At 38.8% G+C, this 117,089-nt stretch overlaps 1 protein-coding gene across 1 annotated transcript; it reads left to right on the forward strand.

Annotated features, from left to right (window-relative positions):
• The first annotated feature begins 4,307 nt into the window (after positions 1 to 4,307).
• Positions 4,308 to 113,067, forward strand: OSBPL10 (oxysterol binding protein like 10). The gene is given in 13 exon segments (XM_039713609.1): positions 4,308 to 4,521; positions 4,523 to 4,603; positions 35,370 to 35,551; positions 37,289 to 37,368; positions 47,743 to 47,934; positions 67,109 to 67,319; positions 75,832 to 75,992; positions 93,703 to 93,849; positions 93,927 to 94,050; positions 108,545 to 108,731; positions 110,135 to 110,317; positions 112,093 to 112,246; positions 112,959 to 113,067. Coding segments are annotated over 13 exon segments (1,875 nt in total). The 5' UTR covers positions 4,308 to 4,393; the 3' UTR covers positions 113,004 to 113,067.
• Positions 113,068 to 117,089: the final 4,022 nt, after the last annotated feature.

The raw sequence follows: 117,089 nt of genomic DNA on the forward strand, positions 1-117,089 counted from the left end.
AATTCTAACAATTACATAAGCGAGAATATTACAATTGTTGTACTGTGTTATTTAAAAGGACTGATTAGAGAGTCACTGCTTCTTTTAAACCTTCAAACCCAGGAGCCTATGACACTGAATCTAAGGAGAGACTGAAGGACATGCTGGTGCATACTGTTCCACCTGCTACATTCACTCCTTCCAGTTGTGTGGACAATTGGGAAGCCTTAGTGACAGTAGGCTTGATGCAGGTGTTACCACGGCATGAGATGAACTTCAGGGGTAATGTTCCAGTCCTTCTGGTGCTGACACCTCTAGACAGTAGGGAAAGAAGTGCACAGTGGTATGTTTTTGCCATAAGCATTGCCTACAGTTTAGTGACAGATGGACTTAGTCTCCAAAGCTCAAGTGAAATGAAGCAGTGTCTCAGAAGGACTCTGTAGGGCAAGAAAGAAGAGATGGTACAGCTGAGCAGCCTTTGGGCATTTCAATGTTCAATATTTGAATGTAGGCTGGGCAGAAATAGTTTCTGTGGACCATATAGCTAAATTCCTCCATAAAATTGTGATGGTGGGAAGTTGTGTGGAAACCTAGTGGTGGAAGGAGATAAAAATAAATTGGAAAGTAATTTGAGAAAACTGTTTACTAGGAGAGTGTTAAAATGGTAGAGAAACTCAAACCAATGTGTCCAGGAAACATAAGTTAGCAAATGGATTATGAGCTGACCTTGTTCTAGAAGCTAAAACTGTGTAGTTTAGCAAAGGACAGAGAAAGGTCTCTGTTTCCTGATAAGAGCAGAGTACTGAATTTGTTATCTTGCTGGATGTTTTGCTTTCTAAAAGGTGGGATAAATAATGAGTTATTTTGATTTTTTTTGATTCTTAATAAAAGAAGCAAAATTTTGATTTGGTCAGAGAGTGAAAGTAACATTCTAAAGGAGGACTGTAACATAGCAGCTGAGTTACCTTGGAAACGGTATGAACCTTCATCATGCAGGTTGCATTAATAAATAGGTAATTAAGAATACTTGTAACAAGGCATACATCATGTGGTATTGCATCAGACTAAGTCAGTGTGTATTACCTTGAACTCTAGCTCTACAGGGACAAACCATTAGCTAGTAAAATAAACACAGGTCCAGTCATTTTAAAAACCATTAATAACTTAAAGCAAATAAGTTAGGAGCTCACTCATATCAAGATTGCCATGAAAGGTTGTCCAGCTCTGCTAGGCTGCAATATGTACAAATTAGGAAGGGAGAGGTGATGAGAAGAATGACACATTCTTTTGCTTCAATACAATATAAAAGTTGCAGACTGTGTCAAAGTTTGACTCAAACACACTGGTTGACCAAGAAGAAGGAATCCTTAATATATGAAAAGCTATACAATAGGTTAAGCCAGAGGTCTTTCTAGACCAGCACTTAATTCCTTCCACAAGCAGGTGTTTAGAGAAAGACTAAGAACAGGAGAGGGATTAATTAATCAATAAAGTAAAAACAGTTTTTGAGGAGTCAGAAGTTTAGAGCCTCTCTGAACTTCAAATACACCCAAAATACTTTGCTCAACCTTGTTTAAAGGTTCTTCAAGAATAAATGCTTTTTTAATCCTTCTAGATATTTAGCATTCGAACCCATCTCCATAAGAATGAGTTTTATGAGTGTAAATCATATGAGAAAGTGGTTCCTTGTGCTGGTTTTAAACCAGTTGCCCCATAGTTCTTGTTTCATAAGAAACAGTAAAGAATAACTGTTATTAACCTCAATATCATTTTATACATTGGTAGCTTCTTTTTCAACTGAAAACACTGCTCAGTGAGCTCTCTTCATATAAAAGCTGGGATTTACACTTTTTTCTTTCTACTCTGTCCTTTTTGAAGGAATATTATAAATGAAGGGTTGTACAGATACTGGCTGTACTATGGATTTATATAGCAGCAAGCTGTTATTTCTGTTTTTCCTAATGAGCTTATCACAGCTGTTTGTTTGATTACCCTTGAACACTGACTGGGATGGAGTTTTCAGAGGACAATTTAAAATGTCTCCAATATCTCTTGCCTGAGAGGCTATAGCTAATTTATAGATCATCATGCCTGCATAGTAAAAGCTATTTCCTCCCCATGTGCTTTACTTTGGCTTTTTGCAAGATTAAATTTCAGGTGCCATTTTATCAGTGATGTAGTCACTACTGTGATATCCTTCTGCTATTTTTCACATTTGATTCTAGTTTTAACTATAAGCAAATGAAGAGATTCTGATTTAAGAAGATACTGAACAACAGAGAACTCAACTCATAGTGGTTTCCCTCTATTTGAGAATTGCCCATTTATTCCTGTGCTTCATTTCCCATGTACTAACCAGTTTATAACCTACAAGAGGAATTCTTTTGTTACCACATCACAGCAATCCTTCTAGCAGCAGTGAAGCATGTTTTATGATTTAGCAGAACTATCTGGGGGCATAATACACTTACAGCCTGTTATCCCTTTTATTTCAGAAACTTCCTGATAAGTGCTACTTGAGTTTTATTGTACAGAAATGTACGAAGAGGCTTATCTGTTCTTGTGTAAGGTCACTTTCTTTTCCTGATGAATTTCTGAGTAATTATGTTCCAATGAATTCTGTGGAAGGCAGAAAATATTACATTGATTACCTGTAATGTAGAACATACACATGAAATGTGTTGATGTGGCTGATGTGGTGACAAAATTGTTCCACAATTTTGGCCTGTCATTGTAACATTATGAATACAAGTGAAGGGATCTCATCTTTATTTCCACCAAGCAGGATCTGAGCTTCCCAAAGGAGCATTCCTTGTTCATTTAAATGTTTCCTGAAAACTGTGGTCATCAAAAGTAGAGTTGAGCCTAAGAATGAGGATTTTCTTGTTGTGGAAATGGAGTTTCTTTCCCATAGTGGGAATTTTACATGACCATCTCAAGTAACAGACGTGGAAAAATAGTTACTCTAAAATATTTTAAAAATAGTTAAGTTCTTAATCTTTGTCTGTTCTGCAAGAGTTGAGTGTTATATGTCCAACCCATGGAATATTAAAATTCAAGTTTCCAGACTGCAGTGCCTTAGTATTTGACTACAACATGAGAAGTTTAACCACCCAAAATTCAGGATCACGTTGCCCAACATTTCAGCTACCCAACCACAACACATATGGTAGGATTTTTCAGAGAGAAAACTGGGAGAATCTAAGTTAGGATCTGTCCTCTCTGTGCTGATTTATATGAGGAATGTACATATCTAACTGTGTGTGGATTTGGATAGTTTGAGTATCTTTAGAGGGGCAGAACAGAAGGCACATGTGATACTCTACAGTCAAAATATCTCTAGGAGAAAGGATTGTTAAAACTTTCCACAGGGTTAAAGCAGAAAAGCTAAGGCTGAGTTTATACTTTTCAAGGACTCTCGAGTCTCCTCTACTTTTCAGATCTACAATTATAAAATGACAAGAAGAACAGTTACATCTCTGGTACGCTGGGAAGATACACATTGTAACATAACTGAGGCACTTGTCTAAGACAGCATGGATGGCCACAGAAGTGATTCGTGGGTCTGGGCTGACTGTACAGGATCTGCTTAGCTTGTTATGGTGATCTTGAGGTTACATCCTCTCCTTTCAGGAGGTGTGGACTAGTAGTATTTTTTGGTAAAGTCTGGATGAATGGCATGACTCATGTGGTATGTTGATACACACTACCTGCTGTGGGTTGAGCAAGAATACTGTGTTCCTGAGTGCTGGGCACAGCACCCAGCTCACGAGTGCGGGCACGACTGCGCTGCCGCTGTAGTGTACCCCGGACAGTCACCTCCTCGGTGGCGACGGGGCACAGCTTGTGCAGGCGTCAGCCACACGCTTTGTGGCTCGAGCAGCCCGCTGTCCGCCGCCGTCCCGGCGCGCATCCCGCCGCTGCTCGGGTGAGCGCCTGTCATGTGGCGGGCGCGTCACGGGGGGCGCGGTGCGGCCGCCGGGGCCGGAGGCGGTCTCGGTGTGCGCTCTGCCCCCGCCACACGCGTGGGTCTGCACGCCCGCCCCGCACCCGGCCACCGTGTCCTTCGGGGTCACTCCCCGTGTCGCACGGCGTGTGCCGGCCGCGGGCACCATGCAGTCGGTGTGCGTGCTGTGCCTGTCCCCGTTCGCCCTGTGCCTCCGCGTGTGTGTGTGCGGCCCCCGCCCCTGCGCGGCCCCCGCCGCAGCAGCGAGCCTCGGGGCACCGACCGCCGCCCAGCTCCCCGCAACGCCCGGCGAGGAGGAGGCGGCGCGGCGGTTCACTCGCCCGCCGCGGCCCAGCCCCTTCTCCCCCGGGCGCCGCCCCTCTCCGCGCCGCCTGTGAGTCAGGGCTTTGCCGGGCACGGGCGGCAGCCGGGGCCGGAGCGGACGGGCAGCCTCCGCCGCGGGGCTCCATGGAGAAAGCGGCGGGCGAAGGCGGCGGCAGCAACAGCAGCAGCCGCAGCAGCAGCCGCCCCACGTCGGCGGGCTCGTCCCCCTCGTCCTCCTCCGCCAGCCGCGGGACCGGGGGGCGCGCAGGCGCCCGGCGGCGGCAGGCGGCGGGAGTCGGTGCTGGAAGGGACGCTCAGCAAATACACCAACCTCCTGCAGGGCTGGCAGAGCAGGTAAAGCGCCGGGCCGGCCCCCGGCGGCGCTGCGGGGCCGCGTCCTCGCCCCCCGCAGCCCCCAAGATGGTGCCCGGGCAACGGGCGCTGCCCGGCCCGACCCCAGCCCTCCGGCCGCCGCGTCCCGAGGCCGGGCTCCGATCCCCTCTGCGCCCGCTCTCCTTCCTTTTGTTTGACTTGTTTATTTTCCCAGCTGAGTTTGGCGTAAGGGCGGCGGGGAGGTGGCCCGGCGCAGGGTCGGAGCGGGGTCCCCGGCGCGGCCGCCGCAGGTGCGGGCGGGGGCAGGGAGGGCTGAGGCTGCACATACTGCTGGCCCTGCATGACAGGGCTCCGCTTTTAAGCTCCTTTCTCTATCACGTTAGTATCCGTCTCCTGTGAAGTTAGCTTGGATAACTAAAGAATGAAAAACTGAGAGCCTCCCAAAATAAATGGGGAGAAATGACGTGTTTGTGATTATTACTATTATTTTTTTCGCTATGAGGTGGGACAGCGGAAACAGTTACCTTTGTTTCAATAAAATAACTTCTGTTGCTATGTCCTACCTGTTTGACAAGCCCTAATTTATGCTGGTATGGTGACAGGCCCAGGTCCTGCCATTTGTTGGGTGTGGACAGGCTGACTTGCATCTGTGGAAGTCCCGAGGAAGGTCTGGTTTTGGTCTAGCTGTAGTGTAAAATTTTTACAGAGTTGGAGGTAGACTGTGGAGTTAATAGTGCTGTGTTGGGATCTGTTGAAAGCAAAAGGGATTTGCTGTGATGTTTTACTTTTTGTTGCTCAACTTTGTCGTCTTAGTGGATTGACAAAGATGTGTGTGTCCAAAATGCAATTTCTCAGTATAAAGCAACGCTGTGGTGATTTTAAAGAGAAGAAGATACTACAGAGAGAACAAGTACGGGACTAGTTATAAAGCTCTCTACAGACCTTTAAGAAAACAAACAAAAAGACTAAAACCTGCTGTTACTTATATTAGGTGATCACAAGCAATAGGAACACAGGAATGGCTGGGATCTTGAAGTTCTGACAGTAAATTTAAAGCATTTATGAGTGACAGAGTTGCATAAATGCCGGTGATGCTCTGGTGCTGAATCGTGTGTGGCTAAATCAGTGCTAGGACTACTGTAGCAGTACTTCCTGGAGAATTCCGGGAGCTGGTCTAATTCCATACACTGGAGGCCTGCGTAGCTGTACCAGCTATAAATTAAAAAAGTTTGGTGTGAGCTGGAGACACACATCTCCATTAAGATTAACTGCTTCAGCAGAGACATAGAGAAGGCCTTTTGCTGTCATTTGGTTACTGTAGTTCTGTTCTAGATGCACATTAGACTTTTACCTATTTGTTGGTTTATATAGTCCTCCTGTAGCTTTTTTTAAGAAACAAACACATTTTGATACCTAAAATGTAGGACTGAAATCCATGACTAAAAAGTATAAGCCCTCTTCCTCTCTTTTTTCCCCCTGACACCTCCTTCTCTTTTTATAGAGACAGTAGCTTCTTTTATTGTGTGTGATTATAAGGAATTTTAAAAGAGAGCTAATTGCTTATAAATCTTTGGGTCTAAAGCTGCCTGGTTTTTGTATTTGGAAACATTGTATCTTTGATAAGGCTAACAGCTGGAAATAGTGTGTATAATCTGTGCATGTCCAAGAAATTTTACCTGAAAACATGATGGAAAGAAGACAAATGTCGCCTAAACAGTTTGACCACAGCACTTAGAAATTAATGTTGGTTTACTTTCAGCAGTCTTTTTTAATAGTGCTTTATTGTGCTTTGTCAATTGCCAGTTTTATTTTCTGTAAGTCTGGCTTTTTGAGCAAGTGGTTTATCATGAGACAGCTTTTAGGATAAATAACTTTTTTAGTTTGCTCACTTACTCTGTTCTTTTCATGTGTGTAGCTGTGGTTTGGGGTGTGGAATCTGATACAAGTTCTAACCATATCAGTTGAAACTTGAGGCTCACAGAAGTTCATCTGGTTGTCCGTTTGGCCTTCTGTTATTCCATTTGTCATGGAATGTGTTTACTGTGAATTGGAGCTCATTCTGTAACAGTCTGTAAGCGACTTCGTAGCTGGCACTTGCAGCATATTTGTTAGCAGACAAATTAGTTTTGCATTTACTTCATTTGAAAAAACACAAGATTGTTCAACTGCATGATCAATACAACCAGATGGCATGAATATAAATAAAATGGAAAAATAAAGTGAAAACTGACAGAGTTCACTTATCGTGGATTTGGAATGTTCTTCTTTAAAGCTCCTTATCCATTAGCCTGAATAATTTAAATGTAGTTAATGTTAGCTCTTGCCATGTGGTATTGAAGTTGAAAGGCTTTCTTAGGTTATCCAACACTTAGTGTGTAGAGTAGCCTTTACAAGTCTGAAGTAATTTGAATTATAATAAAATAGTGTTACTTCTGAATAAATGTTCCTTTAGCAGGCATATGCAAGATAGTCTGATAGTGGATGAGGGAACTGAATATGATTACTGAAGCATAACACTTTTATAAGTGTTTATAAGCATTAACTGAAGTAATTGAAGGCCTCAAAATCAGCCAATCTGGATAGCTGCATTACTTCTTATTTTGAGATTTCCAAGTGTTTGTTGTTTGTTACTAAAGAAATCCATTTGTTCTGCTCTAGCAGATCAGGAACAACCCGATCTGGAAATGAGTGAGGTGATTCCCCACCTTTATGACAAGCAGAAGGAGAAGGTGGTTTTTTGTTTTGTTGTTTTGAGGCAGTTTGTTGTGTGAGAAACATGTCAAGGGGTCTGGGCATTTGCAGTATCTCCACTTGAATCTGTAAATTTCTGTGGATTTATTCAGGTATGGATACAGAGAGTGGAGCTTAATCTGAAACAGACTCTTTGACATAAGAACACTTATGTCTGGTCTGAGGCATTAGGGCATCTGGCTGTCTTTACTATGAAATTACAAGTAATTGTGTTCTCAATTGAAGTACTGTTACAAATAATTTCTATTGGGATTTACTTGTTACTTTTGTATGGGAGGGTAGAGCTTGTATTTTAAGCAGGAATTATGTGATTTGATGGACAAATATGTCTCTGTAGTGTCATCTCATTTCATGCAAGACCTATTTTTCATTAATTAATTTGAAATTATTGAAATACTTATTGCCTGTTACATTACTATCCTGTCTTTTGAGTAGACTGGCAAAACGTTGTAAAAAAATCTTAAAAACCCCCATTTGCTCAAGGTAATGGGAAATTCACAGTGTTTGCATCCTCCTCTATGATTTTTCCCTGAAAATACTTAGTACTTGCACTTGTAGGGTTTTATCCTGCAAGTGTGTATAAAGTCCTGAATCATCTGCATTTGAGCTGGGACTTAAATCGGGGTTTGTAACAACAATAAATGGAGCCCTGGCTGATGGATGTTGTTGCTTTTCTGAGCTGAACTGCTTTGTCTAAGTTGTTCTGTAGCCCAGGTGGTTTTTTTTAAACATTATTTTGGCCTACTCTTGTTTCCTGTCTCAGTTGGGAAATGTATTGTGTTACCAGCCTGCATGAATCATGCCTGACTTCTTGTGCTTGGGCACCACCAGACTTCTTTTGGGGATTAACTGCATTCCCTGTAGGTCAACAAAAAGTGTACTTTGGGGCAGTCTGGGGATTTTTTTCACTCAGAATCTTTATCAGGCTCTCCAATGCTGTGGTGTAATCTCTTTTCTTGTGTAAAGTTTTCTTCTGACTCCTGCCACAAGAGAAAGACCCTTTCTTATTACCAGTGCCCCAAGCAGCAGGTAGCCTTCAGATTTTAGTGCCACTTTAGGAGCTGATTTCACTGGCTCCCAGAGCTTGTGCTGCTCTCACTGCAGCTGTTACAGGAGGGTTTTCTATATATGCTGACAAAATGTGTCTACAGTGTATTGTGCTGTAGCACAAAAATCTGCGTGTAACATTTTTATTTTTTTTTTATAAATTTCAGAGAAACAGATTGTGGCCTCCTAGAAGAATTGACAAAATTACCTTCAAACACAGTAATAACCTCCTTCTCTCTCTTTCTGAACCAGCTAACTAGTCTTTCACAGTTTTGTGATTGACACATCTGCTTGTGGAGTTTTGGGGTAGTGAGCACCTCTAGTGCTTGCTGGTATTCTTCAGTATAGTATATACTATATATAATACTATATATAGTATTCTTCAGTGGTACCAGTCAAGTTGTTCAAGCAATGAATTGGGGCATTTTTCCAGTATAAAAAAAATACTGAACAAACTATATGACTATGGTATACCTGTGTAGCTGCTGAGGGAGAAATCTGTCCTAGAGAAATCAACTGGGGTTTTTTAGTATAAAAATAAGCCACATTCCTAATAAGCCATATTAGCCATATTAAATAGCCTAACAATAATCAGTGTCTGAGAAGGAGAAAACAGCCACACAATTAATTTAATGTTTGCAAAGTTCGCTGGAATTTTTTGTGTTCTTAGTGGAATTAGATTAACACAGCTCCACCACTGTGTATTTTTTCATCTTAGTGTGATTCTGTAGCATGTCTGTCCAGGGCTTTGTGTAGTGTTGTAACACCCTCCAGGATTTATTTGCAGAGTCTGTGCACAGGGAGACTCCCTTTTAAGGAGCTGGAGATACAATATATTCTGTTTCTTCTGTTGTTCTCCATCTCCTGCATGAATTTTGGAGCCTTGCTTATAATTTGTTAGGAATTGTGTAAACCTTAAAGTATCAAGGTGTTTTTATACTATAGTGCTTACAATCTATTAAAGATTTTACTTGCAAAATAGATTTTAATGGAGACTGTGTTATCCCTTCACTTACAGGCTTTCTTTGTAGTAGGAGGCAATGTGAAGAGGAAGAAATCTACTTAAACCCAACTTATTTTAGTTCTCTGGAGTAAATGATGTTTCCTGTGCTAAACACTCAGTAACTGCATATTTTACATTATTTAAATCATGATCTATGTCATTATTCTTAAATAAACTTGGAATTTGAAATACCAAAAAGTCAGTTATTAGTAAGTTCTGTTTTGGATTAAGGCACTAATCTGTTTTCTTAATCCTAAAACCTATGTAGCAAAAATAATCACATTGAAATGTAAGCTTTCTTTTTTCTTCTTCTCCTTATTTCATTTTTTGCTGTTGAAATTTTTCCCCCTTCAGTATCATTAATGCTCACTTAAAAACAAATTAAATTAAAAATAAATAAATAAATCTTTTAAAATGTATATCCCTGGTTTCTTTGTAGGAAAATTTGAGGTGTACCTTCTCTTTGTTTAGTTAGTGGCTGATTAAACCTAACTGATTTAATGACAAGCTGGTTAATTAGTTTGAATAGCTTTTGCTGTTGCCTCTAAACCATCTTTGTTGGGAGAATGGAGAAGGCATTTCCAACGGAAAAGTCAGAGAAAGAATTTTAACAAGGTAAGAGAGGGGCTGAGAAATCCATCATTCTCTGCCCTTCAGTAGTGCTTGCAGGGAACATTTGGAAGAAGACAACTTTGAACCTCAGGCTACAATTGAAAAGGAAGGTCTTTTGGTTAAGGAATTGGTTTGCATTGTGGGGGTGTGGATTCTGGTTGGAGAACTGCCATGGACATTTCTCTTGTCCCCAGGCAGGTAACCCAAGCTCTTTGTTCCTCATCTACTTGTATCACATGGTGTTGGGGCTGCTTATGCCTATGCAGAGGATAAATTCATATAATGGATAATAACCTAATGCAGAAGATGCTTGATGATAGTGTAGGAAAAATCTGTTGAAACAGATGAGACTCGGGCATTTCCACTCAGGCAGTATATTTGGGATTTGCGAGTGCTCTTCAGAGCTGAGCAGCAGTCTTGTACCAGAGGGAATGAAGTGACAGTCAAAATAGAGTGTGGTCTTCCTTTCACCCAGATGTCACACTTAGCTCTCAGGCAGTGCAGAGAAGTGGCAGTTGGCACTAGCACTGAAACAGGCACTTGCCCTTCTCTGGGTTTTGTTATTACTGGCTCATTTTGCTGCTAGCTTTTTCAATGGTGATTTCTGTGCTTAGCAAGGCAGGGATAAGTGTGGTTAGAGGGAGCACACATGCACTTGCTGGCTCATTTAAAAAGCCCCACCAATTTATGAATATGGATTTTGTTAATGTAGGAGAAGTGACAGTAGGTTGTTAAACTAAGTAATGTGCCTGGAATAATTTTATGAGTATATAAGTATTCAAAAGTTTTCTCCAGTCATTTTATATTTAAAACCAGTTGTTCAGTAAGAATCTATTTGGTCTTTAGCTTCACCTAATACTCTTTGTTCTTTATGATATATTTAAAAGACTGAACTTTCTAAGTGAAAAGGTTGCTAAAAATTGCCATAACAATGCCTATTTAATGTTCAGCTATATTTGTTAAATATGTATTATAATGAATGATGAAAAAAAGTAATGAACTTGGTTCATTGAAAAATGCAGTTTGTTTCCATATAATAAGCTAATGCAACTGTTTTTATAAGTATCTCAACACTGTGCTTTAGATCTTGGAGGCTTTTGTGGATATCTTCCTGAGATGTTTGATTACTTTTTGGAATGTAATCCAGAGAGACAAAGTTTGCTTAGTACTTAACTGTTGCATATAAAAATGTTGCTGTAAATGCTGTCTAAATGCTGCTGCACTTCACTTTCCAAGATAGCATTTAATTTGTAGGTAATTTCAAGTTGAGGAGTGGAGATTCTTTACTACTCAATTGTATAGCACAAGCCGTAGTATTTGCCATGGTTTCTGTTGCGTCTGGATTTGTATTTCTCTTTGGATATTGATCTGAGGATTTGTCTTCTGGTGGTAGAGGATTCTTCATCATAGCCATGGGAACAATTTGTCCAGAGTTAATCACTACTTAAAAAACTGCCTGTTGTGTTTAGTGTGTATCAGCCTTGAACTCTTCAGTGACTCCCATGATGCTGGACTGAAGATACCTTGTATTACATTTGGGCTCTCTGTTCATTATTTTTGGGCAGGCTAAGTGGTTTTCTTTTGTCTGTGTTTGGAGTATCTAGACCAATGGAGTTTTCTTGCGCATGTCAGCTCTCCCAATAACTTTAGTAATTTATGATAGTCCTGATGGTTTCAAAGTATTTCAGAGTTTTTGTTTACATGGGACACCAGAACTGTGTACGCATTCAGTTGTAGTTGCACTTGGGATCAAATACAAGGATAACGCATTCTGTTTGCTCCAACTCAGTATTTTTTTCCTGCTTAAAAAGTTCAAAGACCATTAGCTTTTTAGGTCTTTGTTGGTAATTAAAAAAAAAATAAAATTAGGTTGTTAGTTTTGTCTCCTAAGTTTGATTGTTAGTCTGATTACAGGCAACACTGAGATTTCATGTTCCCTGGTGCTGCTTGGGTTCTCCAGACAGGCATCTCCATACCCACACTGTTGTTATTTTCTATTTACTTAAGCTGCAGCATCCTGGTGCTTGTTATGCCATTTTCTCCTGGTACCCAGTATACTACTTGATCCAGGAACATATGGTATAGTACTACCCAAGTGAGTGCCAGAAGTGTCAAAATGAAGGGTAGCACTTCACTACCCTTTTTTTGTTTGTTTGGGAAGGTGTTGGGAAGGATTGCTGTGGGAGCTGTCAACCTGCAGACTGCTCTCTCCACAGTTAGTGTGTTTTTTCGTATCTCCAGTGATCTTTCTTGGGCTTTCTCATGGTGCATGCAGGCCCTGTTTTTTGAGAGGGGAAGAATAGCAGTTAATTATTTTTTTAGGAGGACAATAATTTTAAAATATAGTTGGGGAAGGTTATTATTAGTTGGAAGAATTATTTGACCAAAATAATCAGTAGGTTTTCCTTTCCTCAAATTTTTAGGAGTCATTTCTTTTCCAGGTGAATCCTGCATCGTGTAATTATGACTTTTTTGTCACTAGATATATAATTTTATTTTGACAGTATTGGAAAGCATGATGTTGGCTGATGATAGCCTATTTTCATATCATCAGCAATCTTTATGGAAATTTTTCCTCCCATGTAGGTCATTGCTAAGCACTCCAAAGCCAAGTACTGATTGCCAGAAAACCCTGTTAGAAATACATTCATTCAAATAACCTCATTTAGTTATATTTTGAGGGTATGTCCATCTTTTAACTGTTTTTCAGTGCATTTAATGCATTTAATTTGTGTAATTTTCTGTGGTTTAGGAGCTTGCCCATTGTTTTTGAGGAAGAGGAGCTGAATGCACCAAGTATTGATGAACTGTAACCCTTTTTTGTCATTCAGTATATGTGTTGTGTAACCTAACAATTTTGTTGGTGGTATTTTTTTTTTGTTAAAATTGCAGTGAAATTTGGAGTATGAGCCTTCAAAATAAAAGAAAGGGATACAGTGATGTGTAGTACTAATTGCTAAATGCTTGGTGCTTGTTTAGGACCTTCCTGCAGGCTAAATGTGGTTGCTATTAGGTGTCAGCATTTGTAGGTGCCTGAAGAGGTACTTGACTGAAAAGATCTTAGTCTGTCAGTTGGATGGTTCTAAGTTGAAATCTCTAAATTACTATTTTTATTATGCTTTTGAGTAAGTTACTACTACAAGTTCATGTATCAAGTGCATATTTCTCAGTGATGCAGTGATATGTAGTACTAATTGCTAAATGCTTGGTGCTTGTTTAGGACCTTCCTGCAGGCTAAATGTGGTTGCTGTTAGGTGTCAGCATTTGTAGGTGCCTGAAGAGGTACTTGACTGAAAAGATCTTAGTCTGTCAGTTGGATGGTTCTAAGTTGAAATCTCTAAATTACTATTTTTATTATGCTTTTGAGTAAGTTACTACTACAAGTTCATGTATCAAGTGCATATTTCTCAGTGACTGAGGAGATGGCTTTTTTCAACTGTGCAGCCATTCAGGGATTATCTGTTCCAGGGTTAGGGCCTGTGCCTTATGTAGTAGCCTCTAGTCAGGTTTACAAGATTTTTTATAAAATAAGTTGATGTTTATTTGATTTGCTTGAGAATGGACTTGGAGCACAGCCAAGAATAGTGGTGAGACAGGAAGTACATAAATGGAAGGTGGGGCTGTGTGTTGATAAAGCTTCAGTGTTTACCTTATATACAGAATCGTGAACCACACTTCACTTAGAGCTGTGTTGGTTTCTACATCTTTCATTGAGGTAGGGCACACACACTGTGAGAAAATCTGCACACTGCAGTCAGAGTAGTGTGTTTAACCTCAGCTGGAGAAAGGTGTGTGTGTTTTTCCAGCTTTGGAATATGGAGAAAATCTTCCTAGTAAAAGGAGACTTGTTTAAGCAAATACAGACAAGACCAGGCATTCTGCTATTTGTGCACTTGAATTTATGAAATGTAAAGAAAGAGGAGGGAAGAAGAGAGGAAAAGGCCAATTTCTTGTCTGTGACCATTATTTGGAGTTGTGCCAAGTTTCTGTGTAGTGCTTTTATCATGGTGATAGGAGGAAAAGAATGAACTTAATAATGAAGAAGGTACCAAGGTGTAGACAAATTAACTTTATACCAGCCCAAACCAGCACAGTGGAGGAGCAAAACAGGTTATTCACTGCTGCAAGCATCAAGCATTTGGCATTTTTGGTTGGGTGGTCGTTTGATTTTTGTGGTTTTATTTTGGATGTTTTTTAGCTGAAAGGTTTGCCTTCCACATCATGAAGTGTAGTGTGGGTTTTGTCTCTTCTTTCTTCGCTTCTCTGCTTTTCTCCTGTTTTATGTTACCTGCTTAGTGAGCTTTGAATTTTGATACACTCACACAGTGTAAAACATCCTATTTTTATTATGCAAGTAGAAGGAAGGGATAGCTTGACAATAGGACGAGGGAGGAAATAAAAGAGTAGAGTGTCTGGAGAGTTTTAGAAAAGGGGTTAAAGCATCTGGAGGATGGACTGATGAAGGCAAAGCACACTGTAGTGACAGGACGAGAGGGAATAGTTTAACAATGAAAGAGTTTAGATTAGATGTTGGGAAGAAATTCTTTACTGTGAGAGTGGTGAGGTACTGACACAGATTGCCCAGGGAAGTTGTGGATGCCTCATCCCTGGAAAAGTTCAAGGCCAGGCTGGATGGGGCTTTGAACAACCTGCTCTAGTGAAAGGTATCCCCCTGCAGGGGGGTGGAACTGGATGATCTTTAAGGTCCCTTCCAACCCAAACCGTTCAGTGATTCTGGGTAAGGGAAGAAATGGGTAAGACAGAAGTTGATGTTCAACTGAGGACAGCACAAGGCTAGACCTTTACTTCTTTAAAAAGAAAGTCTGGAAGTTGTATAACAAACCCAAGCGAGAGAATTTGCTCTTATTTATACATTTTAATACTGTCGTTAAGAATGGCACACAAGAAGTAGTGAGGAAAGTAGTGTTTTTTAAATTGCAGAATGTGTAGTGAGGATTTTTCTGGTTTTACTTTCTTCCCTTTGCCACCTTCTGCAGCAGAGCTAATTTCAGGTAAGTAGAGGACTGATGTGAATAGCAGTCAGAGGAAGCTACTGACAGCATCCACCTGGATATATATTAACGTGCCAGACTTACCTTTGCCCTTTCAAACACGGTATTGTTTATATGGTAATTCAGGCATCTGTGATGATTAAACTGTTTTCTTGCTAAAGGTTATAGGTATTGTTTTTTCATTTTTGATTTGAACACTGGTGATCTTTATTTTTGTAGAACAGTATTTCTAGAAATATATATATATATATATGTACGAAGCAGCAGTGAAATGTATAAAAGGTCATCAGAAGTTATGTTTGCTCTCCAATCTAAGTACTCTTTCTTCAGAAGGATCAAGGCTAATGCTCTCCGTATCTTGCAACATGTTGATAAAACCACCTTCTTACAGGTTCTGTGAACTCTATGTATAATGTTTCTAAGAGACAGTGTTGACAAGATACTTGTTAAAGATTGCTGCATATCAGCTGACAGGATAAAGTCCAAAAATGGGAACTTTAACTTCTCATTTCAGTCAATGAATTAATAGTCCTAAGAGTAAAGGCAAGGGAAACACTATTGGGTTGTGAAGTATTGGCAGAGAAAGTTTAAAAGTTACAACTGTTCTGAGATGATGTAAGAAAGGTCTGGTTGCCGCAAAGCTTTGTCTGAACAGGCTGGGTGCAGAATAGCTGGAAGGAAACTAGCATGCTGATCTTGTTATCAAGATTCTTACTTTGTATATCGTATTTTCTCCCATATGATGTGTAAAGAAAATACTGCATCAAATATGTTCGTTCTTCCCATCTGAGAACTTTTTAGATTGTGGATAAAAAAGAAAAATTTCAAATGCTAGGAAGAATGAACAGAAGGGGAGACATAAAATTGAGGGCTTCAGAAATTGCCAAAGTAAGACCTTAACTTGCCTTTGCTTCTTTTTTCGTCTGTGTGTTTCTCTCCCTATATATAAGAAGTATATGCAGTTCACAAAAATGGCATTAATATAACATAGGTGAGTTCTCAGCCCCTTGTATAAAGCAGTGAAATTAATATTTCTTGTTCAACAGGTTTTGCAAGTGAAATAATATTTTAAATGAAACTTACAGGTGGGAGAAATGCCAACATTCATGTGGTTCAAGTTTGAGAATCTAGATGATAAATTATCTGCATTTTGAAAGTGAAAATAACTCCTATAACCATTGCAGTAAAAAAACACAGAACATGTTTAAAACCAGATGCTTTATTCCATCAACTTGCACAAAAATTATTGTTGAAATAGATGTGTTCAGAAGGTGTTTGCCTGCTAGCAAATATCTGGCATTTCATGTATTCACTTAGAATGTATCCTAATACTTTGTATCTAGAACAGCTATAGAGAATATTCCCTCAATTAATGGTATAAGAAGTACAGAGTGGAATGGAGGAGTGAAGAATTGGCTGGAGGACTGGTGTCTCCTGGCATAATGTATGTATCTTTTTCTCCTGGAAATGACCTCTAAAATTTTTGTTTCCCTTTTGCTGGTGGTAATCAGATTTTATTACTATGAGTGTCTTCCACAAAAATTGCATGAGTAATGTAGATATGTCCACAAGCCAAAATACCTAAATGAATGTGAGGCAGGTATCAGAAAGCCAGATTCTTGAATACAGAAGCTTTGTGTAGGCATTATAATTCTGGTGACCTAGATTGATGAAGATAAGAACTCTTCTGATAAAAGGTATTTCAAACTATTTCATGTTCTGTTTTGTTAGAAATGGTAAAGGGAAAAAAAAACTTGCACCCATGAGCTTACGTTTCTGTCATTGTTGCAGTGCATTACCCAATAAAAATGAAATACTTACTAAAACTGGTTTATAGCACAACTGTTCTATTGTTTAAACTTTTAACACTGTATTTTGGGGTGATAGTGTTTTCTTAAAAAACTCAAAGGGTTTTTTTAAAAGTTTTTATCTTTCCTCTGAAAACACCACAGGTACTTCACAAAATTTGAAACATCAGATGTGATGCTTAACATTCCTGAGGTCAGAGTAAGAGAGGCTGGATCTCTAACTGGCCACATCTTTCCTCATTAAATGATTGCTAGATTATAAATATATATTGTTTTTCTTTTCTTGGTGTAATGGTGAGGTCTAAAAATTACTCTCATTGATTGATTACAAGATGGTTTTAAAATCTCAACATTAATTTTTCAGCTTACAGAAAGGTTATTATTTCTTGAGGTCTTTTATTCTTTGATGTTTTTAGCTGCAGACTAGAAAGCAACAGTGAAGAGTTTCTCTCTCCTGGCAATGATTCTTGCTGAGGACAGGGCATTGCAAAACAAGCATGAACTCTGAAGGTCTGGCAAAGAAGTTGGTGAACTGTGATACGACCTCAGTAGAACTCTGCTGACTCAAGGCAGCTAATTGAAAATTTATGCAATAATATCCATGGATAGGATGTGGTTATGCTTTGAACCTCATTGCATTGCATTATTGTAATGCAGTACGGTCAGTATCTTTCTTTGACAGGTTCTTGTTCTTAAAGAGTTGACTTCAACAAAGTAGCTTCTGAATATTGAAAAGATGTCAACTTGAAATCTAATGGATCTAAAAACAAACTAGGAGTATTCTTGAATATATTTGAAACCTTTTCTGTCATTTTAAAAACATAAATGAAATGCTAACCAGTCCTTAACATAACATGTACTGAGAAAAAAAAAGAAAAATTATCTTACATAGTATGGCAATCTTTATTAATATAGTTACTTCCTTTTGTAGATCACTATGTCAAATTAAATTTTTAAAAAATTAACTATGTAATCATGCTGTACTTCCCTGTCTACCCTTCTGTTGCCAATACCTCTGTTCTCTTTTGTTTTTCAAGCTAATTTGAACATCCTAAGGCACTTCTGTGATTCCATATTCTGTTTGTAAAAACTGCATTTATAATTGATGCTGATGCAAGTCCTGTCCAGTTAAGTCTGTGTATACATTTAATACTTACCAGGCATCATGCAGTATATCTGCAATTGTTCCACACCCAATATGGAATGCAGTTTACTATGCCAAGTGAAGTCATCATCAGGGAGATAGTGCAAGGGATCTGGAGGCTGCTGATAAAATGTGTAGTTCATATTTTTCTTTTCTATTCCTTCTTTTCTCTCTGGGAGGCCACTTTAATCCAAACATGCTATTGAGGCTTATTTCAGAATTATCTCTTCTCCTCCCAAGTCCCAAATTGCACTGGTTAGGGGAAAATTGATAATTTTCCCTACAAGTGAAAGCTGGGCCAGCTGATCTGGGAGTAGTTCTGTCTAGCTGGGTCTCTTTGCTCCTGGATGAGAAAAACACAGCCAGAGACTGGAACACCAGAAACTTCTAATTCCTTGTTTTAATTCTGTCATTAAATATCTTGCTAACAGGACTGCTAGTTTCCCCCCCAGTTGTTACACATTGATGGTAAAAACCCTAGTGAAAATGTAATTACGCGGGGAAAAGCACTGGTACCCTTATCCTTCTTTTCTAATTAAGATACTAATTTAGACTTGATAGTCATAAGAAGCTGTGAGAACAGCCAGTATCTTAAAGCAGAGCTCACAAATGTGAGAATGGGTTGCAGTGAGCTGTTGATAACCTGTGGGTTGTGACAGCCATGTTCAGCTGCTCTGTCCTTGCCAGGGGATCAGGGCTTCAAACTCCTGGTTTGCGTCTGCAGCTTTCTGGTGATGCAGTGCTTTCCCAGCCTTTATGTCCTGCATGCCCCGTGCTGTTTAGGGGGTGTGGGCAGATGATGCCCACATTCCCCACACTCAGGAGTGTTTTGCCCTGGTGGTTTGTGCTGGCTGCTGTCAGCACTGCATGGCCTGGGGTTCATCTGTGCCTCTGAGCTCACTGGTGAGAGCTTTCAGCTCTACTGAGCTGATTCACAGCCCTGGGCCCAAAGGATAGATGGCAGGCATGGCATGGCTTGCTTCATTCAGTGCTTTAAATGCTGTTGGCCAAAGGAAATCCTGTGACAGATACTGTAATTTTGCTGTGCTCTGAACCAGAAGGCTGGCACATTATTCAAATCTATCTGCGGGTTTCCTGTAGCTCCTGTCTGTGAGGGAGGAGTATTGGAAGTGTCTCCCTGTGCTTTGACCTTTTGTGGAGGGGTCAGATGCTTGTGGAAACTGGTGGGAGGCTTAGGTGGCTGCTCCTTGGGCAGGGGGTTTCTAGTGGGAATCCCTGAGTTGAGGGACAAGGTGCAGAAAATAGCTGGACTGTCTAAGCAGACTGGAGCAGCTTACAACTGCTCATCAATTAGGTTCTTATCTTTTCTCTATGCTAGTTTTTAAATGGAGGAATTAAAGCCTTGAGGAGAAGAGCTGAACAGCTGCCAGCTGTAGTCTTGCTCCTTGAGCTGAACAAACAGGCTGGCAGTGCAATATTAAGCTTTTCTGCAGGATCAGATAAATGATATGAGTCTGTCTGTCCTCCTTTCCACATTCTAAGGATCTCTCTCTTTCCCATTTATTTGATCTTGCTTTTTGATACTGTGACAGCAAGGGGAGTAGTGCTATAGGAGATGGACTGAGGAGAAGAAAACATTTGAAAGTAGGGAGACCAGATATAAAAATATTACAGGTGCTAAAAATTAGAGGTAGATGAGCTGTGACCTTAGGTTCCAGAGAGGAGGCTAATGACATGATGCTTTTTGTAGGTTTTATTCCCCTTGAGCTTAAAAATTGATTTTTCAAAAGTGGCACTTGAACAGATTGAGCACAAGAGGCAGAAATAGGTGTCTCCACTGAGGGAACTGGAAAGCTTAGTGGAACTGTCTCTAGTAACAGAGAAAGCAGCTGGTATAGGCAAAAATGTAGTGCAGTTTCTCACAGATAGCTTTTGCTTGTGTCAGGACATCATGAACAGATGTCTGAGAGACTGAAAATACCTACTCTGAGCTCTCACGTTGAGTTTTAACTTTCATTGAATAATTCCCTCAACTGGATTGAATTATTAGAATGCTGAATTGCATGCTTTTTAACAGAAAATGAATAGAATTATGAAATTAACTTGGTTCTGGAAATGTGAAAATGATTTCTGCTCTGGCTAGTTATTTATTTATTTCCTCCATTTGTTTTGTGCTTACATTTTTGGTTTGTTGGTAGGTACTTGGATTCTTGGATGGATCTCTTCTGTTTAAAGAAGTATTTTACACTTGTGGGTTGGTTTAGTGCACTCCCCTCATACCTCCTTTCTGTACACATGTGCCAACAGTGGGTTCATAGGTTCACTTAAATTGTGTTATGTTTATACTGCTGAAGGAAAAAATGAAACTACCTTTTGTCTTTCCCTTCACAGGAGAAAAGTTCAGCTTCTTGAAATCCCTGCAATTGAAGCTTTTTCCTCAAGTACTTTTTGTGCATTGTTACCTGCTTTTTCATTCTTTCAGAGACTGCATAGTAGGCAAGGTGGCTACTGCAGTTCCAACAGCAAGCTTGAGGTTTACTCTTAGAGGAGTCTAAGAATATGCCTAAAATGATTGCTTGTGTTTTAGTCCGTTATTAAGAAGTTTTTTCTCCAACTAATTGGTGGGTTTTTTGGTTTTTATTTGTTTGTTTGTGGGGTTTGTAAAATTTTTTTTTCACTGTTCTTTTATCATGCTGTCTGCTTCTCAGTGCTTGAAATGAAATGAAAAGCAGAGAAAGGTACCTTGTCAAGTGCTGCAGTGCAGGACCAGTGTGAGTACTGAGGACTGTGGTGAAGGCAGGGAATAGGGTACCAAAGAGCACTGCAGAGCAGGGGTGACCTTCAAATGTCAAATCTCTGTTAGAAAGAGACTTAAGAGGTGTGCTCCATAAAGTGAATGAATAATACTGCTTTACAATGTTTTATATTGAGAAATAGTAAGTTTTTTGAAATGGCTGTTAAAAAAATGCATCTCTCTGTAGTTCAGTTTTTCAGTTGGGATGTTTTTTTTTGGACTTTTCCCTAACCTCTTTTTTTTTTTTTTTACCCTGCCCTCTTTACCCTACCCTTTTTTTGCTTGAGCATTTCTGATTGTAATCTAGATGTCTCAGATACAGTGAGCAAGAGGAATTATTTTTTGGGGGAAAGAAGAAGTGGAAATTAATCATATGTTGTCTATTTGTGGTGTCAGATAAGAGAAACTATCAGCTAAGGAGCAACATCTATTAAGACTGTTTGCAAACAGTTGATAACATTTGATAAACTAAAAAAAAGGCTACAGACAAGTGGAGAAGTAGAGAAGTACTTAACACACCATTGATTTTTTAATCATAATTAGGGACAAGGTAAAAAGCTGGATGGAAGTCTTTAAACTACACTAGCAGGAAAGACATTGAAATAAATTCTAGGTCATTACTGAAGAGAACTTAGTGTGGTTGAGTAATTTTACTTGCTTCTGTTTTTTAAAGCTATGGACTTCTGGCAACTGAAGGAAAACATACTGCTTATGTCTGCTAGTTGAGGAAATGATTATGCTATAATAACTTTCCTTCTTCCAAATCTCCCTGTAGCATTTAATTATTATAATTGTGGAGTTTCATGAAAAAGTTTGAAATGTAGCCTAAATGTTCAGGCACTAAAAGTAAGATTTGGGGTTTCAGCTGTTACTGGAACCATTAAACTTCAAGTCTAATAGACATTTCACAACTTGATGTTACAACCTGTCATGTGGAAAAAAGCCTGCTGTTGCTATATTTAAGCAAGGTTTTTACCTTTACCTAAAGGGGAGAGCACAAGCCTGACCTGAGAGACTATAAACACCTGAAGTTGAACTAGAAGCAGACTCTAAGAGATGTTTTATTTGTCTCATTAAGTTAGTTCATTGTTCCATAGCTTTATCTTTTTCAGGCAGTTCCTTCTGCTTTATGCCATTGATAAGCAGAGACATTGTCAGCATATTTAAAATAATTTGATTTTGCTATAATATTGTCATTATTGGCCTAATTTCTTCAATATCCATGTACTATTTTATTTCAAAAGGGAAGAATTTAAACTTTCCTTTTGAAGCTGTTGGTTCATAGCTGTTCCTAGCTGTATAGTTTCAGTTATGACAAAGGAGTTATTTTTGTGTGGGAGGATGGATTAGATAAGAAATTCCCAAATTGTTTTTAATAGTAGCGTGATTGTAACTATAGGAATGACAGCAGAAATTGTTAAGCTTTAAAAAAGTTACTAGTGAGTTTGACCTTTGCAGAACAGACTGATTGCTTTTGTATTAAGAATGGCATCAAATTTTATTTGAAAGTACCTGCCAGCTGATCAGCCACTATGCCTCTTCTCAGTCATTCAGTAAGATGCAAAAAGAGATTTGACAGAAACATATGTAGTAATACATATGTAATGTAGGAGGCTTCTGAAAAAAGAAGTTTTGTAATTTTAAAATGTGAGCACAGCAGGAATTATTTTGGCAGGACTGCCAGAGCTGAGTGGTGCAAATTGTTCTTACTATCAAGTTTTTTTGACTATTGAAGATTCTTACAAGTAAAGTAGTTGTTATTGTGGGGCAGGCTGTGCTTTCAGCCCGGGAGAAAGTAGTTGCACGTAATTGAGTTAAAGCTTTCTTTCCAGGAGTTTTGGGTAGTTGAAAGTTCGTAATGGGGCAACAAGTGAGCTTCTCTGTGCTGTCAAGTCAGGACTGCTATGTACAATCACAAATGCATGTGACCTTGTTGTGGATGAGTAGAATATGCACCTCATTCAAAAGAGAGAAGCAGCAATACCTTTAACTGAGGCAAAATAATGAATTGACAGAGTTAAATGAATTTGATGGAATTAAAAAAGGTTTAGCAATCGTTTGATGAGGTTCAATAAGCTTGATGGCAAGGTTCACCTTATTAATTACTGAATGGAAGAAATATACACAGGAAAGTTGAAATAGAATCAGGTTAGAATGATTCATACGTAGACCACAGATGTGAAGAGAAAGGAGGACCCTCATGTGATGTCACAACATTCAGAGGGAACCCCGTTGCTTTCTTAACTCCTTACGGAGAATATGTGGATCTGGATCCAATCTTAGTGTCAGACTTGGACAAAAATTGATCTGTAATGGAATTATCTGTACAATATCCAAAATAATATTAAGCAGCTATGTGGGTTGGCAATGTTTCATTAGAGTTAACTCAGCATGCTATCATTCTGTCTGCAAGAATCTGTCACACCTAAGGGATCTCTCTGCTTTGTGTAAGGAAGGATCTCTTGGTCAAGTGAGGAATCTTAAACCTTGAGAGGCATCCCTGCTCAAGGGGAGAGTCACCTGGCAGTTCAGCTGCAGTTCAGAGAGAGCTCCAGTTGGATCCATCCTGATAGGAATATTTATGCAGAGAAGTCGTTGGCTGCTTGGCAATAGCGTAAACCAGATGGGTGTCTTCATTTTAGCTGTTATCTTGTTATGTGCTTTGATTCCTTGCATTTTTTGGTTTTGAACCACCTTTAGAAATATTTTTCCTGAGGCACCTTCACTCACTTATACCTGAGCCAGGAGCTTTCAAGCTCACAGGTTCACCACAGGGTATGAGTTATTACTCAAGTTACTTCTTAGTCAGCCTGCACCAAAGTACAGCCTGGGGTCAAGTATCCACACAGACCTACAGCTGAAAATACTGACAATCCAGTGGTTTCCATGTGATGTTTGTAGTTGCAGAGGAATTGGTTTTGTGATGGGTTTTTGGTTTTTTTTCCCTGCTGTATGCATGATTCTGCAAAGTTTCCCTTCTACCCAAAGACTGACCTGGCTGTGTTATTCTGAATCCAGCTCTCATTCCTGGATTGGTGCTGTACTGGGATATGTTGCTGTGTGGGCAGTGATGGGAACGGAGCAGGGAAGGTGACAAAGCAGGAGCTCTGCATGACATCAGATAGGGGAGGCTGGTTCAGCTGAACTCGGTTTTTAAGGACCAAGCCAGTAATTTTTCCTTGAGGAGGAAGAGAGAGAATTTTCAACTGATTTCACTTGTGCTTTTTAAGGGCTGCCTTTTTCATTTTGGCCAATTATGTGATGTAACACTTCATTGGGATTTTGGGGGAATGGTTGCTGTTTATTTTGCACCATTGCTGTGGACCGTGGTGTAAACATGTTTCAGTGATTGGAGTTTGGAGATGTAAGTTGGGCTCATCTTAAATTTAATCTTCTTTTCCCCCCTTCATTTTAGTTAGTTGGTCATATATTGAGAAATACCAAATCTACTTCCTGTATTTTCTTCAATATAGTAGTTTTGGAATGGAATTGTTCACACAGAATGGAAGCAATAATAAGAGGATGTCTGTGCTGATTTCCTAAGTCCTCATCCAAGGAGATTATAGAAAATGTAAATAAGATTAAATATAGTTTTTGAAAGGGTTTTAGTTTCCAGGGGAGTGTCATGTTCTTTAGAATTTCATATCAGTAACTTGAACAGAATTAAATACCTCTGAAATTGGTGGGAAGTAGCAAAACCCTTCAATTTTCACTAACCTAATAATTAGCCTGATGTACATATAATCTGGTGCAGAAGAGTGTTTTGCTCTGAATAGTGGCTGGAAGTCTAGCTGTTAAAGTGCTTTTTTAGACTGCAGTGTCAAATGATTCTTCAGACTTCTGTTTATTTAGTTTTAGGTAGATTTAATGAAAACCTTCTGGCACATGCCATTGCCAAAGTGTTCTGCTTGTCTGCTCCTTCATCCCTCCACTTCATTTCCTCTCTGGATTGTTTCTGGCTTGTTGGCAGCAGAGTAGTTGTAGTAAAACTGATGTTCTGTCTCAATAAATCATGACATGTGACTGTTCTAATTAATTTTCAACAACATGTTTCTATTGAAAACTTGTAGGTTGGTGACATCTTTTTATTAAGACGGTTTATGAATACTTTCTAAACCTTATATTTCATGTTCAAAAATAAAAAAATGAGGGAAGAGAGAACTAGTAGTGTAGTTCAGTGATTTAGCCATTTAGTTCAATAATTACTATATATGAAATAGTGCAGTTGTTAGAATAGAATTTTTCGTAGAGTTGCATGTCTTTCCTCTGAGGCTTTTGCATTGTGTCTTAAAGAAACCTTGGTTTCCAGTAAGCAGTAAAAATAAATTTGAAAGAACTCCAATGGCCATTTTGCTTGCATTGACATTTACTCCTTTTTATTTATGTGCAGGTCAACTCCCTGAAGACTCCTGACTTAGCACTACAGGCTGTTCCTGACTTAGCACTACAGGCTGTTCCTGACTTAGCACTACAGGCTGTTGGGACTATATTCACCTGTGAGGAGCACTAGAGTTTACCTACATAGATCATTTCCCTGGCTTTTAACGTGGACACACTGAGGCCAAATAGTTTGGGCTGAGATAACAGACTCCTTTTGTCTCTGTAATTGCTTTAAGATACAATTTCAATGATAATCCTAATTTCTGTACTCTCATTGTTAAATTCAGCAAAAAGCAATACTTGAAAGTAGCTGAACTACTCTATAGCTACTCTGATTTAAGCTAGAGTAGTCTTGTAATTTAAGCTACTTCTGTTTGCAGTCTTTGCTGTCTGTTTTGTAGTCTGATTGCCTGAATAGTTTACCTGCTATTCATGCCTGGAAGTGTTAGGCCATCTCCTGGTTTGTCATCCAGTCCTTGTCTCCTCCTCAGTGTCAGCATTTGTGATGTTGTCCAGGGTCACTCCCTGTGCCTTTGTTGTTTATTTCATAAATATTTCAGTCCCTGAAAGTATTTTATCTCCAGGTGAATCCCTCACTTAGATTAGGACTGGCATAAAAACTCGGGGTCATACTGGTTTTCTCATAGCTGAGTGCTTTTCTGTATATGGCCTGTAATTCTTGGCAGCAAAAGAGAGCTCCAAAAATCTACAGATGTATGAAGGTGCTTCTCCTAGATGGGACATAATATTCAGTAACTGTAGTTGTTGGAGAAGAGAGGGGAAGAGTTGGGAGGTACAAATCAGGGGAACATAAACCAACTTTACCTCTGCAAATAAGGGTTCAATTCATCACTGGTGCGCCATAAGAGGGAAGTGATAATAAATCGTAGGATATAGCCAGTGGAAGATTGTGTGTATTAGACACAGGGTGTGTGACTCTGTGAGGGTTTACTGCTTCCTTCATACATTTTATGACCTGCTAGTAAAGTAGTTCAGAGGGCAAGCTCTAGCTGCTGAGGTGAAGGAGAGGGTTATGGGCATATTTCAACTGAATATAAGTTTTTTGTTCAACAGCCTTTTTCAGGGGTGTTTGTGTTTGGGATTGCTAAAATTCAGTAGCTGCAAATCGTAGAGAATTTGGATTACAGATGATAGTATTTTGAGATAGAACTGTGATTTAGACCTGGCTGACTCACACCAATTCAGTGGGATGTGGTTTTCTTTAAACTCTGTTGCATGGTAATGCTGATACAAAACCAGAAATCCCAGGCTCTGAGACTGTGTGTCATGGGGACATTATGTTAGGTGACTGAATTTGCTGCAAGTCTGTCATTATATTTCATGAGAACCAGACCGTCAAATGAATATACTTGATTCATTTGTGGATGTTGTAATAGCAAGTAGCAGAAAGACCAAGCAAAGGTCACATCTTCTCTAGTCAATCCGTGAAGTCTCCTCCAGGATGTGACAGGTAGCAGACAGAAATCTCCATAAAATGCTGCCCTTGGTCAAATATCACTTCATTATGATTTGGCTTCATATATTACCATCTTGGAAGTGTGTTCTCTGTGTGTGTGCATATCCCTAAAGGAGAAAATGTTAGAATTTTAATGTTAGAATGAAAGAATAATACATAGTAGTGTTAGTCATTAGTGCTCTAATCAGCTGCCTTCCCAGTGGCTGCCTTCAGTGCTGTCTTCTTTTTGATTACTTTCCTTCAGATTTGGTATTTAGTTTGTTGGAGAATTGTATTTTTTGGTATGTCAGGCCAACTTCTAAGCTGTTTATTTAATTCTGTATTTTTTTATAAGTATTTAATGAAAGATGAATGGGTGCTAGTCATCAGGCGATTTTTGACGTGAAGTGTGCTTGCCAAACCTGTCAGATCTTTTGAAACGTTATTACAGAAAGTGTCAAGCAAAAAAGTGACATGATTTTTCAGAAGGTCAAATATTTCTGTATTGCTTGCAAATTTTGGTGGGGTATTGTGTTACAGAAAAGAATAGGCAATAAGATTTCTTCCATAGCTGGTGTAATTTTGGGAGGGGTTTAAAGCTGTGAGGTAATCCAGCAGTTTTGATAACTGCTAATGTGACTAGAGGGATTTACAAATATTAGTATGTAAAAGCTTATTTCACAAGCTAGGTATAATTGATTGTCTCATTGTATATACATATTTTTTGTTTATTTTGGGGAAGAAACTCAAATTGGTTTTTTCCCTGATTTCTTAGTGTGTGTGTCCCCCTTCCCCCCCAATATTTAGGTTTGGGGGCTTTTTGTGTGTTTTTGCTTTTGGATTTTCTTAGTGATTTGTTACAAAAATGAAAGCAAATGATCTTTTATCATTTACTTACTGACTCTCACCAAGTTTGGTAATAAGGTCTTCTAACAGTTGTTTCTGTAGGTATTCTTAAGGTACTTTGCAACTAGAATATTCCTTGACTATCTACATGCATTCTACTTTGCATCCTCTTGAGAATGACTAGGTGAAAGCTAAACATCTGAATGTAAAGCCCAATTTAGCTAGATTTAGGGATAACAGAAGAAAGTGAAGCACTTGATTTCTGATAGCTGCCTTGTTTATTGGCAGGATTTTTATTGGTAGTTGGGACAGAACAATAGTGGAGCAGAGAAGCAGTTGTCCATACAGGCTGCAAAGTAGATGTCTGTAATTTTACTTTCTCAAAGCCTTGCTCCTGGATAAAGTGGAAAGGTGGGACTGGGAGAAGATGAACCAGACAGCTTCCTTCCTTTTTGTGTTCAGATGATTGCAAACAACTCCTGTGGGCTTGGTTCAGTGAGAACCAATTTAGCTACTGAGCTTTGTGTCATGCAGAGCACTGCCTTCCCCTTAGATGGGGAATGAAGTTGGTGTGTGTACAACTAATTTTCTCATGTGCGTTTCCTTGATCTTGTTTTAGAATCTCATAGAATTGTGTCTTTCTAAAGGTTACTATCCTTCCATTACATGCAGATCATTAGAAGTGACATGTAAATACTCAGTTCTTGTTTTGTTTTAGGTCTTCATTGTCTTTCTTATGAAGGAAAGCATATTTTCCTGCCTGGAAGTTCTGTTTTTAATCTGTGACTGAATCAAGCTGAAAATAACATTTCCAGAATTAAAATTACAGCAGCCCATTTATTTTCTCAGTTATGTCCCTTTTCTCTTGACCTGCAAGATGAAAATTTCAGTCTACTTAATTGTTAAGTAGTAGTAAATTTGGAACAAGGAAAAGGAAGGTGGCAAGGATTACTGGTTGCCAGCCAGTGTGATGGGCTGTGGGCAGTAGGTGCTGTTAATGGTATCAAACTCAACGGTGTACCTTTTGTTTATGTTTGCCCCTAAATTGCAATTGCAACCCCTCAGCAGGTCCATGTTGTACTGAAGCATAGATTAGTATGATGAATGATGAACAGAGAATTGTGGAGAAGTACAAAGCCTGATGGGTACAAATGGATGCATTATTTTTAGGCCTATTCTTCCTCCCTGTTTCCTAAAAAGCAACCCCTAAGCAATTTTTAATGTTTATCCTTACTGTAGTCTCTTTTTCTGTAAAATCTGGGCAACATATCCATTCGTCAGTACAGAGAAGTTCAGACAGTTGAAAATAATTGACAGTGTAAGCAGAGGTTGATGACCTGATGAGCTGGTCAGTAGCAATTGTTTCTTCACCGAGAGAGAAATGACATTTTGGTTCATAAAGAGGGCTTGCTGGGACTTGACAAGACAGGAAAGGATATGTCTCTTAATATTTTATTTGTGTGAGAATTCTGCAGATGTTAAAATCATGAAGGGGCTGATCAGCAAAAACAAGCTGTTCATCTGTTAGCTGTGGATGATACTTCCCGTTTCTTAACTGCATTTTAGATGTGGAAAGTATCCAGCAAATTGTAGTTCATCTTGACTGAATTCCAATAATGCCGAAAAATTACTTTTCTAAAAATTCAGTTTTCATACAGAAATGCTCAAAGTCAGAAAAGGTTTTTATGAATACCATGATTCTTACAGTTTCTTATGTTAAAATATGATAAATTGAGGAACCTCAGTGTAGACAGGATGGTAGAACTACTGGAATGTAAGCACATTCTCCTGATCATCAGTCTTTAAATGACAACTTTGGAGATAATTTTTAATAATGAAGTCCTTGGCTGTGGAATGTGTGCATGCTATGCTTTATCTTTATTGGCTTGAATAATTCCATTAATTTTATGGATCAAGGTAAAAAGGGAAAAAAAGAAGCAGTTGTATAAATGTGGTGTTCAGGATATCCTAATAAGATACAGTTTCCTAAAATTGAAACATTTCTGTGTGACATCTTGTTCAGTTACTGGAGCCATAAAGTTTGCTTTTGTTTGACACAGTAATTTACTTCCTGTCCTACAGTTCTTATATATTTTTAAACTACTTCTAAAAAAGGAAGAAAATTACGGAATAGTTTGATACCTTATTCTTGAAAATCTTCCTTTAGAGGGTTATGGAATCAGTGAAGAATATGTACTGGCAGTGACTGGGGGGAAGATTGGAATGGAGTGAAAGGAAAACATGTTTGGAAACTCAGAAATGTTGAGAACAGTGGTTGAAGAAGAAGGTAGTGAAATTCTTCTGTTGTGAACTGCTTCTGTTCTTGAGTTAATTTTGTATTGAAGTATGGAGTAGAGGATAGTATTTGTCACATTGTCTGGAATGATGAGTTCAGCAGTCTGAGAAGGGAAAATGCATGAATTGTTACTATTCCAGTGTGGCTGGGAGGTGATGCTGCCTGTCCAGGTCTTTTAAGTCTGAGTGAATACTGTCCTGTTTCAAATAAATATATTTTTTTAAACAATTTGCATTTTTATGGCTTAAGCAAAATAAAAAGCAGATCATAAAGCATGTATTTTGAGATTGGTTTAGGAGAAAAGATGTCTGCAGAAGACCTAAAGTGATGTTTTAGAAAGAAAAGTTCCTCTATGCATCAGTGAGTTAAGTAACTAGGGAAAAAAAGTCTCCAGAAAGGTGAAACAAAGCTAGTCTGCTCTAGAAACAACCCAGCATCCCTCTCCATCCAGAAGTACTTGCTGTGTTAGGTCATAATATAATGAAAATAATTTTGTTTTGGAAATTATGGAAAATTGGAAGAATTTTGTCTTCAGTCAGCAGAATTTGTCTGTGCTAGTGTGCAGTATTTGGACATCCATACCAATTTTAGACATAAAGCCTGGGATTAGACACAGTCCAGATATTAAGCATGGCCTCCATCATAGGTTACCTTTATGAATCCAAGGACATGATTAATACAAAGCTGTTTGCCAAAAGAGTTGAGTCCAAAAGAGTTGAGATTGTCAGAAATTGAAGATTTGACTGGGACTGTAGTTGTCCAGCTGTAAATGTCTATAAAAAACCTCTGTCACATCATGGATTCAAACTGGAATTTGTACAAAATCTGCTCCAGAAAACTGACTTAAGTGGGAAAGAAGGGTGTAAGGAATATTCAAATTACTAGGAATGCATTACACAATGGAAAGATTTAGCAATACTACACTGAAAATTTATTGGGATTACAAAGTAGTGAAAACATGGGTTCAGATAGTTGGTTTGTGAGATGCGTTCAGAAAAAGGGAAGAAAAGGAGAAACTTGTTTTTAGGTGTTTTTTCTGTTGGGAGCATAATTTTGGGTGCGTTGCAGGTTTGTATCCAAGTGACAGCTTCAAGGAGCAGTGCATCATGTTATGATGTGTAATTGAATGATGAAAAACATAGAAATGTGATTTATCTTTTATTATTTTCTTATTAAAATATTCATTTCCACTGAAGAATAGGGAAATTATTAGTTTGCCTTGAAATGGGAAAATTAAAATTCTTTAATCCAGTGAGGTGAGTAAATTACGTGGGAAATGTTTGTATCATGTGCTTCTGATAATTATGTGTGGCTTTTAAAATTAAAAAAACAATCTTTATTGCCTCAAATCTTTTATACTGATGAAATGTCAGTTTTTCTCATGGAAGACCTGTTAAGCTGCTGTTCTCTGTTGCCAAGCTCTAGTGGTAGAGCACTTTCATGTGCTGCTATGCTACCAGCATTTTATCACTCTTTAAAGCATAGTCAGTGCTTTTTCTTAAAGCCTTCTTGAATAGGGAGCTAATAATAAATTATTGTAATACTATATAATTATATGAACATGTTATATTTATTACCCTAATAAATGCTCTTATTAGTGGAAGCAAACCCAGTTTAAGTACTTTATTAGTACAGTGTTTCACCCTTCCCTTCTAAGAATTCAGAAGGCAACATGTTCCATTTCCTAGCATATCGTACTTGTTCTGCTTGACATTTTAAAATTTTTTAAAATGGCTATAAATGAATGAGTGATGAATGATGAAGGGCATGGTGAAACACAAATGTTTCATTAAGACACTTGTAGAATTTATAAGACTTAGGATTTATGCAGAGAGGGCATTTCTTTTGAAATATGGGAAGTAAAAGAGAAAGCCAGTGTCATCAGGCCGTATTGACAAACTGCTGGGTGACTTAAAACAATTCTGGTAGTGTCAGACTTCAGCTTTGCAGAGTTTGGTGAATGTTTCCTCTTGTAATTCATGTCAGTTGGTAATGGCTCTGCATTTGGTTGGAATGGCATAAGGGGAGTACCTGATGGATCTCAGCAGCTTAAGGGAAGCTGGGCCAGAGGATCAGAGAGTTTTTAGTTTCTGAATGGATTTGAATCTGAAGTGAGAAATCCATTGTGTCTTCATTTGTGAAGTAGCCTGCATTTTCTTGCCTGTAATTTTGCACGTGTATTTTAAACTGTGCTTTAGCAGTTAAAACTGCTTAAAGTATGCTTAAGTGGTGATTTTCTACCTTACCTCTAGATGGACTTCTTTAAAGACTATTAATTGAAAAAGAATGTCATTCTGGTTTTGGAATAACAGAAAAAATCAGCTGTCTTTTGGAAATGTCTTTCAATAACAGTTTCACGATTTCTCTATAGCACTGATTTTTTTGTGTGAGAAGTATGACATAACTGGGCTCTGCTACCTTCTGCCTGACTATTCTCTAAAAAGTACATTTGTTTTCATCACTAATATCTGAGATTTAATTACAGAAATGTGATGTCATGTGAGCAAGGCCAGTAGAGAAATAAGGGTGAGGTGGTGACAAGATGAATCAGCTGTAGAGAGGTTAGTGCTGTTATTTCCCTGGTAGGCAGAACAAATGACTTTTAGAAGTTAAAAGAGATCTCTGTCCTTTTGATTCAGCTGCACAGTGCTTCTAAAATGGGACACATACCCATCTTCTGCTTTATATGTGTAATGCTTTTCCATCCTCAGTTAATGAAAGACTCTGGTCTTCATTTCTTCTGTATTTTTGTGTTGGTCTGAATTGGGTCATCATTTGGTCTGTGATGCGAGAAAATGTTTTTGAAAGCTGCTCCTGTTTTTTCTATCTCTTTGTGTTCCTCCCTCCTCCACCTCCTTTGTATGAAGCCTTGCACTGCTTGATTTGACATTTAATTCCTTAGTCCTTCTCCTGGCTCATTCTATCCTTTTAGCAGTTTTCAAAGTGTGTTATCTCCCTGCTTCCTTTGTGAGGCTATAGTTGTCTGTGCAGTTTATTCTTGTCTTTTTTTCTGTGATACCACTGTGTGAAAGGTTAAGAGGGGAGTTGCACATCAAACCATAATCTTTGGAAAGGAAATGCTTGATTCTGTGTGATGTGAACGGTGTCATGGCCAAAATGCTTGTGAAAAGTTCCTGATTCTTTTGGGACAAGAAAGAAGGCAGGATACTTGAGGGTGATGTGAAGGCTTGTGAAAACTGGTTACCTTTTTCTTTCTTAAAATTACTGCTTGATTTCTAAATTGCTTGCTTTTACAGGCTTCTATGACAACATCACCAAAAAAATCTAAGGTACAAGGCCAGTGATGATGTTCTGTTTTTCTGAGACTGTACCTAAAATAGGTTGTGCTTGGCTAGAAATCCGGTTAACACTACTGCTGTAGCAGTGATAACAAGGATGTGGAAGGATGCCGTCTCTGCATTTGGGAATTTGCAGAAGTTGCTGCTGTCTGATGTCATTATGCTGGTAAAGGTATATTCTGTGCTCGAATGGCTGGTTTCCTTCCCTGGGGGAGCTTTAAGCCAATGCAAAGCCCATTTTTGTGGAGCTTACAGTCATTCTGGGAGTGCTTTGCTGGTCTAGCATGCAGAAGTTTCTGAGCTGAAGTGCTCGTAGTGTTTATGTAACTTAATAGATTCTGTTCTAATAGACTCAGAGGAACTTTTTTCTCCAAATCCTTTGGTCTTAATAGGAGAAGGAGAGACTTTTTCTTGCCTCTCTTTTCCTTTCCTTTCCTTTTTTTTTCCCCTCTTGCTGTTGTTCCTCCTTTTGTTAATTGTAGAGCTGTACTTTAGTAACCACAATGGTGATTGCCAAGGTAGTAATCGATTAAAAAATGGCCAAATAACAAAGGCTGAAATAAATTATTTGTACCTGAACAATAAAAGGACAATGAAATTATAATGAGGATGGCACAGGCTTGGAATGAACATCTCTGCATATAAAGTCTAGACTTGTTTGCTGAGCTCAGAGATGATGGGGAGAAGCATTAGCTCTAGGGTCAAACTACTGTGCAATTTTCTCAGGGGCGTGGCGTCACTTCTGTCTAGTGCTCTGCTTTTTCTCTTGAGTATGTAACAGATGTTCCCAAAATGTCTGGAAAAATGAGAATGAGCAAAATTAAAATTTACTATGAAATATGCAAGTCTGACTTTAAAAAAAAAAAAGTGTTACATATCTGCTGTTTTCCCCTGCAGTTAAGTGCATTGTTTTCTCCTACTAAGCAACCTGAAGAGAAAAAATGCTTTATAAGTGGAAGAGTAGTATTGTAAAATCATTTAGAAGTCAAACACAACAGGAGGCTTATGAACTGGTACAGTACAAGTCAGTAAGGTAATGGGAAATTTTGGCAGTTTCCTTTTAGGGCATCCTTATTTCGAACACTATTATTGCAAATGTGGTTGTCATTCAGCTTCCATTCCTCTAGTCCTTCTTTGTGTCGAAGATAACCTGCAGAGGAAAGATGAAGCGATGTGCTGCTACATGATTACAAAAGGGAGGCTTTCCATTTGTTTCTTGAGGAAAAGGATGCAGAAGTGCTTGCAAGAGATTGAGTTATGGCACAAGTGAAGGGTGTGGTGGTGCACTAGCTTCAAATTCTTTGGGACAGGATTGTTAATCTGTAACAATTGGAAGAGAATTTGATCTTTGCTCGCATGTGAAGGCAGTGGTGGTAGAGAGTTAAGCAGAACTGCAGCAAAGGAAGGGGTCCCAAGCAATATGTCTGAAACTCTGTAAATCTTAGGCGATAACAGCTGGCATCATGTCCAGGCTTATTTAGCATGAATAAAGAGAAGAGCAGACCACCACCAATAATTTCAGGCTGTGAAGATAATCCTGGAAATGGTCTGTGGTGGGAAAGGTTAGTTAGAGATATTCTGTATATGGGGATATTGTGAAAAAGCCAAGGCAAAATGCGGTAACTTGAGCAAATTTGGGATATACAAAGCTACAGAAGTCTGAATAACCACAGTTTCTGGAATGTTTTACACAAATCTACACACGTGACCTATGGTAATCTTATTTTAGAGGAACAGTAACAAATACTGTGCATTACAAATGTCCATGTTAGTGGGATTAGCAAGATTGTTAGAGATGGTTTTTTAGAAGCAGCTAAGGTGGGGGTAACCTGCATTTATGTCGTCTTTGCTCTAGTCTGTTGAGGGTTGCAGCAGACTGACCTTCATTTGAGCCAGGAAGTTGCTGTATATTCTCTATTGGTCAAGGGTTAGTGTTAAATAATTGTTCTGTGTGATAGCATAGAAGATTTCCAGAGGGAAATTAAATTTAGTATCTGTGCTGTTGTGAAGGATGGGTTTATTTGTGGAAAAAAATAAATGCTTTCAACTCCTGAGGCTGACACACCAACTTTGAAATACCTTCACTTTCATTTAGTGCACTTGGACACCCCAGTTAGTTTATTTTTTGTTTGTATGATCTTTAAGTCGTGGCTGTTGGTTTATTGTGAATGGCTTGTTTTACAAATAAAGGAATAGATCACTTACCCCTGAAAAACCAAGCCAAATAACAGTACTTTATAAAATTGTAATTACAAAAATTGCTTTAACCTCCTTTGTGTATTTATGATCTTGATTTAAGATCAATCTGTGCCCTTTGTTGGGTAATTGCATTAAAAGCTTCTATGGAAATAGTGCATGCTTGTAATTTCTTTCAACAGGTACTTTGTGCTGGACTTTGAGACGGGGATTCTGCAGTATTTTATGAATGAACAAACTAAAAACCAGAGCCCAAAGCCACGAGGAGCCTTGTCTTTAGCTGGAGCTATAATATCGCCCAGTGATGAAGTGCCACACATGTTGGTGGTCTACTCTGCAAATGGAGAGATGTACAAGTTAAGAGGTACAGTGCTGCTCACAATGCCTGGTGAATTGTTCTTCTCTTCCACTCCCACTTCTGCATTTCTTCTCTTATGTCTCATTTCTCTTTTACTTTCCTGTGCTGTCAGAAAGTAGTGGCTATACAGCTCTGTTATTACACAGTATATTTTAAAACATGGTGGAGGAGTAATCTGGAGTTAAGTACATGTGACTTTAAAATATATAGACTTTCAGGGCTGGAAGGTACTTTACAAGATGGCTTCTGTAATCTGTTACTGTGGCATTTTCATTGAATGCTGTATCTTATTTGCTTCCAAAGGAAGAAAAAGGTGCTTTCATTGCTGTCCACAGCATAACATTTGTTTTCTATGTTCTTCCCTGCCACCGTCCTGCAGATAATGTGCAGTAATGAATCTGATGATGGGTCAGAGAAGGGAAAAATGCCAGTGATAGGCTGCTGAGATACTATGTTCTTAGCAGTCTTGGAGTAATTGAATGGTCCTGTGACATAAAATTTTCCCTTCTCTTGTTCCCAACTATAAGACAAACAATACAGGGTATATAGGAGTTACTCTGGAATATTTACAAAAGAAAAAAAAAAAAAGGAAGAAAATGCAGTGTTCTGATTTTAAGGTATTTTCAGTATGGTTGATTGATCATGATGCTTCCAAATCAAACTAATTTATAAAAAATAAACTGTTATTTAAAAAAATCCAAGATACATAATGCACTGTAACAGAAGTGTTCTTAGTTTTATTCTGACCACAGTTTATCAGTTGTCCAGCAGGACTGAGCATGGAGGGGTCCCCTGTGGTACAGTGTGTTGCTTTTCATACACAGAACTGAATTCAGAAACAACCAGGGAGAATTTCTGTTTAAATGCTTTGAAAGTTGCACAGCTAAAAATCATGAGCACTTGTTGTGTCATTATGCTTTTCCAATCACTTGAAATTATCAAATGCTTACAATATGCTGCTTTTAATTTAATGATGTCTGTGAATTTGATTAAAATCAATAAACAATTTTTATGCTGAGTCAATAATCATTAAGATACTCAATAGCAGAGGAAGTAAGAGAAAATATTTACTGAAATTATCAACTCTGTGTTGCCATTCTTAATGAGGATTCCTGTAGTAGTACTTAGAGAAAAAAAGAAAAGCCTCTCTCCTAAACAGACTTACTGTATTACACAGGAGCCATCTGAGAGCAGTCAAACTCTTCAATAATTTTTAAAGCTGGTTTTTAAAGATGTTTGGGGGAAATTCCTGTGTCTTTCAGTTGCATGTGAATGACATGGGTTTAGAGAGAAATTTAGTTGAACTCCATTAAAAGAGAAGCACTTAAGTATTTGGGGAACTGGTAGCTTGTCTGGTAGCTGATTGACAACCTGAGTGCAGAACTTTTATGGATTTAAATGCTGTGGTGTGTCCTTCACAAAGACAGACAAGTAAAACAAAAGTGGATGAACAATTCTGAACAAAAATGTCTTCTTGAGGTAGGTAGTTTTGCCTTTGCTAACATGTGGAAGAGATAACTATGAAGAAGATTCATAAGCTTATTTCTTCCAACTGGCCTCTTAAGTACAGGTTTAGATGTGTAGCACTGAAAAACTGTAGTGTATTTATGTAGCATAAATTAGGATTTATACTGCATCCTAATAAATAATTAATCTTTCTACCTCTGCCCTGCTCTGTCACCTCTTGTGCAAAAGAGTATTGATTTATGTGTGATTGCTTGCATTTTCTTGTTTCTGTTCTAGCTGCTGATGCAAAGGAGAAGCAGTACTGGATAACTCAGCTTCGATCCTGTGCCAAATATCACAAGGAAAATGATTCTAAGGTAAATAATTAAGAGTGAGAAGTAACTATTATGTTTTAAGTGGAGTGGGTGAAGAACAGCATAGCCTGGATGATTGGCTGCTGTAATTAGTGGGTTCATGTTCAGAAGGTTTTGAGTAAAAGCAGCAAGTTGTCATTTGTCACTAACTGGAGCAGGATTAGTCAATAGGGCGATCCTAATAAATAAACATTTTCCTGTTTATGACAAATTAGTGAAGTGCATAGTTAATTGAGTGGCTGAATCAACCATTTATTAATAAATACTGTATGATGTCCTGATTAGTATTTAAAAGTTAACTAATACAGTTTTATTTAATTTTATGCAACTTAGTGACTTTTATTATAGGAAGCTTCAGATAGATGTTAGCAGTAGTCAGTCTTCATCTTATTTACTAAATTGGAAAGAGCTCATCATATGAAGAGTTATGTTATTTACTTCTGTTTGGAACTAATTGTCCACAATTTTTGCCCTCAAACAGCTAAATATTTTGTGCAGGTAAAAAAACCAACTGTATAGACTTGAAAGATAGCAAAATAATAGGTTGAGGCTGTCTCCAACTTCCAAGTAAAATTGTATGGAGTATGGTACAAATAAAACCCTTTTTGAAGGAGAATTAAGTAGCTGGAATATTTCAGTACTTTTAAAATTCTTACACATTGGAATTCAATATAGTTTTTATATGGATGTGCCCCAGTACTACTCAGAAAGGTGTAACTCTGCTTGATCAGGGTACTCTTACAGTTGCTGTTGATTTGCAGCTCCTGTGCCAAATAACAATGCCAACTTTTTATACTCAATTTCCAGCAAGGAATTATTCCTCAGTATGTTTTCTGGTTACTTTTTAAATGCATTTAGATGTTTAGCATCTATAATTTTACTGTGTTGTGGTGGTAAAACTGCTGTTCAGTATATATGATATTGGAGATTTGTGCAATGGCATATTGCTTCTTAACTTCTACAGTCTTATTAATTTTCATTATATTTCTTAATACTGGTTTTATTTTTGTTCTTTTCCCACTTGTGATAAATTATTATATTTTAATAGCAAAATCTCATTTAGAATAGCAGTAATTTAGTTGAAGCTGATCTTTGTGGAGATGAAGGTGGGATCATATTTCCTCTTTAGGTAAAAACTGTTACACTTAGTAGTAATTTCTGTTCACACTATCTTTCCCTGTTGAGCTCCTTCAACATGAGTAATATCTGCATATTTAGTTCTGAATTAATTTGTGTGTCAAGAGAAAAATCTTGGTGTTACAACAGTGATAGTAAACAGCAATTAGTAGAGGTCCAATGAAAGCAAGCAAATTTTAGAAATTATCAGGAAAAAGAAGGTCTAGTACTTGGATTGCTCTAACTTGTCAAATACTTGTAATGAATACTTTTATCAGTCCCCTTCCATTTATGAAATGAAAAACTGGAGTGGGGATAATGAAGTACTTTTCATCATATTTGTTCTTCTTCTGTACAGGATGAACTCTGTGTGATGAAATTTGACTTCATTGTAGTTTTTTTTCTGATGATGAGAGTGGAAAGGGTAAATAAGTATAGTAAGTGCTCTGCAGTGGCTGAATAGGAAGTATTTGCTTAACTGTTAATAATAATATTGGTATGGGGAGCCTCAAAGAAAAGGAGTTGAAAACAGGCAAAACAAAAAGTGAAAAAAAAACCCACCAAAAGGACATGAAGAGAAAGTGGAGAATATTTTGGGATGCTTTGGATGCCAAAAGTGTTTAGAGGATTGAAAAGTATTTGAAAAGCAAAATTTTATTAGAAAGTCTTGACTAAATGAGTGGGAGGTAGTAAATACAAAGATAGTTTCTGACACAGAAGATCTAAGGCACAACTTTGGGAAAGCTTTAGAATGAGGAGCATCTCACTGAACTACTTGTATCCTTGCATAGTGATCAACAATGCTGTGGTTTGTTCCCTGTTCCTATGCCCATTGTGCAAGAAAATAAAAGTATTTCCTTAACTGAGGAGTGGTGGACATATGTAGCAGAGGAACTAAAGGAAAGAGTATTTCAGGTAGTAGGAAGAGGGTTCTTGCATTTTTCTTTAAGACTGGTGAGTTACAGAAATTTGGCATAGGAAGTTGGAGTATAGATGTATTTTGGAATAGATATGTTTTAATTATCTTGAATCTGCTGAGTATAAAGCAGAAATGCTGAAGAAAAGTATGTTTCTTAGTTCTATGTTACATATCAGGCTAGGTCACTTTTCACTTGAAATCTTTGTTACTGAAGCACTTTAAGTTCTCTGCTTTTGTAAGCCACAGAGCAAATGGAGAATATCTATCTTCTGTATTTTTAAACTTAACAGTGCAGAAAATAAAATGTTCAGAATTTGTGCTTCAGATGACACCACTGATGACTCTGCCTCTTATTCAAGAAGTGAACTGTACTTGAAGCAATTTTGTGCTTACCTGTTCCTAGAAACTTTTCTTGTGACAAGATTTATCTCTTGTTTTTAATATGCTTTTTTTCCTTTTCCCCCTCCTGTCTTCTCAGTATTAGAGTATTAACTGAGAAGAATATTTTACCTGGCTTTAGCATTGCATATATTGTGAACTTGAATTTCATCTACAAGTAAGATTTTAAATTTCTTGCTGCTTTTCTTTATAAAAGGAAGGGATCAAAAGCTTGAGTGCTACAATAATTAGCCTTTGGAGATCATATATCATTTGCAAGGTAGCAATTCTTGACAGAAATTCCAGGAACTAAAAAAAAAAAAGGCTTTATTTTTTTTTTCCCTTCTTTTTCTGAGTTTCTTACTTTATATTCACTGCCTAGTAGGAGATAAGAGGAGCAAGAACTGCTTCATTTCATTGTGATGTTTTTTTCCTTTCTCTTGTAGATGATGGTACATGATACTAAATTATTATTAGCATGGGAGTGAAAACATGATCTTTAAAATGTTTTAAATTTACATAAAATAGCATTCTGCTACTTTTAGCCACCTTACTGTTTCAGCTTAGGGTTTTACATAGAAAGGTCTGTAATGACACAGAGATGGCTATATGTTTGACTTAATTTTGCATAATCAAGGACTTCACAAAAATCTGTATTTTTGGGTTTTGTTAAAATAGCTCTATCATTGATAGGACTGTCATGATGTGATTTGTTATTCTGCTGTCAGCAAGGTTGGATCTCTTTATTCCTCCCTCTTTGTATACTTCATATTCTGTAGTAAGTGGAAACTGCCAGTTATCTGTCTCTCATCATGCTGTTATGAACAGGCAGATACTCATGTGTTCTGAGCTTCTGAACAGAATCCAAGCTCTGTCTCTGCTGGGAGCAGCATCTGGAAAGTTGGAGTCTGAGTATTTGCTCCCAGCTCCTTCTGCCGCTTAAATTCACCTTTTTCTTAGGAATACTGAGATGCAGAAATTTCTAGCTGTTCTTAGGAGTCATACACTTGAATGAGGTATAATGGGAAGTGAAAAATATGCAGTGAGTGGTGTATTTTATGTTATGCAAGTGCGATACAGTTTAAATGTGAAAAAACCAATAATGGGATAACCAGGCAAGCAGTGGGAGGGTTCCCAAGAATACCAGCAAAGTAACTTAGCGACAGGTTATTCATACTGGAGAGAGAACACATTTTCAAAATCTTGAATAGGTATTATTGGAAGGGAATGTGTAGAAAAACATGGTAATTTGGAAGATGTTTTTCAAAGCTGAAGCTGTGTCACTGTTTCTGTGAAATACTCAGAGAAGAGCATTCCTTCTTGCTGCACTGGATCTAGATCAGCATTAGTTTCCTTTCTTTTTCTCAGCTATTGCCTGCTTCAAAATGCTACTGAATAACTTGCTGTCATGATTGTTTTTAAAGCTTCAGCTGGGGATTGGAGCCGTGGAGGAAATTAAATAGAGAAGTGATTGAAAAAAGAAAAAAAAGGTTGTATACTAAACACTAAATTTAGTTGCGTGCTGATGAACGGTCCAAAGGTGAGCGGTACAGGTAATGAGTGGATGTAACACAAGCTAAGTCTCTGACTTTGTTTTAATTAAATTTTACATGGTAATGATAAAAAAAAGCAGTAAAAGAAAAGCGTTCACTGGCAAATAATTCCCATGCTGTCACATAGTCTTAATGTTCTTGGTATTCCCATACAAGTCTCATTTCACTTAATTACAGATTGTTCAACCTCCATAAGTGCCAAATCAACTGTATTGGATGAAATCTTCTATGTCTGGATAGGATTGCTGATTCTTTTAGACTATTCCAAGTGCATATTTTGTACAAGCTTTAATTAAAACATTAATCAAATTTGCATTCACTGATATAAAGTGCTTTCAAGAGGAGTAGGCTTATGTGTAATTTTTCTGGTAACTTCCAAGAATAATTTTGTATCCAGAAATTGTCATAAGGTTTTTAGTTCTTCTGTTTCATCCTCCTTTTTTCTTGACTGTTTAATCATGGCGGCTGTAAAAGCACTACTGGAAACAAACACAGGTTTTTAAACCAGCTCTTAACACCAGTGTGTGGATTGGTTGCTGGATTTGCATATAGCCCTTGTATATCTCAGTGTGTCTGTATCAGGAATGTGACAGGGAACAAAACCTTTATCTTGTGAAGTCACTTCTGTGCTCAGATGGTAACTTTCTGCTTAGGTCTGTGTTAGATTAAGGAGACAGACTCTGTTGTTTTGGCTTTTGGGTTTTGAGCTGCACAGTGAGCTGGCTGCTTAAAATTGGATGGTGTGGATTGATCTTTAAGCTGAACTCATTTGCTGGTTCCTTGCAGCTGTAAATTGCAATCCAATTCCCTTCCTTCTGCTGCCACCTTTTGTGTGGGTTTTGTCATGTTTCCAGTTCTGTATTAACCTGGGCATCAAAAGTAGATAAAATGGCATCCTATTAAAAAGAGCTTAGCTCTCTGACCAACTCTCTGAGGAATGTGTGCCTCTGTCTCTGATTCTCTGTTGGCTTATCTCCCTGGAGTAATGGTGGGGGGAAAAAAGTCCAAACCTGCCTCTGTCAAGTGTCAACTGCAGTAGCAGTTTGGCTGTAATGTGAAACAGCACCTGCAGTAATGCCTCAAGTGTAACATTTCTATTAAATCATTATGAGGCAGAGGTGTAATATTCTCCACAGCTGGAAGAATGACTGTTATAGATCTTTGGTTTTATCAGGTTTGTTTTTGCTTTAGTAATGAATGGCCACAGAGATATCTTTACGTATTTTTAAGCGAATTAGGCTGGGTATTTTTAACATCTGCATGATAACTTTTCATAAAGCCAAATTGGTGAAAATTTCAAGTCTTTTTCAGTGTTGTTTTGGTTCTTCTGTGCATGTTAAATTGCTTTGCCTTTTGAGCTTCAAGTGTTTCCTCTTGTTGGTATGCTTGTGTGCTTCCTCTTCTCATCTCTGACCTATGGAAGTCAACTAAAGCATGGCACTTCTAATTACAATATGCACTGAAATCCTTACAGTAGTGAGGCTGATAGGGAAGCACTGCTTGGCTGTTAGTTGTGTGTTTGACATCTTTTTTCCTCCCTTTGGAAGCCTCATGAAAATAAGAGTTGTTCACTGCTTCTAAAATCTTTCTACAGAAATGGAAGAAAATCAATTTAGGATTGAACATGCTCCAGTGGTTCTTGATGAAGAAAAGATTTTATGATAGAGTGATTATCATAGTCTCTTGCTTAAAAAAAAGACACATATTACCTTACTGAAGATGATGAAGCACTATGATATTCTATCAGAAAAGTTAGTACTATAGAGTGGTTCTTGACAGAAATGTGCAAAACATCATAAGCTGGTCCCTGTACAGTGCTGAAGTTTGGATATTATGTAGATTCTGTCATTTGCATTTTAATATTTGTGAATGATTATAATGTAAATGAAGCAGAACTGTGTCTAGGTTTATCTTTTATCGGTGTTTGTTTACTTAGGATGCATTGGAAAAGAAGTAGATGGGAATTAAAACACTGAATGGTGGTGTTTCAAAATTGTAATTACTTTCTGATAGCGTGTGACTTCCCATAAGTCAAGCTGCATGCAGGGATAGGTTTTCTGTGCTGTATATGTGCAGAGGAGTAAAGGAGTGTCATTTTGGTAATTATTATTCAGAGAAAAACATCTGTGGCACAGTGCCTGTGAAAATGATGATTATCAACCATAAGCAGATATGACAATTCACTTCAGAAATTATTTTATTGATCTCTGGAAAATTGCATTTACTTTCCAAAATAAACAAAATTGTTTGCTTCTGGTAAATGGTGAAAAACACTTCAGCTTCTTTGTGAACAGGAAGGGCAATCTCCTGGGAGAATGAGTCATGAAAACATTAGTATAGTTTGAACTTACTGTTCTGCAATTCCATTATTTTAATTGTTAGGATTTTTGATATCCAAATGGAAGCATTCATTATACTGCTTTTTTATCTTGGGGATGGACAGGCTATTAAAATAAAAATCTTAAACCAAATCTGTTTTAGCTAAACATACTTTAGCTAGCTTTAGGTCATAAAACCCATATGAATGCAAGTTGCAAATTAATCTTTTATTAGCTTCTTTATTATTCTTTTATTGGTTTCATTTTGTTAGCAGGTGAAGTGTTGGTGCAATGGTAAGGTGTGTAGCCTCAGGAAAGAAAATATGCAGTCCTTTTGGGATGCTTCAGCTTGTGGATTTCTTGGCTCATTATTGGCACTGTGCATTACTAATGTTGAAGAGCTTACATTTTCCTTTCATCAGACTTTTCACTCTCTTTTTATTTATTTAGTTGTGAGCCAGAAAGCAGCAAGACCAAAGAAAATGAGATATGATAATAATTAGAGGGTCAGATCAGTCACAGGAGCAGTGCTGGGGGAAGAGCGGGGGATTAGGCATAAAGGCCCATCAGTTACTGTCATTGCTTTGATTTCCTGTGAGAGTGACTTTAATGGCTGTTGTAGTATCATTTTTAATTAGAGTGCTTTTGGCAGTGGAAAACTTCACATAGGTTTTCACGTTTTAACAGAAATGGAAAATTTGGATTTTTGCACAGCTGTGTGTCAGTGCAAAAAGAATGCTTGTCATTCCCAGTGTTGAATCTCAAGAAATTCTGCAAAAGAGGAGTCAAGTATTTGGCTGGGACATAGGTGTTGACAATGTGCTGTAAAATTCAAAAGTGCCTAAGGGGCTGAGTGTGCAGTTCCTGGAGAGTCCTCTTCTGGCAGTGACAGGAAGAAGCTGTCAGAAGGAATTGGATGCTTCCCCCATTTTCTTGGATGCAGCAGGCACAGTAGTCTGCTGCTGTTCTCTGTGACAGTGGAGGAGGGGTATCCAACTTGAAAAGGTTTTGAGTGGTTCCAAAAACTGCCATTCATATGCATACTGGCTGTGACTGATTTTGCAAGTTTTAAGTTGCATATTTTCAAGTTTGTCACAGGGCCTTGCCTAGAGACTGCTTCCTGGGTAGCTGGAGGTCCTGGTGCTGAGCTCATTTGAAGTTTGTGTGTTACAGATGCCCTCTAAAGAATAATACCAAATTTAGGTGCTGTAGTATTTGTGTTGTTGGCTGGTGGAATTTTCTGGCATGTTGTTTGGAAATGTTGGGTCACTACAGATGGATGAAGGATGTAAAGAGGCAAAAAAACAGAGGTGAGGAGACCTTGCTTACAGACCTGTAGGACCAATATATTTAGCTCTGATACTTTGCACAGACCATGTGTGTGCAAATTCCAGATTGCCCAGTCTCTCTGACTGGATGAGCTCTATAGGACTGGTGACTCTTCTTGCTGCAAGGGGAAGCAGAGGGCTCTGGGAGACTCACTGGCAGAAGTGGTCTCTCCCTGGAGAGCACAAAGCTCCATGCCTTGCCCTACAACAGAGCTCAGTGTCAGGCACACCAGGCAGTGGATCCATGGGCAGCCCTTGCCAGGCTGTGTGCTTGTGTGTGTAGAGACTGGGGTTTACCTCATGTCCCTGTAACAGAGCAGTCTTTTTGAGCACCAACCACTACTGAAACTAGAGATGGGCTGTTTTTTCTGATTTTCTCTCCTACTCCACTGTTCCCCAAACTCCATGCCCTGAACGACTGTTCACCAGAAATTGCTGTGAGCTGCTACGTACCTTGGCAAAACTGAGGAAAAGCCATCTTAAATGCACTGTGGTCCCACAGTCTGAACCAGTGCATGGATTTTTCCATATACGTTTTGTGTTAGCTTTTGTTACGTGCAGATCTATAGCTCTCCCTCAAGAAAATCAAAACATAGTAAAACTTTACCTCTCACAGAATATTGTTGTTTTTTTTTTAAGTGAACTAATAGGAAAACTCAGTTTTACACGGCTGCTGTTAGTCTGAACAGCAGACAAACTGTTTATTTGATCTGTTAGGATCTGTTTAGCTATATGAAAGTAGCAGCTATGTATTTTTGTTACTGTGATAGTATGATAATAAAATGTCAGTGAATCTCAAAAGATTTCACTCTAAAACAAAATAAACTTTTATTAACCTAAAAGAGAAGTTGATTTTTTCAATTAAAAACATAAAATTATCTTGTTCTACCTCTACACCCTAAATTTAGTTTAAATGGTATTCTGATACTAGTCAGTTTGAAGAACAAACAATAGTGAAGTATATTCCACTCACATACTCAGAACACCCTTTTTCTGTGGAATATATGTTTGAAAAATGAAATTCAGTTTTCCTCATCCCCTTCTTTCTCCCAAATACGTTTTTCTCTGGCTCTTATTTTAATTGTAGTTATGTCTAAGCTCTTCCAAATGGAAGATGAATTATAAATCTGGCAACCTTCTGTGCCCTTCTGACAAATTACACCTCGTGCTGCTTTTTTGCCTTAGAGTCAAATCCAGTTTTAATGCAATTGTGATTTATCAGCCAGGGTGGATAATTTTTTTAAAAGATGCTTATTATTGTAATCTTATTGGCCATGGTAGCAAAGAATATATTCATTTCAAGAACAGTCAGACCATCATTCTTGGAAGCATTTGTAAATGTTAAATCTAGACCAATGGAATAATAATTATTTCTATGAGATTAGTAGCTCTTTGCACACTGGCAATGTGATAACCCATTTTTTAAACCTTCAAAAAGTGTAAAGTCTAGTTTTGTGTGGCAGTGGCAAAGGGATTGTGTTACTGGTTTCACTCCTCCTCCTCGGCAGTGCCGGATAATCTGCCTTGTCCTTTACAGTCGGTCTGGTGGTAACATGAGGCCTGACTTCAATTGCAGTGCTAGTTGGAACCTGTTCACCTTGGTTTGAAGATTGCCACAGAATTGCAAAAAGTGACATGGAAGGTATAAGAAGAGAGATTATACCCAAGGAATATTTTTGTGTAGGAATACTTTCGTGTAGCATGCTCAAGAGAAGGACCTCGTGTTGATGGTGACTGTCTTAGCAGTGTTGTAGGTTGCCATTGTTATTTGTGCAGGTTTTGAAGGAGTTTTAGTCATGGGGCTGTGTATTTTCTTCACTGTCTTAAAGTGCTACTTAATGTTACTCTCTGAATTGGTTCATGTTTCATGAGGTAGAAGTTCCTCTGTTTCAGTTTTAACCTTACAGATGCAATCAACAGTTCAAATAGAAGGGAAAAACTTTTTTATATTACACTTTTATATATCATGTCCCATGGTGATCTGGTGCCCATCTGAGCTTGATTGAGAACTGGTGTCCTACAGACCTCCAGGATAACTTGTGTTTGAGGTCTGCAGAGAGCAAACTGAGATAGCAACACTGACAGATGGTTAGATAAAAACCAAATATCCTGACTGATTTTATAGGTTGTCTATTAAAAGTATTCATACTGCAGATACCATTGGAGATTTATTTCTGGCCTTTTTTGCATATTGGGTTTATCCCAAGCGTACTCCAAAACACATTGATTTGTTGAAGACAAGTTTTGTTTCAAATGTTGATATTTAATTGGTGTGTGGGTTGGTCTTGCCAAAATTCAGCCTCCTCTGATGTTGAGAACAATACTACACTGTTTCAGAAGTTCATCAAATGAAACCTTTAAGATTTTTTTCTTCCTTGCTGTTCGCACCAGTTTGGTGAATTGTAGGTCAGTGGTTTAATGAAAAATACTTGTATTGGCATTGTTGTTATTCTGTTTGCAAAATCTTTCCTAGACTTTCCTAAAAAGTAGGATTGTAAGAACTAAGCAGCATATTAATTTTTATGTAAGAATTTCTGAAGATATTTGCAAACACCAATTACAGGCATGCCAAGAAACAAAGGCAATAGCTCAAATGTTTCCAAGAACATCTCCTGAGCCATGCGTATCGTTTGGAAGGAATAAATCAGTTATACCTCCATATTTAGGTTTGTGAGAAAAGTAGAACAATACAAATGTACTGTCTGAATTGTAAATTTTTGCTTGTGTAAAGGTTGCTAATTTCACAATCCTATTGCTTGTTCTAGAGCATCTCATCCTCACGAAGTAGAAGCTCATCTTTGCTGCCGCCTGGCACAGCTAATTCTGCATCTCCCAGTGGCCAGAAATACACGAATCCAAGTGGGCCAACTGTTGTCACCATCACACATCACAAATCACCTGCAGCTGCTCGAAGAGCGAAGAGCCAGAGATCTGGTCAGCTCCATGAAGTCCGAGAGGTAAGAGAGAAACATCTGCTGTTTTGCTGCAACTTGGAAGTGCTTATTTTGCTTCACAATAAGCAATTGAGTCTGACAAGTTAACGATTCTCTTTGTTTCTGACTTTATGATGGCTTTGTTTCGATCCCCTTGCTGAGCAAGAGGTGGGATTTAGTTCTGGTTCAGCTTCAGGTCAGGTGTATACAGATTTTTTTATGCTGATGTTAAAATTGGTGCGTGAAAGTGAAGTAGATAGCCAACAGCTCCTGGAATTTGCAGTGGTGCTGCAGTACTGGAGGAAAATCTCTTTGAAGCTGCATGCAGCAATACCTTTCAGATTGGAAAATGGGCCCTGAAGCATTTAAATATAGCTAGAAAAAAACTACTTGAATAAGTCTGATGAATGTGTGAATGAAGGCGTAGCTCCCCACACTCAGCAGTTTATTGCTATCCTTCTGTAGTTTTAACTTTGTGTCAAGTTTATATTGCTGGCATTGCAGAAGAAAAATGGTTCATCTATATCAAATGCATGAAAACCAGAGAAAAAAGCTTGTTTCTTTTAAAGTCTCTTTGTACCAGTGTTTAAGAAATTTAACTCATACTGACTTAACTCTGTCTTTCAACAACAAAAATAGTACAGACTTTTAAGCTTAAATAGTATGGCAGATTTTCACAGAACACTGTTTAATCTTTCATCTCTTACTCCTTTTTGCTTTGTCTTTCATGTTAAGAATTTGAATAAATTCTTGGGATGTGCTCTGAATGAAGGCTTAAATTGTACATCCTGAGAAGGAATGCTTGTTTTTCTTCTAGTAAACATTAGAAATTAAGAACTGGCTGTCTGAATGTCACCCACATTTTCTTTACATTAGAGAAAACATACATCTGTCTATTTTTTATAAAAATATCCTGTCTTTGTCTACCAGTCATCTCCCCCAGGTTGCTCCTAGCATGCTAAATGTATTTGCTCTCATAGGTTGAATTCAGAGTGTGCCTCAAACCTATTAACAAAGTCAACAGTGGGAGTGGTTGCAATTTTGTCAAATGAAGCTGAGTAAAGTTGAAAGCTATTTGAAAAAGACTATTAATGTATGTGCTGATAATAATAAGTTGGGAAGAGAAAAAGCCATCAGTTGCAAAGAATACACCTGGAAGAAGTAAATACTAACCTATAGTAAAACAATGGGTAAGGGGTCAGGTGTTATCCCTGCAGAAAAGGCCAGTGAATTGCTGACTCACTTGTTTGCGGTGCATTGCAATGTGATGTCATTCCAAAAATGGAAACTGTTAGAGGACTTCAGTCTGTAATGATGGAAGGTAATTATTTTGTTTTGCTTGATGTGAATGGTACTTCAGCTTCAGCACCAGTTCTTTTTAGAGGGCTGCAATAACAACGATGAAAAAAAACCCTCAGACATTGAAGATAGAGTAATGACTGGAAGAAATGAGTGCTTTTCAGGGAGAGAAGATGGTACTAAGATGAATGATGCATAAGCAAATTTCATAAGACAATGTGTGAAATTTACATTTTTATGTGTTGGATATTTTGAGTGTGTGTGCTGCTTCCTAAAGAACAGCATCACAGTGGAGAAATCGGATCTTCTGCTTTCTTTTCCAGTCTTGTGTAAAAAGTTACATGCTTAACTGATGTTGTTTCCATATTGTAAAAGGGTATGTCTGTTTTTTCCAGATTAACAAAGGAGATTTTATTTTAACAGTATTCTCTGTGCGCTTCCTTATCCCCCATTTTCCAGAGTGAATGAAATAGACTTGGGTATATGATACCTGTGTTTTCAGGAAATGGCTGTTCCATGTATGAGTCCAGCAGTGATCCACCCTCCCTTGTGAAATTTATCAATGAAGAGATATGTCTGGAGCCCCTCACAAAACTGCGCTTAAATCTGTTCTAGTCCTGTTTTTTACTCTGAAACAATGAAAAATAGGAGCTAGAAGTACAGTGAGAGAGAGAGTTAATCCTTTCCTCAATACCCAAATCTTTGCTTTTTATTTGAAATTTGTTTGGTATGATCCGGATGCAGGGAAGAGACTGCAAAAGGATTATAGATCAATGTTACTGTTCCCCTGATTGAACAATGCCATTGAAGCTTTGATATGCAAATTAGTTTTTAAAAATTGTACTATAAATAGGATTACATTAGCTAATTTTGCACCTTGTAAATACAGTAGTTTAGTCAATGCAAAAAGTTGATCTGCTTCTGGAAAATGAGGGGAAGCATGTATGTTTTAAATTTCCCAACAATGTTATGATATGGTAGTGCTGCTGTGTTATATATGAGATCTTTGAAAAAAGATAATGCTGCAAAAAGGGGCATCCTTCACTTGGCACGTGTGGTGTTTGCTAGCTGGGACAATGTTCCTGAAAAGTGTTGAAGTTGAAATTGCTTCTCAATTCTGAACTTTTTGATCTGGCCATATTATTTGGAAAAAAGTGAGGTGTACCTCCACGTTGCAAATAGGGCAGAATATACTCTTGCATTATATTTTATATAATGCAAGATGTTCTGTAATACTTGATTGTTCTTTCCCTCCTCTTTTCACTTCATAATAAGAATAAGCAAAACAGTAAGAATAAACAACAACGTTTCTTTCTGTGGTTTGTTCTGGTTGATTTAGTTTGATTTTTAGTAGGCTAGAGAATTTTAGCATGAAACTAATTGTAGCAAAGAGGTCTGTTTAGCACCAAACCGATAAACAAAATCATATAAATGTAGTATATACAACTGTCTAGGTCTGCAAAATGACACATGTAATAAGTGTTTCCATTGTGAAATTGGAATTTCACCTATTTTCCAAAATTTGTTAAGTTAAAATTGAGTATAATATGAAGCTTTTGACTGCTAAAAAACCCCCTATGTTTTAATACTTGCCCTACTTTTATATTGTGTTGAATTGTAAAGGAGCTCAGGAGCATTACTTTTCATCATAATGTAATTTTTTATTCTGTTTAATATCTCTTAAATCAGATTTTTGCTTATATTAACTTGGTGTTAATAGTGCAGTCCACACTGATTTATAGAATGTTATATCAAAACTAAAATTAACCATACATTAACTTGTGAGAAATTATCTGCATTGTGTTGCACTTCATGCAGAATTATTAGAGATCCTACCTCTTTATTTGGACCATAACTTAGCATTAAAGCGCTACTTTGAGCTAATTTTTTAGTAAGTTATTTTATGGCAAACTAAGTCTCTGTGGTCTTGAAATTTAATTGTGTTTTTAAAACTGTGCATATTATTATCCTGTTAGAAATTTACGATTAAGAGTTATGCTTTCAGATTTCTTTACTGTAAGTAAAGAAGAGTAATCAACTGGAAGGTTAAGCCAAGTGGCCACATCACACTTCATATTAAATTTTACCTGTCACTGAACTAAATAATAGTGACCAAATGGTCAGAATGGTGTTTATTTTGGCTGAGAGTGTCTGACTCTTGTACAACCTCTGCCAGTGTTACAAATGTTGTTGAAGAGCCAAGTGTGTGAAGATTTTGTAGTAATTGATATTATTTACGGACATTTAGAGAAATAAAACTAAAAGAAGTCCAGATAAATATTTCTTCCCACAATTTAAAAAACAGTCAGTGAAGGATTTTCTGATCAGTTTGAAATGTATTTGTTACAACTTTTGATATCCTGACTAGTCATCAGCATGGGTTTCTGAACATTTGGTGCAGGGAGATCCAGATTTCACAGGCCTACCAGTGTAACATCTCTTTTGTGTGCCAGTTGGCAGTCCTAGAACTTGGAAAGGACTGCTTTTTGATAAGATGACAGTCCTAATGCTTCTTGCATATCCTTTTCCATATATAAACAGTTACTATTTGTTTCCTGCAGGAATGATGCAGCTAAGTGATAGTTTTTTGCTTCCTTCCTTACAATTATGGGGAAATCTAGGACTCGCACCTAGGGCTTCATGGAGTGAGGTTTAACATCAATTTTGTGAGGGAACAATTTTATGTGGTTACTGGAACAAAAAGATGATTCTTAAACACTTTTGAGGATTTTTCGAATGAGAAATTAATGTCTTCAGGTCACTGTAATATTTGGATAGCAAAGTTAGGAACTGTGACTCGCTGCTGTTAGCAAAAAAGGATGCTGTTGTGTGTTGTGTCACAGAATTATAGTGCTACACAGGCAGCATTGTAGGTGACAAAGGAGATGCAGCACTTCAACCACTTGGGGAAGCATTAAGACTTGCAGGATTTTTTCAGGTGTGAACTTTATGTGAAAATGTACACTAAGCTGTGTGTTGATGTTAAAGCTTTGTAGTAAATGCTTAAGCTGATAGTGGGGGAAATCTTGATGGTTTTTGATCTATGCCAGATTTTACTTTGCAGCTTTAAAAAAGTCAGGTTTTACTTTTTCTTTCAATTTTTTTTCTTCTTTTTTTTTTTCTCTGAAAGCATGTACTTGGGAGGGTCAATGGATAAGGAAGTGAGTCCTAGCAAAAAGAATGCTGTAACTCTAGATATTTGGCATAATGTTGGGGTTCTGTGGGGTTGTGCAATATGAGCGCATGGAAAACAAAAATGGATTCAGCTCCTTGAACAGGACATCATGCTTAGACAGTGTGAAGTATGCACAAAGAAGATTTTAAAAATCCTCTTAACAATTTAAGTGTTTTTGAACACGTGTGCCTAATTTTGTGTAAAATAACTTTGTATAAGTGGGGAGAAATGCTGTATATTTTAGATCATTGCTTTCACTGGCAGTTCTCACTGTAATTTTGGAGTGCAGGAAGATGAGAGTTAGCTTTGTAACAAAGATGACCTTTAGGTCTGCATGAGTAATAAATCAAATATTTGCTTTTAGGAGATGAAAACGATCTCATATTCACCTAAGGTATGGAGGTGGGATGGGCTGCTGAACTGTGTTAACTTCAGTCTTTCTGACCCTGTAATGTGGGTGCTTTATTGGGGGAGACCTGATAATTGTGCACTTCAGCTACAGCAGCACTGCTCACCTCTGTGTTGCTGTGCCTTTGCTAGTCAGACATAAAACTAGTTACCTAAAACCATGTCCATTTTTCTTTTGAAATGTGTTTTGGTATAAAAAGGTACTTTGTGGCAGTTTGTTGTTGATTCTTTTAACTATTATTCTTGCATTCAAAACCAGTACTCTAGACAAATTTCTCAGTTGCACTGACCGGGGCATTTCATCACTCATAGATACTGTAGAAAGTGTTTATACTGTTGTAGTTTTGAAACTCAAGTGTCCTGTATTCTGTTCATTTTAGGAAATAATACGGTGGTACAGTGAGTGGCAATTTTGGAAAAGGAAGGGAGAGAACACAGAGGAGTAGCCTTTGTTAGTTACAGCTCTCCAGTTTTTCCTGAACTTGTATTTAAAATATTCTCCTCCAACTCCTCACTATACATAAGAAAATCATAAAGGCTCATCCTATTGATCATCTCCTATCAAGTACATAATAATATTAACAAGATAAGTAGTCTTTAACTATAGATGGATGCTAATCAGAAAATGAGATGTTACTGAAGAGGTTACATCCTCATAACACTGCATCTATACTTTATATGGATTGTATGTATTACACTTCCATTTGTCTGCAAACTCACTCTCAGAAAATGTTCACTTTAATTATCTGGGTGGGAAAAACAGAAGAATGTCTCCACTCTGAACAGGTAATGTAAAAGTGCTTGAAAAAGAACTCAAAACCAGCTGTTTCTCAGAAAGCAATGGATACTTCTTGGCTTGAAGAAAATTGAAGCAGAAGAAAAGACAGCAGAAAACCTTTGTGTCAATTTTGTGTCCATTGAAGTCAGTACAAAGTGTATGAGACTTTAAGTCTTAGTTCAGTAAATTCATATTTATTTGGCACAGAACTTGGTAGTGTGTAAGTTATACTACAGCTACTGCTGTTTAACTGTGCTTAGACACACTTTTTGAATTGAGAAGTGTTGTAATACAAATTTGTGTTACAGGTACATTTAACAGCTCATTTGCAGCTGAGCTTATTGATACCAAAAGGGATGCTCCAGCTGGGTTTTAACAGGAGCCATTATGATTTGTTTAGAGGCATTATAACAGTATAAACCAGTTTCAAACCTAACATGAGGTCTAAAAGGGGCAGCTGCAGGTGTTACTCTGCACTTTCTTCTGAATTGGTGTTGGCCGCTGTTTTAGAAACCTGCTGTACTTGAACAGTGTGAAAATACCAGTGTGAGCATGCATAAATATTCTTCTGGCCCTACAGCAATGTTATTGTGATTGCCTGCCCTTTGGCTCCTCAGAGAGAAAAGCAGAATTGAGAGCACGTAGAACAGATGCAGTTATTTGGTGCCTTCTGTGGCAGTTTCTTTGGAAGCCGTTTGTCTTGTCTGGAGACATCTCTTCTATCTCAGGTTAGTCCTGCCAAGATCAATAGAAACATGTTTCCTAGGGGAGTAAATGGAATGCTTAAATCTCTGACAGTGTCAGTCTGGTACCTCCCAGAGTAGTAAATGTACATGTGCTTGTAAAAATTATTCAGTAAGTAGCATTAACTGTCTCACTTTGGAGATTAGGAGATGGAAATTACTCTAATACTATAAACTAACTCTTACCATTACATAAACATGACCGGAATACTTCTCTGATCTCTGAACCTTTGCTTTGTGTTTGCAATATGTTTGAGGTCACTAAGAGTGCATATAAGTAGCATCTTCCTAAACTATACTTTGTTCTGTGCATTTGATTTTGTATTCTTGTGAAGCTTGAGTCATTCTGGGTTCCAGATACCCAGGCAGGGAGAATTAAGGTTGCTATGGGAATCGTAGAGCAAATGTTCTACTAAAATTACACTGTTTGTCCATATGGGTTATGTCAAGAATGAACCTGGCTCATTATTTTTGATATTTTCTTCTACCAGCCCCCCCTTGAAACCTGAAAAATATGAGTTATAGAAACATGGCTTCTTTTAATAATTTTTTTCAGCCTGTAGTTTAGCAGTAATTGAGCATGTGCAAAGATGATAATTTTCCGTCATTTAATAAATGGCAATTTATAAATTAGGGATAATACAGTACATATGAGAACTACATTCGGAGATTGCTGCAGCATTCATTTTCTTAAGCAGTTGTAGAGAAACCAGGATTATTCTTTACAGTTATTAAAACATTTAATTACATTTCAAGTAAATGGTAGGTTCCCAAGGGATCCTGAGAGAAGTTACATTTGAAGGGAATTCAGTCTCCAGTTTCTGTGTGCCTTCAGAACTGCCACTTAGTTCTGCTTTATGTACAAAATTCAACCATTTTATGTGCACAAATAAAACAGCATAACATCTCGTACACATATGTGCATTTTTTGGAAACTACAGGGTTGTTTTCTTTCACAACTATAGCACAAATACTGCAGTAGTTTAAAATCAGAGTTCTCAGTTTGAAAATGAAGCTTTAAAGAAAGCATAATTCAGTAAATCTTTTCTTGGATGAGGGTATCACATCTCATGGTTTTGTTTTCAGTGCAGGTTTCTGGGTGGCTGGCTGATGCAGCGGTGATTTTCACAGCAAACCCTGAACAAAGGTGACAAGGGGCACCTTCTGCAACTCTGTAACGCAAATTACTGCTTCCAAGATACATGGGCCATTTTGTTAACCCACACTTACATGCTATTTTTATTGAATTAAGTAGAAAGTGTTTTTGAATGTTCTCAGTGGTAATATATGACAATGTAATATTAGGTGGCTAGCAAAGTTTCAAATACTAAGTACAGAAAGTACTGCTATAAATGCCCTCAAGAAGAAAGTAACCATAGAAATGGCTCATATATTTTAAGCATAGCATTAAATTTACATTATTATACACATTTATTGAGAGCTTACTGTAATCTTCAGTTCCTTGTGTAGCACTTAAAGTACTGAATGCTACTCTAAGAAATGCAGGAAACATTTAAGTTTACAGCACATGCGAATAGTAAGCACTGTAACTCTTAGTTATTTGACAGTGACCTGATCTCTGACAACTTTTGCTGCATGTTCTTACTGTAATGCTTGTCTTGCAGGTGTTGAATGCTTTGGAAACTGTGTTACAAAGGTGCTTTTCAGCAGCTGCTTACCTGCTTCTTGCCTGCAATTCTGATTTCTGACAGTATGCTTTTAAAAAATGGCCAGTAAGACAATGGCTAGCAACATCTCATCCAACAAGCAAACCTGAACTACGTCTGCCCAAATATGACATATGCTTTAAAGTAGCATTTAAGAATATAATAATAATTTGAAAAGATTTGCCAAATCTGACATACGCTTTAAAGTAGCATTTAAGAATATAATAATAATTTTAAAAGATTTGGAGTTATTTTTCCCAGAACCAGATATTCTGACAGAAAGCTGTGCCTCCTTGAAGCTACTCATGTTGAAATGTGTAATTTATATTCAACATGGCCTTTTCTCTTCTGAAGACTAATTTCACTCAAGTCCAAACCCCACCTTTTATCGATTGTGTCCTGTGTTGCAGTAAACTGATAGAATTTTCCTGTGATTGCTTATGTTGACCTAATGGCTAGCAGCAACATTTTCAGAGCTCTTTGGAATGCTTGAAATTCAAAAATGAGCCTAAATTCCTGATAACCAAAATATGCTTTCCAGATCAGGGCTGTAGCTGTTAAATTCAGCAAAATGATCCTTCTGAAGTGTAAGGAAAACTGCTACTCAGAAAAGCCCACAGAATAACATCTGCCTATGAGTAACGTTTAATGACAAAAAATAATGACTTTGCGAGGTAATTTTTGTAGTAAAATTGCATAAGAATAAATTCCCACAAAGTTCTTTTTATAAACTGCTCTCAGTGCTGTGTTGTGTGGTTTAAAATAGAACTGTGTGCTTCCTGCTTGGCTAGATGGCAGCCAGCTGCCATCCAAGATTTACTGGAATTTGTGCACTCCTTCCTTTTGCTTCTCTAATTTTTTGTTTCTGGATTACTGAAAGCAACTTGACGTGGGGGAAACAACCTTGGGAGCTGCTTTTTTTCTTACCTTTGATTTTTTCCTTGAGATCCCAACTCTGTGTTCCCATTGAGTTGTGTTTGACAGTAAAAGCCAAGTCTCAATAGATGGCTTTTATGTCACGTGTTACCCAGACACATGGAGTATTTACAGGGAGCTCTAACACAACAGGGAAAAGAAGAAGATTGTAATGTCTCCTGCAACAGGCCCTGATGCGCTGACACCTCCATCCAGTGGCAAAGTGACCAGTGCTAGGTTGATACTGGTCATTTTGCAGAAAAACAGCTTACTCTGATTTGTGGGAAAACACAGTGGCCATTGATACAATTTGTTTGAATCACATGCTTTCACTTATGTAGTTCTTATGGCAGCCAGCTCTTTCTAAAAAGATTTCACTTTTCACCTGAAGACTTGTGGAGTGATTCTGTGAAACACTCCAAGACAGCTGGCACTATCAGAGGAGTTTTATTTTTCTCTAGTGTTTTAGTACTTTGCTTTGTTTGTAAATCTTCCTCTTTGACAGGGAAAATTTTGTGAGGGAGAAGTGTTCTCCTTCAGATTTAGGCAGCAAGAAGGTATTCTCAGAATCATGAAAAGATTTTGGGAGAATGAAAGGAAAAGCTTCCCTCCCCTCCCATTTTTTCCCCTCCTATGTAATGAAGCCACTCACAGAAAGCTGAATATATATCAGAGATTAAGACTAAAAACATCCTCTAGTTTAGAAAATCCAAGATTGCCTGTCTACTTAAATATTCTCTGGCAAAATCTGAACTTTTTGTCCTAGTCTGTCTGCATGGACACAAGGTCTTTTCCTTACCCCTGCCCCAGTTGCCTTTCTATCATTCAGTAGCTCATTTCTCAGGTGAGGAGGACAGATTGAATACAGAAAACATGCATTTAACCTTATGTCTGGGGTTGTCATGTGTGGTAAGGAGGTAGCAAAGCGAGGCAGTCCATTTGTTTTGGCCTGACATAGGTGGGCTGTTTTGCTGAGATGTCTGGAAGCATTCTCAGGGAACTGTTTTGATCCTTTACTAACCATTTGTGTTGCGAGGGCTGTGAAGCTCTCTGTGGTGTCTTTCTGCTTCCCAGGTTTAAGAAGTGGGCTTCCTTAGAAACTCAGAACACTCAGATTGTCCTTGGGAGTGTCTTGCATCCAAATCAAATGTCTTCATGAATACCCAGAGAACACTGACAATTACAGATATCATATATTTTTGGTGTTTGGAGATGGATCTGTTAAATATATCATGTCTTTCATTCTTCTGAACAAAATGATGCTTTTGTAAAACAGGTAGTTAAGTTAGGTCAGCTCCCTTTCTTGCTGAGCTTCTGCCTATTTTAGAGGGAGGAAGGGAGGAGCTTTCTCTCATATACCTGAGTTGCAACCAGCTGAAAAATTTCTTGCGTGGGAAGATTAGTTTTCCTCCTCTGCCACTGCGTGGAATGTTGAATGCTTCTAGACCATTCAGCAAAAGAGACCTGTGTCCCCCTTTTCCTCTCTCCCTCAAATCTGGTAATTTCATGGACTAAAGCAATAGTATTCAGACCTACAAAATATGAAGTCTTACTATTGTAGCTGTGCAACTAGTAACAAGGAAGCTTACAGGTGTGATTAATAAGCTATTGGCTAGTAGGCCAATGAGAAGACATCTGTAGTTCATATAATGATTAATGAATGTTGTCTGTGCAAAATAGAATTGTTTTATATTGTAAGGATATGCAATAAATGTCCAAGTTGCAGAATTTGGAGATACAAAATAGGAATCGAATGTGCAAAAAAAAGGAGTATAGTTCCATGTTTAGTATATTAAGAAATTAGCTAGCCAATTCAAAATATTCCTGACAAATGTAGGTAAGAGCTGCTCTCTGGAGAGTAGGTCCTGTGCTGAGTTCTGTGGAGAGCTCCTAGCCCCCAGAGGTGCTGATGGCGACCAGTGGGATAGCAGCAGATTGGTAAGAGAAGCTGAGAACAGGAAACAATTGAGCCAGCCTGCTTCCTCCACTCCCTGTTTTTGTCTTAGACTTGGCTTTTAGACTCAGTCCTGATGACATTTGATGTTTGCTCTCTAAGGTTTTCCTCACAAGGAACCACCCTGTGGAGCGTGTGGTGAGAAGGCTGAGCACAAAAGCCAAAACAAAACCCCAAAGGAAATAATGTTTTGTTAGCTGAGACAATGAAGATATGTAGCAACTGACTTTTCAGTTTTTCCCCTAACAGAGATTGTGGGTTCCTGGTTAGGGAAAAGATAACAAAAATAACAGATTGGGGTGGAGAGAGCTTGTTTTCATTCTCTTTTGAGAGAAAAAATTGAATGGTGAAAGCAGAGGCAGGGGCTAAAAAGAGAAATGTGCTCTGATGATTAGCTTCCATCCTGATTGTCAGAGGTATAGTTCTGTTTGTTCCATCACTTTTTGTGTCTCTGTCTGCAAATTACATGCTAAATGAAAATTAACTTGCTCCTTTGAAGCTTTGTTGATAGGATGTATGTGTCTGAGCCTTAATAACTATTATATAACAAGTCCTTCCAATTTTAATGTTCATTGTTTGCTTTGTTAAAATAATTGAGGTCAAGCTGGCTGCTACCCTGAGGTGATGATAATGGAGACTTTAGTGCTTATTCCCGGTAATGAGAGGGAAGCAGTAATCAGGGAAGGACAGCTGATACGGATGTCATTATCTGGTTCCATCTTTCCAAGGCGCTTTCAGAGTATCTCACTTGGTGTTCTAGGATCCTTCCTTAAAACATTTTTTGCCATTAGCATAGTAATGTTCGCAGAGGCTACTGTGGGTCTTACTCCAGATTGAATACTTGTGGGTAGAATTCTTTCCTGTTTACAGTTTAAGGAGGTTCTTTTTGGTCCAAAGGTCAGGTTTTATTGCAAGCCAAGTGTACAGATGCAGTGGTCATCTGGTCTTGTACCTGTTTCTACACTAGACACTTTAAAAGCTGAAGTGCAAAATTATCTTGATAAGAGATTTCTGTTAGCTATTGGAGTACTTCCAGCAGCAACCTCTATTCTTAGTTATTTCATCTTAGTTATATATTAAGCTGTGATTTTTGCCTTCCTGGCTTGCATGCTATAGATGGAATCCCATTGCAAGATCTGTTATGTGACTCTACTGAAGAAAAGAGTGAAGTCTGTAAATCCTCATCAGAAAATTTCTTTTGTCAAGTAATAAGATGGAACTAGCAAGTAACCTTGAGTAGTCTGAGAACTCTTCTCAGTAATTTAAGTCAAGGCAAAAGTTCACTTCCTCTGCTGTGGTTATCCTTAACTCAAAGCAACAGAGCATTAAATTTGAAAAAAAACCCCACTTTTACTGAGTTTGTATGAGTTAACCTTCATTTGCCAGATATCTCGGTTGATGAGGTATACTTTCTGAGCTGATGATTAACAGTATTTACAGTAGTCTTGCATGTGTGTTGATGCTCTTTCCTTTTTCAGAATAAATAGTGGAAAGTGGGCAAGTTTAATGGAAATAGTGTTGGATTTGTGAATATGAGCTGAATTGGTAGCTAGTGTGTCCAGTTAGTGACTGGTGTGATTGCTTTAGTGACACAGGAGTTTCAGGCATCATTATCTTGCATTTTGATGTATTCTTGATAGATGTATGTGTGTATATATACACACATATATTCTACTTATACCGGTTGTTTTAACTTTTGATTTTTACCTATGACAGTTTTTTGGTGTTGATGAAATACAGGTCAAGACTGCAGGAGGAGTCCTTGCTCAAGGTCAGAATTGATGACTGTGTTAGGTTCATGTGACAACACAATATATCACATTTACAGTGACATAAAAGGTTTTTGTTTCTTGTGTGTGCACTCTTCTGTTCTTCATTTGCTTTTAAGAAAAAAAGTGTTTTCTAGAAAATAAAAGAAAAAAAGTCCAAACTCCTGTGAAACCTGCATGTTTAACAATGGTTAAATGTCCTCACTCATATATCACTTGTGACTTATTCTAGAGCAGTTTGAAAAGCTGGTCTCACCTCCTGTCCTTTCCCAGTGTTTTCTGAAGAGTTATTTTTCTGCTACTATTTTCTAAAAAGCAAAAAAACCTAGTATTTCCAGAAGGTGTGTGTGTGTGTGCGTGTGTCAGAGAGAAAGACTGTGTTTTCATATTAGAAAAACCCACCCCAAATGAAGCACCAACCAATCAAATCCTGCCAAAAAAGAGTGCAGCAGCAAGCTGGATGTTTCCCAGTCTTTAAAAGCAGTAAACTTCTCACAAGGACAGCTTGACTTAGAGTTTTAAGGAAGTGATGCATGTTGCATTTCTATTATTATTAAAGTGTCTAAAGGTTTTTCCACAGAACTGTTTGTTTTTACAGATGCTCTGTTTTTCATATAAGCGCTTTTTATTGTGTTGTTTATTTTCTTCTGTTTTTAATAACTGCTTTCAACTTGCATGCAGTCAATAATGGAAAGGATTTAAAAATAAAAATGACTGCATTAAATCTTTCAGAGGAATTGCCTACAGATAAGTCGTCAGACCATGTGCTGCTGGCAATGGTGCACAGAGATTACTACAGTAGAGAAAAAGTGTTATTAACTGATGGAGCAGAATGTCTCTTTCATGAATGATTTCTAGCATATCACAGCTGAGCTTGATGATACAGAATTTGTGTGGTTTTTCAGTGCTAAAACAACGTTTTGTTTTTTCTCTGGAGTGTTTTGGATTTTTCCTCATGCATGGGTAGGCACATCTTAATACTGACTGTAAAGGATTCAATTATGTTATCAACACTATTTAAACAACATTTAAACAAAATTTAAACTAAAATTGAAATTGCTCTTATGTGTATCAGATTGTGGCTGGCACAGTCTGAAGACAATCTCTCATGTTTTATATTTTAGGAGGGTAGAATGATCTGAAGCATTTAAATCATTATGTAGAAAGACAGGATTGGTGATGCTACTTGTTTTCATGGCTAGCTCCACATGGCCCCTGTGACAAAGGGAGAGTGTCTGCTTGCCCTCTGAGGTCATATGGCTGATGTCATTCTTCCTTTGAGGAACCTGAAGTCACTGTCTTGGGAGGTGCCCCTGCGGCAGCTGTGGATTGAGTTTTACAGATGCCATAAAGCTGGTGTTTGCTTTAGGTTGTTGCAATGCACTGTGTTGCTTGGGCAAAATCCTGTAGGATCAATAATTCTGGAAAGAAAGATGTCTGGTAATATACATCTGTCCTAGACAAACAGACTTATGTCTGGTAATCTTGGAGTCTGGATAACAAAAGCATTTAAAATAAAATCATGTCAAAAACAATCATATGCTCTTACATTTAGGTGTGGCTATTCAATTTTCTTTGTTTGAAGTTTCTGTTTATTTTTGTTGTCAGATGGAAGGAAAAATCTTGAATAGAGATTATTATTATACTTAATAATTTGGAATCTCTCCCTTTCTCTTTTTAGTTTCAGAAACAAATTGAAGCCTTAAATCAAAAATGGCATTCAGATTTTTAAAGATGATTTCTCTGCATGGGAAAGAATAATGTATCATCTAGTATTTTAACAAAATGTTCAATTCCTGTATTTTTTTTCTTTTATCATGGAAAATAGCACTTCAATTTTAAATTTTTACTTCCTAATTTAATTTTAATAACTAATTTTAGCTTATTTACCACATGAAAGGATGTTCTTTCATCTTATTATGTCTGAAATAAATTTCTATGCAAACCTAGGGTATCGCAAGGCTTTTTCTGCTTATCTTCCACGTACTGTGGAAATAACCCTGAGAATTAGTAATTTCTACTTACCGTTTGTTTGGATGCTCATCACATAAGTGTTTGGTCTCTTGCCTTATGGTGAGCTATGTGTTGAGACCAGGAGGTGCAGTTCCAGCTGTGAAGGGGTAGGTAGTAGTTGCTGGGGCTGGGTTCACACAGGATGTTAAGATCAGCCCAGGGCAGCAACAAAAGCTGTGGACTGTCTGTCTTGGAGCAAGTGGTAGGGAGGGCATGACCTAGAGAGGAAAGCATCGCAGATGTTTCCTGTTGTGTTTGGACATTCACGAGAGGGTCATTGGATGGCAGGTTTCTTGGAGTGTAGTGTTATTCAGGAGAATTTGTTGGCTTTGCATGGCAAGGCTTTGGCATGAGAAGGGCCACAGACAATGGCTTCTGTGAGAAGCTGCCAGAAGCTTCCCCATGTCTGACAGAGCCAAGGCCAGCTGGCTCCAGGATGGACCTGCAGTTGGCCAAGCCCATCAGCCATGGTGGTAGAGCCTTTGGGATAACAGATTTAAGAAGGGAGGAAAAACTTCTGCTGCCGGAGAAGAGAGGAGTGAGAGAAGCAACTGCAGACACCAAGGCCAGTAACAAAGGAGGGGAAGGTGGTGCTCCAGGTACTGGAGCAGGGATTTCCCTGGAGATTGTGGTGCAGCCCATGGTGGAGCAGGATGTCCTACAGCCCATGGAGGCCCGTGGTGAGCAGAGATCCACCTGCGGCCTGTGTAGGACCCTGCCAGAACAAATGGATGCCTCAAAGAGGCTGTGACCCCAGGGGAAGCTGAAACATTTGCTGACAGGACTTGTGACCCTGCAAAAGACCTGTGCTGGAGCAGTTCATGCAGGCCTGTTTGCCATGCTGGATGAGGTGAAGAGAGCAAGGAGCACGGAGTGGCAGAAACAATGTGTCATGAGCAGGCTGTAACTCCCCATAACTGTCCCCCTGTGCTGCTCTGGGGAAGGAGGTAGTGAAACTGGGAATGAAGTTAAGCCTGGGAATAAGGGATGCTGGAGGAAAAGTAAGATTTGGTTTTGTTTTCTCATTGCCTTGCTCTGCTAGGTACTAATTACACTGATTTCCCTGAATCCAATCTGTTTTACCTGTGAGTCCCCACTGTGCTGCTCTGGGGAAGGAGGTAGTGAAACTGGGAATGAAGTTAAGCCTGGGAATAAGGGATGCTGGAGGAAAAGTAAGATTTGGTTTTGTTTTCTCATTGCCTTGCTCTGCTAGGTACTAATTACACTGATTTCCCTGAATCCAATCTGTTTTACCTGTGATGGTAATTGGGTGACCTCCCTGTCCTTATCTTGACTCCCCAAACCTTTTGTTGTTCAGCCAAGGAGGGGAAGCAGTGGGCACTGGGTAACCAGCCAAAGTCAATCCATTACAAGGCAATACCTGAGAGTTTCTGACAGGCTAAAAGGTCTGAATTGCCTTCGTGCTTCAGGAGCAGCTGTTGATTGGGAACACTTGTCATCTCCTTGTTCTCCTGAAGCAGAAGATGGAGAAAGAAGCAAACTCTGCATTTGAGCTGGTGTCTTCCTAGGATGAGGTTTCCTCTTACTGAACATTTTGCAGTTAAGTAAATGAAGACCTAATAATGCTAGATATTTGCACACATGTAATTCAGGTCTTTTAGTGTACATCTATCATAAAGTTGTATGTTTGACGTTTCAGTGCTTTTCTGAGAATGTGCAGTTGTTTAGTGATATTATGAGAAGAATATCTAGGTGAAGAGGAGTTGTCAAATCCAAAACAAGAGTGGAAAGAGAAATAAGTTCATATTTGGTGAGGAAATAGGGGCAAATGCCCTTTGTTGTTGTTACAAGTAGAGATCTACTACTTTGAACTGTCTGTATTTGCAAATGGGAAGGATGGAGAATCATAAAGTGCTCAAATAACTCCATGTAAGAGCGAAGTAATTCAAAATTAGGCAAATTATTTCACCTTGTAAAAGGAAAGTTAGAAACTTCCCTTTCTCAAAGTCAAAGCTTTTCATTATCAATTTGAAACAAGCGTAGAGTGCTAGTAAGTCAAGCATTTTACCTCTCCTGTCCTGGGAAAATGCAAAAACCAGACCCACCAGTAAGACAGAGAATGATGCTATAACTGCATGAGTTAGTGGCTGTCCTGTTAAGGGTTAATGTGTTTAATAAGTTTCATCTTGTATGGTTTGGTGTTTTTGTGTCAGCTCCTCCTTGATTTACTCTCTGTAGAAAAGCTGCATTTCAGCTCTTCTGAAATCTTTTGTCAAGGTCTTAAAAAAAATTGGCAAACATATAAAAAAAAGTTCAGTTATTTCAATAATATATGTAATTTCCTTATGCTTTTTGCCATTGAGTTGATCTGTCACTTTACAATAGGGGAGATTCTTCATCTTTGTTTGGGGCATTCAGCACCTTAAACAGTGTGGTTATGATCAGAGTATGAGCAGTAAAAGTTTAGCAAGTTCTAGTACTTTGAATCCTACACAGAAGTTGCAGTTCCAGATGTCTTCTGCTGTGTCAGGTCCATAGAGCTGCTGGTATCACAACTATAACATGAAACTAGCTAGCAAGGAAAAGCTGAATCAAAAGGCTGCTGTAAAACTGTCTTAGGTCAAGTAGAAAACAGTAAGACTTGGACCAACACCTTGTTTTGGATAAAGGTAGAATTAGTCTTTGATTTTATTGAAATTTCTCCTAATCTGGGAAGAATACAGCTGACAAAGCCTGTAAACTTTTGGGCTGAGTGATAGCTGCAAACATTCAGTTAATTTTCCAAATGTTTTCTGAACTCCCTGATGAGTTTGTCTTATGCTCCTGTCTAATCTGCAAAATAATAGAGTCCTTCATTAAGGGGAAGGGGAAAATTAAAATGTTTGCAGATTTCAAAATTTTGCTTTTGGTTTTATTTTTTATGGAAGCAGGTCTGGGATTTGTAAGCTGTCGTCCCCCCCCAAAAAAAAAAGTAGGAAAACTAGTCACTTGGAAATGAAAATAGAACATTTCTGTCACTGTGAAGTATGAGAAAGTCAGGTTTTCAATTTCACACTCTTATGCAGGATGGGAAAAGGAGAGAAGCGGTTTTCCATGCAATTATATTGTTTAGTCTTCCGGGGAAATGGTCATCTTTTTTCTCCTGGCTGTTCCTTCTGTTTGCCTCCTTGTGCTCTTTCCATGGAGGAGGAATACTTGCATTGCCTGGGATTGATTCTGTGATTTCCTAAAGCTGCATATTGGAGATGTCTGTGTCACGTTCTGACAGGTCTTGTTTTCTGCCAAAGGAAATTAAAATTGTCTGTGCCTTTTACTGAAGTTTTGGCCTCTGTTTTAAATGTTGATTATTAAAATGTCATGTTAACCTTCAGCAAGGCATTTGGCTAAATTTACAAACTGCAACATCATCATCTTGTGTAATTCTAGTCTTTTTTTGCAAGAGTGGTTATTTAATCTCTGAGTTCAGTTTCCTTTCTAGCTTTTTTAGTGCACTCAACATATATTTTTTTAATCAGTCAATTTACAGTAATGTAGGAAGGCTGCAGGAAGCACACAATATTGAAAATATAATAATGATAATAAAAAAATAATGAAGTTTATAATACATTTTTACAGTACAGTAGTGTGGACAAATGGAGCTTGAATCTTTGTTTATTATGATGTCTTCAGATACATTTTTTCTGAAAACTTTGGGTATCTCAAATGTAGACCTGTAAGTTTTTGCAGCAAGTTTTTTGCAAGGTAAGTGTAAGAGGCTTGTAATTTGCATATATGATTTCCTGCAGGCTGCAAAAATGGAGAGAGAAATTTTGAACATATTCTTTTTCTTTTGGCTTTAGGATTTTGAAAGCTTGCCAATTTGCTTAAAGAGCAGCCTGCTCAAATACTGTTTTCACCTGCTATACAAGGAACCCTTTAATCATCATCTAGATGGTCCAAACTTAGAAAGAGGTTAACTTTCTGCCTGACAGCTTGTATTGGTATTGGATATTAAATAAGTACTCTAAGTTTGCTTCCTATGCTAACGTCTGTAAACTTAAAAATTACTGCATTTTCTAAAAACAGGTCCTTAGTTTGAGGAATGGGTAATGCCTGTTCTTAAACTGTGATGAGATACTTTATGTAGGAAGGGAGGAGGGACAGTGTAACTTCCTTGGGTGTCTCAGATCACATACAAAGGCAAGAAAATCTAAGCCTAAATTAATAATGGAGAAGGAAGTAGAATTTTCTTACTTTTCCTTACAAAGACTTTCAGAAAGTATGAGTCACTATTAAACCTACTGTGAACCTACTATTTTAAGAGACTATTTTCTCTAACATAGTCTTGACATTTTTACAGGCCTTTGGTAGTCTCAAGCCCTTCGTTTTTGTAGGTGAGTATGTGGTATGTTTGGATCAGAACATTAACATCCATTTGTGGTAGTTCTTCACATTTAGTCACTATTTCAATCCATAAGAATTTAACAGCTACATAGTGATATATCCTATGACAGCAGATGTTTTTGGACCTTTACAGATCATGAGTCAAGCTGAAGGACAGCAGAAGAATCTTGTACAAGCCATTGAATCTCTCCCAAATTCTGGGCCTCTTACTGCCTTGGATCAGGACTTGCTACTTTTAAAAGCTACCTCTGCTGCCACCCTGAGCTGCCTTGGAGAATGCCTGAGTCTACTACAGCAAAGCATGCATCAAGTGGGCCAACAGCATAACAGGACACTGTCATCAGGTGAGCACAAGCTCCCTTGGGTATTGTTTCATGTGCCTTGGGATGTTTAAATAAGATATGAAGCAGGCAAAATTAACCATTCTCAGAGAAGCAAGTTGGGATGAGCTGCTGTGACCTTCTGCAGCCTCAAGCACTCTAATTCGTTGCCTAAAAAAAAAGATGCAAAATGTATTACAGTCAGAATAGAGAAGAAAAATAGGTGGTCCTGAGTTTTCTCAGGGAAATTGGCCCTGAAGACAGCTACAAAAAAAAAAAGGGGCATGGGGAAAAGGTATATATAAACTATATAAACCTACATTGTTAACAACAGTGTGGAACCACTGGTTGTTTTGGTTTGCTCCCCCTCTTTTTTTTTCTTTTTTTTTTAAAATATATAAACCTACATTATTAACGACAGTGTGGAACCAGTTTGGTTGTTTTGGTTTGCTCCCCCTCTTTTTTTTTCCTTTTTTTTAAAATAGATTTCAATCTCAGTACAGATCGTTTGATAAAAATAATGCTATGCAGTGCTACAGTGAAAATAATATTTCTAGTTTTCTGCGTGGAAGGATGCTGCTAAGGTGGATTTATTTTTGTCTGTGGTTTTCTTTGAGTCTGGAAAGAGTTCTCCATGCTTTAAAAAAAAAAAAAAAAGTGAGAAGTTTTATGAGCTTAAAATGTGAGTGTGATACTACAGTGAGCTCTGCAGGCATGAGCCTCTCAGTCCCTATTTATGTTAGTTTTTCCAATTCACCCAGTTCTGGATCTGTCCATAATATTGGAAGTTGGACCTTGAACTTTCTGGGAGGGTGGTTAGGATTTTCCCATGCAGAAGCTGCACTGCCAAGTCTTAAGAACAATAGCAAGTGTTGATGTAAGAGAAGCAGCAGCGGCAGAACTCTGGATACAGGGTGGCTTTTTGTGTTTTCTTCGGGTGCTTCCGAAACAATCCCCATCAACCTGCCCTTACTTGCGGTAGGTTCACTGCAGGGCAGAACAGGCCCTCAAGGCTGCTGAGATGGTGGGACAGCCTCTGAAGCATTCCCATTGTGAGGAGAGCAGAAATGTGAAACGGTTAGTTGGGAGGCAGGAAAATGATACAAAAGTGGTTCTTGGAAAAAAACCAATATTAAAACCTTTTGACACCTGTCCTATGGTACGTGCTGACTTTCCCATATCCAGATGCTGATCGGTTTCATAAAGGAACATGATTTTTAAAAAATTACCATTTTCTTGTAGAAAATGCAAACCTCCTTTGTACTTACCTAAGTAGTAATGCTAAAGTGCATTGAATTAAAATATTTGATATAACTTTATTTCAGAAAAGAATAGTTTGAAACAGATGAAAAGCAACTTTCAAAGAAAAGTTACTTTCTAGTTTCAAGGTCTCAGAAGGTTGTTTTTCATCTTGATGTCATCTCAGTGAACTGTCAAGAGATAGATGACTTGAGGTGCACAGGTCCTTGACTCTGTGTCCACATAATCTTCTCTTAAATCTGTCCTTGTTTTGACTTGATAATGGTTTTTGAGGATCTATGGACAGGAAGAGAGAAAAGCAAGCAAAGCAATAGTAATTGCTTAAAGGGAATCACCTTTTTTTTTAAAGGAAAGTCATGACTATGAAATACTGAATAATTATAAAATCTAATAAGTATTTTGATTTGTTCTTCCTAAGACTGTAAACTTGCACGAGAATCCTTTCAGGAATCAAAATTATGTAGCACTGGTTCACACTAGCATCTTTGGTGTAACTGTGAGAGCTTGAATGCAAGCAGTTAATTCTTCAGTGTGTGTGTGGCCTTATTCTTTGCTATGAAAGTTAAAAAAAACAACACTAAGAAGAGCTCTAAAAGCTGCTGAAATATTTAGTCTCTTCTCCCTGACTGAAATGATTTTTTTTCGCTAGGCCTTATTATGCAACACAGTTGCCTGAAAGAACCTGGCCTACAAGTCTTGATTACTGATTTTCCTGCACACTTAATCTTTTCCAGGGGTACTTTGATAGACTTAATGTTTGTGCTGAGTTGGTAGAGTTTCAGAGTCATCAAAGCTGCATAAGCTCATACCTATTCAGAATAAAGCCTTTAAGTAATCCCCCAGCAAACTAATTCTGAGAGATGATCTAGTTCATTTTGATTGTGTCCTCCAGGTGAATTATTTTAATTTTATACCCAGCAAATACAACAGAAGATGACCTTTTCTGTCACTGTCAGGTGAAAATGACTTTTTTTAGTTTAAAACCACGTGCTCTGGTGGTAGGAATTCTCAAACACCTTGCTTGTGAGATGTCATGGTCCTGTGCAATTTATTGCTGAATGTTTCCACTCCAGTGCTGGCTCATTACCTGCTGTGTGGTGTAAAGATGCTAGTGGGGATTTTGGGGTAGAATGCATAGATAGAGACAAGATAGGAATTTGATAATTTATTTTCTTGCTTCTAGCCTACAGTTCATGAAAGCAATCCAGTCCAGGCAGGCAACAGTCTTCCTTGTGTGGAGTGTGAGAAATACTCAACTGCTTAGCTGGGGTAACTTGAACCTACTACCCCTGAGTTTCTTTCCTTCAGCATCCAAAGCTTTCACTATTATGCCATAAAGAGAGAGAACTGCCTTAAAAGTAGATCTATATCTACTTAATCTGTACCTTTCCTTGTGTCCTTGGGGTCTTTATACACAATTGTGCAAGTTTTACTGACTTCCCTGGAGGCCTTGCAGTCTTACTGCCTCTAAAGCAAAGACTTAAAAGTGGCTGAGAGTTTCTGACCTAGTACTTATGGAATGCTCTCATGAAGATTATAATAAAATAGTCACTATTTTAAACAGACACTGACATTTATTGCTATAGACAAGGAAAAAAAGTGTCTTCTTTCTTTTGATGTAAATATTTTTGTTGCTTTGTTTCCCAGTAATTAGAGTAGAAAAAAATCAGCATTTGCTGTAGTGGAATCTTGTCCAGAATCTACAATTATGTAGGTCATGACTTAAAATATTTTTATGGCATCCTTTCTAATGGAATAGTTTAAGGATGACATGATTTTTCCATTTCATGTTTCTCACGAATTGTCAGTCTTAGACCTCAAACCTACAAGCAGACATGAAGATTAAACTGGAGCCTTCAATCTTGTCTTGAAGGCTAGTCAATGATTTTTTTTATTTCTACTCTGAAGCTTTCTGGAAGGGTTTTTGTGATTGTCTGTTTGGGAAGTAAATCAACAAGAACAGTCAGTGAAGCAAAATCCTGTCTGTGTTTCTACTTTTAAGTAAAATTAATGTCAGAATAATTTCTAGCTGTTGTTATTAAAGGTATATGCATTGATCACTGACTAAATGTTTGTAATTTTTTTTTCTTTCGTTGAAAAATATTCCAGAAAAGGGTATTATTAGCTGAAAGTGTTGGTTACATGTAATGTGAGTTGAGGATAAGAGATTGCACCTTTACAAGCTTCTTTGTGTTTGAGAATTACATTTTTTTTGGTAGGATGGTGGAAAATGTCAAGGCCTTTCTTTTTGGCTAGGAATGCCACCACTTAGGTACATCAAAGGTACCTTCTGACAGGCTTGAGTTTATTTGGCATGCAGACAAAGAGTGGGTACCTTTGAAAATAAAAATGTGGAGAAGAAACTTTTGTCTTCATTTCTAACTTTAGAAGTTCTAGTGCTATTTTTTTCCAGCTCTGTGTACAGCCTTTGGCAGAAGAATATCTCCAGAGCCTGTTGACTGCAATTGTTAACATTCTTCTCTCCCAGACTGTGAACAGAGCAAACTTGAATGTTTGTTCTGATGTAGCTCTACCAACGTATGTTGTGTTTTAGATCTGGGTTGGTTTTTTTGTTTTTTTTTTTATTTTTTTTATTCTGGTGTTTTGGCAGACAGAATCTTCTCCTGTAGTAGCAGCCTGCACAGATCAATCCGTTCTTTTAATCTGCTTTTCATTTTGGCCATTCATTTACTGAATAAAGCATCTTCCTAATAGGAATTCCCTCCTATATTTTTCTATCTCTTCCTTGCCCTTTTTTCTACACTGTAGAACATTTCATTTTTCTTATGATTTTTTAAAAACAAAAACCGAACTCATCCTTACTGTGGATTTTCTGCAGTTCACTTTAATGTGCAAACGCTGCTGATTTTGGGTCCCATGGAAACAAATGGATCAGAGATGATTCTGGAGTTGGGGGCAGGATATACTTGAGCTTTTTATTCTCTATTGCCTCCTTTTTGGAGAAAATAAATGGATAGGAAAGACAAAAAGTAGATGCTTTCAATTTGTTGACAAATGACCACTAGAAATTCTCTTGCAGCTGATGACAAGAGAGAAAAATGAGTAGACAGGTAAGTCCTTTTTTGTGCTTAAATGCATGTGGAGAGGGAAGAGTGAGGAAAGAAAACAGCAGTACCAATTCTTTGTTACTGGTGTACTTTACCAAGTTGGCTTGGCCAGTCAGTTCTCCATTAACTGCACCCTCCCCAGCCTTGCTTCTGTCAAGAATAGCCAGAACAATTTCCTGTTCTGTCTAAAGGCTAATGCATTATTCCTTACATGTTCTTCTTTCGTTGGAAAATAACATTATTTTCTAGTCCCCACACAATATTAGCCAGTACAATCTCATGTGAAAAGCAGAGATGCAGCTGCCATTTGCTGTTGGTGGTTCAGTGTGCTGTATGGATTCAGCAGAAGGACCAAGCTGTTGCATCCATCCCTGGCAGGGGAAGGAATCCAGGTCTAATATTGGTTTCTCCTCAAGTCCTACCACTGCACTGTTAGGGGATATTTGCTAGAGTATATTTACTCATGACATATTTAAAATATGTCATGAAAGTGTGTTAAATAGATGTTTACAATTGTGCCCGGGAAAAAATGTAGGGTGTTTTTTGTAGTCTCCCAGGCAAGACCAGAAGACTTAAAATTTGAGAGGTTTTTGTTATGGAATTGAGATGGGTGTTAAGCATATTTCATGCATCAATTATCATGCGAAAGTGAGTTTGAAGATACATCAGGTAGCCAGAAAATCAAAACCAACAAAAGAAAATTATCATCTTTGCTTAACTGAAAAATCTCCTGTAAACCTTCTGTTCAGAGAGAACTCCCCCCACTCCTGCAGTGTGCACCTGTAGAAGGGAAAGATGTTTCTCCTGAGGGCATTTTTGTGGTACAGCCTACTGTGCCCTCTGAAATAGATGTTTGTGAACTGCAGCACTGCTATAAGGAAAGGATAAATAGGTTGTGTCTGGATGCTGTGCTTTGCTTAGGTACAAGTGTTCTCATATGCCTTGCTGCATGTTCATCACAGTGGCAGCTGCTGTTGAGGAGAAGTGGGAAGGAAGCTAATTTTTGGTTATGTTCTATAAGAACTCTTTTTTTGTATATATATATATGCTGTGAACTTTCAGAGGAATCAGACTTGGGTTTTCACTCCTGGAACTACAGAACCAACACAATGCAGGTAGAAGAGATCTGGCTGATTGTACTAGTTGTGTATTTGGGGGTAGGTCCTTTCTAATTTTTGCATCATTTGCTGCAGAAACAGATGTTTTGTTTTAATTAGTGTAGTGCTTTGCATAGTCTTAAAGCAAGTAGTAAAGTAGTTATGTAAAAGTATTGACAGCTGCATAATTTGTGACTGCCTTTCTGGCAAATTCCTTTAGAGCTCTGAAATGTATCAAAATAGATTAAAATTTACCTTTCTGTCAGCTGTCTTTGGCCATGACTGAGAACAGAGAAAAAATCTGTCTTAAGAAAACGCAAACCAGTGACAGCAGTTTTCTCCTATTTGCATCCGACTCAGAAGAGAAACTTTCTCATGTTATGCTTAATTTTCATAGATATATTTTTAAAGTCTTTATAAGAAGAGGGATTGAACTAGTGATAGAAATTTTTTGAGTCCCATAAAGGGCAAAGATGGCAACTCTATTAGAGTGGATTGAATGATTTATAGATGGCAGCTCAGTCTGTGGAGAGTAAATTCCAGTACAACAACTGGATTAGATATGGCACAGACAACAGCTGTGCCTGTACTGTTTTGTGATAAGAGTAATTTGTCCTAGTGCAGGTGAGAACATTTTGGGTATTTTGAAAAACTGAAGAAAACCCTGAAAAACTGTCCTGAAAAGTTTTGGAAAACTCATAACCTGAGTAAAGTAGGAGCCATATTGTTGTGGCCTTTCACTTTCTACATAGGGATTGTATTCTAGTCTGAGTTGATTTTAAGATAATTTCTGATGAATTCTCTTATCAGAGATTGCTTTTGCCTGAAATGTGAGCTGCTGTATTAGATATATGGCAGGTCCCTGGGGATGATAGGAGAATGCTGACATCTCAGAGTAAGATTTGTAGATTAAAGATCATCATGGGTTACCTGATGGCGCTTTGAAACTAGGTGGAAATTTTTTTTCAATTCGTTCAGAGAGATACTCTTTATTTGTTTAGATTTCTGTGATGTGTGACTTAATATCTTTTCCTGCATATTTCTCTTTGGCAAAGCACTCAAATTCCAGATGCACAGTTTAACAAAACAATTTTTCTTATATGCAAAGTGTTGAGGAAATGAATGTGCTTTAATATAATTTGGACTGTAACTCTTGGCATCCTGTTGGTGTTTGCTTGGTCATAATGTATTTTTAAGATCTGTTTAAAATTTGATTAGGCTGACAAGATTTGTTGTTTTGTGAGGGTAGCATTGCCCTTGATACAGGAGAGAAAACATGCTTGCCTAGATCTAACAGTTTCTATTTCTCTTGGAGACTCTAAAATGTGCAAAAAAATGCAAAGGCCTTTTTACAATGTGTTTGCACTGAAGAGGAAAACCAGTATAGTGATTTTAAAAACATGTTTGTAATGATGAAGTAAATGTTCACACTTTAAAATTTTCCCTGAAGTGAGGTACTTCTTCATGTGGGAGCTTTTTATTATGGTTATTTACATAAACTAGATTTTAAAAAAATCAAAAATAATTGTTTACAGTGAAGGCCAAATAGATTGTTTGTACAGAGTGAAAATGGATAGCCCAAGGAAATGATGGGATGACATATTTTTAAAGATTGGCATAAAGAGAAGTCAGTTCAATTTTTTTTTAGTGTCTCTGTAATAGGAAAATATCAATAGTAATCCATTATTCAGCTTCTTTGACAGAGAGAAACAGAAAACTAGATCGAGATCTGTTATTGCAAAATAATGAAGAGTGAGAAATAATTTGACAGCAGAGCCACAGAAATGTTCTTCCTTTGGCAAGAGGAATTTTGTGTAATTGTATGAAATACACATTTTAAAAAAGAAAAAAAAAGCTTGATTTTTCCCCTGTTGGTTACTCAGATATTTGAAAATAATTTTTTTAAACTACTTGCTAATGCTTTCCTCATGATTTCTTCAGCAAAAGGTGGCGCCACAAAAGCACCCTAAGCAAAGCAGATCTGAACTCCTGCCATGTCTTCATAACTTAGTGCCATTTTAGATGAGAGGAATGTTCTGTAACTGTTTTGTCTCTGGCATTTGGTAAGAGTTCAGTCAGCTATGGGATTTGTGGCCCATTTTTTAATAATGGAAGTGCTACTGTAACGCTATGTAGATAGACTCTCCACATCCAACCATTTACTTCTCTTAGGAGGCAGTCTCTGGTAACCCTGGTGATATGGGGAGGAGAAAGTGCATGTTCTTTAATGTACTTTGTGTTGCTCTGCATCATCTTAAAAGTTTGTCAGTGGTGAGAGGAAATCCTCCCTGTGGCACTAATTGTATATTCATTTATAAATTATGGTAATGAGTGAAGAGCTGTGATTTTCTTATCCATATCTCTATGTTTTATAGCAGTGTGTAATTAATAGCTGAAATTTTAAGTCCTGTGCTGAGGGCTAGTAATTTCACTGTTGAGACTATGTTTTAGAGCACTTAGGGAGGAACAACTGTGCACTTGCCTTAGCTGATCGTACTTTCTGTCATGGCATCCTTAAATACAGAACCATCCAGGAAATCAAGTGCCCCCAGAAATAAGGGTTGTTCTGATGCCAAGTTTTGTTTGATTCATATTTAATGTGTATCTTTCTAATGAGACCTCTTTTAAACTGTGATCTTGGTACCAGTAAAGCATTTTAGAAAAAACTTTTAGTAGTACAGACAGAAATAAAATACAGCTGCTAGGCTTAAAACTTTGATTTCAGGCAGAAGAAATGGAGGGTTACTTGGATAACTTCATAACTATGAAAATAGTGGGTAGAGAATTCTTGCTTAATTTTCAAGGTATGCCAGAATTATGCAGTCTGGTAGTAGGTCTAAGTAGGTCTAACTTTAAAAAAAAATCACAGAAAATTTGCCTGAAAGATGCTTACTTTGGTTATTTAGAGTGTTTCTTGCTTCCAAAGGCAGGGATATCATTTGAGATACAGCATAAGCTAGTTCAGAAAGTACAAGATAATTTTTTACTGAAGTAAAGCTGTACATGGAAGCAGAGAAGAGATAAAATTCATTTAGATCAGTAGAATGGTGAGGTGAATGGAGGAAATCTGTAATCTTTCTCTCATAAGCTGATACCTATTTTCTGCTTCAGATGGTATCCTGGGATGGCCTGGGCCCAAGTCACACTCCACAGAGGAGCTGAAAAACGGTGCCCTCAGCTCCTTATCATCTGCTAGTGCCAACATTACGTGGGCAAGTACCATAGTACCATCTGCAGCCCAGGATGCACAGGCACTACAGCCAAACACTGAGGTAAGCGTGCTTGGTCTCTGTAGAGACCTCTGTTGGTTAGATGCAGACCACGTGTGATGGTGGATACTTTCATTGATAAATTATTGTATTTTGTCTTGATAGTGTACTCTTTGTTTGAAGTTACTTTAAACAGTGAAGTGAAAATGATAAGTTTCATGCAAAAATGCACTCCAGAAACTTGAAAAATATGTTAATGATATTGTTCTGTGCTTTTACTTCTCTGAGGTGCGTGGGTAAACAAACTTTGGCAAGTGTACAGTTTCTTTCCTAATCTTAAAAGCAATCAACAGACTGTCAGTACATGTTTCTATCCTCTGATGCAGATAAAAGCTATTTTTTTTATTTTTCTTTCTGGTTTGAGATAGACAGGAGACACTACTTGCTTGCTACTTGCTCTTCTGTGTTGTTGTTTTCTCTTGGGTATCTCTTGAGTATAGCTGACTGTTCTTTGGTTTGAAAAATGATGTTATTTCCTGATCCCTTTTCCTGTTAAGTGATTACGGGCAGAACTTGTTTCACATCATCCTGCATCAACCAGCTGATTTGTGCTTTTGTGGCATTTGCTTGGTAAAGGGCAGTTCTGAAGTTCAGAAGCACCCACTCTTTGAGGAGACTCACAGCTGCATATCAGACATCTGATGCACTGAAAATCTCTCATCATGACAAACTTCTCCAGCTTCTACTGTCTGCTTCAGTAACCAGTCCTGCCCACAAGGAAAACACTTCACTCTGAGACCCTAGAGATTATAGGGCACCTGGAGCATGTGAGACCTGGAGAACTGAAACAAAGTTTTTGAAAGAACTGAAGAAACTAGTGAATGCTCTGGGCAATTGGAATGGCTTAAATTAAATTACATTGCTTTTAACAAAATATGTAATGGCTGGAGACATCAATAAAGCTGTTTTTCCAGTTCTTTTGTAGTATGTTGAATTGAATGTAGTTCAAAATAATTCACAGATAAACTAGGTTTTTTTTTTAACATGTTCCTTTGGTCCTCTGTCCTTAGAAAAGAATTTTGAATTCTGTTATTCCTAGTGTCCATTTACCAAAATGTTTAAATTAATGTAATTAGTTTTTATTAGGAAGCTGTGCAATTCCTTTTTTCAGATAAGCCAAGTGTATTTTTTTACAATGTGTTTTTAAGACAAGAGCATATTTAAGGGTATTGTTTTGGGAGTCACTACTTACTGAACCACTGAAATCTGTTTCATTAGGGTTTTTTTAGTTTTTGTTGTTATTCTTTTTTATTCTTGATCATCCACTAAAGCCAAATGGGATGTGGAAGCATGAACTTTGCAGCAAGAACATAAAGAGCAGTAGCCGATTTTACTCACATTAAGTTATCATTTTGCAGTTGAGTTGAGCCATTTATGACATGTTTTAAATGACAATATTTTTTTATGAGTCCAATCCCTTCCTGTTCATTTGCTGATGAGAGACACTGATTTGTATGCATGGTTTGAGGTACTGCTTTGCTTGTGGAACTCATGATTTATTGAGAAGGGAGTACCCTTGAAGAGGTGAATAGAAGCAAGGAAGTGTAGCACTGTTTCTAGTACAGAATCCTCAGTCTTTGTGAGCAGTCTTCCTGAAGTCAGCAACCTGCATTTGGAGGCCCTGAGGCATTAGCCATTAAAAAAGAAGAAAAAGAGGTGGGGGCAGAAAGAGAGTAAGATTTTTAAGTTACAAAACTATCAGCTCAAAATGGTGTTTTTGCTAGAAGCAGTAAGTAGTAGTTTGTGGATTGGTGGGGCAACAAGAAGCAGCTGGAATCTGACATGCAATTTTTGTTATGTGGTAGTAGAGTTTAATGAGCAGAAATTTGGATTTGCGCCGAGGAAGTGGCTTAAACCAGGATTCATTCCTGGAAGTTCTTTAGAAACCTGCATCTTCTCTTATACAGAGTTTGTGTGTATGGTGCTGAGATTGATACTGTTTGGTCTGAATTGGAAGGTTTTTTTAAATGTAGCTGATATACTTTTCAGTTTTAATCATTTTGTTAAACTTTTTTCCGAGAAACTTAACGTTCTTACCAGGGTAACTGTTATCTGAGCCAGGTAGTCACTCAGGAGAGTCTGATCTGGCCAAATTTGTCAAATATGTTTGATTTGCCACAATTTAACAGTTCTTGTGCAAGATGTAATCATATCTTTAAATATATTGTGGCCTTGTGTGTCCAAGGCAAGTACCTAGATCTGGCACTGAGTAGACACTTTATTTTCAAAGGTATAAAAGCACTGACTGTGCTAATTACCTAGCATGTATAATAATACATAAAAGCAAATTAAAATCAACTTGTTTGTAGTCCAGATACTTTGTTGTTAGTAACATTAGCAGAGAATGAGAAAATGCTTCTAGGATGCCATTACTTGGCATTTTGACACTGAATGCCCTTTCTTTTTTTTTTTTAATTTATCTGAGAACTTCTTTTAGAAGAAAAGAGGAATCCACAAGTGTCATTCAAATGAAGTTTATTTGTCTTAATGATTTTCTTTTTAAGAAAACCCATCTAGGCACTAGACAATCTTGGTTTCTTGAAGAAACTGCTGAGGTATTAATGGGGCTCAACTTTCCAAATATACCTGCCAGAAGAAATAAGCCTTACTTTTGCAGAAGTTATGAGAGTGCTAGTTCCTTTATCAGTGCTATCAAAATTAATTCCACTCTCTTCTTTGACTGGTCTAGATTTTCATTAAAAGAAAAAGAAATCTGTAATTTCATGGTATAACCTCTATCTCTGAGTCAGAAGCTATACCCCAAAGGAATGGGAAAGAGCTTTCTGACTAACTCTGTGTAATATAGTAGATGGACCATCCAAACAAATTGACCTCTAGTCTGAAATGGAAAATGCCATTCAATGGCTAACCTTGAGGAGCAGCAGACTCAGCTGCTTATATTATGGAGTGTTATTTATAAGGCAAAGGTAATTTTAGGAATGTGGATCAGCAGTGATGTTAAGAAGAGAACAGAGATGTTGTGTTGGGGCAGAGGGGGTTGTGGGTGCCTGCTGAGGAATCTCTCCCATCCAGCTGCCTGCCAGTGGCAGCAGTGTCCTGGCAGCATGAGCGGATGGCTGAGTGTGTTTGGTGATAACTGTGCTGATTCTCAGCACAACATGCAGACACTTTGCAGCTGTGTAGCAAGAGGCATCATTAAAATACCAGGATGGGTATTTATATGTTTATGAAGAAGTGTGTGGATCTTTACAATTCCCTGGAAGAACAAGGTTCATCTAATGTAATTTTCTTTGAGTACTTAAGCATTCTTGAGGAATGTAGAAAGTTTTGGAGCTGAGTTTTGACCCATAGGTGACTAAAGTAAAACTTTTCTTCTTGGTCTGTTATACTGTCAGGGTTTCAGTAATGCAGAGTTTCTTCTCTGGTGAAATAAGGTAGAAGCTAAAGATTATACTCTTTAGGTATTATGTTGGTGTTCACTTGTTTTAGTTTATTTAGGGTGTTTCCTGCTTCCAAATGCAGGGATATCGTTTGAGATACTGCTTAAACCAGTTCAGAAGAGAAAAGATTTTGTGACAGAGATTATTTTCTTGTGTGTTCCTTGCCTATCATTCTTTTAGAGTTGTGATGTAGGACAGCATGAAGTTAAAGCCTATTATCTTTACTGAAAGAAATAACCTCTGAGAGTGAATTCCCAAATCAAGCAATTTTGTCTCTTATTTGCCATATTGTTTTTAATGTTTTATAAGTCTCTAAATTTTAGTTAGCTTTTTTTTTCCTGTCCACCTGAAACATCAGATGGAAGGGATAAGGGCTGAGCTGCACAGAACTATCCACAATCTAATGATCGTTGATGTAAAATGCTCCTGTGCATTCCCTAGTGAACCACTTTGGACTTTTTGGCATAAGTTGTGTTATAATTTCAAGGCAATTTTTAGGGTCAATTCTTAAAGCAGAACAGAATCAATCTGGTGTGAAATGTGCCAGAGGTGCACTCTTCAGACCTGTGATGTGAACTTGGTCTCTGTCCAGTCTGCCATAAACGGGATCCTGCTTTCTTCATTTAAGGTTTAATAATTTTGAAATTCTGTTCAAGAAATACTGACATTAATTAGCTTGAATCTCATAGTAAATTCAGTTGTAATAAACTTGGTACCAAAGTAGGATGAAGGTGTGAATCGCTTTCATGGGTGAACTACTCTTCCAGTTCAACTAATTGTTATTTTGGGGTCAGAATTCCCTCTCTGAGCTGACAAAGAGTGACTGCCAAATTCATCCCCTGACAGCTAAATACAAATAAGTAACAGGTTGGTTTTTTCTGGGGTCTGAAAGGGAAGGAATAATTTCCTTTGGATCTAATAGTTTTGTTCAGAATTATTTTTAAAATTGTTCTGTAGCTACATCTGCAATATAGTCCTCTTCATGTGATTTTCATGCCTTAAAATGCTATGCCAGCTGATTCTTCCCATCCTGTGGATCTGGTATCTGTGCTGTCTCTCTGCTTTCCTGTCCCTGACTTTCTCTTTTCTGTGAGCATGAGCAGCTGTATGCCTGCTGCAAATGGAAGTGTCTTTTTAATGGGATTGAAGTTTGAGCTCTGTAGGATTGAGCCTTAGCTCTGATTATCTAACTGCTAAAGCAGGTTTTAATTGTGATAGTGATTGCAAGGGCAGTCAAGTCCAGGTTATTAAAGATATTTTGGTCCCATGGATGATCTAAACCTTGGTGTTTTCAACTGTAACAGGGAATGTTCTATTTGGAAGAGTTACTTCATTGTTTAGTGTTATAAGTTGATGTATCTTTTCCCATTTCTTCAGTTTCTTTCAAGATGTAATTTGTTTTTTATCTGTATGTAAGTATATATCCTAATATGACTGTAGACTTTAGAGCTATTACAGAATGTATTAGAGATGCAAGGAATAATTTAAAAAACGCTCATGCAATTTTAGACACTCTGCTGGATAAAAGAAATGATTTCTAATTCAATATTACCTTTATTTATCTGTGTCTCAGAGGTGTGCCCAGGTCTGTGGATTGTTTCCTGGTAAAATTTGTTTCTAGTGTTTCCTAATTCCTTTTTGTACTTGACAGAAATGTGTATAATTGATGTTGGGAGATGAGCTTAGCCATGAACATAGAGTGTTAGCCACAAGTGCAGTAATGGGAGAACAACAGATCAGGAGGGGAAAGTAATGTTTGCAGTATTACAGATGGTCCCTTTTCACTGTTTAGTGCAGGCACTACAGGGTTTCTCAGTGTGCTCTGCTTTTTGTCCTCTGCATGATTAAGTACTTTTCAGGCTGAAGAGCACAGTGAATGGCCTGTAATGATTTAGCTAAATTAATCTCTAGGCAAAGATGGTACCAGTTAATCCTTTCACTATGCAGGCTATCTAAAAAATGAAATCTGAGGTAATCAATTGAAGGTATATTTAAGGATAATCAAGGGAATGTATATTTAAGGATTAAATGTACAATTAGACTAAAAGTAGAATTAAATGACCCTAAGCCTACTACAGCAGCACTGACAATGACTAAGATAATCTAGCCAATTTTGATTTGATTTTTTTTGCTAGCTTTCTGGACTAGCTACTGTGTCAGCAAACAGTCCTCTAGTAAAACTGTTTATGCAAATAATTAACACAAATTTTATCACCAGCCAAACCCACTGCTTATTATTGAATCACTTCCACCTCCAAAATGCATGTTCCAGCTGCTATCTATATAATTGAGAGTAATGCTCTGTGTAAAAAAACCCCTTATTCTAAATCCGCTTGTAATTTGAATAAACATGAGGTTCTGATTCATGTGGCATTCCATAATTACTAGTGAAAAGTCAGTGAAATCTAATCATTGGAATATAAAGAACTTGGGTTCCCTTGCAGTAAGGCTTAAAAATTAACTTTAAGTTGATCAGTTGCATACTCTATTCAGTATAAAACCTGTGCCCCTTGCTAAAGGAACTCTGAAGTCAATGTTAATTTTATTTCAGGTTTGTGTGCCGATTTGTTATGTGCCAGTTAATTTGCTTTGTGCTATCAGTTTTATTTCTTAGTATGTGTATATATCTAGGCTTGGTGATACTGCCCATTAGAAATCTTACCCATCTTATTAAGACTGTCAGTTCCTTAACTGGACCTTACTAAGCTGAGGTCAACTTTCTTACAGGGAGAGTTTGTCTCAGGTTGGCATTGCTTTATCTTGCTTAGTGAATCATCCAGACTGGCTTCAGCTGTTCTGTCTGGTCTTGCTAGAAAAAACCTGGGGTTTTCAGCTTCTGGTGATGAACTCTAGTGGTTCTTTATTTGAAAACCCAGAATGTGGAAATAAATCCCAGTGATAAGAGAATTAAATTTTAAAATTTGTCCCAGAGGAAGAGTTGGAAGGAGCAGGTGAAAAAGGCAGAACTCTTCTACATTAATAGAGAGTTTTCAGTTTGAGATGGACCAAGCAATTGATTCATCAGACTGAGAACAATTCTTAGAAGCTTTTCAAGTAGAGAGTTCCACTGGCCTCAAGGAGTTAGACATATAAAAGAAGACAATCTTCTAGGCCTAATTTGTTTCACATACACATTGAATGTTCTCCTGCTATGATTTATAATGATTCTGTTTTCTTTTGAACAACTTAAAGATTTTTGTTTGGGTTTTTTGAGTTGTGTGTGTTTATCCACAATGTGAATGTGTATGGTGGATGAGCAATGAAATTGCAGTAAGAGTCAGGGTGGTTTAATAAATGTGTTGTCTTGGGGCAAGACTGTTAATGCTGCTTGGATTAACATGTCTTTACCATTTCTGTCCTTTTACAAATGTGCTGACATGTGATACTGCGTACAAGAAATAGCACTACGAGAACTGGATTTACATATAGATTGGTATTGCAGGACCAGATGATTGGAAAGGTTAAATTTGTAGTTGTCCATCTTTTTGTGCCCTCTTTGCATATGTGAGTGGTGTATTATTGACTAATGTGGCCGTATTTTTCTGCAGTAAATTTGCTTAGCTAGCATGCAAAGCGACATAAAAGAGAATTACAGTTGGCTAAATGACTTCAGCTCTGTTACTTCCTAACTTTTCAGTTACTGGGCATTGCAGGCAGAATCATAATGGAATCACAGAGTACTCTGGCTTGAAAGGGACCTCCAGAGGTCCTGCAGCTCAACACTGTGAGAGCAGTGCTAATCAGGTCAGCTTGTCCAATCCTGAACACCTCCCGCAGTGGGGGTCCCACAGCCTCTCTGCAGGAAATCTTGCAATTCTCTGTGGATTTTGTCAATGGGAGCAAAGGGTTGTTTGATAAGGAAAGGCATCATACTCAACGTGCTGTATTGTCTGGTGTGTCTGGTGAGCAGCTAAAAGGGACCTACCTGCTGGGGCCCTTACCAGGTGTTTGTCCTTCCCTTCTTCATGGGAATATGAGGCTTGAAGAACTTACTACTTCAGGTTTCTCCCCAAGGATCTCGTTCTAGAGAGGATGCCTTGTAATACAGGGCAGTGTCTAAAGTTCTGTATACAGAGTTCTGCCAGCCTTTCCCCCCATGCTACTCTCCTGCACTGACCTGCAGCTCAGTGTAATCTTTTGTCTGCAGCTCCCCAAAAGTTATAACCATGTGACTTTCAGACCCCTTGCGGTGTCTGAAGTGCTGCTTGGCACTGGCTGGAATCTGTCCGGCTGCATGCTGTGTTTTGTAAGCTTGTACACTTACTTTGGATAGTGTCAGATACTCTATTTGTTGCCATTTGCTTCTAAAAAATTTAATTAGCAAAAACCCCCCTGAATATGTTTGAGGAAATTGTTGTTCACTAGTAGCTGTATTGCATTAGGTATAGTTTTTGTTGAAATTGTTTATGCTGTGATACTCTTTATCTTACGGTTGTGATTTATGCCAGCCTTCAAGGTTTTTTTTGCTTTAATTTAGGACAAGTCTGTGGGGCTTTTCTCTTCATGCATTTTGTTTTATAGTCTCATGTTACTGTTTCCTTCTGATGATACCAGTGATGAAATATGTTTATTCCCAGTTCGTACTGAATTTATGCAATAATGCAAAGTCCTCATGTATTTTACGATTCAGATTAAACAGTTCTGTACTTCAGTAGCTCTCATTTCATGAAAGGCGCTCACAAGCATGTGTGGACTGGTCTGATACTTCATCTCTCCCTGTGGAGTCTGTGCTTGGGAGTTAGCTGCTTTTCAGCCTGTTTTCAGAACTGACTACCTTAGTTTATGAAAATCAATTTTTGCAAGAGGAATTGTAGATACTCCTGCAAAACATTAACAAAAAGACATTAGTACAGTTCTCTAAGTGGGTAGTATCTGGATAATGTGCTTGTCTCCAGATGCCTGACAGACTGTTTTTGTTGAGAAGGAAGAAGATTGCAGACCTATTTGTCACCTAAGGTAGAGGTTTTGTGATAATTTTCTTTACTTGCATTGTCTGTGTGTCAGCCTGTCTGTACAGTGTTAGCGTCAAGATTCATTTCTGCTTTGCTTGCTTGCTTTGCAGTGAGGGGATATCTCCTGAAGAAGGATAGGTTTTTCCTGGTTCAGTAGATATCTCTGCTATTACACGTAGTATCCAATTAATCTTGTGTGATAGACAGATTGCCACACTTTGATCCTTGCACTTGTCCCTAGCTGAGAGATTTTCTAAACATCAAATGTGTTTAGCATATTCAATGAAAAACAGCCCCAAGCAACAAGACACAAAATGTATACAAATTATCTATACACACAAAAAGAGAGATGTTTTAATCATTGGTGGTCCTAGTTTGAAGAATTTTATTTTCTCTGGAGACCTAAAATACCAAACACAAATAACAAATTTGGCAAGAAATTAATTTCTGGCCACTCCATTGACATTACTTTCTGATGTAAGCTTTTTCTACCGAATAAAACCTGCTTTGACCTGTTAGTGCTGAATGATGTATCCATAGTTACATAAATGCTTTGGCCCCACACTGTCAGAACACAAACTCAGATACAGCAGTTACTTACCTATTCAGATAGATATGGCTGGATTATTTTTCCTTGGCATACATAGTTTAAGGTAAGTAGAAAATCTATCTATTATACCATTTTTCCTTTGTTATATGAAGGAGAAGGTAACTGTCTTGCTGATTGGTTCTCTGTGTAGATGACAAAAAGAGAGTGGTATTTTTGCTTGCCATGGTGGTGTTGTGTGTAAGTTACAGTGTATTCACTTTTTCGTTGTAAAATCCTTCTCATTTGATTATCATCCTCTATTGCTTACTTCAGTATTTTGAAAGTTAACTTTAATTTTGGTTTATCATTGTTAGAGCTAAGCTGTAATGACAGAATGCTAGAAGGGTGACTGTGGGTGAGTGATTTGGGGTTTGAAGGGGGTGGGTTCTCCCGTTGAGGTGGTAGACCTTTTCTGCATTAGAGGAAGCAGCTTCTATGAAATACTCAGAGTAAATTTAAAAAAAAAAAGCATCTGAACTGAGCCTGCCTATTTTGCTACCTTTAAAACACCTTTTTCAGGATGAAATGAAGGTGTACAGAGGTAATAAGTTTTGCTCTCTAAATTCTCTATTTGAGATCTGCTTTGCTTCTGGGGTCATTATATGGCTTTGAAAACATCAAACCTGAACACTGGACAGCCTTAAGTCTCTTTGAAAATCACTGTAACTTTGGTATCCAGGTGCCAACATTACAGTGGGCATATGGGATGTCAGTGTGTTTGAGGTTTTATCTTTGATCTACTCATTCTTTGCAGTGATCAGTCACAGATGCCTCCAGAAGCAAAGCATAAATAAGACTGCAGGAAGATGGAGGGAGGCCAGGGCTCAAGCAATGACCTGACTTCACCACCATTTTTCCAGCTCCATTTTTTACGTTCCGCTGCTTACATTGTGTGGTGGTAAAGGTTGAGAATAGTATTTTCAATTTTTTTTTATTTGAACTGTTCTTGAAGAGAAAAAAAATTATATAAAGAGATCAGGAGTTTGTTGGATATTAAAAAGTTTAACTGCCTTATAGTTAAGATTAGGCTTGGTAATCTGTAAGTGACAATGCATTTGGAAGTTAGAGAAAAAGTGACTGGATGAGGATGATTTCAGGAATCAGTCTTCACACTGGGAATGTGTTTCAGGCTTTGTTTTGTTTCAAGACACTGGGTAGTGAATGTGTTTCAGGCTTTGTTTTGTTTCAAGATTTAGGTCTAGTTTCTATTAAATTAATTTTTCTATATGGGAATTATTCCTCCTTTCAAAATACATAGTGGGTTTGTGTGGCAACATTTTGGTAGTGGGGGGCTACAGGGATGGTTTCTGTGAGAAGCTGCTGGAAGCTCTGTGTTGGACAGAGCCAATCTCAGCTGGCTCCAGGATGGACCTGCTGCTGGCTGAGGCTGAGTCCATCAGTGATGGTCGTAGTGCCACTGGGATAACTGGCTTGTGAAGGGAGAAAAAAGGGAACCCTGCAGAGTAGCAGAGAGAGAAGAGTGAGAATGTGAGAGAAGCCGCTGCAGAGACCACAATCAGTGAAGAAGGAGGGGAAGGACATGAAGTGGTCCAGCTGCCAGAGCAGACGTTCATGGGCAGCCCGTGGTGCGGAACATGGTGGGTCAGGCTCTCCCTCTGCAGCCCATGGACGACCACAGTGAAGCAGACACCCACCCACAGCCCCTGGAGGACCCTCTGCTGGCTGGGGCAGGGACCCTGAGGAAGCTTATGCTGGGATAGATTCCTCGTAGGATTTGGATCTATGGATCTGTGCAGAGAGAAGCCCAATCCTACCAGAGCAGGTTTTCTGGTAGGATTTGTGGCCCTGAGGAGGAACCCATGCTGGAAGAGGCTGTGCCTGAAGGGCTGTACCCTGTGGAAGGCACCCATGCAAGTGCAGTTTGTGGAGAACTGCAGCCCATGGGAAGGACTCACCATGGTGAAGTTTGTGGCTGACTGTCCCCTTTAGGAGGGAGTCTGTGCTAGAGCAAGGGAAGAGTCTGGATCACAGTTCCCTTCAGGCAAGGTGTGAAGTACTGACTGCAACTCCCATTCCCTGTCCCCCTGCACCTCTTTGGGGAAGCTGTTAGGAAGTAGTAAAGTTAAACCTAGGAAGAAGTGGTGGGAGGGTGGTGTTCAAAATTTGTTTTTATTTTCTCATTACCCTACTTTTACTTGATTGGTAATAAATTGAACTGATTTCCCCAAGTCAAGTCTGTGTTAGCCATGAGGTAATGGGTGAGTGATTTCTCCTGTCCTTAACTCAACCCATGAGCCTTCTTTGTATTTTCTCTCTCCTGCACAGCTGAGAAAGGGAGTGAAGGACTGCTTTTGGTGGGCACCTGGCTCCTAGCCAGGGACAGCCCACGACAACCAGTAGCATGACAATATGCTAGCCTGTATATAAAATACTTTAATAAGTTCAACTTACTGCACAAGCTGCATTTGATCACTGCTAATGAGGGATGGGTACAGTAAGCTTGCATGCTTTTCTGCCAGATGCATGCCAGAGTAAGTGCAATTAAATGTGCGGTGCCCAGTGGAAGAAGAGAAGTGGCACATGCAAGTTAGTGCAGTTAATGTCACTTCTGATCCAGTGACAAGCTCTGCAAGAAGCTTACAGCTCATTATATGCTACTACTTTGGGGTGTTCTTACTGTATGTGCTTTACAGAAAGAATTCTAACTTTAGTATTGAAACCGGTGAAAATCTTGTGGGGCCAATTTCTCGCATTAGTGTAAATGTGCTAAAGCTCCCTGACCTTACGGAGTTATATTTAATCCTACACCCACGGAAAACCTGCTTGCAAGCTCTTGAGTTACACAAATGCAAGTGTAAATGATGCTTGCAAACCTGTGCCATTACTGAAGGCAATCTGAAAATCAAAACGAGGCTTTTGACTTTTATAAGCACTAATAGGGACCAAAGATAATTAGAGGACTTGATGGAAAATATGATAATTCTTGTGTAGTTTGAGAATGCTAATTTTGTTTAATATTTCTTCTAACTTACGCCATCTTTCTCTTGATGCAGACATGTTTCGTAAATAGGGTTTTTTTAACACTCTTTTGCATTTTTCTGAACATAGAAGGACTTAAAGAATACTTTCCTTGGAATATTACAAAATCTCATGTTTTTAACTGGATGTTTTAAGTTCCTAAGATTCATCCTCTTGCTCCTGACTACAGTCCTTTTTATAGTACATAAAAATGTTTTCATGCCTAAATGAAGGTTCTTAGAGTGCTTTTTTGTAATTATATGAAGAATATGAGGTTCTCAGTGTGTCTTTGATATACATGTCCCTATATCTCAGGATATACACAGTCTCTGCTTACTATCATGGAGAAAAGGCTGAGTTCCTCTATGCCTTCTTTACCTTGGCCTTTACTGGTATCAGACTTTGAGATCAGAGGGAAAGTCTGGAGGTAGACTGACCCTTGGTGGAGGAGGAACAGGTTAGGCAGCACTTAAGCTGTACCTATAGAGCTCCAGGGTCTCTAACAGGTTATGGGAGAGGTTTGTGTAGACTAGAGGAAAGTGAATGTCATTCATTTTTTAAAAAGAAAGGGCAAGAAGGAACTCTTGGCATTTTGGTAACATCTGGGGACTGCAGGTTTGTCAGCCTTTGCTCAGACCCTGAGAAGGTGGTGGAGCAACTAACCCTGGAAGGTATCTCCAAACACATAAAGAAGAAGAAGGCAATTAGAAGTAGTCTTAATGGATTTAAAAAGGGAAAAATCATGCTTAACCATCATGATAGCCCTCACAATCGTAGTGACTAGCTTGGTGTTTATGGAGAGAGCAGTGGATGTTGTTTGCTTTAATGTTGATAAGGTTTTTGACCCTGTCTTCCCTAACATCCTCACAGAACAACCCAGCCCCGAGAGTTGTAATCAGTGGTACAAGGTCCAGTTGGAGGCCAGTCACTAGTGGTGTACCTCAGGGGTCCATACTGGGACCAGCACTGTTCCACATCTTCATTAATGACCTGCATGATGATGCAGAGTGCACTCCTGAGAAGTTTGTAGGTGATGAAAAACCTGGGAGGAGTGGCTGATGAGCCAGGGGGTTGTGCTGCCATAGAGAGGGACCTTGGCAGTCTGGACACAAAGAAGTCTCTTAAAGATAAGCTCAGGGAAGTGCCAGTTCCTGTTATCTGGAGGATATTTGAGAGTAAACTCTTGCACCAGTACAGGCTGGAGGCCGTCTGATTGGAAAGCAGTTCTGCAGAGATCTTGGGGGACAGCAAGCTGACCATGAACCAACAAAATATTTTTGTGTCCAGTAGCTTCCTGGGCTGCATTAGGAAGAGTGTTGCCATTAGGTTGAGATCCTTCCCCTCTACTTGGCCGAGGTGAGGCCACATCTGCAGTGGGCCTCACCCAGAGCAAGAGGGGCATGGACTTAGTGGGCTAAGTCCAGCACAGGCCCCAAAGATGAGGAAGGTTCTGGAGCATCGTTCCCATGAGGGAGCTGGGACTGTCCAGCCTGGAGAAGAGGAGGCTCAAGTGTATCTTATCAATGTACATATACATACCTCACAGGAGTGAAGAGCAGGGAGACAGATTTTTCTCAATAGTGCCCAGTGACAAGACAAGAGGCAGTGGGCAGTTGGAAGTGGATCTGTACACCAGAAATTGCACTTCTGTTGTGAAGAGCATTGAACACTGGCATGGGTTGCCCAGAGAAGTTGTGGAGTCTCCATGCTTGGAGATAATCAAAACTTAGCTGGACGTGGTCCTGGGCAACTGGTTCTACATGCACGTTCTTGAGCAGGGTAAGGGATAAGAAGATACCAAGAAGTCTGTTCTAACCTAAATGAGACTCTGATTCTATGTGTTCCTTTCTTCCCCTCAGAAAACTAACCAAGATGAGACCCAGGTCATTCTTGAATGTATTGTTGCATTGTATGGTTTGTGGAGTATGTTGGAAAATGAAGCTCCGAGCTGTATGTCTGTATTAATTACCTGACAGTTAATTTGAAAAATTAACTTGTGGAAGAAGCTGTAGAAGGATGGAGGCACATTTGCCCTTTCACAGAAGTATAACTTTTGACTCTGTGATTTTATCCCAGGCTTGTCAGTGTGTTTTTCCTAAAAAAAAAACAAAACCAAAAAACAACACACCGTGTTTTTCCATTTTTAAAAAATGCAGAATGTTTCCTTCAGAAACAATTTCTTACCCTTACAGATTTCATCTGTTAAAAAAGAATCAGCATGTTTTCTGATGGAGACTGCTGACTAGAACATCCATTTTGTGTCCCCGCAGATGACCTCTCTAAATTAATCGATCTCAGCTCTAATGAGGTGACCTGTTTAAAATAGCTCTCTGCCGGTGTGTATTTTCATGTCTTTGGCATTTAAACTTTGAAATGCATCTCTTCCTGGGATTTTTATAAATTATCTTTTATTTTCTCTTCAGATTTTTCTGAAAAATGCTGGTGCTTCAGCCCAGTATTGGAAACCGATTTTGATAGAAATGATTTTAAATATTAAGCCCCTTTTTTTTTGTGGTTGTTTGTAACTGGTTCAGTATTGGATTTCTCAGGGTCAGCACCTAAGCCAGGCTGTGCTGTTCGTTCCCCAGCTGGGCAGTGCACAGCTCAATAGCTTTTACTTTGTGCCCTGACCACACAGGGGTGGAGCAGATGACTGCTTTCCTAGGTCAGTTGTGCAGTTACGTTTTACGGGACAAGGTAAAAAAAAAGTCTGTGTCTGATAATTCAGAAAAGCTGCCGTTAAAGGATAATCAGCCCACATAATCCTTTGCATTCTGGCTGAATGCTTACGCATTGGATACTACTAAACTGCACGCTATTTTCATGGATAGAAAAAGAATTAAAGAATGGTTGAACTTTTATGACACTTTAAAGATACACTAGCTTTGTATCTTGTGACTGCATGTGTCCACTCACACTGTGTGGTGCTTACATGTTGGTTTAAGAAAATGTATTAGTTAAAGTTGTTTTATGCGCTCCTAGAAATCTATTTAATAGTTACGTAGAACAGCTAATGAGGAGAGAGGGAAATATAGAAAGGATATTGCTTTCTGAAGATGACTGCTCTTCAGTTCCTGTAGCATGAATTGTAAACTGCTTCCTTAAATTCTTTTCCTTGAAAAGTGAGAAAAAAGCAGTTGTCTGCATGTCATTCACTGAAGGTCACTAGTGTGTTGATGACTGTAATAGCAGAGTTGTGTTTTTTTTGGTGACATTACACAAGTCCTTAGAATAGGAATAGTGAAGGTAATTAAAATTTTAGTCTTTACAGTGTGCTCATTAAACACGATTGATCTTAATGTTACGTTGTGCTCATCGTCCCTGATGATCAGAAAGGCTTTCATTTAGAACAGTGCAAATGCTACTTTAGTGAGCACCCCAAGTGTCTGTAGGGTGGCTTGCTCTGACCGTGGATGTTTGGCAGGGTAGCAGACAGGGGTAATTTTACTGAATATTCTGAGTTGCTTGCTATTTTGTTAGTAACAGTTAAGAGGCAAGGAAAGCCTAACACCTATTTCATCAAGAAAGAAGGAAACAAGGATTTTCTTGCCCTGGGTAAACGTGCAATCTTTGGGAGAAAAAGAAAATTCTTAGTATGTAATTTAGTCTGCAGACTGGCAGTGGGTAATTTGTTTGTTTTCTGATGCTGTTAGCTACTTAAGGCTACGCAGCTGTTTTATGTTCACGTAGAAGGATGTTACCTGCTAGCATGTTCTCTTTCTGTCCTCTTTTTCTCTCACACTTGTGCACACTCACACAAATCTGTGCCCCTTCCCCTCCCTCCTGGAGAGCCGTGGATCAGGATATCCTCTGGGAACAGCAGCACCGTTTCCCAGTTGGAGCTGCGTGCATTTAAGCTCACTGATCTCAATGCCATGTGACTGGAAACGCAGGGAGCAGATTGCCATCCGGTGCACACTCTCCAACCCCCCAGATAGCAAAAAAAAAAAAAAAAAAAAAATTAAAAAAAAAAAGAGGGGGTGGGAGTGAGGAGGGGAGGTTCCCTTGCTTTTTTTGTAGCGCTGTTAATTCCTGCTGGAGCTTGTTTGCCGCAAGCTCGGTTCATGGCAGTAACTGAAGCAGCAGAGCCTATTCGGTAGCTCAGTGCTCTCAATGAGGTCAAGCTGGATCAAAGGGAAGCCTCCTGTGGAAGCATCTCCTGTAAGTTCTGATACTGCTTTTTCCCTGCTACCTCCAAATAAATCATAGTCTGTATGACTTTGCCAGGCTTCAGTGCTTTATCCCTCCCCGACTGATAATTTTGTGTGATGTTGTCAGGTTTTATGTTAATTGAACTTGTCAGTGAGGCATCAGTTGGGTAATAATGCTGTGCATTTTGGGAGAAAAGGGCTTATCTTCTCTCCTTTTATTTTCTGAGGGAGTGGGAAGAAGAAAGTGTGGTTTTGTCCTTTTGAAAAGCTCCAAGCTGTTGAGGTTACAGCTCACCAGATTCTGTTTTATGTAATCTACATATTCTACTTTCTAAATAAAGCAACTGTGAAGTGTCTTGCAGATGTCATTGGGCTTCACCAAATAGCTTTTATTTTAGGAATAGCTACCTAAACATTTAAGTAATTAAAAAAAGTACTTTGTTCAAATCTTGGAAACCTCCATAGTAACTTAATTTCAAAGAAACTCCCCTTACACAAGCTGCAGTTCACCTCAGGGGTCTCTAATGTGATCATTCAGAAATATTCCTTTGAAACCTGATTCTGGATATTAACTGGTTTTAGTAAAACTTTTCAGTTGCGTAGGCTTCCACACTGAGATGAAAAATTTCTTGTTTTATGTAATGAGCTAGCTGTTCCTGCAGAAATGCAATTTAGCATGAAAGAATGCTAACTTTTACAGGGAGTGTTGTCTCATTTACAGCATGGAATCTTTGGGCAATAATGACATGCTGGGCTGTAATTTTTCATCTACATAACCCAGTTTTTTTCCCCTTGAAGTACAAAAAGCTTACTTGAATACATATCTGGAAGGCTTGCAGAGTGGTTTCAGTGGCTTGAACAAAGTAACTACCACCTGTTTGGATTATTGTTAGTTATGCATTGTAAACCCTGAGGAAAAATAAAATATCACAAGTCATTATCCCTTCTGCTGTAAAGTTCCTCTTGAAGGGACTGGCATGGTGCCTGTCTATTGATATTCAGCTTGTATTTTTGGAAACTCAGCAGCACGGGCGTTGTGCTGTAAGGTGATGAAGTGTTGCAATAGTTATAAAGAGTTATGGCACTGCTCTGCTTCCCAAAATCTAATGTCTTTGGGGTTTTTTTCAGAGGTGTGTTCTTTAATTATAGTTGTCTTTTTATCTTCTTTAGTTAATATCTTTACTTTCTTAGATCTCTAACTTTGAAATTGGATAGAGAAAGGAGAAAACCTGTGAAATCGGGTCATGCAGCATCTATGTATGAAATGAATATTTGCTGGGGAGATTTATGAAGCAAGCTTGAAGACTCATTTTCAACTGCATATTTCTATTTAATGAAAAGATGGCTTGTTACTTACATGTGCTATGAGTTTTATCTGAGATGACTGCAGTATAAATATGAGAAGAGAATGTGTAAATTAGCATCCCATACTTAGTACTCTCATTCTGAGGAAAGGATCAAAATGCTTTATGAACCCATCACTGGATTTTTTATTTATTTTGAGTTTGTATCTTTTCTTGGCTTTAACAGAGGCTGTCTTCAGTTCTATCAAGACAGCTCCATTTTTAAACATATATAGTGGGGAGAAAATAGCCATTCTGTATCTTTTTGTTCAGATGCTGACGTTTCTTTTCATTTCAGCATTCAGCTTCTGAGTTGATCCTAGTTGAAGATGAAATGACAGATACTGAAGATAATGAAGAGGAGGATTTAGGAGTCATGGATGATCAACGCAGTGTAATTCTCCATCTCATCTCTCAGCTCAAACTTGGCATGGACCTTACCAGGGTATGAGCACTGCATCTCTTTTATATTTGTTCACTGTTGTTTTATTTTCTCATCCTTCTGTGTGTTCGTGTGCACAGCCAGTTCTTGTGTGTTTTGCCCCTGTGGACAGCCAAGCTTTCCTGTTTATAAAAGTGTGGTTCCGGAGAGCTATGGAGTGCTGTCTCTTGCTAGGCAGGCTTTCCCATGAAGTGACCACATCAGGTATTTTGGAGATGGAAGGAGAGGGAAAGAAAAAGAGAAGAAGAAGAAAAAAAATCCTCCAAAACTCGTGCTTATTTTTTTGCAAGTCTTTCAGAGTAACCATATGTTGTGTGTGGAACCCACAAGTATGTCAGGGTGCACTGGGAGTTTGAGGAAAAAGAACGGCAATAGTATGGATGAAGGATATACATGTTCACATAACTGCTTTGTGGATTGGGTTCCATTTAATTGCAAGTCAGCTTCAAAAAAACCTATGATGGTAAAGAAATTACAGTCTTGAATGTAGCAGTTCTTGTGAGTGTTGAGGAGCTCAGCAGTTTAAACTTCTGTGCATTCTTCTGATCCTAGAATCGGTATTGTCACAAGCTTGTCCATACTGATATGAGCAAAGAAATTTCAGAGAAATTTTCCCTTTAGTCCTTAGAGTTTTGGAAATGAGGTAGGTGTTAAGGAAGCAAGGAGTGCTTCTTTTTGAATAGTCTTGTATTCCAGTGAAACCTTCTTGTGGGGCTTAATAAATAATCAAGCAGATTTTGGTAAATATATGGAATATCCTTTCCTTGCACAAGGGTTTTCTGCTTAAAAAAAACCCCAAATAAAACTCCTGTTGTCCACTTTTCCCAAATAAGAGCTCATTCTGACACTCTCCACAAGTAACACAAAGTTTGGAAGGACCAGAGAATTTCTCTGGCACATGAAGTAGTTTTGCAGGAAGCTGTTCTCATGGGCATTTTGATATTCTGAAGAGTTCATATGCTTTTCTTTTTTTCTTTTTTTTTTTTTTTTTTGCATGTCAATCAAAAACTATGACTTTCTTACAAAATAAAGTTTTCTCAATATAGTTTCTCCTGCTTCCTCTGGAACAATTGCCAGTGTTTTAAAATAATTACATTTTTAAGACTGAGCAATCCTGTGTTCTGTTGCTGAGTAGCTGCACAGAAATGAATGTTTTATTCTAAATAAAATGAAAGTTTCATAATTTCATTTTGAATAATTTATACTTGTCACTTTTTAGTATGTCTGGGGTTATATACAGTTCATTTTTGTTTTTTTTTCTTACATTCTCACTTTTTCTTAGCTCTTCCTCTTTTCTGTGTTTCTAAGGCTGTCTGAGTCTATAATGTTCAAACTAGGCTAAGATTTATCTGTGGTTCTTGCATCTTCAGAACAATTTGTCTTTGGCAAAAGACAAGATTTTTCTTTCCTGATTTTCACAGTCATCTTCTTGTCATGGCAAAGTAGGCAAAACCCAAAGACACTCAGTTAATGTAAGTAAGAGAAATTCCTGTAAATAAGAGAAGAGTAGACGCTTACAAGAAAGATGTTAAGGTAAATACATATATGATAACCCGTTTCTTACATAGTGTTCTTAGAGCACAGTTTTTAAAGATAATGATAAATGTTGAAATGAGAAGAGGGACAGGCATATGGCAGAGTTAGATCTGTTTGTAGTCTGTGTGATGCATGAATACACATATGATAAGTATTAATGAGACATGCCACATGTGCACATCACTTTTCTGCCCATTTTGAGGATTAAAAAAAATACAGGACAGCTGGCTGCTTTTTTTATCAACTTTGCTTACTGACATGAGGCCCTTAGGGCCGCTGACATCTGACAGTAAAGCTGGGTTTGTTGGCTGCACTTCTTCCCAATTTTCATTATTCCCAATTTTCCATTATTCCACATTTCAGAGCACCTTGATGCTCATCACCTTCTGCTGGAAGTGGTTGTGGCACAGTGGTTGCTAATAGCAGAGGATGATGTTTTTACATGTTTCCATTTTCCTGTACCTTCTTCCCTAGGGCTGTGTCTTTGGTTCATTCTGAGAGTTGTGGATTGCTACATGATACTCACATGAACAAACAGCTTTTTCTGAGCCCTTGGTGGTTTTGGGTTCTGGATGCATGAGCATTACCTTCACATTCCATATCACAGGAAACAGCATCTTATCCTTATGTTAGCCATGGCCTTGCCTGTGCTGACAGCAGTTTCCCACAGTGAAGGTAGCCACATTTAATGTTGTGGAGGTGCTTCACTTCTGGAATGTGTCATGCTGCTTTGCCTTTTAGCGAGGAGTTAAGGAGTAAAAACTGCTGTGAAGGAGAACACCTGCAGTGAAGTATCAAATCTTTGTGGGGATTTGCTAGAACGGGCTAAACTTCATGGTGGCCAAATAGACTTCAACAGCTGCTGGGGAGAGTTGGGTGGGGAGCAGTTCACAGCAGCAGAATGTGGTACACAACTGATTCTTCAGACTGGGATAGAACTTTCTGCCTCATTTAAAACTAGAATTGCTGGGGGGGGAAAAAAGTTTCTGAATTGTTTGTTCTTCAGACTTTTAGATAATGAAAAATAGTGCCAAAATCCACTGACTTTGTTGGCAAATGGCATCTCATGGATTGCAGTTAATGCTAACAGCTTGTACAGATGGGTGATCACTGCCCCTGCATGCCCTTACCTTCATTTACACAATTAATATGTGCTAAAAGTAAAGGGTTGCCATTCTTTGTAAAGTGGCTTCAAGTAATTCTGCAGAATGTCAACCTGTTGTAAATTAACATTGTGGTCTGTTCATGATGTCATAAGTTTTTACTATGCTTGCCAATATTCTTTTACCTTGCAATTTTAAAATGTAAGTGGCATGAAAATAGCTTATTTTATTCCCACAGTGACACAGATGACAGTGAAAAGAAAGCTTTTACACCTTTACGAAAAAGATATCTCAGCATGAAGTACCTTGGCTGGATTTCTGAAAAAATTAGGGAATGATGCTGACACCCATGTTTTTCCTCACAGTAAATAATAGTGGGGATTAATATCTCTATTCTTAAGACATCATGCTTATTTTTCTCAGTTGCATTCAGATCTAATTAAGTGAATTTGAACCTAGGAGGTTATAATCAAGTTTTCAACCAGTATCGTCTTTTCAACCTCAATGAAAAGGGAAGAATGCCTCTTAAACAGCTTTCTTTTCATCTGAAGCCTGAGAGAGAGTAAGAATAGATTGTTCTAACATTTTAGAATGCAGTGAGGTGATTTTTTTTGCTATAGACTTCAGCAACTTGGTATTTATTCTAGAGTGTTTCTTTTGTCCAAATGGTTGTCATGCTGGCATTTTCTCAGAGGAAAAAATTAATCAGTTTTGACTTCGTATGCAATTAAAAAAATAATTCATAGTCCTGTCCAAAGCCAGCATAAAGAACATAGGTCCTAAGTGGATTTTTCTGGACACTTCATTCTGTCTGGCTGCAGAAAAGTTAAAAAGCTCATTCCTTTCAAAGCTGGAGTGCTGGCCCCAGTGCACAACAGCCCAAGCTGTTGACAAGAAGCCCAGCTTCTTGACAAAAAGAATGCTGTAAACCTGCAAATTTGTTTATTTCTATTTTTCTTATTTCTGCAGGAATCAAGATAAGGGCAATTAAAAAAAATTGATTGGTGTGAGATTTTTTTTTCTATATGAGCGTGTGGTGATGTTGCATATTGAAACTTTGAGGCTATGAGATTATTTAATAAAAGGCTGTGTTTTGTACGCATATTTTGTAATACTGCAGTTGTGTAAACTTTAAAAGTCTAATATTTTTATTTCATAGTTCTGCCTCCTTGTGTGGAAACAGTTCAGTTATTCAGTGGATCCTTTTCTGCCACAATTATAGATGCCATTTTCAGCTTAGTTGGGCTTTTAAAGTGAGATAATTTGAGTTGCAGTTCTGGCCTTACTCAGATTTTAAATTGATTCTTGAAACTCAATAGTTAGAGGCCAGTGATTCATCTCATCTGATTTAGTGGCAGTGCTGGTGTGGCTGGGTTAAGCGAAGAACACATCTAGGGCTTAAGGGAGGAGGTACCAAGACTCTAAGACCACAACAATGGGATGAAACCACAGCAGTGTTAGTGTTGTACCATAAAATCTGCATCACCTGAAGGATGGTCTGCAGTTTTCTTCTCTTCTGTTTGTGCTAATAAAGGTCACTGTCTTTAGAGAGAGGCTCTTGGCCATAGTGGGATGCAGAGTGCTGTTTATTCAAATGAGTTTGCCCTTTGAAGTCTCTGCAGTGAGCTCACAAAGGCACCACTGGTATTTCTAGACAGAAAATATGGGAGATTTTTATATGTTTTGCTGTCACTTTCCCATCTAGTAACCTGATCTTTTAGTGTACAATTTTATTAAAATGAGATCCTGAATTGAGGATCTCAACTGCTGAATTGCATTTTTTTAAAGATTATATTGGATAATGGATATTTGGTCAGAATGAGAATACTGCAAATAAGATGGAATTGTTTAAAGAGCTAAAAATAATTAAAAAAAACCTCTACTGGCTTTCCACTTTGCCTTCAAAATTTTGGATTTCACTTTTGAAAACCTATCTCCTCAGCCTGCCACTGTCACACCACCAGCACTGTAGGCTGTCTTTAGCACTCAGTGTGCCACACATAGTGTAAAATTAAGGTCCTCCATCATTCAGGGCCTCAATAGGTTGGTAGCAGAAATCATGTGGAGTCCTCAAGGCTTAGAGAGTAGAGTCAGAGGAATATTACAGATGGAACTTTGCTTGATTTATATCTAAGCTTGTAAAAATTATTAGCCTATGAAGGATTGTATGTGTGTAATATAGAAGGAGAGAGCCAATAAGCAGATAAGTTACCAGACACAGCAGTTTTCTCTTTTTGCAGGAGGTACTGTGACTTGCTGTGTAGCTGTAAAGACTCTGTTCGAGCTGCTGTGACTGGAATTCTTGTTCCTGTTTACAAGTTCTCTTTGAGAAGGACTGAATGATTAATAAAAATTTGAAAGCTTCTATTTCATTATCCATGGGATCCAAAAGGGCTGATCTGTGCTGTGGTCCCACTTAGAATAGCAAGCTGGACCAGCAGGGGGAAAGCAAATGTGTTTGTGACAGACAGTGGCTCCCTGCCTGCTGTAAATAACCCTTGCTTCTGGGAAAGCGAAAAAGTAAAAATTTAAAGTGAAAATGCAGTGAAAATTTAAAGAGGAAAGCAGAAGAATTGCTGTAATAGCTGTTGGTTTGAATCTGGCATCACTGAGCCACTTGGATTCACTTAAGATAAATTTGTGTGTGCCAGAAGTTCCTTTTGGTCGTGCAAGAGCAACCCTTGAGCTCCCCTGCAATAGAGCTGCACAGTGTGGGGAGCATGGGGGGAAAGAAGGGAGAGAAATGAATTGTGTCCCTTAGCTCTTGTTTGCCTTGCAGTGCCCTCCAGGATGTTTCACTGGAAACTTCCAACAAAGTGTTCTTGTGGAGTGAGTGACCTTGGCAGCATCTGCGTTGCTGGAATGTGAGGGCAACCCTTGAGCTCCCCTGCAAGGAGCTGCACAGTGTGGGGAGCATGGGGGGAAAGAAGGGAGAGAAATGAATTGTGTCCCTTAGCTCTTGTTTGCCTTGCAGTGCCCTCCAGGATGTTTCACTGGAAACTTCCAACAAAGTGTTCTTGTGGAGTGAGTGACCTTGGCAGCATCTGCGTTGCTGGAGAGGCCCTTGGGACTGTACCCAAATCACTTGGGGCTGGCTCCCTCCCGGGCAGACTGCCTAGTGCTCAGCCCCAGTTTTTTTTCTGGGCCCATGGGAGCCTCTCTTTTCCCATGATATGAGTGTAATGGTTTGTGCAGTTTTTGTTTCAACTTGTTTGAAATAAAATGAAGCCATGCAGGGGCCCACCATAGTGACATGGTCTGAAACTGAGGGAGTGTGCCATGGGCTTGGGGGAGACAGGAGATCTTAGGGATGGCAGGGGATTTGACTTGGGACTTGTGGGGAGACATGACATTTGATTACATGCTGGGGCAAATGGGGAGTGCTTTCTTCCCTACAGCCTCTTGGGAAGGCTTCTTGGGATGGAAATAGACTTGAGATTTAGCTATGATTTGGTTGTGGTTGGATCTCCTTGGGTTGGTTTGTTAGAGGCTGCAAGGGACCCAGTCCATGTAGAGTGGGTGGTCAGCAGCCCAGGGGTGAAATATGGAGCACAGATGTTTGACAGAAGGGATGGATGTACCCCTTGCATTCTCCACCACTTGGAGGTTGGTGATTGATGCGTTCATATAAAATTCTCATCTTCTGGAGGTTTGGGAGAGTGTGTCCCTCCCATTTTGAAGGGTTGTGATTAGTTTGGTTTGTTGATGCTTGGTGTACATTAGTTTATATCAAAGTATGTTTTTGTGTCCTGTAAACAAAGTAATAGCAAATACCAAATTATAGCATATTCTGTGAGAACATTTTTGGTCACTTTTAAAGTAATGCGGGATTTGGTGTTCACTATTGGAACAAAGCAATGAGAAGGGGCATGTTTTTGCATAAATCTAACATTTGTTAGATTTATGCAAAAACGTTTTTCATAGTTTTCCATAGTTTCTGCAAGGAATCATGATTTCTGTAGTGTTTGCAAAGTTAGTGTATTTTTATAAGCTTTCTAGAAAGTCATGTGGTAGAGGTGTGAATCCTTATTTTCTGTATCATACACATGCAGTCTGCATTGTGATAAATCACTGGCCAGCTTGAGTTCAGAAATACAAGGAGTCATAAAAAATCCTCAATGGATGGTCTGAACTGATGCACACACTTGTACCAGTGTTGACACTGACTGTTAATGCATTGAGATAAGTGTGTTGCTAAGCAATTTAATCCCTTTGGCTATTTGAGGGTAAGATGCTATGTATGGATTTTAGTGTTTTGCCTTAACTAGTTTTTGGACTGTAGTCTCAGAAGTACGAAGACAACTTGCCTCTTTTTGTCACCATAATGTTAAATACTGTGGTATTAAAGGCAGTAAAAAATGGAGTGGGAAATGCAGTGGTTTGGTTTTGCTTATTAATAGCAACAAAATAACTATGGTGAAAAAAATACAGGTATGTTCTGCTATTCCACCATCTAAAACTAAAGACCAGTGGAAAGGACTACAGTAGCTCCTTCCCTGATGGCAATATATTCCCCTTTTTAATAGAAGAGGCATGAAACCTCCTTACTACTGGTTTTGATACCCTTGTGATAAAGTCTGTGTTAGCACCTGTGTTTTCTTCTTCCTGTGACTTAGGTATTTTGCTTTGAATATGGTGTTAAGGAAGTTGGGCAGGGAGTGTCAGAATGGAAATTGGTCTGTCTGTCTGTCCCCTGCCTGTGCTACTGCCAGCCTGAGTCACTGGCTTAACATTCTGCATTTTTCTGGTACATGTTCATTTCTAGTACTCTTTTGCTCAGTGCAGGGAACTATTTAATGGAAATAAAATTAAACACAAAGTCACTTATGATTATGTAGGAGTAGGGAAATTTCTTTCTCTTGCTGCTAGCACACACAAGTTCCCTGGGATTGGGGGTGTCTACTGTGGGGATTATTTAAGACTTCAAAGTCCTGATGTGTCCCAGTTTTGAGAGAGAAAGGGTCTAAGAATTAACTGCTTACTCACCCCCAAGGATTGTTTAATGTGTGCTTGTGAGAATACTGTTCTTCCCTATGCTCTTTCTTTTTTTCATGATCCTGGAGACATCCCAGGAGTGGAGGCGGGCTTTGGGGAACATCTGCAGTAGCAAATTCTTTTATTCCAAGGTTTGCTGCTGTCTTTGTGATGTGCATGCTGGGAGGAAGTCTGGGTTCACCAGTTCATAGTTACTATTCATCTTTTTGTTCATGTAAGCAGTGCAAGAGCAGGGACCTTCACAGTGACAGCATTTCTGGGAAGTGATGGAGACACTTCAGTGCAGCCCAAGCATTTCTGTTGCATGTTGAGGACTGGCAATGGGCAGCAAGAAGTTGCACCACTGAGGCTTTTCTGTCATCTGAAAACAGCAAGCCTAAGCCTGACAGCCTCAGTTTAAAATACCAGCTTTGCAGTGCAGTTCCTTCACTTGAAACTGCACTTTCTTTATTTTTTTTGTTTATTTATTTTAGGTCCAGGGAAGTCTTCCTGATTAAGTTGGTGTGTCAGTTTGTCAAGCTGTGTAAAAATTAGAATCTACTGCAGATGCTTCTTTCTCATGTGCTGCATAAGTATGAATTCTGTAGTAGATTGAGGTCAGTGTGAGTACCAGGGAATAGATTGCTGAATTGACAAAAAGGAGCTGTTGGACTAAAAGTGTAGAAAACCTAAGCCTGTATTTATGTGCCTAATAATTTTCGTAATGTGAAATATAATTTGGAGATTTTTCCTTGTGTTTAGGGATGTGTTAGAGTTGCAACATTTCATATGGGGTGGATTAGTCTAGCGAAGTTAGTTGGACTGTGGAAAGGTGCTGCTAGTCAAAAGGCACGTGAAACTACTTAAGGTGGGTAGAAACTAAAGTTAGCTGCTTGGAGAGACTTTGACACACCAAGGTTGGCTAGTAAGGTTGTAGAATCTTATTTTAATCTTTTAAAGGCAGATTAAGTGAGTTTCTGAGGAATGAAGTATCATGAATCCTACTTTTGATGAGAGACAAATTAACATCTCATGGATCCTCAGAATCTCTGGGTTTTGATTGTTGTGTTTTTTGCTACTGTGCATTGGATGACCAAACTAATCATGTACTATTGTTGGCATTTTGTGTTGTCCCTTTCTCCTTTTTTATAAATTTCCCCTCATTATGAGCATTCAGCCCTTTTTTTGCCTGTTGCTGGAGTTAAATTGCATACATGTGGAGGCCTTTCACTTTTTGTGAGACCAGAAGGGATTTTAGATGTGGCATCATGTTACTTGAAATACAGTTTCCTTGATGCCTCTAATATATTTGTGTCGTTTTGAGAGTTGGGTTAAATAATTCTGCTGTTGGTTCAATATTAGGTTTGTTATACTACAGATTAAATCAGTACTAATTGATATGTTAGAGGGGGAAAACATCCTTCCAGACAGAGTGTTGGAGAACTGTAATTAATACTTTGGATAATTTAGTGGTAGTGAGTGACCATCTTGTTCTAGTCAGGTATGTATCACAACAGTTCTGTCAGACCAGGTTGCCCAGAGAAGCTGTGGATGCCCTGTCCTTGGAGTTTTCCAAGGCCAGGTTGGATGGGACTGTGAGCAACCTGGTCTAGTGTAAGGTGTCCCTGCCCACAGCAGAGGGTTTGGAAAGATGATTTTTCAGGTCCCTTCCAACACAGGCCATTCTATGATTCTGTGACGATGACCAGAAACGAAAAATAGCCTAATGTTGAATATAGCGACTGTGGTGTGTTTTGAAAGTTTGCTCTCTACTGAACAATATAGTATGTCCCTCCAACAGTTCAATGAAGCTTTTTCTACTGCAGTTGTCTATTTGCAGAAAAAAAGTAGTACTGAATTTTTGGACCTATAGTGTGTAAGGAATATGGTAATGTGTCTGTGGAGGCTTTGAATAATATTTTTGTAGCAAGTCCACAGATATATAGAGCACATTGCTTTTTATGCTTTTTGTTAGAAGCTGACAAAGAATATCATGGAAGTACAAAGGTTTATAAAGGAATTTAAAGAATTAGGGGATTTAAGGATGGTATGGTCTTGGCACGCAAAGGCTACAGCTCAGTGTCTCAGTGGTGTGATTTTTTTGTATGTCACACCTCAAAGTGACTAAGATATTTTTTTTCTGTCTGTGGTTTTTGTTTGTTGATTCAAAGTAAGTATCTGCTGCAGAGATGCAGAACAATTGGGAGAGCATTGCTGGAAATCCATGTGGGGAGCTGTTTTATATGCTAGCCTTTTTTTCATTACTGTTTATGAGTGCTCTAAATCTGGCTTGCTAATGAAATCTTGCAACTTTTCTTTGCTGTATGACAAAACCCCCATTCTTCAGAGTAGTCAGCACTGAGTTTCCTCATGAGAAAGCCACCCGGAATAGAAAAGAGGGTATTTTGCATAAAAGAACTTAGGTTGCATGTGCAGTCCCTAATTCTGGTTAATGTTAATTATGTACTAATGAAAGAGTGAGGGAGAAGATGAGGCTGTAATGAACAGGGTCACATTAAGATTTAAATTAGCAAAGGATGAGAAGTCAGTATAAATATTTAATGGTTTTTGCGTGGTCCATAGAATCTTTAAAAGGATACTGGTTGTGGGGTAAGGATGCTGTGGTGAGCACTTAGTGCCAGCTGTGCCCGTTCCTTTTCTGCTCTTGGATTTTGGTTCAGAGCAGCAAAAGCCAACAAAAAGTGTCATCTTTGATTTATGGGTTAATTTTGCAGAGAGCATAAAGTACATTTAAATGGATTGCTCTGTATTGTCAAGTGGCTAGTTACATCTGATGTTTTCAATTCTGCTATTTTAAATGTTTTGAAAAGTAGTGAGGTATAGGCTTCCAAAATTATTTTTTCTGAATTGAAATCAACTTGAAAAGATCTGATAGGCGGGTAAAAGGTTCAGTGCTCATTCCAGGGTAAATTTAAAAGAAAGCAATGAATGTTTTTTCCTCTCTTTTTAATTTTTTTTCCCTTATGTTCAAATACATATATGCATATGTATTAATAGATGTACAGGTCTATAATTTCTAGTACAGAGAAATGACTGACTTAAAATTTATCAGTCCCAAAGCTTGGTTGCTCCATGCAATTAGAACTACCTAAGTATTTCCCTCAGTACTCATTTTTGCATTAATATTTTTAGCGCAGTGTTTTTAGAACCATTTTCATATAGCATGGCACTCATTACTTAATTTAGCAAATCGTTCCAGCCTTTGAAAAACGAGCAGTGCTCAACACAGCTGCCTGGAAGGTTTGAGACAATAAGAGCCCAGTTCTGGCATTTCCCGTTTTCCTGTGGGGATCTGGGCAGTTGTGATGCTCAACACCCATGTGGGGCTCAGCCCACACATATCTTGCTCCTCTTGGTGTGTTATGGGAAACACGGAGAGGGTGAAGAGCTGCTTAAATGGGGAAAGTGCCCCAGGCCCCTGGTGTCCCACGTGCCATTTGTTGTTCAGATTGATCTCCATGCAGGCAGTGGGAAGCATTAAATCCCACATGTCTCTTCTGCAGCTTATTGATCCAGAGCCTCCTCTGGGGTGTTTTGTCAATATGTGTTACTGGGAAATCAATTCACAGAGCTGCAGCAGCAGTGAGGGACATGTAAGAGTCAAAGTGGGAGAGTGATATGCCAAGCCCTTGGCTTCCCTTAATGCAGGCTGAGGGCTCATGGGTAGGGGTGTGACTCTGAATACATTGCTGTAGTCAAAAGGAGCAGTAAATGGTGTTGAGGACATTTCAAGGGGGAATTTCAGTATCCTGCAATGGTTTTTAACAAATTCACCCTTCTCTGTAGCATTTTTTCCTAACAAACCAGATTACTAAATCAACTGTTCCTCCCAGAGTGCTGGTCTGGTGTATTCTTCCTTGTGTAATTGTTGCCTATAAATGCTTCAGGTTTTTTATTTTAAAGGAATTGGAAGTTTTTTAAAGAACTCTTAGTTATGAGAGGGAAAAAACCTAAAAATGGGAGAATATTCTACAGCTTTTCATGTGTATTTACTTTATAGCCATTTTCAAACTAAACTTGAATCATCCCTTACAGCAGGGAAGCAAGGGAAGAAAAACAGCCTGTGTATTTTCCAGCAGTTGTTTTTAAAGATCAGTTGCAGTGTAATGATTATAAGCAGATGTAAAAATGATACTTTGTAAAGTCACTGTTAGCTATCAGTTAATTGGCTTTTAATTTCTCAAGATTGACACTTGCCTGGGTGGGGAGTTACTTCAAATTGTGGTACCTGTTACAAACGTTGAATCTCAGTGTAATTTTTGGCTTCCCCTCCCCTAAGGGAGCACAGGTCTCTGTTCAGATGTGCTGGTGCAGCCACAGTGTTTGTGGTGCTTCATTTAAGGCTTTGCATGTGGGCTCTGTGAACAATGGAATGCAAAACAGTGAGGTTAATATTAAAAGTATTATCAAGTCATGGGTATTTCAGATCTGCCCTTTAATCTCTTTTAGACTGTAATTATGGAGCTGGAGTCGTATTTCAAGTGAGATAGCGCTTCATTAAAAAATGTATTTATTCAGGTGTTCAAGGAATTCAGAAAATATGCTACTGGGTGCTAAAAATACTGCCAAGAGAGCTGGGTTCAGTTTTTAATATCTAACCTGCTGTGGTGGTTAAATATTTACATTGAAGGTCACTGCTGCTGTTTGCTCTCCACTTTAAATGTGCTTGGCAGCACTGCAGCTCTGAGCCCCTCCCACCTGACTAGGGAGAAAAAGCTCTTGATCCCATCAGGGGGACAGAGGCAAACCTGTACTGACCCATAAGGAAATTGTGTTTATCATACCAGTTCCCTCTCACGTGAGGAACATCACGTACAGTGGTGATCAGAAGAGAATGGGAGAGGTAGAGAGACTTTTTACAAGGGCATGTAGCTACAGGAAAAGGGGGAATGACTTTAAAATAAAAGAGAGTGGGTTTAGGTTAGATATTAGGAAAAAATTCTTTACTGAGGGGTATTAAGGGACTGGAACAGGCTGCCCAAGGAAATTGTGGATACCCCGTCCCTGGAAGTGTTCAAGGCCAGGTTGGCTGGGGCTCTGAGCAGCCTGGTCTGGAGGAAGGTGTCCCTGCCCATGGCAGGGGGGTTGAAACTCTATGATCTTTAAGGTCCCTTCCAACCCAGGCCATTCTGTGATTCCACAATTGTTCTTTATTAACTTCATGCTATTATAGCATCCATTTAATGAGTTTGATAACCAGAGTAGTTTTTTGAGTATAAGTTATTCCTGTCTGCATGTCCAGGGTGAGTTGGGTAGTTCAGCCTTCCTGCAGCGTCTTCAGCTTGGATGTCTGTGCAGGTGTGAAGCCGAGGAAGCTTGAGGCAAAACATGTCTGTGTGTTCTGGCTGTGTCCTCCTGGCCTTTCCCTGCTGGTGAGGGCTCAGCACGTGACGTGAGGAACTTGTATCTTGCCAAGACTAAATGATTAAAGGTCCTTTTAAGACATGGCTTTTCTGTGTGCTCTTGCACTCCCAGCTCCTTGTGTCAGAGCTGCTGGAGTGGCCGTGCTGGTTGTGTCGCTACTGGGAGGCCGAGGTTGCAGAGGTTCTGAGAACAACTGCATGAAGCTGTTCTGGTTTGCAAATGTTTTCCTGTGAAATAGTTCAGAAGGCAGAAGTGACAAATTGCAGAGTTTCCTGTGCCTGTATTTAGTTTTCTTAGCTGGAGCCAATATTCAAGATCAGGGCTCCCTTAGAGCTCTGTGCTTTTAATTTTGAGTGTGTTTTAATTTAATTTTTTCCATGCAGTGTTAAAGGCATATTTTCATATTGGCAGCAGTGGTGTTATGTTCCTATTTAGTGCTTTTTCATCATTAAATGTGAGATCACTTTGAAAAAGTAGTGTCAGTATTCCTTTAAACAGATAGATTAATCAATACCACTAACAGTGTGTTCTTCCCCTGCCTGCCCCAGGGTGAAGGCAAATGGGTTCAAGCTTATCTTGCTACTAAACAGATACTATTACTGTGTCAAAATAACTTTCCTTTCTTTTATTTCCAAATATTTCTGGGTTCTGAGTTCTTCCTGTGATAGGTTATTTTCAGTCCCTGTTGTGAAAAAATATTTTCAAGGCTGTCATTTTTGCCTTTAGGCAGTTAGTAAATGGGACACAAAAGACTGTAAAACTCTAATAAAAAATACACTGCAGACATTTGGCATGATCTAATTCTGCGTGCGAGGTTTATGGTGCTCTTTTCCTGGTCTTATGTCCTGTTATCCTGAAGACCAAACTACAGTTTTTATGGGGATAGAGTTGTACCCTTAGCCCCAGGGGAAGCTGCAAAGGTCTGATCAGGAAAGCAACTTTCTTTGTGCAACTTCCAAGAAATGTTGAAAAACTGCTGCTGTTGTGTGTTGTTTTTAGTTACAGCCTCATGGTGCTGAGGGTGGAGGGACTTTTACAGAAAGAGATGGAATTACCCGTTCTTTTCTCTGCCTGGTAGAGACATTGGACGTGGTGCTAATAGAGCAGTGGCCCTGCTGGGCACCTCTTTGATTATGCAAGATTTTTTTCAAAGCCTGCGTGAGAAACCAGACATTATGAAATTAAAGAGCAAAGTTAATAGGAAATTTGTAGATGCCATGTTTTCTTATTCTTACCCACAGAGACTTATAGCCTTTCACAGCATCAAGAGGAAATTAGTGGAGGACATGGTTGTTCCTAACTGAATGGAGAAGTGAACAGTTCTTTGGCCCTGCCCATGTATTTTCTGGAGGGAGATTATGATACAACACAGAGAGCATCTGAATTTTCAGTGTGGTTTTTAGGTGGACGTTCTATGTTTATCCAGCTTTTAACAGTTATACAAAGTAAGGAATCCAGTCAGATTTTCTGAAAAGTTGTTAGGTAGCAGTCAGTATGTCAGGGTGCTCAGTCCCATGGGATGCTTTTGAAAATGCTTGTTGGAAGAAACTTGTTCCAGAGAGCAGAGTTTCCCAGCAGACAGTGCCCTCCTTCAAGGAGAGCTGCATGTGCTCTCCATGGATGTGCATTTTGATGGTCAGTGACCATCAGATCTTGTCAGAGAACCCTTTATAACCTCACTTTCTCCTCTTCCTGCACAGGTGTTCTTCACTTGCTGGAACATGAAGAGGAGTATGTCTTCACCCTGCCCAGTGCCTACGCTCGCTCAATCCTTACCATCCCGTGGGTGGAGCTTGGAGGGAAAGTCAACATCAACTGTGCCAGAACGGGCTATTCTGCCACGGTCACCTTCCACACCAAGCCCTTCTATGGAGGGAAGGTCCACAGGTACAGCCATTACTGTCTTACTCTTGTTTACCTGCTGCTGGATTTCGGGGGAAAGGCTCTGGGGCATCTGTTCAGTTCTTCTGTTGCAGTATTTTATAGACAGATAGCTGAAGTTCTTTCCCTGTTAGTGCTGGAGATGACTTAAAGCTCTAGGGCAGTTTATTGTAGCAATACATATTATGTTGTTTAACTGAATTGGATGTATTTCTCTCATTAAAATAAAGTGAATGTATCTCTCCAGGCTTTGTTGCTTGTACAAATTGCTGTAAGTGTAGGATCAGAAAAATGTACATGGCAAAGGCAATATTTCTGCTACCCCAGCTGCTGCTCCTGTGTGAGTCCTGCAGATGAACTGGTGTTCCAGGTGGAGCTCCTGAAAAGAGGAGAGAAGCAAAAGTGTCACTGCCCAAAGTGGTAGCTCTCTACTGGGGACTCCCACCTTTGCACTGAAATTCCAGATGGTGAAAATGTTATTTGCCTTCTTTGGTTCCCCTTTACTAAGGGTGCAAAGAGGCTCTGTGCAGGACAGCCTCCTGTGTTTCTTCCATGCTCAGGTTGATGTCCCAGTCATTAACATCAGATCCCTTTCCTGTTCTGCTGTGGACTGTTGCATTGTCCAGAGGAGACTGTGCTTTGCATGGTTACCTCTGTTTTATTTCACATTTCAATGTTGTGTTCAGGTAAATTTTTGCATGCGGCTGTTTTGACAGGGTTTTTCTTTAAAAGTTTTAGAGTAATAATTGATGCCATCAGGGTGAGTAAAAATTTGGGGAAGTTGTGCTCTATTACTTTAGTAATTAAAAAATTGAGTTTACACATTACATGGCTTTCTAAAGCACATGTGTGCATGCTCATGGACACATTCACAGAACTTCTCCCTGCATTTCAGTTTTCCAGTCCTACCTGTCTGTTTTGCTCACTCTCAGACCAGTTCTTTGATTGATGAGGTGGCTTTAATCATTGCCTCTCAGCAGCTGAGAAGTGAATTGCAGAGCTAAAGAAGAAAACAAAGATACCCAAAGTTTTTGACATGGGTCTCTGACAGCATTATGTTCAGGCATGAAAGTGTCTGTATTGTATTGAAAATGTCACATGGATGTCAGGGATTGTTTTTCAGGCTGCTGAGGTAACAGTTTGGTCTGGGCTTGAGCTGAGTATCACAATTTTAAGTTGGGTTACTACTGTACTTAGCTAGAATGTCATCCCAAAGTTGTTGCTGTGTTAGAAGAGCTTTCCTGGGATGAGTCTTTCTTTTTTGGAAGCAGCATCACTACTTTGCCTGAATAATTCATTTGTGGAGGTAGAAAGCTGCTTGCACCCGCAGCAAGGTAGTGCTGTCATGTGCTGGTAATAAATGGTACCAGTTATTTCTGTGGTCTGTTTCTCCTTCCCCCTCGAATCAGGGTTACAGCTGAAGTGAAGCACAATCCAACGAACACCATTGTGTGCAAGGCACAGGGAGAATGGAATGGCACCCTGGAGTTCACTTACAGCAACGGAGACACCAAAGTGATTGACACCACCAAACTGCCTGTTATCAGGAAAAAGATCAGGCCCACAGCAAACCAAGGGCCACTGGAATCAAGGTAAGGGCAGAGGCTTTGCAGTGCTGAACTTTGGGTGGGAACAGAGCAGGGAAGCCAACTGCAGCTCTGAGTGCTGTGGTTCAAAAATTCCTTGCTTCCTACAGCAGAAAATCTGGGCACAGAGAGCTGAGGCTGTCTATTGGTTCCTTGGAGCATAAATTGCACTGTAGTGATGAGTACATAAATTTTGTAGATGGGAAAAATGCCTATATTTGTTTTAATGAGCATCTGGAAAATGGTAATGCAGTGTTTTCACCTGCTTCCTGGAGTGATTGCAACATGGTAAGGCAAATCAGTCAGTTTGTTGCAAGCAATTCAAACTGGTATGTATATTATGTGTTGCATATCATTGAAACTGGTGCTTCATGTGTTATATATTTCAGAATATATATTTGTATAAACATATATAAAATATGAGGCAGTATGAGATATAAAGAGACACATACAGGTCGTTTTGAGGCTCTTGGAACCTACATCATGCACCTAACTCAGACTAGATACATTAGAAAAACCTGTTCTGTATTCACTGTCAATAACTGTTGGTGTTTATCTTCAGAAAAATCAATACTTTAATTGAATTTAGGAACATTTTATTGAAGGATTTAAAAATATGAGTTAAACTACATTTTATTATCTGTAAATGTCTTTTTATTTTACAAAGGTGTCTTGAGTCATTGTGCAGGGTCAGATAGAATTTGTCTACTTTCTAGACCACTTGCTTATCCACAAACTCATTTTTTCTCCTGTAGTGTAGAACATAAAGATTGTAGTAAATAAGGAAACCAGTAGCTTTTCAGTGTATTTATTGTGTTTTTTAGATACTAGTCAGCAAATTGCATCCATCCAGTGGCTCTGCAGGATCTGCAGTTTATCACATTGTGAACACAATCTCATTTAAACAGCCCTGGACAGATGTGAAAGCTATGGTTGGTTTCAGACAGAGAGCAGTGTGGATTAGATATTAGGAAGAAATTCTTTACTGTGAAGGTGGTGAGGCACTGGCACAGGTTGCCCAGAAGCTGTGGATGCCCCATCCCTGGCATTGCTCAAGGCCAGGTTGGATGGGGCTCTGAGCAGCCTGGTCTAGTGGGAGGTGTCCCTGCCCATGGCAGGGAGGGTGCAACTGGAGGATATTTAAGGTGTCTTCCAACCCAAACCATTCTATGAGGGTTTTTCTCAGTGCTTTTCTGGGCAGAGCTTCTGCTAGGCTGATCTAAGGCACTGTGTCTGAGCGTGGTCAGCTGTGTGAGAAGTGTGTAGCTCTGTGCTGGTAAATACTGTAACTGGGAATACAGAGCACAGACGCAGAGGGGCTCCCTAGAATCAGTTCCTCTGCTAGTGACCTTGTTGGATCACTCAATGCACTCTTGGGTTTTGGCTGACACTCCCTTATAATTCAAAACATTACCTGCAAAACCATGCAGAATTAAATGCCTGCTTTGGGGGGGTGGAGGAACATCACTAAGGAATGTGAACTAGAAATGGTAGAAATAAAACCATCTGCTTTGAGAAAAAAAGCTCAGGTGGTGAAGAGAATATAAACAGAGTCTGCTGAGAAAATTGCACTGCAAAATACTGGGAGCTGAGGGAATCTGAAAATCTGCTCCACAAATGTGATGAATATTCTAGCAGAGTGACGATTCCCAAGCTGTGGGACTTGGAAAACCAGCATGGGTAGCGTGGCCTCAGCCTGCTGCTCACCAGTCTGGTGTCCAGCAGCAGCGGGCTGTGGCAGAGCTGTTCTCACCTCCCTTGTGCTCCTTCTCCCTGGGCAGGCGCCTGTGGCAGCACGTCACCAGCTCCCTGAAGGAGGGGAACATCGATGCCGCCACGGAGCACAAGCACCGCCTGGAAGAGAGACAGCGAGCAGAGGAGCGGCAGCGAGCGGCGCTCACAACTCCCTGGAAACCCAAATACTTTGCCAAAGAGGTACTTGGAGTTTCTTGGTTTAGACCTTTAGCAAGTTCCTGCACAGGGGACAAGTCAATGTCTGTGGATTTTGTCATGGGCTAGTGTTGTTATCTACCACTGAGTGCTTAAATTTTATTTTTGACAGAGTCTGGCTCTTGAATGAGAGCAGCGGGCTTTTCCATGTCTATGTTGTGAACTTGTTCACTTTTCTTCAGTTAGATTGATTTTGTTCTGGATTTTTGGTGCCTAATGTTAGGCAAATAAAGTGATGTGTTTTTTCTGGAAAATCCAGCCCTTACTTCTCAAATTCTGCATACTCACTTCCCCTGTAATCTTAGCATACTAAAATGACCACAATCTAGGGAGATTTATCCAGTGTAAGTAAGCATTGACATCCTAAACACAGTCTTGGGAAAGGTCTGTGTGAAAGGAAACAAATTTTACCAAGTTCATCTTCCCCTTTTGTTGGAGGAAAGGTGGAGGGGAAATGAGACTGAGGGAATTGTTCCATTAGCTGCTATTTAAGTCAGCATCTCTTGCATCTTCTCATTGCATCTCTTCCCCCTTGCAATTTTTTTCCTCCTGCCTACCTTACTTGTCATTTCTTTAAACACAGAATTTTTAGGTGACAGGGATGGCTTCTTGTTTGGTCTTATTTTAGCTTTTGTGTGGACATACAAATACGGTATTTATAAATCTTGTTTGTAAACTCTGCTTAATTTTCTTACAGGGTGACGGCTGGCTGTACGTGAATCCTCTCTGGAAGACCCATTGACAGGAGAGAGCAGTTGCCTCATAACTGTACCTGAAAGGCATTAAAATGATACAGTATGTAACTTCAGGATATCCTTGGATAGGTCCTGTTCCCAGAAGATCCCCACGGGAAGCTATGTACTGTGAATGATGCATCTCAAAATAACCACGAGCTCGAGTTTATTCAGGAGCCATTTTGTGTGTGCAGATCCACAGGCACACAGGCACACGTCCCTAAGTACCCACGGTGTGCATGTGTTGTGTGTGTTATTTACACTACATGTAAACAGTACCAACACCAATAGCGACTCCAAGACCTTTTCCTCCAAGTGTTAGGGCACAGAACCCTGGCTGGACTCGGCCGGGGTTCCCTGAGTTGTGTGCTTGCAGGATCAGGCCCTGTGCTAGTATTTAAGAAAATACTTTTTTATTAGTACTGGTTAAGGTTTTTCTATTTTTCACTTTTGCCAAAAATGTTTTGCACTTAAAACGTGACGTGTCTCTTACCGGCAGTCGATCTGTCTGAAGTCAGCGAGTAACTCACTTTGACATAAGAATGATCCACTGGCTGTGCTCGCTCTGGGTTGCCGAGTTCAGGGCATGCTTCCTGTCACTGACGAGTGTGAATTTCCTGCCACCCTGTAAGAAGTAGCAATACCTTCTCCAGAATGTTGTTCTTCACACTAACCCGTTGTGTCCTCGCTGCTTTGTCTGTTCATCTCCAGCTGTTCAGTCGATCTCTGGTCACCACCCCTGAGCCAGCTGCTCTGGTAACTTTGATCTTGCTGTGTAATGTTCTCTGGCTGCTGTCATGCCAACACTTCTGGCTTACATGTTCCACTAAATGGGATTGCTTCTGATAAAACATCTGGATGAGTAGAGGTGATATAACTAGCCTTCCCAGATAAATGATTCACTGATGTAAAAGTAACAATTTATTAAACTATTCCACTGAGACAATAACTTTATGAATGAAGCAAATGAAATGGGATACAATTTGTTTTGTAGTGTTAAAAAGAAAAATTAAAAAATCCTGTCACTTGATCTTGCTTTGTAAAGTACCCACTGTGATACTGACAAAGTAGATTCTAGAAGTGTGTTAAGGCTTTGTCACCTTTTAGTTTGTATTTGTTGGAAATGAAAATATTTTTGAGAGAGGTGGCAGCAAAAGGCACGTGTAAAATGTGCTCAGTGCTTCTTTCCACAGTGCCCCGTAACAAAACCACTGTATTTCTAACACACAGTAGCATGGATGCCCATCTGTAGAGCTGAGTAATTTTGTACCTTTTGTCTGCTTTGTTCATACACTGACTTATGCTTATACTACAGAGATATCTAGGTCAAAGCACGGCTCACATCTGTCCTTGTTGTCCTGCATTTTGTTTTTTTGGTAGATGTTAAAATCTCTTGAGCAGCTCAGAAGGCTGAGCGGAGGAGGTGTGTGCACAAGGAAACATTCCATTAGTTGTTCCTTTGGATTTGAACTTCAGATCTCTCTTTAATGAAGGTGTGGCTACTTTTCCTCCTAAATGTATTTAGTCCTCGTGTGTATTTTTTTTTTCTTTTCTCTTTTTTTACACATTAGAAAGATTCATGTTCTAAATGATTTAAATCCTATTTTAAAAAAAAAAAAAAGTGGATTGTATGAGCTTGGTTTTGTAACTGACACTTTTTTTTAAGAGGGGAAAAAAAACAACTTATTTTTTAGGAATAGTTGATGTAACAGTTTTCTGTAACAAAATCAAAATGATGCTGTTGCAGTAATCACTGAACTGCTACTGAGTATCATCAGGAACACTTGTACTTTATCACCTGCAAGAATTCACTTTATAATGGATCCACTCTTGTTCTAGAGATCAGTCTGATAAGTACCTAAAAGTATTCCTACAGTTTGTAGTATCATCACAAAGAACAATGGAAAAAGCAGAGTTAAACCCATGGAACATCCTCCCAGAACTCTCTCACACACCAAAGAACAAGACACATACTCACTAAATAGCCATTGCAAACCTCTGTGTCTCAGGCATGCAGGCCTGGGCCCCTGAAGGAGTAGAGCTCTTTCAGCTGGGATGGTGTGACTGTCAAGGCTACAGAGATGCTGTAGCTGTTCTTTTGAGGAGAAATTTGAATAATTTTCTGCTTGTAATTTATTGAAGATTTTCTCTGTCTGCATGGTTGGTTGTTTCTGCATGCCGAGGACATTCCACTTGTGCTCTGGCCAATGTTTTCTTCCGTTCTGATGCTATGAAGAATCCCCTGATGCCATTACCACTGCTTCTTTCCCAGATTAACTTGGGAGACATGAAAGTAAAAAGTCCTTTCAGAAAAGATCCCATCAGTGAGAGATTCCAGAACAAGATTCACAAGTGTCATTTTATTTTTCTGATAGTATGTGTTCAGTATACTTTGCAGGACTGAAAAGTAAATATTCATAAGCCTTATTCTGTAGGTTGTTCCAATAGCTGTCTTGGAATTGCAAGTAAATACTTTCCTTTTCAAGTAGCTGATGTACACTGAATTGTAATGTACAAACTTCCATGTACTTAAATTTTTTTTTTGTGCACACCTGTAGAAAGCCTATGCAACCTTTTTCTTTCTTAAATTAGAAATGTTCAGAAAGAAAATTTATACCTTTATCATTTAAAAGATGCTCTGGCAGTCTCTTCTGATTTGCCTTCCTTTCATAATTTGTGAATTTAAAATGAGAATGCTCATGAATAAAAAATTGTTTCATTTAGTAGTGGAATGCCCTTTCTCTTTCCATGGAAGCCTTAGTTCAGTGGTGTCAGTCACTGACTGTTCAGGAGCTGTGTATGACACCTGAGCATGGTTCCCATGGAAGTGATGTGCTAGGTTAATCCCGGTTTGGTGTGAAGCTTTTCCACCCTGCTTATTCTCCCAGACACTCTGAAGGTAAGTTTTTTGGTTAAATTGGATAGCTCTACCCAGGGAAAACAGAGCTGGGCAGCAACAACAGCTTTAGGAAAGGCTGGGGAACATCTGCTTCATTTTGGCAAGTAAAAAGGAAATAGGAAAAGGTGTATCCTTGTTTCTGAAAATCCCATTTCATTTAATCTTTATCACCAACAGAGATTATTGATTAGAACCTCTTAAAACACAACTCTACATTATTGCAGCATTGGACGCTTGCGTGAGGAGAAAAAATGTTCTTAGAGGAATCACACAGATCGTGGTCAGCATTTTTCAAGTGTTGGATAATGCCCTTCTGTTTTTCTTTAAACATTCATCCACAGTGCTGGAAACAATCTTGCTGGAACACTTTGTTTTTATGCAAAACGGAAAACAACACTGCCTGTAAATAGGGCAGGAAACACTACCCAGCCCTGTTCCTTGCCTTCCATGGCATTGCTTCAAGGCCCCATCTTGGAGCAGTTTATCCACTGGGTTAAAGAGGTGAGGGCGTTTCAGTCACAGCCAAATATTATTTTTTTCAGTTTTTACTCCTGATGGGACTGGTATGTACCAGGGGCTCTGTCAAAGCATTCAGAGGCTTTTTCAAGAGTAAATCTATCAAGATACTTAATTAACAACTTTTCTCCTTGTTATGAAATTACTTCTGCAAGTCAAAATATTTCTCCTGGGATTACCAGCAGCACTGTCTGCCTCACTGCTCCCACCAGTAATGATTAAGAAATGCAGAAGCTATGCAGTATTATTGAGTTCTAGACACTTGCAGCTTTAGTTCCTTAGCAACTGCTGACCTGAGCCTGGCTCACGTGTCTTTTGTTGTTTGGTTTTATTGTTTTGGTGGGGGTTTCTATTTTTTTTTACTGTTTTGTGGCAATTGTGCTTCAAAATTTGACATAGTAGAACGAAAAAAGGAAAAAAGATGGCTGGAGCTAAGGAAATAAACTAGTCTGGGAAGTGTGTGTGATGAAGAGGGAAGATGCTGACAGTCTTTGCTGGTAGAAGGGCTGTTCAGTTCTCCCAGAGGCAGGAGGAAGTTTAGCTGTTTGATTCCAGGATCCAGCTGTAAGCATACCCAGTGTGCAGATTCCTGAGGAACCAAGGAAGGTGAGGCAGTGCCAGTTCTTCTTTGTAATGTTGCTTTTTCTATGTGGATGCCTCAATGACTCCCAACTTTTTA

This window comes from Passer montanus, unplaced genomic scaffold (assembly GCF_014805655.1).
Source record: "Passer montanus isolate IOZ18808 unplaced genomic scaffold, ASM1480565v1 scaffold10, whole genome shotgun sequence".
Taxonomy (NCBI): Eukaryota; Metazoa; Chordata; class Aves; order Passeriformes; family Passeridae; genus Passer; species Passer montanus.